We start from the raw sequence: 144,179 nt of genomic DNA, 5'->3' as shown, positions 1-144,179 counted from the left end.
ACGAGCCCTCTCCAATATGGCCTTTTGAAGTTCCGCAATCATCTTTATATTTTCCTTTGCTTTGTACTTTGCATTGCAAGGCTCCCACGTCTTGAAACTCTAAAGGGTGTGTCTGAAATTTCAGATAGGTCCTGAATTAACTTGGCCTTTTGGTTTTCTGGCCTCTTTTCTGGGTCCATAGGGAGGAATGTACCTACATAGCCAAAAAGGTTGATCAATGCAGATTCATACCCCCCCCCCCCCTCAACCACCACAAAAAAAAAGTTTATTTCTGCGTTTCTTTACGAGTCATTCACTTAGTCTTCGTTGAAAGCGTAGATCGCAAATGTTCCCTCGATCGTCATAGATTTCAGTGAACTCCTTTGTTGGACCGATACCAAGTGAACTTTTTCTTCGAACCGACACTGTACGAATTTTTTTCACGGCTGCGTATTGCCGATTTGAAAGGAGTACTGTGTCGTCTCCTACTAACTCTTATCACTTGGCTGAAAATTGAGTGTCAAAGAGTATGTCTGCGTTTCTTGTTATCACAGTTCTCCTCTTGATTGTGCTGAGCTTTAAAGATTGACTACGAAGAACTGCCAGCCTGCAAAATGATTATCTTCCCTGATCAGAAAGCCAGGAATGTGGTCACGCATGCACAAATAGTTAAACTGTACTGGTGAAGTATAGAAATAAACCTGTAAAAACTCTATGTCTGGCAAAAATGGTTGCTGCTGCACTCTACAGACATATTTTCCCGGTCCTATACCGGGCATTTTATTTTTCAATGTCTACAGATAATTTATTAAAAAGACTGAAATATACAACTCAGTCTCTACACTCGGATTCTACGGCATGACAGATATTAAGGGTGTGTTATTAGGCAGCTAAAAGCAGATTGGTCCACAATAAAAGTACCAATCTATGTTTGGTTTTAGGGCACTGCGTTTTACTACGGAATCGGAGGCATGAAAAATTGCAGGCAAAATAGGCATTAAAATCTTTCAGTTAACACTTTAGTTGAAAATGCATAGCGTAGAATTATGAACGCGTTGCGACCCGTGCCCACACGAAACCCTCGAGAACGGCCGCAAGTGGTATAGCCGCATTTCAAGCCAGATGACAATTCATTATGGAAAAAAATGCACGTCAACAATCTGAATTCAGAGAGCCGCACACTTGACTCTTCGCGTTTCTCTTGAGGTATCTCTGACTCAATCACATGACAGAGAAATATCAGAGGGCACTAAAGACTCGTGCATGCGAATGCATTCAAGTGAGGTGTTCGGCTGCGGCGATGACTACTACTATAATGCCGTGATAAGCGAAGCTGTTCCCTGCACCCGAATCGAAGTTGATGCAAATGGCGATGCTGAAACCCAGCTCGAGATACTGGCGGTTTAGCGGATGGGGTGTTGTGCACCGGTGATGGCGTACTACACTTTTGCAATGGCCAGCGAGGCGGGATGTCGATCAACACAACCTTATCCAACCCAGCGCGAGAGACTGAAATAGTACGCGGTTTGGTGCTGTTTGTTCACGAACCCTTAGACATGTTAACTAATTTGCATTATACAGCCTCTGGAAAACATGCATGATAGACTGAGATCGCGTATCTGTTGTCTCTAAAAAGACCACGCGATTGATTGTAGACCTAGGAAAAGTGTATGCTGAGACTGATCTCAAACCGGAGTGGCACTCACTCTTAGTGCTGTGCTCTTAATCACCTTTTTTATGCAGCGTGTTGATTTGTCACTGCTTCCTATTCTTTGTGCATACTTCCTGTGCACAAAACATTTGATCACTGCGATAAATACCGTGTTTAAAAAAAAGCAGTGATGGCGTAGGGCTCTAAAGAAGTGGCCAGAGAGGCTAGTCTGTTCGCGCCCGGCGGGTTTGAAACCCATTTAGGGCGACATTTTATTTAAGAAATTTGGTTTCCTTTATTTTCTGGCGGTAGAGATACTATGAATACCGTCATGAGGTGACGTGGGGTTTCGGTCCGTTTCTAGAGCAGGGTCTGTCAAAGCCAGATTTTCTGACTGACGAATCATATAGTGCTTTCGCATTAAAAACGTTTCCATCATCCCCGCGGTACTGTGTAGTCATGAAGGCACTCTCTCCATAAGAGACGCATGCTACATTTCACCAGTAGTTCATGCTTCCGCTGCGTCCTTGGTGATAATAAAGCGGAGAGTGAGTAACAGCCACCACTTTCGCTTGACGCTTCAACCATGCTGATTAATTTGAACCCCGGTGCAGCTACAAAACGTGAGTGCCTTTAGGTGGCGGTGAAAGGCAAAGGCGCAAGGTGTAGCTGTACTTTTGTGCAATAGCATTATGTTTTCGCCTCTCAAAAAATTTACAGCTTCTCGGTCACAAAACTTCCTGATTAGTCGAGTGAGGTTGTAGCGCCCGGCGACGCTATATAGCGCAGGCGCTGAGATCGGCGTTCCCGCGACAAAAGAAAATAAAGAACGACAGCGCGTGCTCGGAGCGCACGCCCGGCACACGCAGTTCGGAACTAGAAGCCTGCCACGCTGGTCGTCTCTCTGTGGTGCTCCGCTGTGACCCCGCTAATACTTCAACAGTGGTGACCCGGCGAACCGTGCCTTCTACCCAGCGGCGTCCTAGCATGGCGTACTGGCAGCACCCAAGTTTCGACCCGCCGCTCCCGGCGTTCCGGCCTGCACGCGTCGGCGGGTGGTTCGCCCAGCTGGAGGCTGCGATGTACCTGAACGGCATCACCATCCAGCCGTTCAAACACGAAGTCCTTTGCGACATCCTCCCGCCCGACCTCCTGCGTCGGCTCACCTACTCTGCTTTCGGCGGCCGGCCATACGATGAGCTGCGTGCGGCCGTCTTGGCGTACTTCGGCGCCTACTACGTTCCGCCGCCGCTCTACGACGCAGCGGACCCGTTTTCGCCGCCGCCAGCCTCTGGCCATGCACCGGCCTCGCTCGCGCCCACGCAGCCTTCATCAGAACCCGGCCCGCCTCAGCAGCCCCTCGCCGCATCGCCGCCACTCCCGTCCAGCGTCTCCAGCCCGGCTGTCTCTCTCGACGCCACACCAGGTGGGATCTGCACGAGCTCCGCCTCGCGTCCTGCTCCCACTACTATCCGACACGCGTCTCTGGCTCTGCCTCCTTGCGCTTCAGTGGCGTTGTCGCCAGAGCCTCCTGCAGCCAAGGACGACTCTGCGGCAGCAGCCGTGCCGAGGCTTCCGGCATCTCCATCTACCTCGTCACAACCGCCAACAGCTCTGGAGGTCTCTGCTGTGAAGTTGAAGCCGCCACCGCAGTCATTTCCTCAGCAGCTCGGTGACGTGCCTGGCCCACCGCCGTTTGCCACGTCGGCGAACTCAGCGACAGATGCGCCTTGCGCCACCCAGTTCAGCGCCTCCGGCCATACCGCCTCCAATAAGGACGACACGGCGTCTTCGGCACAGCCCGGTGAGCAACTTCTCTCATCTCCAAAAGTGCTGCCGTCCGTCGAGCTCTTCCTCGACGAGTGCCCCATTCCGCCAACTTCTCTATCCTACGGCGTAGCATCGCTGCCAGCCCAAAGCTCACCTTCCGCCTCATCGCTCATTCCGGCAAAGCCGTCAGTCACTGACCTGAGCGATCGTGCTACAGGCGAAGTGAGTTTGCCGCCACCGCAGCATATGCCACATACCAGCCCCACTACATCGGCGGCCACACCGCCTGCTCAAGAGGCCCCTCCCCAAGCCCTGAGTACTGTCACCCGCTTTTCGGAGTCTGACCCTGGCAGCTCGACACTGTCGCAGCAAGCGTCTGCTTTGGTGCCTGCCTTGACCCACCTTCAGGACCGAATGGCAGAGCTATCCACACCGAGTAGTGCAGCAACTCTCCATCCACCAGCTGTGTCTGTTGCTGCCAGCCAGCCGTCTGATGTAGCAGTCTCAGCTCCACGGCCTGCCACTGGCACAACCTTCTTGCAGCCACCCACAGCTGACCATGCCCACACGCCGATCAGCACTGGCCAGTCGCTCCGGACCGTCACTCCCGGTTCACTCAAGTACCTGGTATTGAGCCCAGCAACTTCCGGCATCGTCAGAGCTGTCACCGTTGTGTCGATGGTCAAAACACAGCTGCTGTCACTCCACGGAGCCGTTTCGGCCGCTCCTGTGCTTGTGACCGCGTACACGGCACGCCAGATTCCCACAAACACAGGCTCCAACGTTCCAACACCGACGACACTTGTGACCGCGGGCAGTACTTGTTGTGTCCCCTTATTGCTTTTGTGTGTGTAATGACCACTCGCATCCTCCTCCTAACGACCACTCGCATCCTCCTCCTAACGACCACTTGCCCCTCGTCGCACGCTGTCGCCAGACCCCCCCATGGTGCGCCCCCGCATCCTCCTCCTGTTTTGGGAAGCCACTCCCTCCCGTGGACGCTTCTCCGCTCCCTCCTTTCTTCGGGCGGCCAGTTCGGCTCCTGCCTCGGTCGACGCTGGTCGCACCCTCATCGGCTTTAAATAAACGAAGTCTTAAAGTACCGTGTGCGTCTTTCGCTGCATTCAACACAGCGACCGGACACGACAGTGGCGACGAGAAAGTGGATTCGACCCGCGCTACGCAACGCTATTGACAAGCCATGGCTACGCGATGGTTTCCCAATCAGATACCAGAGTTCAACGGCTCATCGTGGTCATCGTGGGTTGGACGCCTTCAGTTCTACTTTGAAGCTAACAACATCACAGACCCAGCCTTGAAGAGGGCCAACCTGCTGACGCTGTGCGGGGAGCAGACCTACGATACTGTCTGCGCCCTTATTCAGCCAAGCACACCAGCGGCAGTGTCTTACGACGACATCGTAAAAGCGCTGTAAAAGCACTACGACCCAAGGCCATCCGAGGTCTACAGCCGGGCTCGCTTCCAACGACGAGATCAACTGGGAGGAGAAACTGTGAGCGCCTACGTAGCCGCGCTCAAGAAGCTCGCTGCCGACTGCAATTTTGGAACGCTGTCGACAACAGCTACCGGGCAGGAGGGAGACGCAGCTTCTTCTGCTAACACCACCATGCTTCCCTTGGACGTGATGTTACGCGACAGATTTGTGTGCGGACTGAGTGACGAGTCACTGCAGCAGCGCCTGTTCGCTGAGAAGGACCTCACATTCAGCAAAGCTTACGACATCGCCGTTCGAGCGGAGAGCGCCGGTCACCAGCAGAGAGGGATTCGCCGGAACACCGAGCCGGTACACCAGACAAGCAACCAGGTGCGCAAGCCTTCTGTTGTTGTAAAATCGGTCAAAAAGGCACAACGCTGCTGGCGGTGTGACGACCAACACAACCCCCAGGGATGTCGATTCCAGTCAGCCACGTGTAATTTTTGCCACAAGCGAGGGCATATCGAAAGAGCATGCATTACGAAACGGAGACTTGCCAAGATAAAGTCACCTTCCCAGCCTAATCAAAGCGTCAACGCCTCAGAGAATACGCCGCTATCTGATCTCCATGGAGCAACATCAGCAACACCATCTGTGTTGTACGACCTGAACACCATGAATCTCGGCACGCGACCGAAGATTTTTACAGAAGTAAGCGTACATCACCAGCTGATTAAGTTCGAGGTGGACTCCGGCGCAGCCTGTACTCTGATCAGTGAGGACACGTTCCGAACTTCATGGCCATCTGACGCACCCGCCCTGCAACAAGACGACACGCACCTGCGAACGTGGTCAGGACAGAATCTGCCACTATTGGGCTCTGCCAACGTGCAGGTTAACTACAACGGCCAGACCCATACGCTACCTCTGCTTGTTGTGAAGGGCACAGGATCAAGCCTTCTAGGGAGAAACTGGTTTTCTCCACTAGGCGTGATGATATGCGGCATACACCAGACGCCGAGCCAGAACATGGTTGAGCAACTGCAAGAGAAATACGAAAGAGTATTCTCGGAAAAGATTCCAGGAAACGAAGGGCCCCCGGTCACACTGGAGTTGTTGGACAACGCGCAACCCAAATTTCTGAAGGCCAGGCCGGTGCCGTTTGCTCTCCGAGATTCAGTTGAAAAAGAGTTGGACAAACTGGAGCAGCAAGGTGTCATCGAGCCGACGCAGCATTCAGAATGGGCCACACCACTTGTCGTAGTTCGCAAGAAGAACGGAACCATACGCCTCTGCGGAGACTACCGGAGCACCGTCAATCTTGCGACTAAAGCGTCCTCTTACCCGCTACCGACACCTGAAGAAGTATTCAGTGTACTACGTGGCGCAAGAGTCTTCAGCACATTGGACCTCACCCAGGCGTATCAGCAGCTGAAGGTGAGCGAGTCAACTGCTGAATTATTGGCAATTAACACACTGAAAGGCTTGTACAAAGTCAAGCGACTGCCTTTTGGCGTAGCTGCAGCCCCGGCCATATTTCAAAAATTCATGGAGACAGTGCTTCAGGGCATCCCAGGAGTTTGTGTCTACCTTGACGATGTCATCATCAGTGGCACTTCCACTGAAGAGCATGCAGTGCGCCTAGAGCTCGTTCTCGAAAGGCTAGCAAACGCTAATTTGTGCATAAGCAAATCGAAGTGCTGTTTTGCGGTGCCAGAGGTGCAATTTCTGGGACACCGAATTGATGCGGAAGGCATTCACCCTACCGAGGACAAAGTGCGAGCGATCACAGAAGCACGAGCTCCAACAAACAAGCAGGAGCTACAGGCTTTTCTCGGACTCTTGACGTTCTACGACCGGTTCTTGGAACAAAGAGCTACCGTGGCCAACGACTTATACCAACTCCTTCGGAAAGATGTGACATGGACATGGTCGCCACGCCATCAGCAGTCATTCGATGCCCTGAAAGACCTGATTCGAAGATGTACAGTCCTCCGCCACTACGACGAAAGGAAGCCTCTGCTTTTGGCTTGCGACGCATCACCGTACGGAGTCGGCGCGGTTCTATCGCAAACTGACGAGCAAGGAAGGGAAGCTCCCATCGCCTTCGCCTCACGTACGTTGTCGCAAGCAGAACGCAACTACGCGCAACTTGACAAAGAAGGGCTAGCCATCGTCTACGCGGCGACACATTTTCACCAGTACATTGCCGGCCGGAAGGTGACCTTTATAACCGATCACCGACCGCTATTGGGCATTCTGGGACCACAAAGGCCTATGCCACCAACTTTGTCTCCGCGAATGACACGTTGGTGCATCAAACTCTCAGCGTACGACTACGCTCTGGTCTACCGCAATGGGAGTAAACATCAAAACGCCGATGCGCTAAGCCGTCTGCCACTAGACGCAACTGTTGACGAACCATTTCCACCAGGAGACGTTCTGATGTTCGAAGCACTGCCAGAACCTCCGCTTACAGCAGGCACAGTTGCAGCATCTACGCAGAAGTGCGCAGCTCTCCGGCTAGTTTACACAGCTGTTCAACAAGGCAACGTGCATAAACTCAAAGGGGACAACTTCGACGCTTACCGCAGGCGAGCTACAGAGTTGAGCACCCATCGCGGCTGCATCATATTTGGGTCCCGAGTTGTGATGCCGAGAGAACTACGCGCACAAGCTATGTCTCTCATCCACGCCGGACATCGGGGCATCGTTGCAATGAAAAAGTGTGCCAGAAGCTACATGTGGTGGCCTGGCATTGACAACGACATCGAAACAGTGGTGCGAGAATGCAAGCCTTGCCAGAGCAGCCGGAGCGCCCCGCCGAAAGCTCCTGTCCCAGAATGGGAAAAGCCAGACACACCATGGCACACACTGCACATTGATTTTGCAGGACCAATTGAGGGCTGCACTTTCCTTGTGGTCGTAGATGCCTACACAAAGTGGCTTGAGATAAGGCAAATGGGACAGACGACTTCGGCAGCAGTCATTGACAACCTCCGATCACTATTTGCAACGTTCGGCCTGCCGCGCAAGGTAGTGTCGGACAACGGAACACCGTTTGTGTCTGCGGAGATCCTCAAGTTTTATCGCGACAACGGGATCTCATAAGTTACATCGGCCCCCTACCACCCAGCGACAAACGGACAAGCCGAGCGCTACGTAGCCGAGCTAAAACGCGCCCTTGAAAGAGATCAGACAGGCTCGCTGCAGCGCCGCCTTGCGCGCTTTCTCTTCAAGCAGCACACGACGGTTCAGAGCACAACAGGCGAGACCCCCTCGAAAATGATGTTCGAGCGTGAAATGCGAACCCAGCTCACAGCCATCCTCCCCGAGCCAAAGGCAGAGACGTTCCGGGAAGAAAAAGCAATTCCGCGCTGCGGCACGCTTAATGAGGGGCAGCGCGTCCTCGCCCGACAGTTTCTGAAAAAGCCACGCTGGGAGGAAGCTACAATTGTCAGACGCATAGGCCTGCGCTCTTGGCTCGTCAACATACATGGCACAGTAGCACGCCGACATCTCAACCAGCTGCGTAGATTTACGACGCCGTCTGAGAGCTGTCCGCCAGCGGAGAGAACACGTGCACCATCTTCCCACATAGCCTGGCACCTCTTCCCGGAAGAAGAGACTTCGCCCAGGACAGACCTAGGAGACACAGCGAACAACAGCCAGCCTACAAGTGTTTCTCCCCCGAGCGCACAAAGCCAGCGCGCCTCCACGCGTGAGCGCCGACCCCCTGCACGATACCAGGCAACTTTCTAAGGGGGAAGGAAGTGTTGTGTCCCCTTATTGCTTTTGTGTGTGTAACGACCACTCGCATCCTCCTCCTAACGACCACTCGCATCCTCCTCCTAACGACCACTTGCCCCTCGTCGCACGCTGTCGCCAGACCCCCCCATGGTGCGCCCCCGCATCCTCCTCCTGTTTTGGGAAGCCACTCCCTCCCGTGGACGCTTCTCCGCTCCCTCCTTTCTTCGGGCGGCCAGTTCGGCTCCTGCCTCGGTCGACGCTGGTCGCACCCTCATCGGCTTTAAATAAACGAAGTCTTAAAGTACCGTGTGCGTCTTTCGCTGCATTCAACACAGCGACCGGACACGACAGTACTACAGTCGGTGACGGCCCGACCATGGCCTTCCCTGCCCCCATGTCCTTTGTCAACTCGGCACCCAGCATCATTCGCCCGTTGCGAAGCAGCCAGGCTCGTCCACCTGAGCCCGCGCACTCCACCCGACTGCTCTTCCCGGCCCCTGACCTGAACTTACCGGACCTTGTAGCGACCCCGTGGGGACACTGTTACTCTAGCTGTCTGCTTGCCTGCCGTGGCTACTCCATCTCTGCCCCGTCGGCACGTACATTCCGACGTTCCGTCTAGGCGGGGGGCCCTGTAGCGCCCGGCGACGCTATAAAGCGCAGGCGCTGAGATCGGCGTTCCCGCGACAAAAGAAAATAAAGAACGACAGCGCGTGCTCGGAGCGCACGCCCGGCACACGCAGTTCGGAACTAGAAGCCTGCCACGCTGGTCGTCTCTCTGTGGTGCTCCGCTGCGACCCCGCAAAATCCTCAACAAGGTCACGTGAGTTCGTGACGTCATCACAGTCTGCCCACCGTGACAGGTGTTAAGCAGCTCACCAGATTGTGAGCAAACAGCCCACCGCTGCCGAATTCAAAGCAATTGCCACCTGCGCTCCTCCTCCCCGCCCCCTGGGGCTCCAATGTGCCTTACATGTACTCTGGAAGAGCAACCCGGGTCTCACGTGCCCGACCGCTGCCTTTGTTCGAAACACTCAATATGCCTGGGCAGTTGCGCATGTCCTAACCGCTGCACCACTGCGCCAGTAGAGGCATACTGATTCTCCGCTATCTGTGAACGCGATTGTGGATAGAGACGTCATCAAACCATGTCAGGAGCAGTAGAATAATAATGGGGCGCTGCCATATTTGAAAATTTCCGGACAATAAAATGTAGAAGTTCGCTCAGCGAATAATAGATAGATTCGTTGTGATTTAACGCGTTTTCTACTTGTAACCCTTGTAACCATGTTATGACTGCATGTAACCATAGGTTTCGTCTATATATTTTTTGTGCTTTTAATAAACTTTGTCAGTTGTTAGTGAGCACTTGTGTTGTTGTCACTCTGTCTCTGTCCCTGTCCCTGTGGTGCCACACCAGTATGACTTCTGTACTTAGTTGGCAGAGTTTCCCATGTGGAAACTGTGTGGAAAAAGTTCATCTTGGCGGATTTATTATTCAGCGCTCCCGGAAAGCGGAACCAGTCGGAAACCACGTTTGTTTCCCTCCATATGGCTTAAGCATGATCCCTCGGTGGTTTATTATGCAATATGCACTCTGTGGCAGATTCGCTATGGCTCGCGTGTCAGCGCCATTGAAAATGGAACAGGAGCATTCCTATAAGCATCCGAAGCTTACCAAAGAGTTAAGTGCTCATCCAAGCAGGCTTACTCGGAAGGAAGTAAGCGCGACTTTTCTCCTGCTTAGGATAAGAAATTGCCTTAAATAAACCTTAAAATATGAAACCGTAAACAGCATTACCTCAATCTCCTTACCATCCTCCGTCCAGCCATTAAAAATGTATGATAAGAGTTGCAGGTATGAAGCACTGCTTTCTCATTGGTCTTTGCATGTTTGAAGCATAAAAACCAAAATCTCACTCTCATTAGTAGATGCGTTGGTACCTTGCGAATGAAAGCACCAAACTCCGATAAATTTTCAACGGCCAGAAAGTACAGAACCGTTGAAGCATACTTCGCCATGCAAAGTAAATCAGTATAAACACTTATAATCATTCTAAGAACCTCTCATTGTGCGATACTGCCGTTGAAAACTTGCATAGTTTTGCTGATCTGGTTAGCTTTCAAAATAAGCGACTTTTCTCCGCTCCTCTCTGTTTTAAATAGCTGAAGTTTTTAGTTTTCTGCCAAAATACCCCTTAAAGCCAACAGAAGAGAAGAAACAGACACAAGGAAGAAACACACAAACGTGGACGAACGAGGCTGCACGGACAACTGAAGATCTATTAGGAACGCCGCATAATACACACCGGAAGAGTCAGCACATCGAATGAGTACTCATCATTATCTGTTTGCATCGCTGCGCAAGAAATTATCTTTTTTCCTTGATAGGCAAACTGAAGGCGTGGTGACCCATAGTTCTCCGGATTCGCGGATTGCCAATTCTTTCAATATTTCTTGAGTCAGCTTGTCTCGGTTCTTTCTTAGTACCTGCAGATGATGTAGATGAGCGGGGCTTGTTAGGTTTTTAAACTTTTCACAAACCCTACAGTGCATCGCTTGGTTAGTTCGAGATTTCCCTGCTATTGCTTTAGCGTCCTCAGTTGTTCTGTCAATGACACATCTCCCAATCTGTCCTATGTAATGCTTTCTACAGAATACGGGGATGCAATAAACGACGAATTGAACGCATTCAGAGTATTTCGTTCGGTGTTTGGTCTGACTATCGGATTTTTTCACCTTCTCGTTCTCATGCGCACACGTTTCAAAAGATCGGTGTGATCATGCGCCAACTAAGTCAACAAGGCTTCTTATTAGCCGAAGATACGTTAACTAGCGTGGTCTTATTTATGCTGTGAAAATTACATGCGCCTCTTCCAGAAAAATCTTAATCATTCAGATTTTTCAACAGAGCCAATCCCACGGCATTCAAGAGATGTTTAAGTTGTTATGACAAAGATGAAAAAAAATTCATTCTCAGTCGAGGTCAGGCTCCCAAATTTGTCATTGGTGACAAGTGTCACTTAGCTGTTGATTCATAGTGTGCACCAGATATTGTGATTAGCTGTCAATTTTCTTCTCGTTTTTAAACTACTACCTTCACCTTTCTTTATTTACATCATATATACACTAAAAATGTGGATGAAATGCATTACATTGCACTTAAAATACACTACGAAAGTAAACAAAATACATTAAAATATATTGCCACGTATCATTGTAGTGTCCGTTAGTTCGCGCAAGACCGCAGGAAAGGGGTGCTATCATTTTTGTTCGTGACGCGAGAAGCGACCGGACTGATCTCGATTGATCACAGCCATGAAGAGCTGCATCTACGTGTTTCCAGATTACTCTAGACGATATCGACCTTTTATCTCGAAGTTTCCTTGCCGGCTTTGAATTGAACGGTGCCGCGAGCAGCGTGCATTCGTAGTTCGACGACTGACGAGCACGTTTGTTGCTTACGCCGCCGCCGAGTGGTTCAGTTCTTTTGCGGGCGCAAGTCAGCCCAAATAAAGAACTTCGTTTGCAAGTTTTGTTGCTGTGTCCCTGACTGCTGTATTGCCGTCACTACAACGTGACATCTGGTGGAGGTGCTGGCTAGCCTTCCATGTACCGGACACCCCCAGCAAGTCGCAACGCCAGCCCTTCGAGTCATTCACCGGAGGACTTGACTCCAGTCCACCGCACAAGCCGACGTCTGCAAGGGAACGCACCTGAGCTCGGGATTCTGCCGGACCCTATCCGGAAGCGAAAGCAAGTAGCAACGTCCACCATGAGCCTGCCCGGGGAGACGACTCCAATCATTCTTCAGCAGCCCCGGGGGCCACCAACCTTCGACGCTTCGGCTGGTGCCGACCCGGAAGAATGGCTGGAAAAGTTCGACCGTGTGGCTATCTTCAACAACTGGGACGATGCCACGAAACTTAGGTACGTCTTCTTCGCCTTGGAGGGACCAGCAAGAATCTGTTTTGAGAATGAGGAAGCTAGCCTCACAAACTGGGAAACCTTCAAGGAGCAGCTTCTAAATATCTTCACGAACGTTGTGCGAAAGGAGAGAGCCCAGCACTGCTACAGTCTGGCATACAACACGCAAACGAGACCGTTACAGTGTACACTGAGGAAATGAAGCGTCTCTTCCGGCTTGCTGACGCAAACATAAAGGAAGAAGGAAAAGTAAAGCTGCTTATGCGAGGAGTTAAAGAGCAACTCTTTGCGGGCCTCGTCCGCAACCCAACGAAAACTGTCGCAGAATTCATAGAGGAGGCCTCAACTACGGAAAAAACTCTTGATGCCCGAGCCCGCCAGTATGACCGCCAGCAGCGCGTTTTCTCAGCAAATTGCCTGGGCACCGCTAACAACGATAACCTGCGGGAGGTTATCGGTAAAGTTGTGCGAGAGAAGCTCCGACGATTGCTGCCAACGGGAACGCATCCGCAGCTTTCATCGATCACAGACGTCATCCGGGATGAGGTTCAACAGTCCTTGGGTGTGACGCCGACCACCACGCAGCCTCTGTAGCCCACAGCCATGACTTACGCCGCAGCTGTGCGCCGTCCTGCACCTCGATGACGGGCAACAAGCCCCTATCGCCCTCAGCCAGCTGCGTTGGACCGCCGCCCTCTCGCCCCAACCCGCCCGTCCTACGATCGTCGCACACAACCGAGGAAATGCGACGAGTGGAGAACTCCCGACCAGCGCCGCCCACTATGCTTCCACTGTGGCGAAGCCGGTCACGTCCTCCGGCACTGCCCATACAGAAGACTGGGCATCCGAGGGTTCTCTTACGACGCTCCGCGACCCCGACCCGGCCAGCGACCAGCCGAAATCGAGGAGTTTTTGCGTCGGGAAGGATGTTCATCGCCGAGCCGCCTATCACGTTCCTCGTCGCCATCCTCACCGCGCTTTGTATCTCCTAGCCGAGGTTACGCGATGTGTGGACGCTCCCCCAGCCTCCACATAATGCCACGTATCATTGTAGTGTCCGTTCGTTCGCGCAAGGACGCAGGAAAGGGGGGTTATCATTTTTGTTCGTGACGTGGGAAGCGACCGGACTGATCTCGATTGATCACAACCATGACAAGCTGCATCTACGTGTTTCCAGATTACTCTAGACGATCTCGACCTTTTATCTCGAAGTTTCCTTGCCGGCTTTAAATTGAACGATGCCGCGAGCAGCGGGCATTCGTAGTTCGACGACTGACGAGCACGTTTGTTGCTTACGCCGCCGTCGAGTGATTAAGTTCTTTTGCGGGCGCAAGTCAGCCCAAATAAAGAACTGAATCACTCGGCGGCGGCGTAAGCAACAAATGTGCTCGTCAGTTGTCGAACTACGAATGCCCGTTGCTCGCGACATCGTTCAATTTAAAGCCGGCAAGGGAACTTCAAGATAACAGGTCGAGATCATCTAGAGTAATCTGGAAACACGTAGATGCAGCTCTTCATGGCTGTGATCAATCGAGATCAGTCCGGTCGCTTCTCGCGTCACGAACAAAAATAACACCCCTTTCCTGCAGCCTTGCGCGAACGAACGGACACTACAATGATACGTGGCAATATTGAGTTCGGCCTAAAAAAAGGCTACTACGCGGCTCTGTCAGACAAGAATTCAAGTTGTTCAGCATCAGAGCTAATCATTGACCCACCGACACAATGGTTTGATCGATGACCCTTGGACTGCGATAAGCATAAGAAGGCCTATCCTTGAGAACACACGGTGTTGTCATCAGTCAGGAGTTTGGAGACGTGGCATGGTCACGTGACGTTGCTTACACGCTGCCCGCCCTTGTTGACTGTTATTATCAAGAATCATGATACGAAGCTCTTTCTTGGCACATGTAGCTTTAATAGGTGATGATCAGTACAAGCACATACACAAACACTTTCCTCCCGAGGAACTATACAGTAGGTTTCGGAGCAGCGCCAGACCCCATGACATAATGATACTGATAGCCGCAGCACCACAGAACACAATGCACCTCATATTTCACTGCGGGACTAAGGACCTGCAACAGAGCACTGCCAACCTACCATTCAGGCCATGAGAACATTAGCACACGAGCTCCCTGCCAACAGACCAAAGACGAAAATGCCCCCGAAACCCGTGCTCCCTTTGGTGTTCAACAAACACCACATGCACATTTACCAATCATGTGAACCGTCAGCTCCCACTCGGGATTCATTTAAAGTTAAGAACTCTTTGGTGGACATCGAACACGGCCAAATAGACGTCGAAACCATCCAGCACGCCCACATTGATTATGACCCTGAGGCACACCTGACCAGAGATTGCACCACCCTAATCTCACAGGCGTCGAGGTAGTGGCAAACACCAAGTACCGGATAAGGAGCACATATAAGCTGACGAAACCGCCCACACCAACTACCTCTACCGCTGGGGCCAGCCCCGAACAACAGACCACTTACAAAGCCCCAATGTACCCGCGCTCCCGAGACGCGAGACAGTTGCAGTCAGACGGAGGTCGTAGATCCAACACATTGAACAGAACTTCACGTAGAAACACAACAGGATATAGTCACTAATTCACAGCGGAAGAATACACAGATACGTAAGCGTTTAAAGACGTACACTAGTTCACAGACGCCTACGCAGACACTTCCGCCAACACCAGCTCTAAGCAGAAGTATCCTAAATAGGTAAAACTAGTCAGGAGGTCCGCTCGGAGAAGGAGCAAATGACTCAAAACTGGCAGCCCTAATCTTCGCACCCCAAAAGACGAACTTTCCTGGTTTCCAGAAAACTAGCCACGAAACAAACCAACTACAGATTCTGTTTCCAAACTTACAAATAATACTTGCACTGCGAAACAGTACCCAAAGAGAGAGAGAGAGAGAGGGAAAGGCAGGGATGTTAACCAGTACCCAAAGGATTTCAATTTCAAGTTAATGTCAGGTGCTCCCTTGGTGTGCTCCAACCTCAACTGTGCACTCGCTGAAAAAAGATTTCAGATGACACATCCCTGTCCTTCATGGCTGCTTTAAATGAACATTGTGTAGAACAGCAAAATTTGTTCAAAGACCACTTTTAAGGACCTGTATTATAGCGCTAAATTTGGACGAAAAACAGGCACTAGCTGATTTTATATCCAAGAAACGTAAGCTTCATGATAAAAATCAGCGTAAACATATTCGAGATAAACTTCACATAGGAAAGGAGAGATCTGTAGGGATCAACTATCGCCATTCAATTTCTATAGTGCCAGAAGGCACGCCGTCGAGTATGCAGGGCGATGACAGCATTGTAATAAATAGTTCGGATCCCGAACTGACAGTGACGAACACATTCTGAAGCGTGGCCTCACATTTTGACCAACCAACAATCTCAGAAATTTTTTTAGTAGAATGCGCAATCTACACCTAAAAAAAAAACGAAAAACCTGGTCCCTAATTTACCTACAGCCTTTAACACATGGTAAGACGAGCTCTCCAAACACGTGCGGCCATCCTTGATTTTTCCTTCTGAGTCCACAGTACGTGGACATCGGAAGCAGAACCGAGTTCGGAACAAGACTTGTATATTAAATCTGTTTACATAGAAACTATAGAAAAAACGAAGCAAGCTCGAAAGCGGAAAAAACCTCTCCTCGAAAAAACAGGCTACTCTAAACCAGTTAGCCTCTAGAACCGACATAGTGATTAATCCAGCAGACAAAGGTGCAGCTTAGGGATCCTGCCAGGCGAAAAATACAAAAAAAGCCTTGTAGGCAACTCAACAACCCTTGGTATTGTAAGAAATTATCTTCCGATCCCACTTTAGGCTTCTGCAGTGTAATTCTGATCAAACTGGCGCAGTTAATATCCAGGGAACTAATAACGCAATCAGACTAAAACTCCTCAAATCCGTCAAAGAAACAAGCAGGACGCTTGTACTCACTTCGTAAAATCCACACGGTCCATTTTGAACAATAACACGCCTACAGAGAACCTCAAAATTTTTTTAACCACCGACTTGTAGACATTCCAACCCTCCTTCCTTCTCTTGTCGAGGACACACCACAGTTTTTACGAATAATATCCCTGCGTATAGAAAACTGGTTACATTGGACGCCGCTGCTTGGTACGCCAACATTCCCTTAAATGAAGGGATCCACGCGCTAGCAAGCGCTCTAACTCCCAATCGAAACCGGTATAAAACTTGTTTACTTCTAATTACTTCAATTGGTACTCACGCTCAACTACTTAGAGTTCGACTCTTCTTATCATCAAGTATTTGGAACAAGTATGGGCGCTTCCTTCACACCGACTTATGCAAACATTTTTTATGGATGATACTGAAGCCTGTACTTCTAATTTCAGTTTTAGGAAAACCTCTCTCATAAATGCTTTACACAGACGACATTTTTATGATGTGAGAACATGGATCTGAAACCCTCAAAGCCTTCGTCTCGCACCTTAATTTGTTCCGCTTTATCATTAAATTTGCCTTTAATTACGCTACAACGCGTGAATTTTCTCGACACTGCTGTCTGTTTAGAAAATCGCCAGCTTAAAACCACACTCTGCAGAGAGCCTACAGACCGACAGCAATACTTGGATTTCACTAGCCATTATACCCGGCACATATAAGCACGGGATATTTGTAGGACAGACAACGCGTCTCAGAAGAATATGTACCGACTATGACGACGATTTTAAATACTTCTCCACTCACTAAAATTTATGACATTATTTTTTCTCTCTTTCAGTCAGTGCAAAGTTCAATCATTACATGTGTTGCATTCGAATTCGCACATAAAGACATCGTCCCGTCTTCGATCTCCCAGCTAACAGGTCCCCTGTCATTGCGTTGTCCAATCTGTCAGTCTATACCCTATTACTACTCCTTTTCCTCCTCTATAAACGCTCCTCTTCCCAGCAGTTCACCGCCTGTGTCTTGGCCACTCCGCCGTAGTGGGTATGCGCCATTTTACTTGAGGCCAGCCAACCAACCAAAAAGTACCCTGATTGGTAGGGACCATACTCAGGACTACCTTAATAATGCTTCCCTACGAGCAACCACTCTAAAACGAAGTGAGGTACTCAAGAAACGAACACCTAACAGTGAGCTCTTGTTCATATTTTTTTGTTCGCGCTACATTCATCACTGGTATTACCTACCTTGCCGCTGGCTCCGCAAAATACAAGTCCAATGAAAGTAGCATCTCGCTAATTTCGCCAAGGTCCAGTGCAAGCTAATGTCGTTTGCGCTGGTCCTTAAGGGTAACGGAGTCGATCCCAAGAGAAAGCAAGCTTAGCAGGAGGTGGTAGTAAGTCAGGTGGGCGGATGAGATTAAGAAGTGCGTGAAATACGGTGGCCGCAGCTGGCAATAAGTCCGAGTTAATTGGAGGGACATGGGAGAGGCCTTTGCCCTGCAGTGGGCGTATACAGTCAGGTTGATGATGATGATGGATGGGTCTTGATGGCTGGCCGTCTGCGCACCGCGCGCATTGCTTTGCGGTGTCGTCTGCTAGTACACGTGAACGCAGACAAGGCAAACTACCGCGAGGCCTGCACGTAGATGGCACTATAGAGACGTGAGAAGCGCTAACTGTGTAGTGTTAGTCGATTACTGGCACTCCGTACGCAGAGGGTAGGTGATGTACTGTTTTCACGTTAGCTCTAAACCAGAATACGACAAAGCAAAGTTCTTCGCTCGGCATTGAAGCTTCGTTCTGCCACCTGTGTTGCATTTACTAAGCTGAGTTTTGTATATTTCGTTATTATGCTTAGTTATTGTGTGTTGTGTGATATATGTGGTTACTAAAGAACCCCAGCTGGCCGATATTAATCCAGAGCCCTCCCCGGCAATCTCTCAACTATCCCCAGGCGCCGAACGCTAGAGCGTAAATATTTTCCCATTTCTTTCTGTTGCTCTACTAATACTACAAGGCCGTCCACAGAGAACAGGAGGAAGGACTGAAAGGACCGACTCAAAACGTGTCTGCATGAGCAGAGCGCGCAAGTAGGAGCCAGTGCGACGCTGCAGGTGAGCTGTATAAATCCTTTTTCACACGCTACAACGCTCGCGATTTCTGCTGCCAATGCAAAAACCCTCTTTCGAGCGGCCACGGTGGTTCGAGCAGCCGCAGCGACAGGGCTCCAACAAGCTGGAATCTTTTCGCCGCGCCAACCAGTCGCTTGTATGCGAAACAACCTTGAAGCAGGCAGAAGCAGACAACAACCGCGACGGATGCCCCGGCGCATACGCGTGCTTGCTGAATAGAGCAAACCCTTTCCTTATACAAGGTCAAATCCGCGCGTCATCCACAAATGCCCCAACAAGCTCTTTCCGTCCTGATGTAGAAGGGTTTACAGCTCAAACAAAGACACGGACAAGAGAGACAAAACACACACAAACAAGCACCCTTGTCTGTGTCTTGTCCGTGTCTTTGTTTGAGCTATAAGCCCTTCTAGATCAAGATGAACTACCAACTCACCCAACAGGAAGTTTTGATGAAGCTCTTTCCGGTGTAGCAAAACTGAGCCCCGCGTATGAGCGGAGTGGGCACTTCTCTCTATCTTACTCTCTCATTTTAACAAGAAGCTCCTACGTAACCGCAACTTGTAAGCTACGTAACCAAAACTTCACGAATTTTTGTGGGGTGGCAAGCCATCGATTGTTGCCCGAAAAAAGGTGCTACCCACCACCTCGCAGAAGCCACTGCAGCCACGAGGAGAGGCACCATGAGGTGGCGCATAAAGATTTTTATGCCTAGCGCCTAGTTAGAAAAGCCGGGAAGAAGTACTTAAAAGGCAACTGAAGAGGATTTAGAATTTGACGGGTTTAAAGGGGTCGAATGTGCGAGACCTGCAGTAAAGAATCTGCCAGCATTCGAAACGATCTGTAATCACTGAACGACATCGCGCAGGTGTTCAGATGTCTCCACAGCCCCGGCAGAAGCCGCACTGCCGCACTGAGGATATCACGCAAAGCGCCCCTACGTTTAAAGTGAAGAAATGGTTGCTCAAAGAAGGAAACCGCCGGCATAGGAAGTAAAGAGCAGGAAGCGCTGTTCGGCACGTCGGTCGGCAAATTTGTGCTCATATTTAGCTGGTCATTGAAGGTTAACGAAATATGTGACCAGCACGTCCGCACTCTAGTTTGTCACGGTGCCGACTTCCGACATAGCATGAGGTGCGTAAAGTCGGCAAAGTGTTTCAGATTTATATGCATACGCATTGGCATATATAATGGAATGAGTACGGATGTGCAGCATATTAGATGAGCGCTTGAAGGCAACGGCTCTGTAGAGGGAACACGGCGTAGAATTTCAATATTAGTTTAGCTCCTATTCCGTTTCTGTCCACATTATATATGGTTTGAGCTTTACTACAGCGGTGACTATACTGGTGTATTTTCGTTTGCTAAAAACAATAGGGAAAGCACCTGACTATAACCAACGCAAATATGCAGTCAGCCGTTCCGGGAAAACTCAGTCGACACACAGGGTCAGCTCCAAGTACACTGGTGACCTCCTTTCATATTCATGACGCAGACTGCAAGAGAGGAGAGTAGTTTCCGCTCACCATAAATAGGCGAAAGAAGAGCACTAAACGAAATTCAGGAAGCATGAAAGATCAGGAATGCATGAAAGAAAGATATATAGTGTCGACAAGGCTGATGGGAGTCTGGCAGACAGACGGCTACAGTCACGATGTGTTTCCTTTTATGTGCATACATGGAAATACCCCTTAGCCGCAAGGAATTTGTTGTGTCGCTTAACCTAACGAAAACAAAACTAATAACTGAGGTCCACGTGGAGGACGCTGTTCCAGAGGAAGTAAAACGAACTGAAACCTGAGAAACACCTGAGTAAACGAAATTAAAATATTAGGCGAAGAAAAGAGGTCCAGGCAATACCTTAAGGCTATTCCTCTGTAAATGGCTCTAACCAACGCTCCTGCATTCCGCAGAGGCCTTCGCAAATGCCTGTGTCATTCTCCATGTTGCGAATACTATCCCTGTCGATGCTGCAAAAAATGCATTCTTTATGCATTGCCTTCCTGCTTTTCAGAATGTGAACTCGGCGGAGGGTAGCGAAAGTGCTTGACTACTATCCACAGAGTTCCTCAGAACTGCACGTTGGTTTGAGGGCAATATTGCAAGAACTTTCGCTTAGTATAGTTCGCACTGAACGCTCATGGCGGGTCGCACTAGTAGAACCCTGCCTTATTTCAAGGTACACACAAAGTGGACAAGGCAGGGGAAAGCATCAGGGTGCTTGTCGACGTTTCATCGAGAGGACTTTTTTCGTCTCGGCAAAGCATTTTCATTGGGTTTGAATAGGGCCTCCACTCCGAGGTGGAAGGATAGGTGGGAGGGAATACAGCGTGAAGTGGGAAGATTGTTAGGATGAAGATCATAAATCTTGCCTAGGAATGATTAATGCTAAAGATGAGTAACCTCAGCAGATAGGAATCCGGAGGTGTATAGCGTGGCATGTTCGCTGACTCTTCATGCTCCACACCGCCGGATTCCTAATTGCTTAACTCGCCTACTACTTCTCACAGTTTTGCAGGTATACAGGTTAATCCTCCTTAGCAGTCATCATGACTGAACCACAATTCACGCTCCCCATCTATCCTTTCCACTTCAGGTCGTCTTCTCCCACACCGGGCCTTCCTCCTCGGAGTGAAGGCCCTATTTAAAATACTCCATGCCAATGATGAACATTTTGCCCAGACGAAGACAAGTCCTTTTGTCTAAACGTTTGCAAGCATCCAGGCGCTTTCATTTTCGTTCTTCACTTTGTGTGTGCCAAGCACTATCTGCCTGCCCTCTTTTTTCGAGGTAGATATGCATGCTGCTACATACAGGCACACATGGCAGCTACTTGGAAGTAGCGACGACACACTTTAAACATCGCCTAAGGTTCTGCTTTGCCTGGTTCTGCAGGTTAGTGTCTAGTGCTGGCACACTACAGTAGACTTTTGCTCCTGTCCGGCGCCACTGCTACCATGTTCGAAATAGTGCGCCCTGTGCTGTTCTGAAAATGTCAAAAGACGCGGCAAAGGTAAGGGATGAAATTCGTTCGGAATCGTCAAAGCTGCAGGAGGAGTTTAAGAAGGAAAATAAAATGTTACCATAAACTATGGAAAGTAACATGCGCAGTGAAATCCGGTTAGTTCGAAATGAGCAGAAGAAAATCATTAATAGCATTGACCTCGCACATGCTGAAACTGAAGATCCGAAAACGCAACCAGATAATGACAAGGCAAGAAATGCCAAGCTTCAGCAAGAAACTGAGGAAATGCGCTTAAAGTACGCTGATCTTCAAAAGAACACGCAAGAACTCGAAAGGAAATAACTTTACGGGACAGTACTCGCGGAGATCTAAAGCTGAAATTAAAGGTGTTCTGAAGTTACAAACCTTGGAAGTTACAAACCTTGGAAGTTATAAACCTTGGAAATGCAATTCAGTAACCTATATCGGAGTCGTACATAGAGTGCTGTCAAAGTGTGCCTACCCGCAAACCCAAGAAGACCAACATTTTTGCTCTGTTTAAATCCGGCGTGAAACGGGACGTTGTACTGCAGGGATCACAAAGGTTGCGTCTCATTAATAATGACCTCCGAGTAGATTCTACATCGTCATCACCGATCCTTGTAAAGGAACACTTGACACCAGACAACAAAACGCTTTTGCGCGCTGCAGCTGCGAGGAAGAAGGTCTCATGGAAACGTCTGGACAAGGAATGGCACTATTTTGACCACTATACAGCTGTTCAAATTCACTCGCAAGCGGACTTAACAAAAATGAAGTAAGGAATGCCGTGCAACAACACACGTGGAAGTAGCTGCTGTGGCAATTTCCGTGGAAGAGTCACCACTTTTCACACGATCGCAACTCAGCGCGTACTTTAAAGGCAAATGCTACCAAATCAAACATATGAATATGAAATCGGCTGTGAATAAAACTGACCAATTAACATACTTTTTAGGCAGCCTTTCCACTTCTTTCGACGTTGTTATATTGATAGAAATATGGTATCCCTCAGACAGCGATATCATCCGCCTTCCCGGGTGCAGATCATTATTTCTTATTCGTACAACAAAGCAGGGTGGAGGCGTACAAGTATTTATAAAAGGAAACTATTCTTGCGATATTTTATCTGATCACTGCATAAGTCACGAGGACATAGAAATGCTGGCAGTTTGGTGTACCTTGAAGCTTTCTGCTTTGTTTATCGACCCCCACACGGCAGTATAGCACAACTTTTTTTGTAGCTTCGAACATGAGATATCTTTTCTTTCTGAAATTTTCTTTGTTTGCATCGGGGGTGAAATCAACATAGATACGAGCACGAACATTTCAGTGCACGAAAGAAAGGTAACCACTATACATACTTCCAACATGCAATTCACGGGCCTACACGTGTCACCTCGCACTCGTTCTTGTCCCCTTCGTGGACTTCCTTGCATCATCACAAGCGGATGAAAACAGAGAGAAGGCCTGCAACAGACGCAAGATTCGAGCAGGTGGGAAACTGGCCTTCTCAAGATGATGAAAGAAAGAAGCGATGCGAGAGATGCGACTTCATGACCCAACTGGGCATCGGCCTCTGCTGCTCGCGGAATTATTCTCGTCAAGTTGAAAACCGTTAACATGCAGATGTTTTTCATAAACGATAAATTTTTCCGCGTGCACTGAAAACAACGAGGGTACCAGTTGAAACAGAAATTATGGAGCGACGTTGAGAAGCACGAGGAGAGCAGAGTAGGTAGTGAACTTATAGGTCTTATTCATATCATATGCTAAACTTAGAAGGTGAATTCAACATAAAAAACCTTGCAATGTTACAATACCTCCGCGATGTCCCTTGCGGAAACGAACTGCCTGATACTAGAAGACAAAGGCAAGCGGGGACGATATAATGCTCCACACCAAGGGCCTTAGCGGTGTCAAATATGAAAAATCAGGTAGGCCATTGACATCTAGATAATTACCGTGATAGGGTGGACGCTGCTGGTACAGAATATATTTCAGTACAAATAACTGGAAGGTCAGCTTGCTTGTATGAGGATGAAACGGTAGTTGTTTCGTTTGGTTTACGGGGGTTTAACGCCCCGAAGCTACTCGGGTTATGCAGGACGCCGTAGTGAAGAGGTTCGGAAATTTCGACCACCTGGGGTTCTTTAACGTGCACTGACATCGCACAGTACACGGGCACCTATAATTTCGACTCCATCGAAATTCGACCGTCGCGGCCAGTATCGAACCTGTGTCTTTCGGCTCGGCTGCCGAGCGCCATTACCACTGAGCCACTGCTGCACGCTCCCAGGCGGAAATTGTGGCTGCAGCCTGCGTCCACTCCAACGTGGTTCTGTCTGTGGAACCTGTGGCGCGAAGTGTTCGATGGCTTCCTATTGAAAAACCTTTTTTTAGGTGCAAGCAGATGAGCCGCAGGTTCTTGAGTTGTAGCCCATATTCGACATAATTAATGTGAATGAATGCTTGGTATAAAACAGTGAGCAATATGACTAATATATAAGTGAAATGCGCAACAACTTAGACAGGACACAGAAAGAAACACATACAACAGTTCACGAGCGCTTGTATGTTGTATGTGTTTCTTTCTGTGTCCTGTCTAAGTTGTTGCGCATTTCACTTATATACTATGCAGAACCAACTAGCCCGACAACACGCTCTTCTGAATATGACTAACGAAGGAAAAAATGATTGCAGCTCACTGCTGTTGTGTCTGTTCGTTGTAATGGATGCAGCTTCAAAAGAACAAAAAACACAAAACACAAAGCCCATTGCTGAAATTCAAATGAAATAGAGCTCAAATCTTATTGTTTAGTGACGCGTGAACCCCATTAATGATAACCGATGGTTCCGTTACCCGCAATTCGCAGTGCGCGTTCTGTTCTCCTCTCTAGCTGCTGCTTCGTAACGAAGTCAGGCCATGTTGGACGCAGCGGCTGTGCACGTCAGAAAGCGTTGTAGGTTTCCATGTGCTTCAGCCCCTTTCAACGCCCTTAAACCGGGAGCTTTAAGGGTTTTTTCCGGATTTGAATGTACTCTAAGTTTTTCAAATAGACCAAAATGGATTACACAACTGAACATGAATACCTTCCAACCAAAAACTCACAGTTCACCTGTTTCTGAAAGGAAGCCCCTCAGGTATGGGTTTGAGTAAATTGATAAACCATGTGTAACATAAACCGTACAGAAAAACACGGACTGGAGAAAACTACAGAAAAGCGCTTCTCTCTTGCATTCACTCGTCCGTGTCTTTCCGAGCCTTTATATCAAATCTGAAAGGACGCAAAAGTCTAGGAACTCAACAGTAATCATTTTTCCCTCCTGAAACGTAATACTCTGCTTTGCTCTCTGGCATTGCTATTTTTTATTTTAAAGCTGAGGAAATGTGATTACTTTGCTCAAAGATAGAATGAACAGCCACGTCGGCGTCAGAAAGGTTCAACGACAAAACAATCATCATCCAAAAATCAAAAGTTCCTTCCACTTCCTGACTACTCCACTTCCTGACCAATTACATTGGTCTCTTTGTACGGAGTAAGCTTCCAAGTCGTCTTGTGTCAGAAATGGAGGTTTTTTCTGTGTCCTCCTGTAATAAGCGACCTGCGCTAGAGATAGAGTGACAGAGAATGAAGGAAAGAAACGAGACAGATTAAACCGTAGAAGGTTCCGGTTGGCTAGAAGCTATTTCCAGGGAACCAGCGAATAAAACAAGGATTTTTTCTCAGCGAGATAATGCATTAAACTGCATTCGTAGCTGGCTGCAGCAAGTGCACCAATGCCTAGCCATCGTACAAAAGGAAAAGAAAGAGAAAATTATTTCGCAAAAAATTTTACTACACCCCTTACGAAACAGGGCATTAAGAAAGTTTGCTACATTTTCATGGCGTCTAAGCTAGGGGTCCGACTACGAGTGGAGCTCCAAACCTCGACGTCCACTTCACCTTAAGCCTTTCGAGAAAAAAAGGACGTATTTCCCGCAAAAACGCATCAGTGAGTCTCTGCGCGCAGTCAGCCGCTCCATTGCCGGCTCATGGAATAGGACTATTATTTGGAATGTACCTCAGCCTAAATATTCAGGTACATCTATTTTGAACTGAATATTTATAAGCAATGATTAAAGGTACCAGGTTTTAAATATTTATTCGTAGAAATTTCGAATGCGATTCCTTATGTGTGCAAAAAACACTTCATCTTCTTTTCTTTTCAGCAGCGTCAGTTGTTTGCTCCTTATGAGAGTTGTACCAGAATTATCTTGTAGCACTCCTTTTGTCGTTCCCTGGCAACAGCCCCGAACTCGCTTCGCGGGCGGCGCAAGTCAATGAAGAAGTTGGTTCAACCCCTCGCGGCGTAAGTGGGGCAGTACAATGCGGCAGTTCGGAATCAAACATTTCACCTCGCTCTATCAGCCGCAGTTTCGTATTAAAATATTTTGAACTTCAAAATAAGGCGGCGTCTTTCGAAACGAGGAAGTAAAAGTCATTCATAAAATATAAAATAACTCTGCATTTGGAGCATGCCCTGCATGTCAGCGGACTGGAATGAATTCGTAAAACCTGTTTTCTTCCATTACATAAAAACACACGGCTTCAGAAACCCTCAACCTCCTGTGGGCTTCCTATGTCTGAATTGAGTTTTTGAATTCAATGAACCTTTTTTCCCACTTGAAAGGGGAAAGATCGCCGACGGAAACCTAGAAGTATGCAGCGTGTAAATGTTTGCGACCCAGTACAGAAGGAACATAAATAATAAGGTGGCGTACAGGCCAGCTCGCAAACATAACAGTTTATAAGGCAATAAATATAATGCCACGAATGCTTGTAGTGTTTGTTCTTTCTTCAAAGCTTCCGGCTCGCAGCTTCGTCACTTTGTTTTTGATGCGAGAAGCGATCAAATTTATCTCCATTGATCACATCCAGGCGGAGCCGCTTCTACGCTGTTCCAGAATGTTCTAGTAACTTTGCAAGCTTTATCTCGAAAGTAAGCTATCAACTTTAAATTCACCACAGCCGATAGCGGCGGGCATTCTGTTAGACGACCCCGGAGCACAGCAGTTGCTACGCCGCCGCCGAGTCATTCTGTTCTTTTTGGACGCAAGTCAGCCCAAATAGAGTTTCATTTGGAAGCCATTCTCGCTGTTTCACTGCTCGCCAGACTACAATCACCGCTACGTGACACATGCTGGAGGTGCTAGGGAATGTCTCTGTCACCTTCACCCCCTGGGAGCCGCCAAATCAGCCCGAACTGTCTCAAATAGGGGGATCACAAGGGAGCCGTAGAAGCCGTCCTCTCCGAAGACGAAGTGCGGAGCAGCCGTCGACTCCACAGGCACCCACCTGAAGACGGATTCTACCGGACCACACACGAGCAAAGAGAGACTCCTCAATTCCAACGACAACCAAGGCTACGACACCAGGCCCCTTTATTTGGCACCAGCCCCGACTGCCGCCGAAGTTCAATGTTTCACCGGTAGAGGATCCTGAAGGATGGCTGGAACAGTTTGACTGTGTCACCGTGTTCAACAATTGGGATGGCCAGACTAAATTCAGCCATGTTTTCTTCGCCTTGGAAGGAACAGTGAAAATTTGGTCCAAAAGGCACGAAGCTTCTCTAGCGACGTGGGATTCATTCAAGCAGGAGTTCCTCAAGGTAATCACAAGCATCACCAGGAAAGAAAGAGCTCAGCTGCTTCTAGAGTGCCGCATCTAGCGCCCGAACGAGACGGCGACCGCATACGTAGAAGTCATGAAGCGCCTTTTCCACGTGTCAATCCTGACATGGCGAAAGAGAAGAAGGTGGAGCCGTTGATGCGTGGTGCTGAAGAAACACTTCTCGTTACTCTCACCCGCGATCCACCGAAGACCCTCTCTGAATTCTCCAGCGAAGCAGCCACCATTGAGAAAACCTTGGAAGCACTAGCTCGCCATTTCCCTCAACAGCTCCAAGTGACCTCGACAACCGTCTCGGATGGCGCAGCATTCGGAGGCAACCTGCGCGATGCCATCAGTGAAATTGTACGGGAAGAGCTGCGTCTCCTGTTACCATCTTCCAACTAGCCTTAAGTTGCGACCGTTGAAGAAATCCTCGGCGAAGAAGTGCAGCATCCTCGCCTCCAGCTGAAGCTCCAGCCTTAACCTATGCCGCTGCAGTACACAATCGTCTGCCCCAACGACACAGCCGATGACCACCGTTTCGACGTGAGCCAGCTGTTCCCGAACGCCGCCCTCCTGCCCCCGTCCGCCCAGCCTACGAACGTTACCCAAGCCCCAGGAAATGCGACGCCTGGAGGACGGCCGACAGCCACCCGCTGTGCTTCCATTGCGGTGAAGCGGGTCATATTCTTCGTCACTGCCCGTACCGCCGCATCGGTACCGTCGCATATATGCAAGAGAAAAAAAAACATAAAGACAAAAAACAAAATTGTAGCACCGTCAAATACGAGTAAAACAAGACTCGAAGCTACTCGGTGATGCTAACAAAATGTAACTTCAATTCCCTGACAAGTAAAGTTAAGACATTTTCCGCTCGAGTAACTCTGTATAACAAATGAGGACGTGGGGGTACTGTAGCGTCTGCCTTCAATAATTTGTTTCTATGCTTGGCAGAACGCATATATCAGTACATCGGGTGAATACTAATTTCTCGTTTCGTTTAATTTAGCAGCAGACATAAGAAACGCCTTTTGTATCGTTACAAAGGTGGTCTGTTACAGAAATGACCTGCTGTCTGGTTGCAAAAAGGGCCTGTTATCTGGTTACAACGATGGCACGACTGTATGCTAATCAGACACGTGCGATGAAATACTCTAGGGCATGAATAAAATTCAGCTCCTTGGCTGAGTGTTTTGTTAAAATTATGCGCTTATATTTTTTTAATCTCTCTAGCGTCTATAACTATACATGTCACGTGGTACTGCATATTGGGTCGTGTGCATAGTGCATATTGTTATTTTCTATTATTTTTAACTTTTATTGTTTTATAGTCCGCACTAAAAATTGTTTTTCTTCTGAAGATATTGAAGATGATAGCCAAAACCATACAGCGTTGAGATTTTTGCTTTGAAGTTTTTCTTCAGGAAACTTTCAAATTATATTAATTCGTTTCCGCTATCTGAACAACCCTTCTAAAATATTGGCTGTATTGCCCTTCCTCCTTTATATAGCAATCCGTAGTGGCAGTGTGCATTCCATGTAAAGAAAAAAGCTCTGTCGACAGAAACATTCTGCTCAGGCTGGTTTTGCGTTGTTAAAATCGATGAGCTTCTCTCGGCTTACAAAACTTGCTTTTTATATGGCAATATATTTTGAAGCAGTTAAGGATATAACCGGTGAGGTTCCAACTCGTGGTTTCTCTCTTGCATGTACGTCAGCATGCGATTTTAGTTTTAGTTATTCCGGCAGCGAAAAAAACTCCGCCGCTACTGCTAAATAAACATAGAGGCACTTGCAAAGCTCCAGTTTCAAATTTAACAAAGAGTCTTATTCTGCTTATATGATTTACTTCAGCAGTCGATTCAAGTTTTGAGTGTCGTAGTTGCAACGACAGGCTTCCAAAGCGAGTGGTCTTACGTTACACATCATGGTACTTCGATGGAAGCAGTGGCTTCACTGGGTAATATTAACTACAGAAGTAATATCTGTATATTGCTTCAAAATTATATGAGTGCAAAGCAAAAGTGCTTTTCGCCGAGATGGCGTTCTGTGAAGAAAATACTTCAGCAAATTTATTCCACTCTTCAAGAAAGTGCTTCACTGTCCATAAGAAGTGCCTCTGATGTGGTGCAGGACCAACTTGTGAAAGCCGTTTCGATGAAGAAGATCAGCTGCAGTGAACAAATGTACCTTTTTCTAGCTCTTTAAAGCTTTCTTTTTAATTTGCTACGTTACAAATGTTGTGAAAAAGCACTTCAGCGCTGTTAACGAAGTCGTTAAATAACTAGGTCATGGCTTAAGAATCATCTCAGCCGTATATATCTGTTATTCCCGGAAAGCCTGTTTATTAAAATTCTAACGTTGCCATCTTAAACCTGTCAAAGCGAGTCAGCTTCACTCTTCGGAAGATTTCTTCATTTTCTTTGCGCTCATTACACACATCAGCCTTCCCTTTAAGTCTGACCTGCACAGCATCGTTTATTCCGTCGCCGGCGGTTACTAAGGAAACTTAGCAACCCAGGTTCTCCACCACAGCGCTAACAAGACAGCGAGTTGTGCGGTTAGCAGGTGATAATCGGGTTAGGGGATACGGGGAGTAAAAACACGACGTCAAGTGCAATCACCGCACAGACCAACATGAGCTAATTGAAGGAAAGTGAAGCATAGGAAACGCCGAGGGTGGTTTTAATAACTTATAACCTTTAAATTCCTTATAACCGTTCAAGCCTGGTGAGCGAGACTCTCACTTTTTGCGTTATAGTATATTTTTGTAATTCCTCAGAATAAACTAGGTTAAAAAGTCGCATTTTCAATTTTTTAGTATACTTCTTCTTTAATTAGAAGCAACCTATCTGCTCAACTGCATCATGAAGATTACCGTCAATATGGGCGGATGGGTATCAGGCAAAAGGGCCTCTCTCGCGTGCGACAGCACTACGACCCTTTGCTGTTATTTCAGCCACACCGTTACGTCCAGTATTTCCTTAACTTCAGACTAATATCATTGTTAACTGGCACATAATTAGCGTTTTACCTCCACTGTCGCCTGATGTATAAAGCTCTTTAGGGGATTCAGAACGCTTCTAAAGCTTTGAAAAGCATTCTTCGCTCTAACAAACACACCTTGCTCTTCTGGCATCTCTTTACACAGTTCACTTACGCAGCGTACTTCATTACTTGCCTAATTCCCGTGAAGAGCCTAATTCCATGAAGAGCCTTCGCTTTCAGGTTGGCACGCCTGAGTTAAAGCGACGGTGTGTGTTTCAGCGCGATAAGAAAATTATTAAAATCCGCTGCTCCCGAAACTTACGTAACATAATAAGTATCCAAGACTGCTTCAACGAAGCGTGCTCGCTCAAAGGTAGAGGGCCTTGATCTGCACAGAAAACTTGCCTAGACCAAATGGTCACGCGAGTTGAGCTAAATTCGGCTGGTGTGAGTGCTCCATTCTGTACACACAAGCAGAGTAAAATTTGTTTAAGAAACACGATTTCGAAATGCTTTAGTACAGCTGTCGTCAATTTATTCAGTGAGGTTTGGGGTTAAGAATCCTGACAGTTTTTGTGTTCTCACGTAAGATGTTTGCATGTACCGTACGTTAACAAACTCATTGGATGGACACCTTGGTAGTCAGAGCCATAGAGGTAGCGGCCAAGAAAGTAGTCGATATGTCGGCTAGCTTCAGTGGAGTTTAAGCTGCTAGTAAATATCTAGCTTTGGTATGGAGCTCTGGCTTAACATGCGCCGCAATTTTTCTGCTTTGACGATACCGCTATTTCAGCTCTGCATTTTCAAATTTTGGTGGCTGCCAAAAATACGCTTTTATGACCAATAGACTCTCTTGATATACCTTCGAACAACCATCTTCCCAGCCAGACGAATGGGAATCGCACTAATCGGCATTGTTTGTTTTGGTTAGTACATAATACAGCTCCCAGTAAACAGGAACAATATTTGGTTCCAGCATATCCCGGAGCTCTGTGCGCCGAGTTTGGATAGTTGAAACCATGGTTGTACTTATGAATAAATAGGGGCTAAGTCAGACGCGAGGTGAGAACTTATGAAGAATTACTCCGTTTTGTTACTGTTTATATTTTAATTTTTAACAGTAAGCAGTTTACAGCAAGAATAATAATTATTAACTGGCAGGACGACCACCATGCAGCCAAATGATCTTCTTAAAAGTAAATGCCTCGCTTCACGTTGCTATCTTTGCGTGACACAGTTTTCCTTACTGAATTGAATTCGTGCTATCGCTCTCGTCCCATGAATATGCATATGCGCTCCTCTTGAAGCTTTTTTTCTTGTATATACAAGATGGTTTCAAAAAAATCTGCTGGTTCTTCATTTACTTTTCCTTCAAAATCAAACACCTTTAGGCAGAGAGTACTTAAAATGAGAACACAAAAGCAAAAAAAATTGCAAAAGTGAGCGGTTGCGTTTCTTGTAATGAAATAATGGCCAAAGTACAGATATATGGGCACAAATTAAAGGAACGGGTGGCAGCAAAAAATAAAATTAACCCCTTTTTGTAGCTAGCACTAGCCTACAATATTAAAAAAGATTGCTACGGAAATGTTGGTTGTCTTCAATGCTACCTTTATATAACTCGTGTAAGCTATGATCAGTCAATGCACATGGCAAGAAGGATCAGGGCTGTTTTGAGGGACTTGCAATATAACTTCCAGCCAGCGTTTGGTGCATCCAACGTCAGAAAAGTTAGCTTTTAAAAATAGTCGTAGGGTTGAGCTGAAAGCATGCGTCAACAGTTCTGTGTTATGCTTTCGGCCTGTCGTCGTCCATGAAGGCAGGCTTGAGGAAAGCCGTACTACATTATAGATCTTTCTACTGGAAAGTAGATCGAGCCCCTAAGCGACCGTAAACCATGTCGTTGATCAACAGCTTACGGGCGACAAATATACTGCGGGCGGGAAATATTTCGGCTACGCATGGTGTGGCCTAACTTGTGTCGTTTCTTGCAGTCTCTTTTCAGCCGCTCGCTTCGCTACTTCTTCAAGCCATCATTTCAGAAAATCATCTTTGCTAACGCTACGTAAGTACATTTTTACGGTCCAAAGATAGTAAGTAGTGGGTGGAATTCAAGGCTACTTGTGTGTTGTGTTACGTGGTCAGTGGTCAAGAAATAATGTGGTTGAAGAACATACGTTGTGCATTACCATCCCCTAGGGAGAAATTTTCAGTTAACACAGGAAAGCCTTCCTTAAAGCTTGGGCTAGCTTAGATGCCGTACCAGAAAACCGAGCGCCATGTCCAAAGCGGTTATAGGGTATGCGGCTGCGGTTATCACCGGATGTTAAACACATACTTTGCAGTCGATCGAAAAAATAATTAGTAGGAAAGTCCAGAGCACATGTTGATATTTCTGCGTGCGAGAATATGCCTACCAAATACCGTTTCTGCAAGCATTCGTTGTGGAAATATATTAGGCGACAGCACTATTCCGATGGGACCACCCAGAGCAAAATCTTGGGATGTTTTTCAGTTTGAGCCAAGTATATTGCGATGTTCGTGGATCTGTGCCAAGCGAAATAAACAAAAATAAATCAAGCAAATATTTCCGCGACGCGATTCGAAACTGCGGTCGCACCAACAGATCAGTTTCGCTGGCCAGTGCAAGAAAGCACAAAACTATAGCCTTTTTTCAAGCATGGTATTTATTACAAAGATGGGATGTTTTATGAACATGAGATATCTGCAAACATTAAGAAAAACAGGGGCACATCAACAAATAAAAGCAATAAAGCACGAGAAAAGAGCCAATTCGGAGCAGATACCTAATACATCATAAGCGCGAGGAAAGAGTCCATTCAGAACACATAGCTAATGCATCATAACACGACACATATAAGCAACAAGTAACTAAAAAAAAGCGATGAATAACACAGCACTAATAGTGAGTGCCACTCCGGTACAAACTCGTTCTGGGCATACGATTCTTCTAGGTGTACAATCATTCTGCAGGAATGGCCTTCAGCAGAAACAACAGATTCACAATGTCGGTCCATCGCGCGTGTTTTCCACAGGCTGTGCAAACCAATTAAAAATGACAAAACTGAGGGTTCATCTTCAAATGAAAGTGCAGTGAGAAATCATACAGAATAAGAAGTAAAATTCTTTTTTCTATGACCATTGCATGATATCCCAAACGAGTATTGCGTCCTTACAAATGATGAAACAATGCTCATTCATCAGGAGCATCACAAATGCGACAGTTGACCATAGACACGAAAGTACCCTTTTTCTCTAGCCATGTTTTAACAAATGTATCGGTGTGTAGCTTAAAGAAAATGTTACTGTACATGGCGACAGTGCCATTGACGCACGATTTTGAGTACGTCTTGTCCTGGTTAACCAAAATACACAAAGCAATACATTGGCGGAGGAAAGGGCATATAGATTAAGACTTTGTACAGCCGTTTCTTCGACACAGAAAGAAGGAACACAGGGGAGAAACGAACAAGTAGGAAACGAAAAGACGAATACACCTCATGCATGAATCTTCACAAACACAGATGACTGGAAAGATTACAGTACACAATGGAGCACTGTAAAGCTTCAACTCATTTTTCTTGCGGGAATGCACACACTATTGGGTGTGTAGTGTCCCGGAAAAACATGAAACATGCAATAATCTGCCGGACAGACCGGTGGACTAAACCGAGGCCACCAATGCTTCCAGGCCGGAAAAGGTTATGACGCCTCATTAAATCTCAAGACGAATCTCATAAAAAACTAACGTGAGCTCTGTGGAAACGCGGGATATAAAGTCGTGTAGAATGAATAATTTGCAGTACATAATAAATTTTAGTGGCGAAAAACAGATTGCATATAGTCGCCATGCCAAAAAATCGAGAGACCATGTGGCACGAAAGTCTAGGCATAGCGCTTATGTACAAAAGTGATGTGCACAGTGGTTATAGGCACTCAAAGGAACGCCAAGATACTTTGGTTGTCGTACAGTCTTTGTCAAAAGTAACCGGACTACATGGTTTGCTTCTAGCTTCTGTAGTGGAGCCCTTGTGAATTTCCTAACGATCAAAAGTTGTTGGAAGGTAAGAAGACCCCCAGTCCATACCTTTGACGACCATTTCAGCTTCATGGAAGCCGTAAGGGCTCCACGTTACGAGGTAGAAGCAAACCATGCAGCCTGGTTACTTTTGACAAAGACTGTACATGTCCATTGTATACCAGCATATTCGGCAGGTATCGATGCCCACATACAAAAACATAGACCGCCACTCTAAGAACGATTAATTCAAGCGCCTGACACGGAACCGAAGTCTTTTGCTAAACGAATATCTTCATCGATGCTTGGCTTATCAGAGCCCGAAAACGCGAGGTCACCCGCACATGCTGACACCTTCAGTTCGTGACCCATATCACGAAAACCATTGACAGCAGCACTGTTTATAACACTTGGACAAAGTGGCTCCAAGTATAATTTGAAACCCATGTTTCACAGAGGACTGAATTGTGAGACTGGCTGTAAGAGACAGCCATTAACAATCAAGCGCGTTGAACAGTGTTCGTAACAAAAGCGTATCCCAGTAAAACAACTGAACCAAGATTGACGTGATTTAGAAGAGAAAAAAATGAATGGGACACCCTATCGAACGCCATTGTGAGGTCAGTTTGCAGCAGTGCTAATTGTTCATGAGCGTCACTGCAATACTGCAGCACCGTGCGCTCTGCATGATGATACATGTAACTAGGCTATCTGTAACTACAGGCTATCGCCGCAACTCAACACGCCACATGGTAAACTGCAACAAACTCTCCACTTAGACATCGTCGCCTTTATCAACACTTATCAGCGGCGCGATTTGCGGAATTTACGACTTATTGTGAGAATTGTAAGCCCGGAGGAAAACTATTAGACATAACTGCACCAGCGAAAGAACGAGACACGAGGAGAAGAACACGGGACAACGCTGGACCCACCATATAGAAAGTTGCCCACAGAAGAAGAAATAAACTGTAACAAGGTACCCCTGTGGGCTAGTTGGTGTTCAGAAGAAACTATTCAGAAGAAAAACTAAAGAGTGTTTTTTATTCATACGTATGAAGTAATTCTCCGCTGAATGCAGGTAATGCTTTCTCTTTCATATTTCAGCTACCTGCACAACGACGCCTATTGCATGAGATTACTCTCCCGCCTGGATTAGGTAGCGCAGCGGTGGACGGATTAGCGTTTCTTAGGGATGTTTCATCTTATCTAATATAGTAACAACGAAGGCAGATATTTATGAGCGTTGCAAGACATCTGTGGGTATTCCAACCAAATGCGAGCTGTTTTTGTGGGGCTGCGCTTCAAGGATTAGTCGCGATCTACTCTGTGATTTACGACTTTCCTAATACAGCTTGCCTGCCGTAATGACCTTTTGCAGACGTTGCCGGCACGAACAGCATCAATCCGTACTGTGATATTGATTTGGTGCGCCTTTAAAGTATACTCTTTATCTGGAGACTCATGTGAGCGATGTTGCTTTTCTGTCGATCCGTCACCTGATACGCGATCAATTAGAAACGAAATTGAAAAAAGGCGGCACTGGTTGTCTAAAGTTGTCTCAAGCGCATGAACTGTGCAAGCAGGGTACGCGGAGAGACATTTGATGTTGTAATTGGATGTAGTAAATCACGCGCGAATTGCGGCTTAGCAGCAGTGTTGAAAATCACTTTTAGAAAAAGTAAATTCCCCCAGCATTATAAAATACGTTTTGACGTGCGAGTAATTCAGTGCCGCTCGCTGCCGCGTATTTTACCGAGTGTTCGTGTTCCAGGAAGCGCTGAAAAGACGCAACAGATAAGACTGATTAGTGTTATAAAATTCGAAAAGAGGCGACAAACTACAGTTGCACACGCTGCGAGGATACTGGAAGGACCAAATCAATGTACCAGGAATTTCAGTTGAATTCGCACGCGGCAGCAACTTTTTGTTTTGTTTTCACTCGCAAAGGCGTAGCATGTGTTGTAAATGCTACAACACCGAGCGAATTCACGCTGATCGTGGAGTGAAACTATTCAGCATTGCTGCGTCGAATGCACAGCTATTACTCTTAGCAAGCGACTTGATGGAGATGCATAATTATGTTTTCTTGCTATTTAAGTCCCCCTGTCTCCGGCTAAACATGGCCAGCGGGTGGGAACTAGAAAAAAGTTTATGAGAAAGCATTGGAGAAGAATTTCGTACGTTCCCTCCCATCGGTTTTCTGACACAGCGTTTTACTGCCTTTGCAACAGAAAACCTGCAGAATTGAAGATGTGGAACATTTTCTTAACTATTGTCTTAACAAGGGGATTAGCAATTCGTTTTTTTCGGCATGCTTTATTCTGTTTGACAAACCACGAAAAAAAAAGTTCCGTGCTACAGTTGGTAGCGCTGTATTTTTAAACGCGTAAAATAGCCGCTGGATCCCCTCTTGCTCGTCAATTATTTCCTCTTCCTTTCTGTAAAAGCAACTGTTTACAAGAGCCAATCATCTACAGTCTTCCCTAGGTACGAGACACCACTTAGGTTTTACTTTGAGACGCCTTCGAGCCAGAAGCACTGTTTTAAAAACTGCCAGGCATTGCGGCGTGTAAAATGAAACATTTATGTACAATGCCTTGAACAGAACAAAATTACTTGTTGACGAAAAAACAGGCCTGCGGCGAGCAGTCGAAATCAATGGTTTCATGCGTGGCATAGAGCGCATTCCAAAGTTTGTGAAGGAATTGCCGTCTTTCAGTGCTTGAATTCCTCTCGATGAGCCTGATAAAGACACAAGGCACTGCAGAATTCAAGGATGCAAAAGGTTTACCTGCGTGTATTCGTAATACACGCAGCATCCAGGAAATATAAAAAGTAACTGCCAGATGTATCAGCACCGCTGCTTTTTGTGCCTGAAGAATGCGCAAAATATCGCCTAATATTTTGTACAATAATGTGCACAATGTCGACTGGGCAAGGCGTTTCTTACAGCAATTTCTCTGCACTCTTCATCTCATCGTGGCCTTTCATAGTTCATTCATTAAAAGGAAATTAACAGAAAAAAATTAAAATGACGGCGTTGAGGCCTGATGTTAAGCACAAGGCGTATAATGTCGGAAGAGCACAGTACTATAATTTTAGAGTAAATGAATTCAAGTGAAGTAAGTTGTAATCTCCCAATTACCTTGCTAAGAGATTCTCGCCTAACAATTCGGTTTACTGTCAAAAGAAAACACTGGCTGGTTATATATGTGTTTGTAAAAAGGTCGAAGTTTTCGCGCCATAGCAATAGATTGTTCCAACATGGCGTAGTGAGTGACTTTGTAATCCATACTGAAGCACAGAGTATTCGCTATAGATTAGCGAATAGTTTGTGTACCTTTAGTGAACGCTACAGCGAACGCAACTGTGAGCGCTATAATGAGCGATATATTATTCAACGCGCTTAGATGTTGCGCATTGCGCTAGGATTAAAATAAATTACATTTCTGGTGCTGCAGGTCCGAATGCGTAAATAATTTATATCAACTGAATATTTATCAATTTTTTTCTTGGTATTTAGAGAAACTTCATTTCTTTACACGCATGAACGGCCGAATACCCAGTGGAAGGCCAAGTGAGGCGCCTGCTTATTGTATATGGGAAAAAGTCATGTAGCGAACTGCGCTTTTCTTGGGGCAAGCGATTGCACCCGCAAGAAATATATTGTCACGCGATGGCAATACTATCTAGTACCAGAACACGGCGCAGAATTGCAACAAGCAATAAAAACTCGAAGTATATATTATAAAAAAGGTAATTACCGAACCGCCAGACGCGTTTAAAAGTTTTCGAAGCAAGCTGTAATAATTTGCGTCTTTACAAGCCTTTTTCCAATTGGCACGCATATCAAGCATCTTTGTGACTGTCTCGTTCGATTTCAAACTCACCAAAATCGAAATTTTGATCAATCAAAATTAAGCTTGCTACAGGAATAACAGGAGCACGACAGCGCTTCCTGAAAAGTCCGTAGTGCCGGAGCAAGACTAAGCCAGTAGGAAAAGAGGAAGCTGTTTTGTGGCCCTCGTCGTGTTCATTCTGTCTATGGCTGAGCACTGGCACTTGTGAACAAAAACTTCTGCATGTAAATAATTTTATATTTCATATTGTAGTAGTGAAGGGATAGGCGATTTCTTCTGTGTCCATGTTCTAAGCGTACAGATAGTGCGTATTTACGTTGTGACTGTTCGGTTCAGTGGAACTGCGTTCAAGATTCCTTTCGACAAGCTACTCATCGGCAAAAAGCATTTCGTCTATCAAGCAGATACGGATTCCGTAGCTGACCTGAAACCATAGCGATTACCGCAAGCACCGCACGACCCGCAATCTCATCTTTCAAGTCCTTCTCAGTGCCCACGCCCTATTGCAGCCTATCTGAAAACCTCGGTTTTGCTAACAAATATTCGAAGCTACTTGCCTAAAAAAGAAACAGTTGAAGCCCTTCTTGATGACCACAGCACAGATATCGCATTATTCACTGAATCATGGCTGACACCCGGCATTCAAGATTTCGAACTACTTCATGACAATCAGTCATTTAACGTGTACCGGCGAGACAGAGTAGACCGCAGGGGAGGCGGCATCCTTGCTCTAGTGGAATCAAGCTTTTCTTCCACTTTAGTTAGTATTACCAGCCATAGTGAAATATTATGCATTAAATTCTCCTTTCCCTCTGGTACCAACATACTAGTCGCATGCTACAGAGCCCCTGACAGCGATTCCTCGTTTATTAATGACCTTCACTCTGTTCTTGAAGACTTGCAGTCTCGTTTCCCTCACGCCAATCTTAGAGTCTGTGGGGACTTCAATTTCCCTGATATCGACTGGGAAAACCTGACTGCATCATCTCGGCAATCCAAAGACTTTTTAGAACTAGTCCTTACCTTCAACCTTTCTCAAGCTGTGTGCCTTCCAACGCGAGGTTCAAACATTCTCGACCTAGTCCTCGTTTCTAACCTTCAATTGATCGAATCGCTTTCGTGTACTAGTGGACTAAGCGATCACTGCCTAATATCTTTCAACCTTTCCATTCAAATTCCCCTCCGCCAACCATCTATTAAATATATCTGAAATTATTCCAAGGCTGACTTCGCGCGCATTAACGCCCATCTCGAAGATTTCCTTGCGTTTTCGGAATCTCCAGACACACGATATCGGTGAATGAAAACTAGTGACTTTTTAAGGAAAAACTTTTATCACTTATAGATGCTTATGTCCCGCTAATCTGCATCCGAGGGGACACCGGTAAACCCTAGTACTCCAATGCGCTCAGAAAATTATCTCGAAAGAAGAAACGCTTTTTCCGCAGTGCCAAGAAATCAGGATGCACTATGAGGTGGAAGAAATACGTCAATTACCTACACGAATACATACACCTTTTACGATCTTCGAAAAGAAAATTTTACTGCCACGACCTCATGAACATATTTCGAGTGAACCCGAAAAAATTTTGGAGCCTACTCATGCCCAATAAAAACCATTCCTACAATATTTCTTTGAAGGCGCGAGACGGCTCCGATGTTACAGATCTCGAGCGCTCCGATGTAATGAACACATATTTCACCTCTGATTTCACTCATGAGCCCACAGAAAGTAGCAGCTTTGACCTGCCTAACCTTAATTATGCACCTATGCCACCTATTGGCATCACGTCAGAGGGAATCTCAAATCTCATTGACAACCTGAAACCATCCACTTCTCCGGAACCAGACAACATCCCCGCCAAGATCCTCAAAGGAAAAAAATACATTACAAGCCAAATCCTAAAACTGATTTTCGCTCAAACTCTCGAAAATAGGCAACTTCCGGAAGACTGGAAGGTAAGCAACGTTGTACCAATTTTCAAAGCTGGAGATCGCACCGACCCCTCGAATTACCGACCGATTTCATTGACATGAATCTCGCGTAAACTCTTCGAGCACATATTACACTCACAAATTGCATCTCACCTCGATCAGAATTCTTTTTTCTTTCTCAATCAGCATGGTTTCAGGGCAGGCTTTTCGTGCGAAACACAACTCTTCGAGCTCACTACTGATCTTCGCTTAAATTTAGACTTCTCATTTCAAACCGATATCAACTACTTAGATTTTGCCAAAGCCTTCGATCGCGTCCCCCACCAACGCCTGCTGTCCAAGCTCGCCCGTCTGCCACTCGACCCTCTTACTTTATCCTGGATTCATTGCTTCTTAACCAACCGCGAACAGTTCACAGTCATCGCCGGTCGTACTTCCGAAACTACTCGAGTAATCTCCGGGGTCCACCAAGGATCGGTTCTTGCCCCGTTACTGTTTTTAATATTTCTGAATGATCTACCTTCTGGCATCTCATCAACCGTCCGTCTTTTCGCGGACGATTGCGTCATCTATCGCCGCATCAGCAACAGCAGTGACCAGACAATATTACAGGAAGACCTCAGCAGAATCCAGAAGTGGTGCTCCGACTGGTTAATGCAGCTCAATGTTTCAAAATGTAAAGTCATGCACATTTCACGCAAACGCTCGTCTTTATTTCTCATACATCCTGATCTCCATAGCCTTGTCTCAAACTAATTCATACCGGTACCTCGGCATTGAGATAACGACCAGTCTAACATGGGCAGATCACATAACTAAATTATGCGCTAGCGCTTCCAGGTCACTTGGATTCATCCGGAGATCACTTGCCATGTCCCCCCCAGCCATCAGAGAACTAGCATATGAAACATATATTCGCAGCAAACTATAATACGCCTCAACAATATGGAACCCGCACCAAGCCTACCTCATTGACTCACTCGAGGCCATCCAGAACCGGGCAGCACGTTTCATAACCTCGCAGTACACACCTCGGCTCAGTGTTACTATCATCAGATCATCTCTCGGTCTCAAATCGTTAGCGCTTCGCCGAAAAATTTCAATCCTCTGCCTATTTCACAAACTGTACTTTAATTTTCCAGCACTTCGTGAAAACCTTCTGCGTACTCCGGTACGATCATCTCGCCGTTTATATAATTCATTTAGCATACAGCGCTTGCACGGCTCCACCAATGCAGTCAACAAATTGTTTCTTCCTTGCGCGATCGAATTTTGGAATAACTTGCCCGAAAACATTGTCGTTGAAACTAATCCTTCTAACTTTAGACAGCTACTCTCCGACCATTTCCAAGAAAAATAAAACTTTCCATGCTGCGATGCGCTACAAAACGATCGCTTTATCGGACGCGTTGTTTTACTGTGGTGTGTATTTCTGTATGTTTTTTTCTGATTGTTTTTGATTGACTATATCAATGTATTTACTATTTTGCTTGTTTTTTTACATTGTCTTTGATTGACTTCATAAATTGTTTACTGTTTTGCTTTGCCTAGTTTTCTTTCTAGTTTTTATTCTTTTTTTTCTCTCTTCTTGTTCTTTTCCTTCGCCTTTTCTTATGTATGATCGTCGGACAATTGTATCCGCCCCCTTATGTAATGACCCCACGGGACCCTTAAGGGTTAATAAATGATGATGATGATGATGAAAAAATAAGTGCTGGGTCGCCCATGCGCATTGTAGAGTCTCACCAATGTGAATCGTTACAACACTGATGACCTAAAAAGAAATCAAAATAAGCCAAGTATGATCGCCTATAGGTTTTTCGAATTATTGAGGACTGCTTACTGTCAGGTGGACGTGAGAGCACTGCATGATTTCTTTTCCACCTGAGAATTGCGACACATCATGTACTCGTACCCAGCACTTCTTTTAGCACGATAAGCGCATTTTTTAACGCGAAATACCTTGTCAACAAAGTTGTCCTTATATATCGTAAGAGGTCACTACAGCAATCAATATATCCACAGAACTAAATTCAGTACGCTTGAATTTTTTGGCTATCAACGCATTTGCAGTTGTCAGAAACATTCTCCATTACTTTTCTGAGGAAGTCAACTATTCGACGCGAGCGATGAAAAAAACTCTGAGAAAGATACCGACAGGCACGTGAAGAATGGACCATACCTTCAAAATATGCACAACAGTACTTTACAACATCTAACACTTCCCTCCCATTTAAAATTGATTTCCAAGAATCGTTGTCTTGGTTGAGCGGTGGAGCGTCTGATATATATATATATAGCGAAGTATACGCTTCGTTAAAGGAAACATATTTATTCAACTCGACGTTTCGATCGGAAGACCGATCTTCTTCAGGAGTGATTTTACATTGTTAATGCATCCCCTTTTATAGGGGCGGGCACAGAACAGGTAAGTGGGCAACACTTGTTGTTGGGCTAGTTGGTAATACATACTTCTGAAGGAACCAGCGCACAAAACACAACGGACAAGAAAAAGGTGGTACACGACGGACAGGAGCGCTTGCTTTCTTGCTTTCCCTGTGTGACACGCCTCCCTGACATGGCTGTATATATACGTTGCATCTTTACTTCCGAAATAAAGTTGTAAGTTCAGCGCTCCTGTCCGTCGTGTACCACCTTTTTCTTGTCCGTTGTGTTTTGTGCGCTGGTTCCTTCAGAGGTAAGTGGGAAACACAAAGCACATAGCAGAAAAATACGCATAAAAAATTATTACAGGCAGTGCAACCCACACACACACACAACAAAAAAAAGAGAGTGCGACGAACAGGTACTCAGTCAGAAAATACAACGTCCAGATGCGGCCTCTGCTTTGTTAAGCACCACAGGCTTGCTTATTGACAGTCATGTCCAGCTGGGAGGCGCTCGACAGGTGAGTGGCCGTGCAACAACTTTCGTAGAAAAATGCGAAAACTTGTTCCTTCTCCTGGCCACGAGAGCAAAAAAAATATAAAATATGACCCTCCAACCGAGAGAGCAGACAAAAAAAAAAATGAAGAGAGCAAGGAAGAAACCTCGAAAAAAAAAGTGAAATAGGTAAAATAAAACCTTTAAATTAGTGCTTTTTCTTCGCACCCAGCAATAGTGCACCCACCCCTGGTTGAGGGGAAGTATTGGAAGGAATGTAAAAAAAAATATAAAAAATGTGAGCTTACATAGTAAAATTAAAAAGGAAAAAAAAATAAAAAAAATAAATTGTGTGGCATTCGCGTGACCACAAGGTGAGCACACCCGGGGGGGGGGGGGGGGGGGGGGGACGGCACAGGTGAGGCACAGTTTGGACAGTTTGGACAGAAACCGAGGACGAACTCATCCATTTTATCGCCGCATTAACAAAATCCATCCCAATATCTCTTTCACACACACCTACTCAACCAATAAAATTAACTTCCTGGATGTTCTGGTTCGAGTAGAAGGAAGTACATTAATCACTAGTGTCTATAAAAAACCCACAGACAGACAACAGTATCTTCATTTCAACAGCTGCCACCCACGCCACTGCAAAACTTCAATCCCATACTCACAGGCCATCAGATTCAAACGAATTTGCTTACGATCGGAAGATTTTCACGAAAATGCTAATCGCATGCGGGACACTCTAAAAAAACATTACCCGTCTTCTATAATCAAAGATGCCATTAAAAGGGCAGAAGCAACTAATATTAATCATTTCATTAAGGAATCTCAGCCATCATCACAGCGCTGTAATCTCATACTAACCTTCACAAATAATCTCCCGAATATTAACAACATCCTAAAAAAACACTTTAATATCATAGCACAGAGTGACCGTCTTTCAAATATTTTCACAACGGTCCCCCAAGTAACATATAGGAGACCAAAAAATCTGCAAAACCATGTTGTCCATTCGACAGTCAATAAACCGAGAGCGGTAGGTTGCACACCATGCAAAAAAAAGCCGATGTCAAGTCTGCAAACACATGGAAACCACGGCACTGGCTAAAAGCACCCATTCAAATTTCAAGCATTCTATCCGGGAAGACCTGAATTGCGATTCCAGCAACGTGGTTTACATGCTCGAGTGTGGCGACTCTCGAATGCAGTACATAGGCCAAACAGACAATTCCTTCCGTTTCAGATTTAATAACCACCGCTCACATACCCAATCCCTCCCCAAACTCCCTCTTTCGAAACACCTCCGCGAGAAAAGTCACGAGTTTGACAAACTTAAAGTAACAATACTACAGAGTGGCTTCAAAAACACTCGTGAGCGCGAGCAACGAGAATCATATTTTATTTTTAAATTTAACACAGTGCAAAATGGCATTAATGAAACTTACGGCACCCTCACCTCTCTTCCGAGGTCAGGGGCCTACGAAATTAAACAAAGCAGCACTGACTAAGTCGTCTGAGGTCATACCCCTTTCTGCATGCCACACCTGTGCCACACCTGTGTCGTCCCCCCCCCCCCCCCGGGTGTGCTCACCTTGTGGTCACGCGAATGCCACACAATTTCTTTTTTTATTTATTTTTTTTTCCTTTTTAATTTTACTATGTAAGCTCACATTTTTTATATTTTTTTTTACATTCCTTCCAATACTTCCCCTCAACCAGGGGTGGGTGCACTATTGCTGGGTGCGAAGAAAAAGCACTACTTTAAAGGTTTTCTTTTACCTATTTCACTTTTTTTCCGAGGTTTCTTCCTTGCTCTTTTCATTTTTTTTGTTGTTGTCTGCTCTCTCTGTTGGAGGGTCATATGTTATATTTTATATTTTTTTCCTCTCGCGGCCAGGAGAAGGAACAAGCTTTCGCATTTTTCTACGAAAGTGGTTGCACGGCCACGCACCTGTCGAGCACCTCCCAGCTGGACACGACTGTCAATAAGCAAGCCTGTGGTGCTTAACAAAGCAGAGGCCGCATCTGGACGTTGTATTTTCTGACTGAGTACCTGTTCCTCGCACTCTCTTTTTTTTTCGTGTGTGTGTGTGTGTGGGTCGCACTGCCTGTAATAATTTTTATGCGTATTTTTTATGCGTATTTTTCTGCTATGTGCTTTGTGTTTCCCACTTACCTGTTCTGTGCCCGCCCCTATAAAAGGGGATGCATTAACAATGTAAAATCACTCCTGAAGAAGATCGGTCTTCCGATCGAAACGTCGAGTTGAATAAATATGTTTCCTTTAACGAAGCGTATACTTCGCTATATATTCTTATAAGCAGTCTAGTACTTCACGCTTTCGCAACCTATATATATATATATATATATAAAGACCAGTCCCTGGTCGAAACGTTGAATAAATCTGTTAAGTTTTTCAATGTGACTTCCCCAACTTATTATATATATATATATATATATATATATATATATATATATATATATATATATAGGTACAGTATTACGACAAACGCGACTGTTCTTTTAACGTTTATTTTGCCAATAGTTTCGGGAATGGTATTCCCTTCGTCAGGGCAGGCTTACAATGAATCCGTTTCGTCAATATAAGGACATAGAACAAGCGAGGAGGTATAATCTCCGCCCTCTAAACAAACTTGAGAATGAGGGCAGGGGACCGTATAATAGGCAGCACGACAAGTCTCACACGGGCCGCGGCTGAACAACAACCAGAAAAACAAACGGGGAGGTGGAAAGGGTAAAGTAGTAGCAAATAACGAGCCTGAACAGCACAGCGATAGAAGGGGCAAAAGAGCGTTAAACCCGGCTCTCGGCGCACACGGAAGCCGCTACTCCCCCCCCCCCCCCCCCCCCAAATACGCGCACACCCCCGCAAGACGCCGCCGGGTCCGAGCGGGCGGCCCGTATCAGGTATCCTGAGACGCTTGCAAGGGACGCGTTCGAGAGACGGCCAACACTCACTTGTTAACCGCTGCAACGGCAACTTGCGACTGTGCCCTCTGCGTATTTTTGCTTCATTTCGTCGCTTTGCTCTTCTGTCGGGCCTTTCTACCAGACAATCTGGCGCCCCTTTTCCCATAAATATACTAGGCTGTCCAAACCCGTGTCGCGCAGTGAGCTTCCCGCGAAAAAGCAGGTCAGGGGAAGCTCACGGGAAGCTCACTGCGGGACACGGGTTTGGACAGCCTAGTATATTTATGGGAAAAGGTTTGGTTTGGTTTGGTTTATGGGGTTTAACGTCCCAAAGCGACTGAGGCTATGAGAGACGCCGTAGTGTAGGGCACCGGAAATTTCGACCACCTGGGGTTCTTTAACGTGCACTGACATCGCACAGTACACGGGCCTAGAATTTCTCCTCCAAAGAAATTCAGCCGCCGCGGCCGGGATCGAACCCGCGTCTTTCGGGCCAGCAGCTGAGCACCATAGCCACTGAGCCACCGCGGCGGCCATTTATGGGAAAAGGGGCGCCAGATTTCTGGTAGAAAGGCCCGACAGAAGAGCAAAGCGACGAAATGAAGCAAAAATACACAGACGGCACAGTCGCAAGTTGCCGTTGCAGCGGTTAACAAGTGGGTGTTGGCCGTCTCTCGAACGCGTCCCTTGCAAGCGTCTCAGGATACCTGATACGGGCCGCCCGCTCGGACCCGGCGGCGTCTTGCGGGGGTGTGCGCGTATTCGGGGGGGGGGGGGGGGGGGGGGGGGGGGTTCGGCTTCCGTGTGCGCCGAGAGCCGGGTTTAACGCTCTTCTGCCCCTTCTATCGCTGTGCTGTTCAGGCTCGTTCTTTGCTACTACTTTACCCTTTCCACCTCCCCGTTTGTTTTTCTGGTTGTTGTTCAGCCGCGGCCCGTGTGAGACTTGTCGTGCTGCCTATTATACGGTCCCCTGCCCTCATTCTCAAGTTTGTTTAGAGGGCGGAGATTATACCTCCTCGCTTGTTCTGTGTCCATATATTGACGAAACGGATTCATTGTAAGCCTGCCCTGACGAAGGTAATACCATTCCCGAAACTGTTGGCAAAATAAACGTTAAAAGAACCGTCGCGTTTGTCGTAATACTGTACCTAAACTAGTAAACTGGGCCATTGCAACCCCTACTGAATACAATATATACACATATACAGGGTGTTTTTTTTAGAAGGTCCAAAATTTTTAAAGAAAGGTAAATTCCTTTAGATTTATTTTAGCACTGGGGCTATACTGGAGGCTACGGCGGGCGCCAGGCAAGAGGAAAACTGCTTTAATTAGTTCGCTTATCAACTAAATGTGTTAATTAACTTTTCTAATTTTTGTTTTAGGGGATATGTTGTATTCGCAGAATTAGAGATCGTCCTCTAAACAGTCCAACCGAGAAAAAACAATTCTAATTAAAAATTTTTCACGCACGTTACGAGGCGCGAACAATTCACCCTGGTAGGCATCTTCACACCGTAACACAGCGGCGGGAGCGCCTCTGACGTAATTCACTCCGCCCTGCGCTTTGCGTCACGCGTCCCGGACTGGCGGCCTGCGCTACCGCTGCTTATCTCGCTTCGCTCCGCGGCCTCACGGAATGCCGCGCTGGAAGAAAAACGCATTGACACAAAGTGCAGGGCGGAGCGAGCTACGTCACAGGCGCTCACAGACGCTGTGTTACAGTGGGAAGCTGCCTAGCAGGGTGACATTTTCTCGCTTCGTTACGCGCGCAAAAAATTTTTTCATGAAAATCTTTTTTCTTGGCTGGACTGTTTGGAAGACGGTCTCCAATTCTGCTAATACAACATATCCCCTAAAATAAAAATGATAAAAGTTAATTAACGTATTCAGTTAATTAGCGAACTAATTAAAGTAGTTTGCCTCTTACCTGGTGTCCGCCGTAGCCCTCAGTATAGCTCCAGGGTTAAAATAAATCTAAAGGAATTTACCTTTCTTTAAAAATTTTGGACCTTCTAAAAAAAACCCCTGTATATATATATATATACAGGGTGTTTTTTTTAGAAGGTCCAAAATTTTTAAAAAAAGGTAAACTGCTTTAGATTTATTTTAGCACTGGGGCTATACTGGAGGCTACGGCGGGCGCCAGGCAAGAGGAAAACTGTTTTAATTAGTTCGCTGATTAACTAAATATGTTAATTAACTTTTCTAATTTTTGTTTTAGGGGATATGTTGTATTCGCAGAATTGGAGATCGTCCTCTAAACAGTCCAACCAAGAAAAAACAATTGTAATTAAAAAATTTTCACGCACGTTACGAGGCGCGACAAAGTCACCCTGGTAGGCATCTTCACACCGTAACGCAGCGGCGGGAGCGCCTCTGACGTAGTTCACTCCGCCCTGCGCTTTGCGTCAAGCGTCCCGGACTGGCGGCCTGCGTATCGCTTCTTATCTCGCTTCGCTCCGCGGCCTCACGGAATGCCGTGCTGGAACAAAAACGCATTGACACAAAGTGCAGGGCGGAGCAAGCGCTCACAGACGCTGTGTTACAGTGTGAAGCTGCCTACCAGGGTGATTTTTTCTCGCTTCGTTACGCGCGCAAAAATTTTTTTCATGAAAATCTTTTTTCTTGGCTGGACTGTTTGGAAGACGATCTCCAATTCTGCGAATACAACATATCCCCTAAAATAAAAATTATAAAAGTTAATTAACGTAATCAGTTAATCAGCGAACTAATTAAAGTAGTTTGCCTCTTACCTGGTGTCCGCCGTAGCCCTCAGTATAGCCCCAGGGTTAAAATAAATCTAAAGGAATTTACCTTTCTTTAAAAATTTTGGACCTTCTAAAAAAAACACCCTGTATAGCCAGAGAGGAACTAAGGCAGTCTTGAGGGGTCAAGAGCGAGAAGTACTTCAATAAAAAGGAGAGTTGAGCTGAGAAAAGAACAGCGCCGAGACAAGGGACAGCGAGGGGCAGCGCCGGTCCTGTTGTCCTCTTCTTTCTTTCTCCTTCGTCTCAGCGCTGTTTTCTTCCCAGCGAGAAGAACGCCGAGAAGCCTCACACCACACCAACTTCCACTGCTTGTGGTGTCCCCATTGTTCCTGTGGCATGGCAGCATGGAAAGCGGCGAGACAGAAGTAGAGACCACAAGCAAGTCAGACCCACCCGCTGCACAATTTACACCACGCGTAACCTTTCGCGGCACTTTTTCCTGCCTGCCGTACTTTCCCCAATGAAACAAGCCCTTCCCTATTGGCGCGGGCAAAATGTCCCGCAAACCGAGACTCCGTGCTTTTTCCTCTCTTTATTAACTCGCTCGCCGGCCCAAGGCGCCGCCGCAGCCGACAGATGGCAGCAGCTCACGGCTGGGAGGGGGACGCTGCCACTGGAAGGGAGAGGAAAGGAAGAGGGAAAGGGGGGATAGAAAAGGCCGGATCGTCGGGGTACACTTCAGAGCGCTCCTTACTTCGCATCGGATGGCCGGTGCGGGACGTGTATACCCTTCTGCGAATTAACCCAAGAGGACTGCGGCGGGCGTTTCTTCTCTGTTACGCTGGAGAGACATTTCGAGATCTAGGAACGATTGTGCCGTCCGCTCTTCTGAACTGTTGCCGTTCTAAGAAAAGAACGAGCAAAGAAGAAATGAGATTTGCGGCGCCTTCTCACTGGCATAGTCGTTGACTGTGGGTTCCTTGACTCATGTGTTCGTCTTTATGGCTTCCGCGTGGCGTGATTTATATTCGTTCCTCGTGTCGGCCAGTATATTGATGGTGGATGATGCGTGGGACGATTTTTTCTTACCTCTGCCTTTGAACGCACCATCATGGATTTGAAGGAAAATGAAAGTTCCGCCAACGTCACTGAGTTGGAACCTTTCGACTTTTATCAGGTGAGAAATTGCGAAGTGTTTGGCATCTTGCATGCTTAAGGCATAAAGCGGTATGCTTTATCTGCGTTTGAACGTAAAAGCTACCTCTGTGAGCAGCTCACAGGGCGGTTATAAGCAAATGCCGCATGTCACAAAGCGAGAGGCGGTTCACGTTCGCTCTCGCATTGCCTAGCGGATCAGAGCACTCATATCTTTTAGATGACGGAATATGTTACTTTTCTGCATATTTTGTTTTTCTGAACGATTGCACTCAAAGATCCCAGTAACCCACTATGTTACTCTGTTATCGATCTTTTCCGATGCACTGCTTACAGCTCATCTGTATTTAAAATTGAGCACATTTTTCGCGGCTGGATGTGCATACGTTTTTATAGAAGGAAGTAATGTAACAGTAACGTACTGCAAGCGCAGAAAGGACACTGGAGCAGCATAAAAAAAAATGCAACAGCTGCCGGCCATGCGAGTGATTTAACGCATATCTCAGACTATAATGCAAATTAGGGACGTAGCGAGTAGGAAAGGAAGAAATAAAGTTGATTGGTCGTGGTGCATTTGTAGTCTGTTTCATTTCTGCCAGGAGGAGACGAATGGAATCTCAGGGTTCTCGATAGCACCAGCTCAGGTGAATTCTTAGTTATGACGATATTGTTTGCCCGGAAGTTCGAAGAATCAATTTTGATATTTTCACCTGACAGAACTTGTGCGGTTTCCTAACTTCATTTGCGACAGTTAAACTTGTGGAGAGCTCAAGATGTGCCGAACTGTTCTCCTTATGTTATGATTTCTGTTTTTATGTGCGGTTTCCTAACTGCGGCGTATTTTGAGCCCTCCACAAGTTCAACTTTCGCAAACTAACTGTTCTCCTACTTTTACTTTTCGCTTAGTGCTATGAAGATTTCGGTTTTCCCGTTTTTCTTATACTGTGTGTTCCTCTGAATGCTTTATAAAACAGGCGTTGCTAGTTTTAAACCCAGAATATCCTTAATCCTCTTGTGGCGTTTACAGGCTGGCATTAAGAAATGCATTATTGGCTGTGTTATAAATATTTTCGTCATTATATAATTTTTACTAAGGTTGACCTCACAACAAGCTGCAAAAGATTAAGCTTTAGTACGAAAGGCAATGTGCTTTTCAACGGCATCGCACAGTTCTGCATCGGATGTGCCAATTATTTCGCGCAGAGGGACATTGCTTGCGTGACGGGAGCTCAGTTGCTTCTATTCTCACTTCAAAAAGATTATTGCGCACTTTTTTGTGGTGACTTTAGGAAAAAAGTAGCTCATTTAAAAGCAAACTTCAAAGAATACCATCCAAGGTGTTCAAATCTGTACTTTCGACTTTTTCTCGCCAGCACTGATGTGTGCACAAAAGTGGCTTTCCCACTCATTATGTGCAGCTATGAAGAAGAAAGTCACAGAATAAATGTCACCGTCCATCGGCTGGCTACTCGAAAAGAAAGATCATTTTTGTCACTCCAGAAACTGTTCATGGAAATGTTAGAGAACGTAATAGGCTATTGTTGTTGTACTATTCCTTCAGGTATCTTGAACTGTCCCGGCACGCTCATGTTCCAAGACATCTGGCTAGAATTTCTAAACTCTATTTTCACAGTAACGTTTCCAAGGCGGTGATCACCGGCTATAAACTTCTCGTCTGGTAGCTCAGTTCGTGCATACGGTGTTTGATTTTTTCCTCACTGCAATTGAAAGCGGAGCCCTTTGCGGCACCTGTTGCTTGCGGCCGCTAACAGACGCGGCGCGATAAGAAGTAGTTTTGGGAACCGCGGAGGAGTTTTTGTGCTGCATTTCTTGGTCTTGTTTGCGTAATTATACTGAATTGGTAGAAATCTTGTAGGCGTCTATACCTGAATGAGAGCTTACGGTGAGAACTCTATCAAATTAAATATCTTCGAAATATGGCGGTTTCTGGATTTTCGATGCTAGCGTGGGCAATAAATGCAATGGCCAAAATACTTGTATGTTCACCGCAATTCCGAAAAATATTCTTCCCGTATATGTCCGCATGGTCCCGTATCTTGCGAGGAAAGAAAAAAAGTTTGGTCTGAAGCTCATCACCTGTTGCTAAAAACTTTAAAAGAAAACTTTTGACCACGCGCTGATAGCTGAAAGATCATAAACATTAACACGTCCGGGAAGGTAAAATTCTGTGCGCGCACTAGATTAGTCGTATCCCCTCTTACAAGGCACGAACTTTCTGTGCAACTAAGACTGCTACGTTTATCTTCCTTGCAAACAATTCTAAATTATTCAGTTATCCTCGGTAGTCCGCGAATTCCAGAATTCGTAACCATTTCAGGGGATTCGTCTGAATATTTGCATGTGGCAGTTGTGATTCCCAAATCTTGTTTTAACGACGTACTTTCGATATCACTGCCACTGCTATGGCCACGCACACCCCGCTGCTTCGGGCTCACTTCATGCGTGACAGTTGGAAGCGACTGCCGTGAAATAGTCCGTCCAGATAGACAGGCCATGTGGTGGATAATTGTAGGAATGCAGGGTTCTTTTATAATCCGTCTAAGGCAAATTCGAATAGAAACAATTTTTTGCCTTCAAATTTATAACCTGATATGGCGTGATTTTCTTTCTCCTATGCATAAAATCTCATCGGTAACCCCTAGTGCATTTTGCCCGTTGGTATGAAATTAGTGATAAAGTAAGAGAGAAAGTTCAATGTTTCGCAGAGCACAGTGGTGATACTAGTGTCGCGTACGGAAATATTGAGGAGACTGCAAGGTGAGCAAGGAAACTTGGATTTGTTGAGGACCCGACTGCTTACACTGAATGCTATAACGTGCTGTACACGTTGTGCGTTCTGCGCGGCTGATAAATGCGTTATGAATGTCTGCTGTGGTGTTATGGATAAATATTGCGTGCCGGATGGGCTCAGGCCAGACTTCCGGGTCCCAGTGGGGCTACTGACCAAGAAATAAACGCATAATAGCCACGCACGCATACGTTTCAGTCACAGACGCGCAGATGCATATATTTAGCTTTTTATGCGCAGATACCACTGATTGTAGTGCAGCATTTCCTGGCTCGCTCTTTCTCGCGAATTCACCTTGGACGGGGTCTACTTCTCTTCCGACTGGATATATAAATTAACTCTGCGTTTACTAGGGGTAGCAGAACGTATTTGAACCGGAGCATTGAAACATGATTCTAGAAAGGAATTATTAACCCTTTCAGGTGCTTTGTAACAAACGCAATTGTGTAAGCGGCCAACTTACAGCTTTCTTTTGAGAAACTAGAGCATCTAACATTGATTTCATTATTTCAGTCAAATTGAGCACCCTTCTTGTTGCAAATAAGTTGCTTTTTTGTACCATGTAGGGAATGCAGGAAATAATATTTCACATAAGAGTGAGCTAAGTAGCACTTTGTCCGCCGTTTTCGTGCAGACAGATTTTACCGCGAGTGAAAACATCGTTTGTTTTTGCACAATTTCGCTCGTAATGTGAATCTTCGAAACACAATGATTCCATGATCCCTAGGGTGTTTACGTGACCCACGAGAACATTTCGATGTTATTATTTCAAGCAAATGTGACACTTTGTGCAGAAATCCCCACATATTTGTAAAAACTTACCTGCTGGTGTTTCACGTTCGAAAACTGACAAATTCCCTTTTTCTTAAGGCCTGAATATACTACTTAGGTGAAAAAATAATTGATTTCAGTCACAACAAAATGGCACCTGAAAGGGTTAAAGTGACAAACACATATTCAAATTATTGGCCTGGAGAAGATATAGACAGGAAAGTTAGCGTCGCTGATGTTTTCGCTAATGTTTCAGTTTGTACCCATAGAAATGAAATCAAACAACCCTTCCCTTCCACTAAACCTGGCGGCGTTCATCGTCATTTTTTTTTGTTTATAAGACTTAAGCTTTGCGTTGCGAAGGCAGTGCGTGACACTGAATGATGAAGTGGAGAAAATAATCAGGGGAGGGATTATACGGAGCACACACACAGCGGGCGGATTTCCAAGTAGTTTATTTTCAACTCACTCAACGGTGATAAAAAAGCTTTCTAGCGCACACACACATAACATTACGTGTTCCATCTTGTCACAACAAAAATATCACTGCCTCTTCCGCAATCCAGGGTTGATGTAAGCATGAAATGGTTGCGGGCACAGCAGATCGTGGCGCCGCCTTCTACCAGTTTTCTGCTTCCAACAGAGCAGTGCACTCAACGTTTCTCTCAGGTTTTTCTGGTCGCGTCGATGCGATCAAGGTGGATGTTTGGGCTAATTGGTTGCTCATGATGAAAAATTGTAGCGCTCGAGACAAGGACACAACGAAGACGACAACACATGCGCTAACTTTCAACTGAATATTTATTCAATGCACAAACAGCTTTAAATACTTCGAGAGCATCAAAATATCGTCCCACAAGCCTGTCACACCGCAAGTCCCGATATCAAACCGATATTTTGATGCTCTCGCAGTATTTAAAGCTATTTGTGCATTGAATAAAGATGCAGTTGAAAGTCAGCGCATGTGTTGTCGTCTTCGTTGTGTCCTTGTCTCGAGCGCTACAGTTTTTCATCGATGCGACCGCCTGGAGTTATGCGGCCATTAGGTAGGCAGTCGCGGTCCGTGGCGGCCTTGTCACCTTCGTGAGCGGCAGTCTAATCATGGCGTTCTCTGAATTGGCGAGATGTTTTCTGCTGTGGTGTATAACTCGGAAAGCGATCGCTTTCCGCCAGACGCTTTTTATCTCTCTTTTCATCAGGCTCCATTGCTCGGCTTAAGCACCTGTTACGGTGACAGAATTTAAACGCAGAACGATGCAGAAGCGTACGCGACCACGATGCGAACAGGCCTGGCAAGAATGCAGGTGTAAATGCGCGTTTGAGTGCCCTCTGAACGTGTATACATCCGCTTGCCGAAGGGGACAACGCCATGAGCTGACGCCGCAGAATTGCGACAGACTTGATTCCAAATGCCCCAATGCACTTCAAACCGCTGCTGCCTCGACCGCCGGCGTCGTGCGGTCTTCTGCATGTGCGAGTCTGTGGGACCGTAACGCCATCTGTCGGTGGATGGATGACGGGAAATCAGTGCCCGGACGTTTGCTCTCGATTTTGGCTCGACGTCACCTCACGGTCGCCGACAACGGCCGCTAAAAGCATTTCATGTCCGCAAATTGGGGCTGGCGGTTTAGCAGTGCTAAGCACGGGGAATATTGTGTGAAAGCACTTTTTCTTTTTGCGTGTGTACACTAACGCCACGCACCTCAAAGCGCGATTAAGTGGTCCACTGAGACAGAGAGCCAGTTAAGCGCCTTTACTTATCTAAGAATTATCGGAGTCTGCAACAGTGCTAACGCCAGTGACATTTGTCAGCCTTCTTTCGCATATACATATATATACCCAGCGTATACCAGGTGTCCCTGCTGAATGTATCAAGATTTAAAAAAAACACGGAATGTCCTAGCCGGCGAAACCAACTGAGGGTTGCTTGGAGTCGCATGAATTAATTAGTTCCGCCTAATTAGCTAAATATTTATTTCTTGTCTTCAGGAACAAAGTGTCTATGACAAAGTTGGAGATCGCTTTGAAAAACAGCTGACTTAATCGCATGCGCCAAGGTACCGTTTACTTAAAGTGCTTTTTTTACCCGCCTCAAACCATAACTCCCACAATAAAAAAGTGTCCAACTGACATCAGCGCCATTTCAGCGTCCAAAGAGGCTTCTTACTGAACAAAATCCGGAGTTTTCTGAAAGTGCTCGCCCCGCTGAGCCTTTACGTGCACATTGGTACAGAGATGGGAGTCAGCAGCTGGTCACGTGATAGCTTTCTTTTAGTGCAATAAATAAAGCTATATAAATCGTACCTTGATGGTAGAGCACTGCTAGCGGTTTTTCGAGACGATCTACAACTTCTCTATTTACACCTGCTTCCTCCAAGGAATAATTCAGAAGTTCCCTAATTAGGCTGGACTAATTAAGTTTGAATAACGAAAAAACACCACAGACAAGGCCACGCTACCGTGAGAAACTCTCAATTGTTTTTTCTGTTGTTGCCTTAGTGGCATGGCACATACCCACAACGAGGGATAGGCCGAGGTTCAGTGAGGAGAGCCAAAAAAAGGTAAATTGGAGCCAAGCTAATGGTTTAACTTTGATTGTCAAGTTAATGACTTAACTTTGGGTAAAAATTCAGAGGTGTTAAAGATGAAATTATAAATTGAGAAACTTTAAAAATGAAATAGAAAAAATAAATGGGCGAAAAGATTAGATAATTGAGTACAAGAAAAATTGCTGAGATCGGCGGCCAACGGTCGCCTGTAAACCAACTGGCTGCCCGTGCCCACTTTCGACGAAATGAGGTGCTGCCTCTCTCAGTCTTTAGGCGATCGCCTGATTTCGCCATGGTAAACATTACCACAGCACAAAAGGATTCGATAGGCAATCCCTCGTGCATGTTCGGTAAACCTCGTTCCGTCTCGTGCGCACAAAAGGTTGTCCAATAGATCCCGTTGTTCTGGGTTAACGTTTACATTAACACGATAGTGTGTTAAAGACCTCATTCTCCAGAATACGCAGCGTCGGCGTTGAGAACTAAAAGTGAAGGGCGTGGCTCTGGCAGGTGGGCCTTGTAGATCACGTGGCCTAGCGGCGCCACTAAGACTGCCCAACGGATAGTGAGTAGAGTGCTCACCTGGCAGGTGACAGTTGTATTAGTGATTGGGGGCTCGGGAAGAGCAACCTGGGTCGCACAAGGCTTACCACTGGGAGCACCTACCATACTTTGGCAGTTCCTTGGCATTTTTCCTTGTTGCAAACGGTTATTCATATCTTTGAAGTTTGCTGCATGCTATCATGCTTGCACTAAATTTAACTGAAGCATGGACGACTCGTTGTTACCTTAATGCAAGCTGACACCAATCACGGTTCATAAAAGGATAACCAGGGAGCCCTTCATTTGTTTGTCGCTGCGCTTGCTTCAGAAAGCTCCCTCTTAACTAGCTGCGTGCCGATTTGGTGAAAATGCATTCGCATAAACAAATAATTCATACAACCCATTTGGACAAACGAAGAGTGATGGAGTGCGCATTGCTGGTAGGCTAGTCAGCATTATTATTCCCAAGTTAATTGGACTGGTGGCGGCAATACGGAAGAGAGCAGAACAATTTCTAACAAGCCTGGCGCAGATTTTAAGGCTAAAGCCTTTAATGCTTCATCGTTGTCGACAGAAGGTTGTCAGCAGAGGTGTCACGCTATTTCTTGTCAGACCAGAAAAAATGATATTTGTGCACGATGGCATTCGTACCACTATCCTTACATTCCCCAGCCGAGCATGCTAATGGCGACGCTACTTCCTGCCAACGCATATGCAGTTCTCCTTGTCTAGGACGCCAGAGAGTGTTCGCAGAAAGGCGTTGAATCAGACGGATACCACCCAAACGCCTTCCAGTGTCTCCAGTATTTAAGATTCACAAATAATTGTGCTCATAATTAACATCTTAAGAACACATCAGTGACACAAGCAGCAACATGCGCTAAAGGCTTTCGCCTCATCGCACTTAAGGTCAACAAAGTGCCCCCCCCCCCCCCCCCCTCAATTTTTGATTTATGGGACAGGACTATAATAGATGTTGTATTATCAAAAATCATGCAGTGACTGATGGAGCTAAAGGCGTCATTAAAGATAGGAAAATTCAAGATCCTGCCCCTTAACCCAAACTTAGCTCCTTCTACTCTATCCCCTCCTCTCCTTCTACTCTAAACCCTCCTTACCTTACTCAGGTCGCCTTACCGACCGTAAGGCGGCCTCACGTGAATTCTAGAACGTTCCTTATTAAGGAACACTAAGCTAAGGTCTCCTTGGTGGTCCCTCTCGCTGAGGCAGCTTGTGTGGTACCTTCATGCTTCCTCACTTCTCTCCTCTGACTGAAGGCTTGCTTTCCCACAAAACTCTGCACGGGGCACCGCGCGCGGTTCGCATCCAGACGGCACGCAGCTGCTCCGCGCGCGCGTAGGGAAGATAGCCGCCGCCGAGCCAGTCGCGCAGTCGCGAAGCGCCCGCTCCGTTGTCCTTCTTTCCGTGGCGCGTGATTTTTGTCAAGTGTGCTTCCTGAGTTCGCGAGAATGCTGTCACGCGCTTATGTCTCCGACGACGGCGGTTTTGAAGCCTATCGAAGGTTTTTACGCCGCGCAGATGGACTCCTGCACGGCGATGTGTATAGACCGCCGGTGTCGCCTCGGCTGCGGAGCCTCGCAGATCGCCTCAACCCGTTAGAGTGCTACAACGACCACGAATTTTCAGCACGCTACCGTTTCTCCAAAGAACTGTGCTAGCCTTACTGGCGGAGCTGCAGATTAAGGACAAGACGGATAACAGAGGAGCTCCACTACCACCCGCACTCAAGCTGCTCATTGCGCTCCGGTTTTACGGGACCGGTGCCATGCAGACTGTTGTGGGGGACCTTGTTAACGTGTCGCAGCCTGCAGTCTGCAGAAGCATTTGGGAGATGACACAGCTAATATGTGTGCGTCTGTTTCCCAAGTACGTGAACGTGCCGAGCTCAACGGAAGCAAGGGCTACGATGACCAAATTTTACGAGATCGGTGGGTTTTCCGGCCTCACGGGGTGCATTGATTGCACCCATGTGCCCATCAAAAGCCCCGGTGGGGATAACGCTGAAGTATACAGAAACAGAAAAGGTGTCTTTTCATTAAATGTGCAGGTAAGTGACCGCCATACACTCTTTGAATAGTGCCTGCCGATGTTCACTCACTGCAATAATTACAAATCGTTGTGTCATAATATTGCTTTATTTGCATGAACGACACTACGTGATGCTAAATGTAAAAAAAAACTGCTATCAGGACAGCTTGAACTGGTAGTGCAGCATTAATGCACTTCACATGAATCCACGTATCCTGGGGTTAAACTCACAATATGACTGATATTTTACAGGCTGTCACAGGGCCTGCGCTGCAGTTTTATGACGTCGTCGCAAGGTGGCCCGGCTTTGTCCATGATAACCGGATTTTTGAGAACAGTAGGGTCATGGTGAGGTATGAGGAGAAGGAAGTACCAGGCACTCTACTTGGTGATCAGGGATACGGATGTTTGCCTTATCTCATGACACCATTGAGAAACCCTCGTACCTCTGCCCAAAAACGGCAAGTAAAACAATTTTACGGCAGTGAATTGGAACATACGAGCTTATTATTTTGTCTTCCTTTTCTTATAGGTACAACCGAAGCCACATAAAAACTCGGAACTCTGTTGAGCGTGCGTTTGGAGTGTGGAAAAGAAGGTTTGCATGCCTCAGCAAGAAACTGGAAACCAAACTTGAAAGAACGACAGCAATCATCACAGCGTGTGCGGCTCTTCACAACGTTGCCTGCTCTTTAAGGGACCCACTGCCTAATGGAGATGAGCCGGAACGTGAAGGGGATGATGAAGCAGGGCCAAGTGTTCCCGATAGTTGCCTGGGCACGCAGCGTAGAAACCGCCTCATTGAATGCTGCTTCACAAGTGACTCAAACGGCCGAGAAATGGATTCCGATTAGAGGTAAGACTATGCGATTACTGTAATGTAGAATTTGTGCCCGAAATAAGGGGGCTGATAAAAAAGCTATTAATAACAAAAAATCACATGCAAGAAAGCACAATTCAATGTACCTGAGTCCAAAAGAACTTTATTTTGCCCTTCATGGCATATTCAAGCCATTGTGGTTGGTGCTTTTCACTGCTTCAAGCTGCTTTGAAAGAAAAACTTGTTTAAGTTGCTCAGTTTTTAGTTTCGCTCTCAAGACCCTCATTTTCGATTTGTGAATGGCATTTCTCTTGTGCTTTTCATCCTCATATTGTTCTTGTTTTGCTGCATGCTCATCAGTAATCATCTTCATTCTTGATTTGTGCTCAGTGTGCCTTTGACTTTTTTCATCCTCAGCAGCCTGAAGACGAGCCTCGAGCTCAGCAGACAGTGCCTGCTCGACAGCAGCAGCTCGACCTCTTTGCGTGCGGCGTGCTGCAGGCTCCGCTACTTCATCCAGGCTGCGCGGTGGTGTCGCTCTCGCATTCTCAGTTGACGGCCCAGCAGCACCAATGTCACGCGCTGGTGAGGCCAGCACTGTGGCATCAGAAATCCTGTCTTCACTTTCAAGGATCACTGTAGACTCTGTAAAAAAAAATGTAAATAAAGAATTGTAGCCCAGTTTGTTCCAGATTACTATCGGGTATTTTTTCTACTGTGCATCACTACCAACCAGACATGCAATACCAACTCTATAGTCAAAGTTTAAAGCATGGGAGATTGCAAACTGCGACTTCTGGCCATCAGCAGGTAGATGAGTTAGCCTTTGTCTCTTATATTGGGCACCAGGTTTGCTTACAAAAACGGCCTGCATCCCTGGGAATAAAGCGGACGAGAATAAACACCTGCTAAAAGACCAGCGAGATAACTCAAATGCTTCCTTCTCACACCAGAGGTGCCCCGCCGGAGACGGTCTTGCGATGGGACTGTGGGATAGTTTACACAACTTACAAGTTTAGGCACCTTGGTACATTTCCACAGCAAGACCTAAGGGTATGATCTATATATTACACTACCCAATCACAGAAAATTCCGACCTTGATTAGTTCCCAGACTACAAATAAATACTCTCCCGAAAATGCACGCAAAAAATAAGCTGCTGAATTCTTAGAAATTGTCTGGAAATGACTGGCTCCATGTTACGCGTCCCGCCGAACATCTTCCGTGGAGTTCTGTCATTCCTACATGAAAAAAAAGGGTAACATACAAACATGCCTCTTCGTCTGAACGCGTAGTTTTTCATGAGGTTGGTTGACCTCCGCTCTGCCGGTAGTTCGGCATAAATATATATATATATATATATATATATATATATATATATATATATATATATATATATATATGAAGGACTGCCGCTGTCGCTGACAATAGTGGCGCCTGGGCCGGCAGGATGCTCTGATAATGAGCTAAGCCGTTCCGTCGCCAGCGTTTCTCTGGCCTTCAAGTTGGCACGACCGCCGCCGATTCGTCAGGTGGAAGCACTCAAGCCGCCTTGTTAAGTGCACTGACACTACGCGAGTGCTGAAGCGAAGGGAGCTCGTATGGCAGCCGTCGACAAAGGGACCCCGAAGCGCGGCTGAACCGGCTTAGCACACCGTGAGACGCCACGCCGTTTCTGGAAATCGGCCCCTTCTACAGCTACGTATTCAATGCGCTGCTCTTTGCTTTCTCCGAGGCGCTTCTGGCAACGCAGTAGCCACTGTAATCGCGGTGGCAAGTGGGGCTGGAGGCTGCGAAAAGCTACCCGACTCAAGACAAGAACGCGTTGTCGTCGCTCGCCGAGCGGACACCAAAACGACTCTTCAAATATATTGACACAGCAAGTCCGTATCGGTAGTCGCGGTCATTACACTCTTTAAAAGACAAAATACATCGCATTTAATAGCACTGCTGACTAAAAATTTCCTGACTACAGACAATTACACTTTGGCTAACTGCCTAACATAGAGATAGAGAAGATATGCAACTATGACAGTAGTAACAGCAAAAAAAAAAAGAAATTACATGGTAAAAACAGACCAGTAAGTTGTACCTACCTCCGTCACTCTCGTCGAGTCGGGCATCCCCGTGGAGCATCGCATCGATTATATCAGAGACGTCTGCGCTGGCTCGAGGCCGGTCACTGTCAAAAGTGCTTGGTGCCGTCGTAGTGATGTGCGGCACAATCGCTTCTACTTGTGACAGCCTTTCGTCCAACGGCTCCGGTGGAGGACCCCCACCTGTCATCAACCATGTACACTTCGAATTAGCACTTCTCATTTGCAAAAAAACACGGAAACTTACCTGTAGCCATAACTGCTCTTGATATCCTAGCCCTTCCTTTCTTCGCCTTTTGTTTTTGGTTGTCCCACAGTTTCTTCAATTGCTTCACCTCGCGAGGCCGCACGTTTGGCATGCTGTTGTACTCACAGCACAAGCGCTCCCATGGTTTCGATTTTGCAGTGAGCGAGACACCGTCGGTTTTCTTGCATTCGACTACATGCTTGTACTTTCTTAACAGCTCCTAAAGAAGATCTTTCTCTTCCTCGGAAAAGTACAACTTCCCGGGCATATCGGCGTAAACTACCTACACAACTCGAGCGCAAATGACACACACACGAGGATGGCGAAGACGACGGCACTGGGGGTGGTGGTGGCTACTATGAATATTCAGGGGAGAGGATACTGGTCCCGGCGTATGTTACTAGTTAGTGACAGCACTCTTGGGGACCAGGGGGACGGGAATTGGGAGGTGGGTGTAGTTGTGGGGGGGAGGAGGAGCGGCACTGCACCCTACCAGTCACTACGGCTTCAGTTTTTGTTGTTGCCAGACTCAGCTTGCTACTTCGCAAAAATTGACCGTTTAAGAACGGTAAACAAAGTTTTTATTAACTAGATAGACGTTGTGCTGACGCAGAGCAAACAAATGCAATTTTATTAGACCATTACGTTTAATCGTGACAACTACTGCTAAAATCTTTAAGAGTTATTGTGCATAATCTCGACACCAGTACGGTCACGATCCCGCCCTCCTTCCTTAAGCGGCTCCTTTCGTGAGGAAGCCCCAAGGAAGCTTTCAGCATTCCGAGTGGCCCCCTTAGGCTGCCTTAGGTTTAGGCAGCATGAAGGCCTCCTTACGAAAGGTAAGGAAGTGGTGTAAGTGAAGGAGCGTTTTAGAATTCGGCCCTAAGGCCAGTTTCTTTATTCACATGCTTTCTAATAACCTTTTTAGGACATTTGTGATCATTTCTCAGTGCCTTGTTCTGTTTACAAAACGCGAAGCTAGAGAAAGTTACTGAAGTTAGGCCTCAACCATTCTACTGTCCTATATTAATGACAGGTCGCACATTGTTTCTGCTCGATTGCTTAGCAGCGACCCATTAGGCCAGTTCATGGCCAAGTCAAAGAAGTACTGCGTGTATCATAACGGATACAGAAGGGGAAGACGCCGCTATATTCCGCTACAACTTTTTCTGGGTATGGAGCCAAAGCAGTTTAACCGAAACACGGCCTCTGTTCCATGCAGTGAAATACAGCTGCGCACTTCGTTTTTAGTAGGAGTGTGCGAATATTCGAAAATTTCGAATTACGAATGGACTATCTTTCTTTGTATTCGATTATTCGAACGACATAATTAGTGTATTTTCAAAAACTATTTGAAAAGATTCGAGTATGTTCTGAACTTCTCGAATACTTTTCGAATAATGGAAAGAGATAGGAATAAGGCCTGCCGTGTTTTTCTTCGACTAGCATTCGAAAAATGGCCCAGAACGACGCCGCCTACCATCCTTCTGCGTAAAGTATGACCGAGATGACGGGTACAGCGCCAAGACGCGGTCCATTTCTGTGGTGGTGTTCATAATGCTTACAAATGGTCTCTAAGGCTGGATCTCGTGGCAGTATTCAGGAAAATCCAGGAAAACCCTGCCTTTATACTCTATCTCAGAGGTCATGGCTCATACGTAGCTCCCACCAGTCTCATTCCATGCGGTGTTGTTCTGGTGCCGCTGGGTACTCACCTGTTTTCTAATGGGTACAAAGCTTCGTCCGACCTGGTGCTCGGCTTTTCTGGGGAAAAAAGCTTGTGAAAGGCGTCTTTGACCAAGTAAACCAAATCGTAATTTTCCTACACTTATAACTTGGTGGCCTTACAGTCAATATAAGGATCAACATTATGAACAGCGCGAAAAACGAAGACAGGGAAAGAAACACGCAAACAAACAAGCGCTGACTATCAAATGAAATTTTATTAGGAAAAACTCGTGAGATAAAGGCTTCAACCCAGCACGCGCAGGCGCACAAAGCGTGAAACACAACGAAACAACAGAAACAGCAAACCAAACCGCACGTGCGCATTAGCCTCATTGCACTGCAGCAGTACTCTCAAGATAGTCCAGTTGTACCTGGTGTAACGCCACCGAAGGTTTTGCAATGCACGGAATGCGCGATGTGGCGATCAGATAAGCCGCTAATATTTTCCGGCACTTCTAATTCCTGTTCCTGAATACAACGTCGGCACGCCCCAAATCATAAACACACACGCTATCATTTTCTTTACCGCAGTCACGGCAATGTAGAGCGAGATTAGATGAAGCGCCAGATGCTCCCAGCGACCTCTCGTGCTCTCTCAGAAGGACTTTCGTGTAGGGACCCGTTAGTGGAGATTAGTGCTGCGTCTTTTTGCAGCCATAGCTCTACCTTCATAGGTATGAAAATTGCAGCACCGTACAACACTGCCACAGCTGTGACTTTAATGTTTCGCACAACTTCTCGTTGTGTGAAAATATTAGTACTAATATTCCATTCGTATTCGATTCGATCCTATCATTATTCGATTCATTCGATCCGGTTTTAGTCACACTATTCTTACTTGATTCAGTTTGGAAAAAGTACTATTTGCACACCGCTAGCTTTAAGATTTCTCTGTATAAAAGTATTGCCATTATTAGTTCCTTAAGGTATTTTTCTAACACAGCTACCAAATTTATGCGAGAAAGTCAAAGAAAAAACGAGATTTATCGATTATAATTAATTCGCTAGGCACGTATTGTTACCAGATGCCTCCATAGATGGCGCCAGCTACACTACTGAAGCTACCGCGAAGAAAGCAAGCGCCAGGCGGCCAGGTGCATTTTAGTGCGGCCGAGGTACTTCGCAGAATCACACAGTTACAAACGTTTGTTCCTGTAAGCTTTCCTTTTATTCCCGACAAAAGCTCCACCGTGTATAATCGCGAACACGATGCGAATGCGTGAACACCGCCTGGGATAAAGTGTACGAAAACTAGATGCAAACACCCGTGAAACGCTTTGAACAAGGCCTCGTAGTCTGAGCTCTATTTTCAGGAAATAATTTAATGACGAACGAATATTTAACCGGCGTCCGTTTCTTAATGCACATTAACTTACATATATAATGTCTTACGCACACAAAAAGAAAATTCATGGCTGGAATTCCACTGCTTTAGTGTACGGTTATCCTATGTTAATGAGAAAGCATTAGTAGCCCCAGTACGAGGAAAGCCGGCGGCCTGTGCGCATGTTCGTACTCGCGGATGGTGCAGAAAATCTCGACGATGGCAAGAAAAATTGGACGATGTCATCAAGCGGCCGTATGAGGAACACACAAAGCGGAGTACCGCCACTTCAGACAATGCTGCAGGTGTCGTCAGTGCATACATACTCGCCGGAGGCCGATCTCGGTGTGGAGCCAGTGTTCCCTGTATTCGTAAGAAAATTGCGATGCAACTTCTATTGCACTGTTCCCGGTGGTGTCATATGATTTCTCGTTGCATATAGCTTACATGTACTAGTCAAGTTGGAGGCTCGCTCGCGGCAGGGATTCGAACCGACGACATATGCACCTTTAATTTTTTGCTGTCCCAGGCGACTTTCTCATCAAAACTGTTCTGCAACCGTTCATCGCACAGCGTTCAGCGTGGCGCCACACATCGTGCCACCGTAAACAGAGAAGACAATGGAGCGCCCTGCCTACGGCTCGCCATTCGGTCCCTGAATGTCATTGCGTGCGGTTGTGTGTATGTGCTCGTGCAATGAACTGTGAACCATGAACGCTTACCCGTTCACACACGTAAGCAGACTTAGGTGCGTCTCCCGTTTTTTTTTTTTTGTACGCATTCCTCGTTTCGTTCTGCGAAAATCCATGCACTATAGCAATTTTAATGACCTTCGTACATTATATGAACGCATTTCCTAGTGGCGGCCTGCAAGGCGAAGTGACTCTTCCGGTCTGTGCTCTACTGAGCCATAGAAAATTTTCAGAAGTTCGAAAGAGAAAAAGAACTGATATCGTGATCACTAAATTCATCAACAAGCCTAAACATGTCATCGAGTGATACGACTAACATTCAGAGAAAGAGGGCAGCATTGATCAGAGAAGAACACTAGGGAAGGATATTCTACTTGTAATAATTGTCATTATAGTCATCACTGATATAACTACGTCCACTGCGGAATAGCCTTCTCCTATTAACCCTGTGTTCGGTCAGCAGCGGACACCTTAACCCTTCTAACTTCCTAATCTCATCGGCGCAACTCACATTCTGCCACCCCGTGCTCAACTCGTGTTCTTTCAGCATCCAGACCGATTCAACGACCACCGGTTATCTTGCGTCCACAATCAATGCCCTGCCTAGGCCCGTTTCTTCTTCATTCAAGTAAGATGCCAATATCTCCAGCTTGTTAGCCCGCCCGCTTTTCTCTTTGCCTATCTTTTAAAGTTCGAGCTATAATACTCTTTTGCATAGATCGCTGCTTTGAGGTCAATTTATATTCTACCCAACTAGTTAGCTTCCACGTTACTGGCCCATTGGTGTGGACTGGTAACGTACAGTTATTATATACTTTGAAATAAATTTTTAGCAAACTTGAAATAAAGAGCGCCAAGTGGGTCTTTGGCGGGAAATGTAAAATGGGGAACTGGTTAACGATTGTCTCTTAACTCTTATAGGCAGGATAAGGACTTAAAGGGAACGCGATGGGGGCCAGGAGAGTGTCACGCGTGGAAGTGTGATTATGAAATAGGTGGCGATAGGTAAGCCATGCCTCAGACTAGTTATGATAATCAGACGAGATACTGTCCTTTATCCTTTTGTTGTCGACAGAGGCGCTCGGAAACTCCAAGACATGTGCGCACGCCGCGCTGGCCGCTCGAGCTCCGAAGCGGTCTAAATTCCCTGACCACCGCCGACCTCTCTCCCCCTCTCTGACGAGCAGCGGGTAATGGACTGGGAGACGCCGAGGCATAGGGGGATGATGATGAAGAAACTTTATTTCCGCCAGAGGAAGACCCGTGCCCCTCCGGGTCCGCACGCAGGCGTTCCGGGAGGAGCAGCGTCGCAGCTGGAAGACTAGCAACGATATAGTCGCGCAGCTTCTGCTGCCAGGCGGGTAGCGTATCGTTGTACGCTAAGGTCGGCACTTCTGAGTATGGTCTCCCATTCCTCTGCAATTCTGCTATATCCTGGGGCACTGGGGCATCTCCATAGTATGTGTTCGAGTGTAGCGGCATGCCCGCAGAACTCGCACGCCTCCGCATCCTCCCTCGTGTCACCTCCTGTCCAGCTCCTCCAGAGCGGGGATGCGAAGTTTCTAGCCTGGAGTCTTCTCCAGTCATAGGCCTCAACCGAGCTAAGCGATCTATCCAGAGGAGGATAGATCATTTTGCTCTTTTTCTGATTGTCTGTGATGCTATTAAAAGTGTTGGTTTCCTCTTTAGTGCTGAATTCGTATGAGGTGTCCACGGCTCCCCGGGGTAAAGGGGGACGCTGCCGTCCGGTTGCCTCGGCCCCGTCAACATCCGGTCGGAAATAGACTCAAGCAGTGCAGTTTAAGTTGTTTCTCTAAAAGGACGTACGTGCGCTCTGCGTTTTCTAAGTGTTTCGTATAACCTTCGCAGGCTAATAAACCTACCCCTTTATTTGTTTACTTCTAAACTGTTGCATCGACTACACTTTATACCTGCAGTGATATTACGCGGCTGTGGTACGATGATCACGGACAGCGGAACCTCATTTATTGTGGATTAAAGCCGCGCAGCCCTCAAAATTTGAAGCGTTGTGTCAACCGCTGCTGGAATTGATCGACAGATGGCGCCACCACCCAGTCGGCAAGGGTAAGCTGAGGGAGAAATGGAAAGGAAAGAGATAGGAAAGAAAGAAAGGAGCCAGGGTTGGGAGGGTGAGCGGTGCCCTACTTCCCGGAAAGCATCTCCCGGGAGATGGTCCTTTTGCTTCGCGCGACTGTCGATGGATCGCGCTTCACGCGCATTTTACTTTCGCGAAGCGTTTGAGCCTTGTTTACTGACTGCGTCAGTACCATATTCTATGATGGCCGCTGCAAAAAGCGAAAGCCTTCTCGTCTGCGAAGCGGACGCATTCGGAGCCGGAAAACGCGATAGAGCTGTGCTACATCTTCACTTCTAATAGAATTTACGGTTTCTGACGCGGGGCAATTTAAACGACTTTCCTCGTTCATCACTGTAAAATGTGTCCTCTTTATGTCATAGATTTTTCACTTTCGCTTGCGTCCATTTTTTATTGGAGCCTGGAGGACGCGAGTGCTGGTCGCATTTGCAGAGATGGATTCTAGACCGCGGCAGCAAGCTAGAATACGGATGGCAACAGTTACTGGTGAATGGGCGACGTTCTTCGATTGGAGCAATTTGTATTAGATCTTTTCATTTCAGTTTTCATTTTGAATCTGAATTAAGTCACTTTGACCAGGTGCGATGTGATACATTTATTTCTCGACCGTATGTATTCTTACCATTGTCAAGGAACACACCGCGAATAAACAGGACAAAAGTACAGACGCAGACCAGCGCAGACTAGGAACTAAATGCAATCACTGCGTGAACGCGCAAATACGTATGCATACAGCTTGCGCAAAGTGACAAAAAAGGCAACGCTTAAACGAAAAAGCACAGAACCTCGTAATTGAAGAATTAAGAGGCACCATACTATGGCGGGAGACAGAAACTTAAGGTTGGCTGACGCATGATGACCCCTTGCTTACGATGACTCAGGCTTCACAGAATACTCATAACTCAGGCTTCATAACTAAGATAACTCAGGCTTCACCGGAGTAATGCGCCTTAGCCGGGCGCGCCACTAAAAAAATTGTGAAAATCACCTTTCCATGTTTTTAAGTGGAGCGCGAGGATGCGGTTGGAGGTAGCCTCATGTAGGGGCGAATCATGTTCGTTGAGGTGCTTATTGATGCATCGCCCTGTCTTACTAACATGTCAGGCTCCGCACAAATTTCGTAAACAACATGCGTGCGGCGGGCCACAAAACACGTTCAATGATCTCGAGCCTCATCACCGTACGATGGCCTGAAAGATTCACCTTTCTGCACAAGCGCTGTGGCTTGTAGGGGCAGAAAACATGCCATAGATTCCAAACCTGTGAGCGATACGCTCGATATTGGGAGACACACTAGCGCGCTAACCCTGACGAATATAGCAAAACAAACGCCAAACCGCTCACACGTCGTGAGTTGACGTCAGGAATTAAAGGCTAACATTTTGCTAACATGAAGGTAGAAAGTGTTTTTTTTTCTCATTACGTTCTCAGTTTTTACTTATTGTAAGAAAATACCGATCTCAGATCTTCTCCGTGTAGACAGCTCGTAGGGTTGATTGGCGGAAGTAGCAGTTGAAAAATATGTCGAATTATTTGTAGTAGAAGAGGAAGGTACAGGAGTAAACAAAGATGTTTCAGTTATAGTAGCTGAGCAGAAATCAACGTCGAAAAGCACGCTTGTTTGGTTTGATCACCAGTGGCTAAGGCACACTGGCAACAACTCTCATTATCTGCCAACGTAGAACGCTTGAAAGGCTGTCATGTGTCAAACTTCACCCATAGTAAAGGGAAAATTTTCTGTGCCATGATCGGAGAAGGACGTTTCCAAAGACTCCAATCACCCAATTTACATTGGTGGTCAAAAGCAAACGGCAAAGGTTCAAGCTTGAAAGTTTTCTCGCAGAACCGATTGAATCAAGTGGTAGTTACAAAATGAAAATGCACGTGTATTAAATTCAAACAACTGTTTTAATGCTTTTCGTGCGAGCTTTTTGCCGCGCACTGCTTTCTCTCTGCTCAGGTTAAGAAGAAGTAACTTTCGTGGATAAAAACATTTTACCCTGAGGATATTGTTCGAAAGATTCTTTGCTTAATTCATAACTGTTTCAACCATTACTGAATGCAGTCCCAATATGGAGGCGCTAGCATGACTCAGTATGAACGCACGCTCCTTTCATTTTCTAGTTCTTGGTGCTTCCACCGTTAATGCACTGCAGGTCACTAAAAAAAAGAAATGCATAGGGAGCGTAAAGATTCACGGGTGTAAGGGCTATCGGGTAGGAGAACGTTGTTCTAGGCTCAAACACCGCCCTTAAGGGCTGATCTTGCGCACATTTTCTTAGACGCTTCATGCGATACACTGGCCATCAAAAGTGCTGAACTGTTGTTGGAATACCTTTCGTTGTTGGCGTGGGACGTCTGCGTTGCACGGATATTAAGAAAGTGCCCGCTTCAGCATGTTGATGGATGGACGACACGGGCAACATTATTTTAACCTATTACAGTCAGATGACTGTAAATATGCATTCTTTTTCATATTATTTATTGCCCCAAACCTCCGGGTGTAAAGCGTTACATAAGAGGTGGGCGTGCCAACTGTTGTTGACGTTGTTCTTGTTGAAATTGTTGAAATGGACGGTGTGGTTGTGGTTGATTTCGTCCAGGGCAGACCATTCTAGTCAACAGATTACGAAAAATAAGCGAATACATGCGGTGGTTCTCACGCGGGAGCGAAGACTCTATCACGGAGGCATTTTCTGCCTTGGAGACGAAGAGGAAGTAAAGTTAAGTTAGTTGTTGTCTGCGCCAGTAAAGGTGTTACGTTCTTCCTTCTTCACACCTCGCTTCCTTCGAGGTTGCTCGTTTACTTCGCGTTCGACTCGTAGCAGGCAGCCAGACGATGGACGTACGATGACACATTGCCGAACAGAGGAATTGGACTTTTAATACGAGTAAAAAACCTGTGCAAGAACAAATAAACGTGGAGCGAAACAAGGGCTAGACAATCAGCTCACAAAGCTGCCACAAAAGACACTCGAGCTCCTAGCTCACTCTTCACGGCTTGACAAAAGTAGGGGCCTGTCTACACTGCTGCACGAAACCTGACAAAGAGCCCCATAACAAGGCGCAATACGCTCTTGAATAACCGGCATCGAAATTTCCAGAATAGGCGAGGGCTCTGATTTAGACAAAAGGCGTCGCACAGCACGTTCCGCTATGTCTTTCTCCCCTATCTTCTGGAGAGGGCTGGAGGTCTCTCGTACATCTGTCCGCGCGCACCTCCTTCGCCGAGGTCGAGGGATGAGGAGGTCATGGCTCCTAGGCTTGGATGGGCTTATAGCCGCGCGCGCCTTCGGGAATGTTTGGGCCGGTTCCTTTTCTCTTTTTTTTTAATGCGTGCGCTGTGTGACGTTCCCGCCTGTCGGGAGTCAATCGCAAAGCAACCTAATGTGTTGCTGTCTACGGGTCCTGCTGAAGCGAGGAGAACTGGTCCAATAAGGCGGTAACCCAGCGAAACATTGTTTCTCTGCCTGAAGGCGTAACTTAGGGGTCGGCTCCTCGCTGGCTTTTAGGAGAACTGGTGGTCGGTCCGGCAGGTTGGGGCTTCACTCAGCTCATCTTGCCTCAGCGGGCCGCGGCTGCTTCGGCACTCCCATGGTCTGCCTCTCTTCCCGGCTTCCGGCTCTCATCTCTCCTCTGTCCGTTGTTTTCCGCAACCGCCACGTCTCCCCGCACTTTCTCCCGTTCTTCTCTCCCGAGGTCCTCCTCTCCCAACGGTCCTTTCGCCGTCGCTGCTCCTACAGCCGGCCAAGGGCGTACGCTGAATTTCAGAAAGCCGCGGCCGTTACCACGGGAAGGACGATGGCCTCGTTCGGGAAGTGTCAGGGCGATCAGGGGTCCCTCGCAGGGCTGCGGTCTCCTGCAGCCTCGCCTGCTCTGCTGGCTGCCCCTTGGAGCCGTTACGCAGTATGTAGCGTCCCCTGCTGGCAGGGCTGCTTGCCGGCTTCACGCACACATAAACGCGCTTCTCTGCCTGCGCCCGACGCGAGGAGAAAGGAGTGGGGGGGGGGGGGGGGGGGGGGGCAAGCACACAACTGCACCACAAACCGTAGGGAATCGTGGTGAGCGTCGGGAACCACACGTGGCCTCTCGTCTTCTACCCTCTCGCTGTCGCTCACCATCTGTCCTCTGCAGCGCCCGCCGCATTACATTACAGCGCATTACACACCAGTACCTTGGCAGGCTTATCGAGGTCTATAAATTTTGAAGACAGCCACAATGTCTTTGGCACTAGTCGGCGGAATAAGTTCTTGTAACTCTAGCTGTGAGGAGTGCACAGGCCTCATGTATGCAGTCCTTCACAACCCCCTCTGCTCTACTCAAAGCTCAAGGGCACAGATTTCAGCTTCACTCGCGATTATTCTGAGGCCGTCCGACAAAAGCGCCGTCTTCTCTGGCAGTACGCCAAATCCGTGAAAAAGGAAGGCGACCGCAATCGTCTCGCATTTAATAAGCTTCACATTAATAACGATGCCTATGTATGGGACACTGAGGCTGATCGCGTGGTATGTGTTTCTCAGCACCCCACACAAGAAGACTGACGTTCTTCTGTCACTTACTCAAAGCACATCCCAGCTTTCCTTTCTTCTCAAAGTTCGTCATGTAATACTCCCAAAAACATTTCTTTCCTTTACACTAACATCAGAAGTGTTTTATCGAAAGATGTTGCAATATCTTCGCTAATCGACTCGTGCTCCGCATCGTTAGTAGCGCTAACCGAAACATGGCTAAGTGATGTTATTCCTGATGATTCAATTTTTGTCAGCCAGACACATTTTAACATCTTTCGTTGCGACAGACCGTACCGGAGAGGAGGTGGTGTACTCTTGGCGATAAGGGATAATTTGGCAACTGTGCCTCTCATGATTAGTTCTTTTCTTGAGTGTACATGGGTTTCTATTAAGTGTTGTTCTATTGATATAGTTGTTGGTGTTTTTTACCGTCCTCCTAACGTGAATAATGGCTTTTCTTCTGAATTTAATCGAATTCTGTGTGAAATATGTACGCGTTTTCCTAACTGTACTTTACTCATATTTGGAGACTAACTTCCCTAGTATAAACTGGTTGACACAATCCGTCACAGAGAGTGACACTGAAGCTAACATGTTTCTTCAATCATGTCTTGATTTTTCACTATCGCAAGTCATTACCAATCCTTCATTTTGGGTGGAAAAAACAGCGCGAAAGGGACGGAAGACTTTGTCTTCCGTCCCTTTCGCGCTGTTTTTTCCACCCAAAATGAACGTACACCAACTCGCCCAACTTTCCATTCTACTACAGTCATTACCAATCCCACGCGTCGCACATCGAGTACTGCCAACATTATAGACTTAATATTAACAAATAATACCAATATTTGTTCAGACATTCATTTAGATGGCATTTCGGATCATGACGTAATAAAAGGACGCATAACTGGTTCTTTTAACGAAAAGAAAACGACTGTTAAACAAATCAGATGTTACAACAGAGCTAACTATGAAAAAATAAATTCCGAACTTGAAATTTTTTCCGCCCAGTTCATTAATCAATATTCATTGCGCACTGTTCAGCAAAACTGTGATTTATTCAAGAGTACTTTTAATAAACTTATCGATGATTTCGTTCCTCTAATGACCATTAGATGTAGCAGCAGTGCACCATGGTTTACCCAGAAGTTGCGACGTGCGAATTACAAGAAAAAGCGATTTTACCGGCAGGCAGTGAAAAATGGTGTTCTAAGCGCGTGGGAAAAGTACAAGAAACGCGACAAGGACTACCAGTCACTTCTGAAGTACACTCGACGTCACTTTTTCAATCATGACCTGTCATCTCTGCTAACCAACAACCCTCTTAAATTCTGGCGCATCATAAATCCTGGCTTTCAACCCGACATTTTGCTTTCCGACAGCGACGGCGTCATAATTAAAGAGTATGAATGTGCTCAGGTTTTCAATGACGCCTTCTCATTAGTATTCACCAAAGAAGACATTAGCTCATTCCCTGACTTAGATATAATCCAAGATATTTCCATGCCTGAAATAGTTATTAATGAAACTGGTATTTTAGCTTTATTAAACAATCTTAAAATAACTAATAGTTCGGATCTCCTCGGCTTTAACAATAAGTTGCTGAAAAACACATCCCAAAGCATTAGCGCTGTGTTGTCCTGTTTGTTTTCGCAATCATTATCACACGGATTAATTCCTAATGACTGGCGGATAGCCAAAGTAATACCTATATTTAAATCAGGTGAGCGTTCCTCTCCATTAAACTATTGACCCATCTCGTTAACCTGCACTGTTTGCAAACTACTTTAACATATCATTCATAGCCAAGTCATCAGCTATCTCGAAGATCATAACATTATTTTCGATTATCAGCACTGTTTTCGCAAGGAATTTTCTTGTGATACTCAATTATCTGGCTTTATTAATGACTTACAACTATCACTTGACGCGGGCTTTAAGGTCGACGCAGTGTTCCTGGATTACTCAAAAGCTTTCGATCGGGTTCCTCATCAAAGACTTCTACTGAAACTAGCACAGCTTAATATACACCCTAACGTGCTCGCTTGTATTAAGGACTTTCTATCATCTAGAACTCAGTTTACCTCCGTTAATAATTCTAACTCTTCTTCTGCTAATGTGACATCTGTGGTACCACAAGGAAGCGTGCTAGGGCCTTTGCTTTTTCTAATCTATATTAATGATTTACCTGCCTGTCTAACATCTAGACTTCGCGTTTTCGCTGATGACTACGTAATTTACCGTAACATTACTACAGACAGTGACCGCCAATCCCTACAATCTGACCTGAACGCAGTAAGCTCTTGGTGCTCATCATGGTTAATGACATTAAACGTTTCTAAAACTAAACTAATATCTTTCACTCGCCGTACAGCTCATATTCCAATCACTTATATTCTAAATGACAATACTGTGGAACTAGCATCAACATACAAGTACCTTGGGGTGCACCTTCAGTTTGACCTAACATGGCATCACCACATCGACCTCACCCGAGCATCTGCTAACCGCTCACTTGGTTTTCTTAAACGTAACCTCAGATACGCCCCTATACACGTTAAAAACCTTGCTTATATAACTCTAATACGCCCTAAAATCGAATATGCTGCGGCCATTTGGGACCCTATTCAAGCCTACGTTATCACTAACATTGAATCCTTGCAAAACCGTGCTGTTCGTTTCATATTTTCAGACTACTCACCCTTCACAAGCGTTTCAGCATTAAAAAAACGTGCCGAACTGGAAGATTTGTCATATCGCCGTAAACTTGCTCGCTTAACCCTTTCCCATAAGCTTTATCACCACCCATCCCTTCGCCGTGATTTGTTTCAGTCACCTGATGCTCTCTTTCCACGCCGTGATCATTCTTTCAAAGTTAAACGCGTAAACTGTCATTCATCGTCTCATGCCAATTCATTTATTCCTCGTACTATCCCTGAATGGAATAGTTTGCCATCAGTCATTGCCACAGAAACTGACAATAAAAAATTCCATGAGCTTCTTCGCTGTGACGGAAATGTGTACATGTTTGCTGTTTTTGTTAGTGTTCAATTTTTCTTTGTGTGATACCTTATGTTTTAATTAACGCTTTTTTGTTACACTTACTTGTTAAAATGTATCGCGATTACTTATGATTGTACCCCCCCCCCCCCCTATGTAATACCCTCTTCTGGAGGGCCTTTAGGGGTAACATGAATAAATAAATAAATAAATAAATTTTCTGTGAAAATTTTGTAATGACATCACTCTCCTAGCACAGTACTGTTTGTTGCAAAGTTCTCAACGCGATTATTCAATTCAGAACGTTATGGACGGGACGGTAACTCCCTCAGGCAGACTAAATTATTCGATATAACCAGACAAAACAGCAAATCCAGGTCCGCTCTTTATATTAATCTCCAGCCAGTCACTCACGACAGCTCGGAGACAAAATTCTGATAGTGCCACGCAAATGTGCAGTCAATCAGCCGTTCTCACAGTTCAATGGTCGTGGCAACTCTCAGACTCCCTTACGTAACGCTGTCCACGAAAAGGTTACGTAAGATCAGGAGGTGGTCAATGCAATTCTCTCAGTCCCGATGTCTTTCTGCACTGACAGTTTCTGCAGTGTTCTGCAACATCCTGTCTCAGTCCATGCCAAAAATAGCCTTTGCTAACCGCCCGGCGGGTCTTTTGAGAGCATAAACGTCCTCCTCCTTCCATATCGTGGCATAACCTCACAACTTCACTTCTCTTTTGCAAAGGGACAACAGTTCGGTCTGCGGCACCGTGCGCTTGGTCTCCGAAACGGAGTATACCGCCAGAACCCAAATGATACAATCCTCACTCTTTCCTTCCTGAGCTGTCGCACTCATTTATCAATTTTAGTACACAAAAATCTTTCCTGTTCGCCTTGTACAGACTGGTTTGCTCGGTCATAGGGGGACCTCGGTTACTCTGGCGTCTGCAGCGCTGCTGAGAGCGTCTGCATGGAGACTGGTTTCCCTTGGCTTGCGCACCCTTTCGGTTTTGCCAGGGCGTAGGCTCACTACCACTTCTGAAAGCCCTCGCTCGTGATAGCCTTCGGTGGATTATCTGTTTATTTTGTAGGAAATAAGCTGCTGAAAGGTTCTCATACACGACGAGACCTCTGTGCAGTTCAACTGTTTATTCTCTTTGTGTGGTAACGAAGCTGCGCCGGGGAGCGCGGGAGGCGCTCCCCGCCGCTGCAAGAGGGAAAAACGAGGAGAAGGAAAGAGCGTGCCAGGCACATGAGCGCGCGGAGTGCTGTCTACTTGGTCTGGGTCCTTTCAATTGACACCGCAGACTACGACCGCAACAGCGTTCACCTCATGTTGCCGGAAGCGGGGAAAGAAGCACGTGTACTTTGTACCGGCAAGCCCCCCCCCCCCCCCCCCCTTCCTCCGAAAGTGGAAGCCAAGGTGGCGAACGATTTACTTCCGCGGGCAGCTTGGATGCCAGTGGACGCGACGAGCCGGGTACGCTTGCTGTCGGTCGGGAATGAATGGGGGCGTCGCAAGTCGCTCGAGCGCCACTGCCTCTCGTGTTCCGTTCAAGACAGAGAAGAAAGTGGAGGAACGGCGCTCGAGGACGAGGAAGGGGCCAGTATAATGTGGTTGGAGACATTCGCGCACAGGGCCGTAACGCACGAAAACATTGGTTGTTGCGTTTGTCTCCAGCCACGTGCACGGTGCGTTGGTGTTCTCGCGTCGGCTGTGCTTGCAGGTGCCGGAGGATGTGCCAGAGCCTGTCGGCGTATTCACTTGCTGTTGACGGGACGGCGGGTTTTGCGGTTTCGAAGAAATCGGCTGGAAGACGAAGAGAGGTCCCATAAACAAGCTCGGCACAGGCTCACGAAAGGTCCTTTTTGAAGGCAGATCGGATTCCGAGCAGCGTGAGCACAAGGACAGCAACCCACTTGGCGGGGAGACCGTGCGCAGTGAGTGCTTTTTTGAGGTGGCGATCAAAACGCTCAAAGAGTCCGTTTTTTTGGTGGATGGTAAGTTGCAGTCCCCTAGCCGTGCTGCTCCGAGGAGTTGGAGGAGTTCTGTGAAAAGCGATGACTCGAACTGGCGACCGCGGTCCGTGACGGTGGTTGTGGGGTAGCTGAACGGCTCTACCCTAGTAGAGACGAAGGCCCAGCGACAGTAGCTGCTGTGATGTCGGCGATTGGCGTAGCCTCAGGCGTCTGGGTGAAGCGATCGACGGATGTCAGTAAATGCAGATAGCCTTGACATGTGGTTAGGGGACCAATTTTGTCGATATGGACTACTACGAAGCGTTGGTCGGGCTGAAGGAAACGTTGGGCTGGGGGCACATGGTACCGATATGCTATCGCACTCTGGCAGAGTGCACATGCGGGAACCCAATCGCGAAGGTCGGTGCTCATGCGGGACCAGACAAAGCGAGATTTGATCAGCTTTTGAGTTGCACGAATATCAGGATGGGAAATGATGTTCAAGGATTCGAAAATTTTCTCGCGGAAAAGGATAGGCAAAAATGGCCTTGGGGTACCTGTAGAGGTATTACAAACAATTGGTACATCTTTTATGGGGACTGTCTCGAGCTTCAGGGACGTTTGCGCTGTACATATGTAGGTGGCACAGCACGGAGTCGCTTGCTCTCGCTGCAGATAGTTCATGTATGTCGCAAGGAAAGGAGGACGAAGTGATGTTTTTGAATGACTGCGTGTGACGGCATCGAAGCGACTGAGGGCGTCAGCCGGAGTGTTGTCAACGCCACTGATGCGTCGGATGTCCGTCGTGAATTCAGATTTGAAGGAAAGTTGTCTCACTCCCGTGGCTTATATAGGGATGCAGAACGGCCATTTAAGTAAGTAAGAGGCTTGTGATCCGTGAAAAAGGTAAATGCTCTGCCCTCAAGCAAGTGGCGGAAATGACGCACTGCCAGGTATATGGCCAGAAGTTCGCGGCCAAAAACACTGTATCGTGTCTTGGCAGGAGTGATGCATTTTGAGAAGAAGGCTAGGGGCTGCCACACGCCACTGACCTGCTGCTGAAGGACAGCTCGAAGCGCTGTGTTGGAAGCGTCTGTCATGAGTGTTAGCGGATAATACGGTTTTGGGTGGTCGAGTAGAGTGGCGTCGGCCAGAGCGCGCTTAATGGCATTAAAGACATCGTCCGCAGGGGTATCCCAGTGTAGTGCTTTCGCCGAGTGCTTGCCGCAAAGCATGCGGTCAAGTGGTTCAAGCAGGGTGGCAGAGTTTCTGATGAATCGGCAGTAAAAGTTCACGAGGACGAGAAACTGACGGAGCTTCGTGCTTGAAGTGGGCTTGGGAAACTCGATGATGGCTTGAACTTTTTCGGGAAACCGGACGGAAGCCGTTGTTGTTCAAGTGATGGCCGAGCAGTTCGAGAGCTGGTTTTCCGAACTGACTCTTTTCGGTATTGACAACAATGCCGTTTGCCGAAAGACGCTGGAAAAGTAGGCGGAGGTGGTTCACGTGTTCTTCAATGCATGAACTTCAATGCACAATGCCCATTGCCAAAGGCTAGTTTCGGGTCCATCACTATACTGCACAATATAAATAGGCACGCGAAGACAACACACTGCGTTCATAAAATAAAAGTCACATTCTCAACAGTTTAGGGATAAACAAAAGCAACGGTACACAATAAACACATCCTTAGAAAAACAAAAAAGAAAAATAATACACGATAACTTCACATATTCATCAGGAAAATTTTTAAAATGGCACAATGTTTGATTTCAGTGGCAGCAGCAGTCAGTTGTCCAGTATTTACCGTAGTGAGCTTGCACCTACGCATCATGAGAGAACATTTCATTGTTGAGTCACTTAAGTCTCTTTATGCAAAATTTTCCTGAGGTTTTTTTTTTAGGTGTAATTGCAGATATTGTGAAAAAGGTTTTTGGAGCGCTCACCTTTGCCCATGCCAATAGATACTATACAATTGCGCCGAAGAAGGAGCGCTTCGGGCAGCGTAGCATTCGCTTTCACGTGGTCTACGTCGCCCTTGAAGAGCTGGTGAATTTATGGAACGGGCTGGTATCAGGAGGGCAACAAAGACGGGGTTATAAAGGGCAAAAATACCAGATTTCGAGCGTCGACCGTCATTCAATAGCTCATTCGTCATCTAGTCAAGGGGCAGGTGCTCGCTAATGGGCTCTTCCATCCTACACACTCTCACAAGAACCCATAACATAGCGAGATTTTATTCATTTTGCAATACATAGGATCCGCAAGAGAAGATCTGAAACAAAATAAACCAGAAATAATATTTACTTTTTCTCCGGGGAAGTGTAAAACAGATCCAGCTAATGTACTTCACACGTAGGACCCAAAGTATATGTCCCATCCTGTTGTTTTTGTTGATGTTGTTGAACAAGCAACGTCTCCTACAACGCGGAGCTCATAGTCACCAGTAGTACAGATGTGCAGCACCGGCACCACTGGCTGTCTCTACAGCTAAGCCTGATACTCGGAGAGTTACGTGGCGCACACCTTCAAACTTCCGGACATTTCACCAGCGCAGATCTTTAACATCCTCTCACGTGACCAGCGTTGAGCTCCAACATCAGGTCACGTGACGGGTCAAGTGATGGTCATGAATTAGTGCCTACGGGAAAGTAAAGACTCGCCGCTTTACCACCCCCAGAATCTTGAACATCCGCTCTATGCTGTTACTGTGTTAGCCAAAGTTTCCACCGTACCAGTTGGTCTTGCTCTTAGATTTTATTGTAGGCCTTAAGCATTAGGAAAAAACGAGCAGCAGCAGGCTGAAAGAGTTCGCTGAATTTATACCTTTATGCACCAAAGGGTTTTTCAAAGCCTTTTTCAAAATGTTTGTTTCCAGTTTGAAGCGTCTGATCCAAGAATAACTCAAGTACATAAAACTCTTCATAAGGCGCAAGCCTTCTTTTCCTAACATGCTCCCAAACTTTACGAAGGAATTATTCATCATTCATTTCAATCCCAACCACGGAAAACTATTAGTAGAACTTTAGCTATTACTAATATTGCACCGCATAAGATGAAGGCTACTACATTTCCTAGATGAGCTTTCTATGGTGCTTCTAAATGAGTAGGTAATGAAAAAGTGCTGAACTCTCAAAGATAAGCTTTTTAATGCACAAGCGTGAGTGCAAAACAAACGTTGGATAGCTACAATGGCCAGAGGTGGTTTAGTGCTTTTCTAAATAAATAAGATAAAATTTCGTAACATTGTCCACAAACTTCATTAATAGCAGGTTAGTTTGCGAGCGAAGGACAGCGGCAAAAGGGTTCGAAAATATTTGGAATAGGAAAACTTTATGACTCATTTTCGAACAGTTGTGCGCGTTTACATTGATCATGCATGCACTGACCTAAGAGTGCTCAAGCTTCTTATGGTTTAGTGGTGGCTGGCTACTCCAAGAGATTGCAGCTATTAAAAAAACATGCCATATGAAGGAAAGGAAGCGATTGATCTTAAGAGTAGTCAGTATATTAAATCAGCAAGAAAGGCTTTTCGTAACGGGGTGCTATGTTTTGCTATTCAGAAGATGTGACACACCAGTAAAAAGCCGCCTAGTATGTGTCAATATTCGCGAAGTATTCGAGCAGAAAAGACGGTGATACATAACTCCCAAATAACAGTAACAAAATAGGGCTAGGTCGGGGCTTAGAAATGCCTCGATAACCATTAACAACTTACCTTGGCGTTAAACTCGCACGATAACCAAATAGGTTAATTGACAAATTGAAGTGCGCTCTTCACATCAAACGCTTAAAATTGAACTGACAAAAACAACAAAAGTAGAGTGCACACGTAGAAGGGCAGTTCGCGCTGTCACGTCTTAAAACGCCGCCGCGGTGGCTGAGTGGTTACGGTGCTCGGCTGCTGACCCAAAAGACGCGGGTTCGATCCCGGCCGCGGCGGCGGAATTTCTTTGGAGGAGAAATTCTAGAGGCCCGAGAGGCGTCTCTCATAGCCTGAGTCGCTTTGGGACGTTAAACCCCATAAACCAAACCAAACGTCTTAAAACTCATGCTTGCTACGGTACAGTCTAGACTACTCGTTATAAATGTCGGTCACCGCAAATGCGTCCCGCCTGCGGGCCGAGATTCAATAATGACCCTGTCTTCCCGTTCATTCGGCAGACTTGACATTTTTCGAAGCGATAAAACAAGGAGGACGCAGAGAGAACAGACAGGGACGAGCGCTCGTCCCTGTCTGTTCCCTCTGCGTCCTTGTTGTTTTAGCGCTTCGAAAAATGTCAAAACTGCACCAACTAGCCCGATACGCTACCGCTTCTGAACTTCGGCAGACCCTGCTTTCATATGCGTATGCCTTCCTCGTATTTATTGGGACGTAATTCAGAGACATGAAAAATTTAGTTGAAAACTAAAGACGACGGGCATACGCGCGAGCCGCGTTGCCATCGCCTGGTGCATGCTCCTGGCTGGACTAGCTGACCTCGGAATGCTGTTGACCCTGCTCTCGTTAGCAAGCTTCACCGAATAAACCCCACCTTACATATGTTACAACACAAGGAAGGATGGTAATTTCTAGACGACATTTAAGTTCTAAGAAGAATGTTCGCGCGCTTGAACTCACACTTTGACGTAGCGTCATTTAAAATGATGCTGTTTAAATGGTTTTAAATGACTTCATCTTCGAAGTCCGCTTCCCAAGCATTTCACCGAAGGAAAACTGAGCACATGCATGTCCGGGGAAAATCTTGTACCTATTAGAAAACGAGTTTGTACCTGGCGTGAGATTATAGGCCCGTAAGTAGTTAAGTATGGTCACGAGTTAAAGTACAAGAGGAGCATCACGAATTACAGATATGAATATTATCGAATGCGAGGACTGTCATGCTATAAAGTTTCGTTGTTCACGTCGGCCACAATTTGAATTTCGTTATAATTTTCTGGGCATTCAGGAAGCATAAAATGGAGAGAGATAATATGCAATAAACTATTTATCGCTATTCATTGATAGCAAGAAACTGTTACCAAACGTTAGAAGAGTGTCTTTGGTGCCGATATGATTGTGGTAGTGGTTTTGGAAATAAACTTGGTCTCAACAATCTTAAAAATCAAGAAGGATAGCTTAAGGAAAGCAACAAATATACTCACTAGTGGAAATCATAATAAATAGAAATATTTCACTCAGAGGAGTGCAATGCCGTTTTTTATTCGGAAGTTATTTTGCATTGGTCTGAAATACCTAACTGAGCAGAGGTAGAGAAAGTTATCCTTAAATTGCATGCCTGTTGGTAAACTTTACGAGGGCACTATGCTCATAACACACTACATAGATTTTTACACTTAGAACTGTGCTCCACACCATAATAGCTTTCCTTCAGTACATATGTAGACGGTATGAATTCAGTTTCAGCCGACGTACTCCATGACCAGGACAGCAGCTTGGGCATGTTGGTTATTCATTCTTGATGGAACAGCGCAAAACATCGGGACAAGAGACAAGCGCTGACTTACAACTGGTTTTTATTTCGAAGAAACATTGCTTCTTATACCTTCTTCACCCTCTCAAAAAGCACATGCGTGGCAACCATATCGTTCAAGCGTCCACAAAAAAGCATAAGACAAATAATCACAGATATTTATAATCACATTTTTAACATGTCAAATTCTTTCTTAGTCAAAGCTACAGACGGCGTGCTGACACAATCGTCGCGCAGACTCGCTATCAAAGCTGCCTCACACACACAAAGACCAGTTAGTCCGGGAAATAATCGAGGCAGCTTTGATAGCGAGTCTGCGCGACGATTGTGTCAGCACGCCGTCTGTAGCTTTGACTAAGAAAGAATTTGACATGTTAAAAATGTGATTATAAATATCTGTGATTATTTGTCTTATGCTTTTTTGTGGACGCTTGAACGATATGGTTGCCACGCATGTGCTTTTTGAGAGGGTGAAGAAGGTATAAGAAGCATTGTTTCTTCGAAATAAAAACCAGTTGTAAGTCAGCGCTTGTCTCTTGTCCCGATGTTTTGCGCTGTTCCATCAAGAAAGTACTCCATGAGAAGCCCTTTGAATATCAGAATGGTAGTTAGAAGGGAGTTCGAACCGTACCACGGCAGCCGCGTTTCCATGGAGGCGAAATGCAGAAGGCGCCCGTGTGCTGTGCGATGCCAGTGCACGTTAAAGATCCCCAGGCGGTCTAAAGCATTCCGGAGACCTCCACTACGGCACCTCAATATTCCTTCCTTCTTTCACTCCTTCCTTTATATCTTCTCTTACGGCGCGGTTCGGGAGTCCACTGACATATATGAGACAGTTACTACACCATTTCTTTTCATCAAAAAACCAATTTTCAATTTTCAATTTTTAAGGGATGGCTATTCGCATGCACTTGTAGAATTCTGCTTGCTTGGCATTGGAATATAAACCTATAAATTATTTCTTTGTCACTATAGCTTTTGCGGGAAATCGACTGCTTCAGTTCAACAGTCTATTCCAATTCAACCTGAGAGAATCTTGCCGCACTTGATCGAAAGTGACACACGAAAAAGCAGTTTCCTGCAATTTTCTCTTGCTGAGATGCAAGAAATTAAACGGGAATCGTATGTTGGTTTGGGTTTATCGTTCTCCAAGAACAGGAAAAAAAATGTACTTGTTTTCAATCCGTGTTCAAGAAAAGACAGTGCAGGTAGGTAAAAGGAATAGCTTAGTGGGCAACCACTCAATCCAGTACGAACTCGGTGGATATTTCAGTATGTAAAGAAATCGTATATGTTCCTGGTTAGATTATGTAACCGGTTAAGCTAACATCAACAAAGGATTGTTCTGACTAGATCTGCGGGACAAATACTATAACGTTTTTTCGCAGGGAACCATTAACTGTTGCTGCATTCAATCAGCACAGAAATATTCAAATAATGTTTACTGTGCCACAACTACAAAAAATCCAAAGGGATAGAGTGACTATGAGCGGTGTAAGCGTGGCGTGCTTACGTAAACATGAAATGTAACTTACGCAATAACATAATCCGCGTTTTTCAGAATTCTGGCCAGAACGCGGGGCTAGGCTCCATTCCGTGTTTACTTACTCCTCCAAAAACTGACGTTCTTGGACTTCGTAATGAGCATTTGCTTTTCCTGTGCTTCGCTTTTCGCACCAAGCGAGTCCTTGAACAAGGCCAAGGCTTCCCTTGAAGAGGGAAGGCTGCGAGAAATACGGATGTTTATACAAGAAACAGCTCAAGGGCACCGACCAAGGTCAGGGGCACGGCCAGTTGCTTGGCGGGGCTGTCTCAGAAGCACGAAGCACGTAACAGGCGGGACAGTATAAAGAATTTCAGAGAGTTAAAGAGAAATATGGCGCTTTCAAAACGAGCTGCACGAAGCCAGCTTTGAGCGCTACGGAAAGGCGGCGTCTGCATTGAATGAGGGGTGACGGATCGAGCCTGCCGGATATTCACTCGATGCAATTCGGGCCGCTACTTTGTCGAGACGGGTTCTACTACACATACTGAAAGGATGTATTTTGATCGCAAGGCGTGTCCCTGCTTCTTATGCATACGCGAGCTCTGCATACTGGCAACGACACCCCACTGCCGTGGCCGCCTCGAGGATCTCTATCGTGTTATATCCGGCCTTTTTTAAACATCTTTGACATCTAACATTTGAATAATCTCCAGATTTCTCCTGATAAATAAACCATGTTTGCTTCTCAGGACTACTTGTTGCTACTTGCTACAAACCATTGCTACGTACTTGCAGAGGAACTTCAAGAAATAGTCCTGCATTCCTGAAAGAAAACGACTGTGGTCCAAGTTGTAGAGGTGGATAAGTCATTTTCCAGCACCGTACATCCTGCGCGAATACTAAAGAAACATCGCTATGCTGTCTTCACTGCGCAAGGCATCATCATCATCATCACCAGCAGCCTGACTACGCCCACTGCAGGGCAAAGGCCTCACCCATGTCCCTCCAATTAACCCTGTCCTTCGCCAGTTGAGGCCACCGTATTCCCGCAAATTTCTTATTCTCATCTGCCCATGGCGCTCTCACGAAATGAACAGATAATTGGAGGAACTCTTCAGGATTCGGGTCTGTAATAACTTTAGCCGAGTTTTGGGCAGTCTACTTTGCGCAATAGAGTCGTGTTTTGTTCTCGCGCAGGACAGCTAGTTTCTGGTGTTACTTGCGGTTTTGTTCAACCCGATAGGGTGACTGATTCGTTTTGTAACCTTGTGGTGGTAACCGTGCTTTCGGCGAACAAGACCTCGCAGAAAGTGCCCCGCTGAGATAAGGGGTCCTTCTGAGACCATCTTTACATGGTATAGAATTGTTGTGTCTGGTTGCGTGTGCGTATGTATGCATGCTGGGGTATTCCTATCTCAAGCACATATGTGCCTTTATCCACAGATAAACCTTTATTCGGCGACAAATTAAGGTCAAGGCAAATCTCAAATTATAGACGATGATTACGATTCAAGAGACCAGGCTTGTGTTAGCAATATGCTTTTTGCGTGAGTATTAAGTGCGATGACTGAGACTGTTGAGGCAATTATAAGTGAGTACGAAATGTTTTTATTTGCATATAGACATGGAATCGTTGACTGAGAGATTGCATCCATGGAAGTGGATTCACCGCAGGTCGACGGGGCGAAATCCACACGTCAGAACATCCGCTTTAGCGGCAGTTTGAACTGGAATGGCTCACAGAGACCGGAGTTGATTTTGACTTAAGCTGTCATCGATCACAGCATCGAATAAGCATGATCGTAGGAGCCAGTGATTGAGAACCGTCAACTCATGTGCTCAACCACATCGAAGGGCCAAGTAGTAGTGAAATGGCAGTCATCACTTTTATTATTTTATTGCACGTCACGCAGCAGGAACCCGGTTACATCAATGACCGCAGCATGCCGACGCGTGCCGTCGGTAAGACGTCTCACCCCTCGGGCCGCGGAACCCGGGTCACATCGATGGCGGCAGCACGCTGGTGCGTGCCTATCCAGCGCTTCGCAGACTAAGCTCTCCTCCTCTCGATCCAGTTCTCGGATTCGCGACCGGCTTCTTTTCTCTCCTCTCCTTGGACGGTGCGCTCAACGCCTTGTCCTCCCCTTCGCTCCGCTCGTAACCTCCTCCGCACATTGCACTGCAGCGGCTTCACTGAACGCCGCTTCCTCCGAGGTGATGTTTGCTCATTACATAAAAAGGAATGACATGACATAAGAGAAGATTTTAGTAATAATCGACGAAAGCTATTCATCATTCTCTTCGTCGAAAGTACATATAAGCAATACATTCATTCTAGCAAAGCTTTAATATCCTAGTCAGCGACTCTTAAGAACGAGACCGCGGCTTCTCGCCAGAGGCCGCAGCGTGCGGAACCATCTGCGCTTCTGCCAAGGCAGGGGAAATGCTAGTTTCATTGCCCAGCAGTCTGCTCCGTAGCTGGTCGAGAAAACGTCGTTTGTTGGCGAATCCACAACAGCGAATATCTGAACAAAATAAACGGGAAGATTAAACACATTATATACAGCTCAGAAAATATTACAACTCATGAGTACAGTGTCCAAAAGGCTGGCAAAGAGCTGAAAAAAAATGAAAACAATCAATACATGCCACACGACAAAGCTTAATAAAATGAAATGTGTGTGGCCCCTGTTAAGATCACCGCGCAAATGAAACAAATCGTGGTATGGTAGAGATCATATAACGACTATCAAAATACTACGCACAAAAGAGAGAATGAAGTCAACAAGATAAATAGAACAGAGATGTGCAAATTAACATTCGAATATCACCTGACAGTTGTAACGAAAAAAAGCATAAAAAGGCAACAGAAGGAAGGTATGTGAATGATTATAGACACCTATTTTTAAATACAGCCTTCCTTCTTAGTAATCATGCAGAATGCACTAGTACGCCCAAATCATCGCGTGATATTCGCCTATGACTGCTAAATAATCTACCGTTGAGTTTCTTCTTCCACTACATTTCGGTGCCTCTTTTAGCAGCCTAACGATGGCTTTTATGTTGAGAAGAGTTCAGGTTACGTGAATCATGAGAATAACTGGTATATTCGTCGATACTTCGTTCTTTTTTTTTACTACAACGCTAAATCCCGCCGCCTGAAGAGCCACAATTGGAACACAAAAAATATGAACGGTTGAGCTCCACTTTCTTTCAGTGCGCTTAAGGTACCACTCACCGATTTCGACGATGTTTGTCTGAAGCCTGCTGCTTGGTCTTAAAAGGAAAAAGAAAACACTTTATGGGTGCTAGTGGCCTTCGAACCCACGGCGGGGCCAACAGACAAGCTTTGTCAGCCACTGCATAAGTTAACTACGCCATTCCCGCTTTTTTTTTTTTTTTGCAGCTGAGTGATCCAATGTTCTCTGCACATTGACTATGTACAAACCACTAAGGAAACAGTCCTCCAATAAAACGGAGAGTTGAGCTAGTTGGTAAAGCTTTCAGTTGATAGTCAGTGCCGGTCCTGTTGTCCTCTTTTCTTTGTCCTTCGTCTTAGCGCTGTTTTTTCCCAGCAAGAACAGTCTCAAATCCACACGATGTATAGTACGACACACCTAAGCAACTCAGCACAAGAAAAGAGGCAATGCAAAGCACAGCACCAAGAGTGAGTGAAACTCCGGTTCGAACTCGTCCTGGGCATACACTGCTTTAGATGAGCAATTATTCTGCCAAAGTGGTCTTTTGCAGAAATGACAGATGCAATGTCCGTCCATCACGCGTTTTTTTTCAAAGTCTGTATGTTCTAAATAGAATGGATATGTCTAAGGGTTCATCAACAAATTTCTGTACCCCGAGACACCGTAAAGAATGCGTGTTTAACTTCTCGACTGTTGCGCTTTGCTTTGGATGACGACGTGTTCATCGATATCGATCCCTGTGCAATGGATCTAGAAACAACGCAATTGCATTGCCCGCGTAGGCTGCTTTAAGCGGTGCCAATTTTTTTCAGACCTTCAGCTCTTATTCATTACGTTTCTCGATTTCTTGGGGTACTAAGTCCGAGGAATTCAAGATGGCGGCCCCATGGTAAATCGATACAGAAACCCAATTGGTGATTGATTGGTGACGTGATTAGTATACCAAATTCTGTGACGTAACTGATTTTGTAACGTCATAATTAACTAGTCACATGACTAGGTTTAATCGCTTTTAACTCAGTAGTTAATGATGCATCATAAAACGATTTAGATATTTGGAATTCTCTATATTACTAGAACAGGTTAGATACCAAAATTAACCAATCAAGTTAATATTTGGTAATGGTTAGGCTTATATTTTATTGCTTATAATTAACTAACCGATAACGTCATGATCTAACTAATGTATATTCGTAACGGACTCGATGAGTAGGACATGTTAGACACCAATATTGTCTAATTAGGTTAATATTTACTTATGTTTAGGATTAACATGGCGGCCATGTCGACAGCACTAGGCAGCTCACAATTTCATACCCCATGTCGACCGGGCACCTACCCACTTGAAGTAAGGAAAACTAGCCCTCCACAGAGACGAAAAACTTTTTCGGCCCAAATTGGTCAAAAATATCCGACCTCAAGGCCGTAGGCGCCCACTCGCCGTAATGTGTGAAAGAGTAGCCTATTCACGTGGCAATACAGCGAATGGACGATAGATGGCGCTACCTAACAACTAACGCTCGTTACTTCTACATCTTCCAGACGGTGGTGGCATTTTTTTATGCGCGCTAGCCCTAATGCACTAACTTACCCAATTCGCTTCGTTCTCTCTGAAGCACGTATGACCTTGAAAACCGTAACCACAAAGAAAACGGAAGAGCTAGCGTACCTAATTCACACTTGGCCTTGCCATGCTAAATTGCCCGTCTTTTTTAATGCTTCACGTGATCTAATGTTACTTGCCATTACATGCATTATTTGGTTGTTGACACCGGAACAGCATGGGAGAGGAAAACTTTTAAAAATTATATAGTGGTCGCGGGGGAATACGGTTCAACGCAGCTCAAAATATCAAAGTCTTCATTAGAAGGCAGAGACCACGCAATCAAATTTTTATGCTGATTATGGAATAAATCCTTGTTTCCTCGAGAAAGGAAGTTGTCGGGTATGTTAACCCATAAAAGGACAGCTAGAGGGAGTGATGATGAATGAACGCTAGTCTATCACAGATTCGATTATACTCAGGTGGTTGTGTTCATTTAGACATGCGGTATGGAACGTACAGGAGTGCAGTTTACGTTAGCCGCTATGGTGGCTCAGTGGTTATGGTGCTCGTTTGCTGACCCGAAGCACGCAGGTTCGATTCCGGCCGCGGCGGTCGCATTTCGATGGAGGCGAAATGCTAGAGGCGTGTGTGTTGTGCGACGTCGGTGCAGATTAAAGAAACCCCAGGAGCCCTCGCTTAAGGCGTCATTAATGGTCTGAGTCGCTTTGGCACGTTAAACTTCATAAAAGTAAACAAACTATTATTGCGTTCTTTGAACTAATAGTAAACGGTCCATGACGGCGGATCTTCAAGCTTAAATTGCTTATTTCATTCTATTTCTCGTACGTCAAATCACAATTTTTCGAAATTTCAGTCAATTCGATCGGATCAGTAGTGTTATGATTTTTTTTAATGTTTCGGGGATAGCTTCCATATCTACAGCGCGATAAACGTAACAAGACGTGAAGAAACATGTAAAGACAAACACAGCGCTGATTAAAAGCTAATTTTTATGCGAAGCATACTACTTTAGCTACCACTTCAGCCCTTCACCGTGGTTATGCGCCTCCAAATCACGTGATACATGACGTCACACCACGTGACACGATGACGTCACGACAGTAGAGAAACGGGGGCCAACCTCGCGCCGTCGCTGTGGTTGTGCGCCTCCGAATCACATGATACATGACGTCACACCACGTGACACGATGACGTCACGACAGTGGAGAAACGGGGCCCCCCTCGCGCCGTCGCTGTGGTTGTGCGCCTCCAAATCACGTGATACATGACGTCACACCACGTGACACGATGACGTCACGACAGTAGAGAAACAGGGGCCCACCTCGCGCCGTCGCTGTGGTTGTGCGCCTCCAAATTACGCGACACGATGATGCTTCGCATTCTCCAGGCTTAACCAAGTTAAGCCTCAGCCATTTTTTATTGCCTCGCTATCATTTGGGTTTCTACCACCTCTCTTGCCAACTGGTGGATGCCCAAATGATAGCGAGGCTTTAGGAAAATTGTATTAATGCACCGTCTGTGATACTGCCAAAAAACGAAAGAGCTTATCTCGGAGGCGAGTGTTGGCGTGTCCCGGTAGGAGTGTGTATCCTTCTGTCTACTCTAGTTACGGCCCCGCCGCGGTGGCTCAGTGGTTACGGCGCTCGACTGCTGACCCGAAAGACGCGGGTTCGATCGCTGACCCGGCCGCGGCGGACGAATTTCTTTGGAGGAGAAATTCTAGAGGCCCGTGTGCTGTGCGATGTCAGTGCACGTTAAAGAACCCCGGGTGGTGGTGTAAATTTCCGGAGCCCTTCACTACGGCGTCCCTCATAGCCTGAGTTTCTTCGGTACGTTAAACCCAAATAAACCAAACTCTAGTTACGTGTACCTTGATTTCCTTTCCACCCTTCAGTGGGCGTATATATGCCGGCTGAAAAGGCAATAAAAAATCAGTTGTCAGTCAGCGCTGTGTTTGTCTTTACATGTTTCTTCACGTCTTGTCCCGTTTATCGCCCTGTATATATGGAACATCGTCACTCACTCGCCTAAAAACATACCCTGCCGAGAATAGGTTGCTGTCCAGGCAACCTTTGATAGCTGACGTCGCTAGGGCGTACCCGCTACACGGCGTTTACTGTGCTGTGTTCGCTGCGTCGAGGCGGATGTATGCACACCGCAGTTTCTGGTCGGTCAGAAAAGTTTTTTTTTTTTACTTCAGCAATCTAGAACTTCATTTACTTTTTCTTGTCGGAAGACTGCACCATAGTACGCGAGCTTAGTGATCCTTGGAGAAGTGGGCTTGTTCTTGGCTCCCGTCTTGAGATTGTCGAGGAAGCCGAAAGCTACGCGCTCGGGATACAATAAAAACATATTATTTGCTTGTCGTGACGTGGTCTCCTTTTAGCAGTCAAGTGCTTCCGTATGTGAAAAGCTGCATGGCTGCATTCACCGAAGTGCTTGAATTCGCTCCACGCGCGCTTGAGAAGCAGTACTTGTGTGCGTGTTATCCGAACAGGCCGTTTTTCTCAATAGCATGCGGGCTACATGGTTTGTTTCTAACTTGGATATTGAAGCCCTTGCGGTACCCATAAACATCAAAATATTGTGAGAGGTGAGGATCAGGGGAGGGCTAACCATACAGAGATTTTGAGCTTTAGGGATAAATTTTTTAAGGTTGCATTAGCTCTCCGCTGTGTAACTGCGAAGCAATTCTTGTAATGTGGATACTTGAGGCATTTTACTGGGTACATTATTTTTTGGCTGGTAGAACTTTTTACCCATTGTGCAACGTGATTCCGCCCGCACCGACCAATAGCCGCCAGCGTCTTCACTTCGCCCTGCCCGCAGTACAGCGCGTGTCTGCTCCGGGTCTGGTGGTTATGTGGTGCGTGATTTGTTTTAAAAGTGCTACCTCTTACTTATCACGTTTAGAGATTCCGTGGGGTGTGCTACCACCCTGAGATCACATCGCCATCTCTGGCAGCAACTAGAAAACAGCACATCTCGCATGATCAATCAGCTCAGTGAGGCGCAGAAACTATACACTGCACCTCACCCGGGCCTTACCAGACAACAGGCCAGAAACTTACGTAGAGCCCAAGGTGGAACGGTCATGACCCACATTCTTCTGTCTAAAATTACCACATAACCCATCGATCCCAACTGCTTACACTGCGGTAACATAGCAACAGGCGAACGCATCCTATGCGACTGTAAGGAAAATGCACCGCCAAAAGACCTTCTACCGGCTCCCTCCCGAGAGGCCTGGCTTCGGCTCCTGAGGGAGCCTGAGAAGAACACGCAAGCCAAGCTTGCGGACTGGGTAGGAAAGGTCGCCATCCGTTAGGGGGCCATTCATCCCACCCCATTCATCTGTTAGATCAATAAAGTTTTTCAAATCCAATCATGACTTGTAGCGCCATCTACAATAACATTGCAGAAACAACCACCTGCCGCGTGCCACCCAGTGGGGAACTGCGTTGGACTTGGTTTTCTCAGACTTCGTTGGAAGGGGGGCGGAATTCATCGCGGACCGAATAAGTTGCCTAGCTAACTACCTCACTCATCACAAGACGGTGTTTATGCTAATTAAGAAGCGCCGACAACAAGAATTTTAATCCATGGATGCCGACGAAAGTGTTATGGAAGAAGACAGTTCGTATAACCAACCAAGTGAAGAATTTGAGGAAGGTGCCAGTGAAGATGTGAAGCAGTGATTTGTGTGACAGTTGGTTGCAGTATGTATAAGTGAAATGTTTGTGAGTGTGTTTATCATATTGGGAAAAAACGAACAAATTCGTATTTCCATTAGTGTACCTCCCTTTAAGCTCATTCGTATCAATTCTAGTAAACCGAACAGCTAACGCTGGTTACTTCAACGGCTTCCAGACGGTGGCGGTCTTTTTTTTGCTCTTTGTAAGTAAATAACCCGTATGTTCCGTGAAGTACTGATTTAAGTTAATTAGGCACTGCATGAACATCAGTGAGCGAGCACGATGTTCCCCCAGGGATGCGTTGAATACGTCGACCTATCCTCAGCGCAACTGTGTTTACGAAACTCTGCATATAAACACCTATATACTGGAAGTTTGCATGACATAAAAGGCTAGCTTAGCTCTCATTATCTCAAATATTAATTTATATTGCGCAATAACTGTAGCTTTATTTGTTTACACAGTACAGTAACCTGGCAAGAAGCGCCGATAATGGGATCACATTTGTCAGAAATACTTCATTGTCGCGTTATTTACAACGTGTGCTCCCATAATGCTTTCCGATTTCTCCGGTGCAATAATGTTGAGTGTTGGTCGCTTTATAGTAAAGTATGCTCGGCACTGTTTGCACCAAATAAAATGGCCAAATTTGTTGTCCACACACCCGGCGCCGGCCACTTCTGCTGGCGGTATTCAGCACTGCTCGGCAGACTGGCTCACACGTTGCTTTCCGCATACTGTAGGCGCGTTCTGCGATGCAAGCGACTGTCGATATGAGGTCATTCTTGCCAAAGCTGCTCTCGCTGACCATTTGCATTCGCTAAGACTTGTGGATGCGCCACTCCGCAATCATTAAAAATCACACACACGACTCCTGGGGACTTGCTGGCCTACTGGTCGGGGGAGGGGCCAGCGGACCGGCGTCGACTAAAATATATTGCGGAGCTAATCACTGGCGAGAGCTAAACTGTGAACATGCAAGATGTAGCCGAGCGTATCGCTTCTTTCTCAAAGTAAAAGTATTTATTTAGACTCAATGGTAAAGCTGCCTAGGGCGTAGACCAAAAGGCAAATGGATGCCTGACAAGGAGTCTGCGCCCTTCTTGCCCCCATTCGAGAGCACAAGACATTCAGCGCATAAAATAAACACAAAACAAGATGGAAATGCAAAGTTGTTGGTGAACATTGAAACTGCATTATTTCATATTGAACATTTATTTACATATGGACGAGTACCATGAGAAACAACAAAATAAAAACGAAAATAGTATTTATGCCTGGAGTAATTTTTGAAAGCTTTCAATGACTTGCTTTCTTGAATAATGTGCACAGCAGGATGGTGATCGAATCGTTTAAAAAAATGGAAATTCTCTAGCTAAGTTTCTGGGGGCCGTAGTTCGTACGTATTTTTTCATTAATATAACGTATGTGCCGTCTGTTGCGGATAAGGCAGATAAGACAGATCGGACGACCGTCCTCCGATCGACTTCGGCGGCGTCGCTGGTCAGAAATCCTGTCACCCTACTACGACAGGCGATCGTTGGTCGTGCTCGCGTCGCCGCCGGTATATTGTGACAGACCGGTGCGTCAGCTAAGGCATCTGCCGATCAGCTCACCGACCGTTGGCATGAAACATCCGCCTAGTGAGACCAGGATGTAACTATACCGAAGAAAACCTAGGCTACCATTATCACTTTTGCGCAGTAACATATTGCCCAGTTATTCGTATACGATGGACAACCACTAGTTATATCACCCACGAATGGACAAGAGACATATGCTTTGTAATCAGTGCCTGCAGTGTCGCCTGAGCATTTCAATACGGCGGTCGCTGTCGATGGGACGAGTTTTCCCGATTCCGACTGCAAAACCACTTTCAACCTTGTCGATGCCAATTAAACACACATCATCACTATATCTATGCGTCGTCGCAGTCTGTGGAGATTTTTGTAACAATGTCATGAAGCCTTCAGGTCAGTATTTGAGTTAAGGTTTTTCTCTTCTGATTGACAGTTTTCCAACTTATCCTAACGGAGTCCCGTCCGCGGATGAAAAGCGTTAACGAGTCTTTTGCATAACGAACAGTCGCAAACTCCAAACATTGCTGCCATATGGGCTCTACCTTCCCGTTTGGAGCTGTGATTGTAGCCGTTGTAATTAATTGTAGTGTGACATTTTAGACCGATACAATACTAAAATCAATGAAGCTGCTTAAGAATCGGTTATGGATGCGTACTGGTTAGAAAAATTCCCCACCAACACTGCCTCAGTGAACGACATAGGGCAGTTGGCTGCGGGAGCGTCAAGTGTATAGAAAGTATAGATATCAATTGAGGCATTACGCGCCCACTGCTGCCATTTTATATAATGTGGTCACGTGGTTACTGCTTTGGTCAATATGACTTCCCTTGCAAACAGACGCGTCCTTGATAAAGGAAAGTAATAAGAGCTAACGCTCCCAAAAACCCCTTCCTCAATGCACCACAGTCAGCTGAACTGTTCTGTCGTCGTGCCGTTTTTTCTCTGTGTTGTTCATCATTCTGCTGCTTTTGCGTCTTTCTGTTCTGACATGTGCTGTTTTCGCGATGAGCAGTTTTTTGTCCGCTGCTCTGACGCAGGTTGTTTTGTCGAATGCTGTATTTCGTGTCTTCTCAGTCGGAACGTTAAATAAACAAATTAGAGCTTTAGCTTAGCCTGGTTTAGCGCATAAGATTATGCGAAACCACTTTTTTTTTAGTGTGGACATCACCGTAGTCATTTCGAGTCAATCGGCACACTCACGCTGGCGCTGTGCCCTCGCTCGGTGGTGTTCACGCCGCTTGGCGCGGCGTATGTGCCCACCTGTTGTACCTGCGAAGGCTCAGGCGGGCTATCCACCTCGAGGCAGTCTGAGGTGCCCTGGGCGGGTCATGCCTTTCTTAAATTCTTAACCACGTTCGCATCATATGCTGTTTATCTACCCAAATCAATAATCCACCTAAATCAACTGTCTAACTTTTTCATTGTCATTGCCAGTTTACCCATAGAATGCCAGCGAATTTATGACTGAAGTGCCGCGTTTCTGCAACAATGTTGTCAACACCGAGACGTTTTGTTGAAAAGTAGTAGTAGTAGTAGTAGTAGCAGTAGTAGATGTAGTAGTGTTTTGAATAAACATCATAATAAAAAGAAAAGAAAGATTTTTGCTAGCCCCGGAATATGCTATCGCTACAGGAAGCACCTTAGCTGTAGCAGCGGAAATGAAGGATAGCAGGCAGGAAGTAGAAATGAAATGAAAGAGGTGAGAGGGCAGTTAGAGAGGATAGGGTGTTGAAAACATATCCCTACTGTTACGCGTTTCGGTTCGGGTGCCAACGAAATTTGTGAGATAGTTACTGCTCCTTTCCTTTCGTCAAAAAGCACTTTGAAGTTTTATTGTAGAATGCTTTATATTGGATTTTGCCGAAAGGAAATGACCCAGTAACTATGTCCCATATCTCGGTGGACTCCTGAACCGCGCCGTAAGAGTAGGGAAAACGAGTTGTCGTAGTGGAGGTCTCCAGAATAATTTCGACCACCTGGGGTTCTTTAACGTGCACTGAAATCGCACAGTACACGGCCACCTTTTGCGTTTCGCCTCCACCGGGACATGGCCGCCGAGGTCGGGTTCGAACCCGGGTACTCCGGCTCGGTAGATGAACGCCTTAACCACTGAGCCACCGCGGCGGGTGGAGGTTTTCTTCCAATGCCTCGTTTTTGATACTGTATGCAGCACACACATACCGCTCGAAGCCCGAATGAGGTTTCTACTTACCCAGGGCGCCAGATATGCGCGTTTCCTTCCCTCTCACGGCAGTCTCAGCGTATTCTCATATCATCGGATTTTGCGCTCTAGGAGGCTACTAGTCCGTTTTTGCGCACGGATTAAAGTTGATGAAAACGACGACGTGCACTGAAAAGCGCGAAACTGTGGCATCTTAACACAAGGAGTGACCAATTGCGGCGATAGCGTAGTGCTCTCGTCCAGTGGCCAACGTAGCTGATCTGTTCGCGTCACCGCGGATTCGACACCCAGTCGCCGTATTATTTATTTCAATTCTGCAAGTATGTGAGAGGCTACAGAAAAATATTTTTTTTTTCAGGATTGTCAGTGAAGTAGTGCTAAAATTGCCACAAGACACAGATGCAATGTTAACCCATGAACTTCCATTCCAGTTGGTAGAGCATCGGATGCGAAATTTTCAGGCAGTGGGTTCGAATTCCACCGGCGGTAGGTGGTTGATTTCCTTCTGCTTTGTAATCAATGATAATAAATAATTACCCGATAATCACCGTTAAAGAACACCAGAATTTTAGAAAAGTGCAGGTGGTTTAGTATTGCAGAGGACGAAATATTGTGCGAAAGCAGCTCTTTCCAGGTCGACGCCATCACCACGTTCCTTTTTTTTTTTGCGCAGTGTGCCTGATAGCACAATTTTTTGGACTGAAAAACTTTTATTCTCGAACAGAAAATGGAGTTTTTAGGCACCCCGCCTAGACGACGACAAAGGGGTCTTTACTCTTGGTGGCGGCGTCGGGCAGTCGGACGGCTTCTAGTTGGATCTCTGAACTTGGAACTGAGTCGTAAAGCCTTCCATTGGTCGTGTGACCATTTTGCAACCCTCCGGACGGGCAAGAGGGCATTCGAAAAGAATTCCAGAAAGGATACAGAGATTACAGACTTTTTGCTACTGACGCGTGTGATAAAGGCTGCTTATGGCCGGATTCGGGAATGTGTTTGTTTGCAGGGGACGCCAAGTACTAAGTGTTTTGTCGGCGGGGGGGGGGGGGGGGGGGGGGATTGTACGTAGTCCTGCTGAGTCTTCAATGTTGTGTAATCTCTCGATAACACACAATACGATCCCTATCTGAAGTCCTCGGTACCTCCAGCACGGAAAGCGAGACCTCAAGACAGTTCGCGATCTTCATTACCAGCGAAGGATCGTGTGCAGGTGTCCATATTACTTGAATTTTTCGAACGTCTGTTGCGGTCCACAGGATTACGTTCGTCAACGGGGAGATCGTCGCTCCGGCGAAGTTCATTACTGCAACCTTGGAATTTCCGACTATAATTTCCGCCTTGTTGCCCGCAATCGCCAGTGCGATGGAAGCTTCCTTTGCAATTTCCGGGCAGGCCGACGTGATTGAAGTGCCGGTTCTGAGATGCATTTCGGCACTATGTACCGCTATCATCACTCTCCTGTCCCCACAGTTAGCTGTGTCCACGTAGGCCATATCTTGTATCGAGTAGTCGTTGAAGCATCTCTTGGGGGCTTTAGCCCGTTTCTATCTGCGATCCCTGCGGTGGACAGGATTCGTGTCTTAGAAAGTGGTTTAATGCTTAGCCTATCCCGCACACTTTTGAGCATGCCTACTTTTTGACCTTGCTGATTTGCATAATTTATTCCCAGGTTCCCTAGGTTCTCCCTATCCGTGACGCTACCCGACAGTCTTTGGCACTGCGAGATTTTTACAGCTTCTGCAATCTCGTTCTGTGTGTTTAGGAGACCTAGTTCTAGTAGCTTTCCGATGGGGGTTCGGATGGGTGGCCCCAGCGGCTGCTTGATATACCTGCGAATAATTACGTCGAACTTTTTCTCGTATGAGCCACATGGATGAGCCGTATGGTCTGCTGCGCGCAGAGATCCAGTTTACTTATTGTTTCCCCATAGAAACCGTTGCTGTGAATATTATTCGGCAGGGTTGGCAGGTCGGGTCGACGAGGGCGTCGCTTCCAGGTCGTCATGTCGTGTGGTCAGGGCGGGGGACGGGGGAGCAACGGCGTGGTCGGTTCGGGTCTGAAAGGCTCGTGTAAGCCGGGCGACGCACGCCAAGGACTCACGGCTGATGACCACGGCTGACACCGGACGCCGTAGCTCCAGGGCGAGGATGCTGATGATTCCCCAGCACTCCACACCAAAGGTTACTCACGGCCAGCCGAGGAACGAGGCGAGTTTACTGATGGCAATGAGTTGATTTAATGGCCGCTGGCCTAGCACGAGCGCTCCGTCCCGCGCAACTGCCAGCTTCGTCTTGTTCGTCACAATACCACACCCGTTCCCGTACCATACCATACCACACCAAACCATACCATGCCATACTCTACCATAACGTATAGCATCATACCAAACCGTACCATACCCTGCCATTTCATACTATACCACGCAACCCTATGTCATACTATACCGTACCAAATCACACTAAACTATGCCATATATCATAGCGTAGACTCTCATTGTTTATACATTGAATTCATATCGAACAAGTGTTGGGATAAGTGTCGTGGCACCGCTAATTTCAAGTGCGTGGAATGCATTATAATGCCAAAATCTTGTCGAGAATGCAGACCATCTAGCGGATAAATCTTTGCTGAGAAAGCACTCCTCAGCCGTCGATACACCGCTGGCAGTCAGACAGAGCGCCGCATGCTAGGCGCTGTGCAGAATACTGGCAGCGTTGGACCAAGATATTTATTGTCGTATTGGACTTTTAACAGGAAAAGGTTTAGTTTTAAGCAACGGCAGCATATCTGCGCTGCCACTAAATACGGCACGGGGCTAGGAGTCGTTTAAAAATGCGTTGTCCTATAGTGCGAAACAGAATGTCCCTGTTCAAGGGATTATTTGCTGGCACCTAGGAGTGCAAAAAATTTACAAGGACCAAAAATAAGGCGCCTAGCTAAATCGAAGTGGCAAACCTTTTATCTCTAAGCCAAACAGCTGCGCTGAATGATTTATTTTTCATTGACCTCTACTTTACCATTGGGAATGCCTCTAAACACATTCGACCAACAACCCTTCAACTTCGTTTTTATCATTTCAAATCAACATCCTCGTATTGCGTCTTTTTTGCTGGCTTAGCTCGCAGTGTGGCTAGTTTATATAGGCGGTGGTTCTACTTTGTTTTCCTTTGTAAGAAATATAATGCGCTCGCATGAGAATCCCACTTCAAGGTCATCTGCCTGTCGGCGTCCGTCCCTAAAGCGTCCGTGAAAATGGGAGTGGAATAACTCACTATATTATGGTAGTGTCCACCGGGATTCCAAACCACGGAGCCGGATCAGCTTCGCTTGCAGCTGGTTTAGACCAGTAGGCCACTACGGCAGCTTTTATGCCCCTGGGTTAAACTGCCAGCCTCTGGCGCAGTGCTCACATCGAAGGTACTAATTAGCGCACCTGCGTACAGGGGTGCTCCAAAGCCGTGCTGAATGTACTAGTTTCCGTCACTAACCCGATCGGAGTCACATGCTGCATCAATCGCGTTGATCGCCCGTGAATTTTACTCTGCATTGAAGGTTTCAAAAAGCCAGTAGCGGTCGTTTCGAGCTGTAGGACTCGGCTATGGTGGATATGGACGACCGTGAGTCGCGTGAGTAAGGAACGCGCATTTGAAAATTCGCGGCAGGAATGGGACATCCATGCCACTCCACGGCTGATTGATGGCTTTAAATAGCATTCTTGTACTTCGAGAATAATCCACCGCTAAATTTTAAGACGAGTGCACACAAAGAACTTGACAGGACGGGCGCTGTACTTCAAGCATTTTTATTGAAGCAGAGACATGTTACGTTTATAAAGAATGAAAGTGCTGGCGCATGCAAATTCATGAATGTACTAAACAAAACAAAACAAAAACTGGTAGACTAAGGAGAGATTACTGAATATTAACACTAAGTTAATAATATGAATTCACTGGCTCGAAGGGAGACTCACGTGGTGCCGACGAAGGCCTCGCCTCTTTCCGATAAAAAACGCTTGTGACAATTCGCGAGCTAATCTGTCCTTACTTCTACTTATAACTCTCATTCCAAAAAGTCGTGGCTCAAAGTTATGGTCATTTTCATCTTTAGAAAAGCGGCAATGGGCAGTTAGAGTCTTGAACTATTTTGAAACGTCATCTGAAGATCGTTTACGCTCACTGGCGCGTTCACTGACAAAGCGACCAGTTTTCCCGACATATACTTTGCCTCATAAGAGTGCGACCTGCGAGACCACAGCCGTGGCGCACCGCACGTAGGGCTTCGTGTGTGTCATTCCACAGCGTGAGCTGGCAGAACCCACCACTGCTGACCATGGGGCGCATCTTGACCAATTTACCTGGCGCAGAAAAGACCATGGCATGCCGCACTTGTGCCAGCCCTTTTCAGATTGTGGGACAACCTATGGATGTACGAGACCACTGGAAAAAAGGTTGGAGTGCAACTCCCGCCTTGTCAAGATCAGTCTGTGTCCTTGTTTTGAAACTTAGCGCAGCATTACGCTTCAATTAAGAAATGCGTAACCAACTAGAGCATAACCAATCTAAACTGCACTGAAATTGTTTGTCTTCACCTCCACTGATATCTTGAAAAAATGATTAATTTGTTATGAAGCAAGTTTTCATGACATTAAGAAGAAAATTCAGGTTGCAGGTAGATGCTATATTGTTCCCCTATCAAAGTGAAAACATCGCTGCAACATGTGTTCAGATATCCTCAAAATATGTTCATTGTGAAGGAGTTCGTGGCCTTTTCCTCTGCCTTTCAAAAGTGATTAACGCCTTCAGAGCTATCAGCTGCTTCAAGTTGGTCTTCAGTGCTCTGTGCGCTTTCTTTGCTTTCTCGCCATCCCTACTTCACTGTAGTCTGGCCCTCTATCTAGCACTGCAACGTTTGCGCAGCGCTCCAGGGTGTACCTATTCATCACACATATCTTTTTCCCGAGCATTCATCCGGGTGTTCGCGTCTTATGGCGCATGTATACGACCCACAGGCGCTCCCCAAGGCCCTGGACTAGCCGTTGCAACAACTACAAGTCAACTCCAGTCCACTAATACTATAATAAGAGCCCAATACCACTAATAAGAGCCCAGGGCAACTCCCTCATGGAACCTCAACCGTGAGAACTGCATTCAAGGTCCAACCATAAAGTCTCCCCCAGCTCCCCCGAGAAACAATACGCCTCTAACAAGCACGCGGTATTGCTCTCGCCTAGAGTGAAAAATGCAGCACAAACAACTCTTCCAGATATTCCAGTATACCTGCATCATAATACGCAGGGGGACGGGCTCACTAACTCTGCCGAACTTCGACAAAAGGTCCGCACTCTCCTTTGAACGCAGTTCGCAAATTGTTCGAAAAGCAATCATGAAACGTTGTCTGCCGATCTGAGCAGCAACGCTAATGAAGTTTTCCTCCTGGCGCTCCCTGACGCCTAATTAGATTAGGGAGGGTATGGTGCGGTGCCTACCTAGTTTGGTCGGCCTGTTTTCTCTTTTAGCTCTGCTTTCTGCTAATACCCGCCGTCTTCAGCGCTGAAGCGATCTCATTTCTGCGACGTGTCCGCTTTCAGCTGATAGCAGAAGCAACAACCCCATAGCAACACGCAAAATAAAGCGAAATGCAGCACACAATGAAAAATACTAAATAATTTCAGATTGAAACTGAAGATCATGTACTGCATTCAAAGCAGCTTTATGTGCTTCACGTGCCTATTATAAACGGATCGCTCGACTGAGTTGGCTCTCGTACAGTGCGGGGCATGTGTTTTTGGCCGCATTTTAAGATACGCATTCGTGGATTATACAGGATAACAGTACGCTGAAATTCACAGCAACTTACAGCCAAATTTGAAAGGACGCTCAGCAGCGGTGGGAAATCGACTCCTTAAAGATTCCTCGCTAATGGACTTGATTTTTTACCGCCACTGAGCGCCCTTCCTAATTTTGCTGGGTGTCGTTATGAATTGCAGCGTACTGTTATCCTGTTTACTCCACACATGCCGTACCTTAAATGGGACCTAAAACTCTTGCTGGACAGTGTGTGATAACCAAGTCAGTTGCGCGATCAGTTTATAATAGGCATGTAAAGAATATGACGCTTCTTTGTGTGCGTTGTAGGATCTGCAGTTTCAGTCTGAAATTAATTTGCTATTTACTTCGTGTTCTCCATTTCGCTTAACTTTTCGTGGTCCTTGTTACCGTTATCAACTGAAAGTGGTTACGTCGCAGAAACGGGATCTCTTCAGCGTTGATGGCGGCAACAATTAACCGGAAGCAGTGCTCGAGAGTAAGAAGGACGAGCAAGCTAGGTGTTATAGATGGAGCAGTTTGCCTAGAAGTATCATTCCTTCGTTCCAGTTCGTTTATTAAAGGCTGCACTCTTACTCACTTACTTATGAAAAGGGTTTTGCTTTCAATGACCTGAGAAAGGGTTTTAAAAAAATGTAATACATCGGAGGTGGCTAATAGTAACGATATCTTGTTTGCGCCTACCTGCAAGGCAGCCTTGTTTTATTTTTTTGTACCAATCTGCAACACCACACCATCTACCGGGCTAGCTGGTTGCGATCCACATGTATCAACAGCGCGAACACAAAAAAAACAGGAAGGAGGAAAAGATAGTATAGACCGCTGAACAGCAACTCAATAAAGCCGTCCGCAGATACGCCACAGTCATTTTGGAAGGTCACCACACCGTCTCCATCGATCGCATCACGAACACATTCTATGAGGTTATCCTGAGGAATGTAATAAAACAGGTCCTTGATATCAATGGAGAAGCCATTGAACGACTTTGTTCTGTTCTCTTGCAGGAATGTCACAACTTCGGTCTTTACTACCTTCTCCTCCTTCCGGTTTTTTGTGTTTGCGCTGCTGATACATATGTATCAATCTGCAGCCCTTAGAAGTGAACCACGCTTGCTCAGGTTTTCACGGCAAACGCCATGCTTCATTCGTGAGGAACAGAGTTGAAATCACCATTACTTGTAAACGCAAGAGCGCCGTCAGGCGATTTTCTTCTTATTGTGTGGTATCTATTTAAATGCCAGAAGAAAGATCCATGCAGGAGGTACATTGCTACAAAAAACTTAGTCGTTCGTTTCTGCACCTCCCTTGCGCATTAATCAAATGAGCTTGGGCCGAAAATTATTGTTTCAAAATATGCGGTTACGATTTCAGTTATTGAATTACCCGAATATTAAAAAATGCTCCCAGTAGCCCGACACGACAGCAAAAATATACCAGGTGTCTCAAAGAAGATTTTCAAAAATTTCTAAAAATAGGCTTTTCTGTGTACAAATATGGCTTTTGTGGCATAGTGTTGGTGGTTACCAGTGTTGGCGGTCATCGCAACACCCGTGAATAATTAATAATTTAATAATTAACTTTTAACTATTAAAGTTAGACGCCTAATTGCAATCAGAGATTTGTAGCCTGTCCTTAGAAATTGCAATACCTGTTTTTAGAATTCTGAAAAGCCGATTATCCTTGGCGCTTAGGCTCAACAAAATTTCGCTGCATCGTGCCAAGATACATGCATAGCATGCTCGCAAAGCTACCTTTCCAGTGCCTGTAACTAGACAAAAAAGCTAAAAAGGTGTAATTCCGGGTTAATTCCAAATATAAAGCATAAAGGCAGCCTGAATAAAACTCCCATTTAATCTGTACCACCGGCACCTTCAGTTCGTTGTTTCACCATACTTTCACTTATTATTATCTAGAATCCCAATTCGCTAACAACTTCATAAACTAACTTTTTTTTCGCCGTTACCAGCAGCTTCAAATATGCATCTTCAAAGACGCAGCTTCAAAGACGCACCAGAGAAAGGAAGGATTTACGAGATCATAGATTTTGCGATAAAAAATTGCGCTTACTTAATTATACAGTTATTGACTTTGTGTTTTTATTTGCTCTGGCGGTTTATTCACTTTTTTGCTCATATTAACAATCGTCATTGGTAAGCTTACGTTAAATACTGTACCGCTTCCCTCTAAGAGTGCACGCTCCACAAAAATGGCAGCCGTTTTCTAAAGCGTTCGGTACTCGTTCATGTCGACAGCCCGTAAGGCTCGCGAAATTTATAAGCGGTCGGGAAAAGCCTGCAGCTGCAACTATTACACCTTGCTCTACGCCTGAGACAGCCATACATTCCACCCTATTTGGGGCTGCAAGTGTGCTAGTTATAGAAACTAAATCGCTCCCTAAGGACGCAGGTCTTTTAGATCCCAGCTCTTAGCGCCCGTTCGTGGGTTGAGCCGCGTCGCCGTCGCCGGCGTAACCGAGCGAACGAGGGTACCGTCGCTCACTCATTGATGGCGCCAGAATAGTGCGCGCAGTGGAAATCTGCAGTGGAAGTTAGCAAAAACGATTGGAGGATTGGTGGCTGAAAAGCAGAGATGTGGCATAAGGTTAGAAGTGTAGGAAACCGTAGGTAAAGATGATGGCGAATCTTAATGAGAATTGCCAACACGGTGAACAAAAAAACAGTAAAGAAAGAAAAGCTAAGCATGGTGGCAATTGCCACCACCCCGTTTCAAAGGGGGCGCTCCTATCCGTCTATCAATCCATCCATAGTCTATCCCCAATGCATGAGTGGATGGGGTGGCTGGGGTGGAGTGGTTTGTCTGCGGCGGCACGCACCCAAGCGCACCCAAGCGCCAAGAAGGCAGGGCGCCTTCTCGCAGTCGCGTCACGCTTCTCTTCGTTGGCGGGAGATGGTGTGAAATGGGCTGCATGCGAGAGATTGTCGGCTTCGGCCACGCCATTCACGGTGTTGTCTTTCTGGTATAAACCATCTGCTTATGAGCACAGCCGAAAAAGTTATCAGCCATTTCTTTCTGAAGAATGAGCGAGGCAATCTGTAGAAATACTTCGTCTGCCGCTGCTGGCAAACGACCTTCGCGAGCAGAGGCTCAGTGCCACCGAGGCCAGGTGCGCGCCGCAAAAGCAGCAACTCAGCGCCCCGCCGAGAGGACCCTGCCGGCCGCGTAGGCGAAGCACAAACTCAAAGATGCCGCCGGCAGGAATCAAGAGTTCGCGGTGCCGATGTAAAGGTTAGGCGGCGCTCTCGAGAGACCCTGCCATTAGTTCCGCCGAAGCAGACAGAGCGGCGCTCAAATTTCGCATTAAAGAGATCAAATCGTCCTTAGAATTTTTTTTTTACGGTCTCTCTCAATACACACCGCTTTCCGTCTGTTTTATTGAAGATACTGGATTTCATCATTATGACGGCTGTCGTATTTCTTGGCGCATTGCGTACAAAACACAGAAATAATGGGCAGTTTCTAACAAACAAACAAAAAAACCGTTGAGCAGCTCTCGCATTCAATATATCATAAGACTGTGTATTTTGAATGTTTTTGTTTTGTGGAGCATGACACTTTAATAGGGGGAAGGACGGAAACTGGGAGACGTCCTGCTGTCTCTACGATTGTGAGAAACTCACGTTTTTTGGCTGCGGAGGCGACTTCACGGTGCCTCTTCGTTCGGTTTAACTTACTGCGGAGGCCACAGTTTTTTGTTTTTTTCTGAAGCGTAGTGCCATAGCCCTAATGCAAGTTTTGACATTACGTCCACCCTTGTTCGTAATAAAGCAAGAGTTCGTCATAATTGGGACCGTTATAAGTGAGCCCGGCTGCATTTATAATATTTTGGTGCAGACAGGCGTATTAATTCTCCTGACAAAAATGAGGTGAACGGTTTCGGAAAATCATTTAACGAGGATGAGATATAGGAGAATTATGCTAGTCATGCAGCAACGTAATTGCTAGAATAGTGTAGCAGTAAGAGGAAAACATTATGTGTTAACATAATATCACTAAGATAACACTAAGTATTCAGCGGTCTTAAGGAAAATAATACGAGCCGTAAGAATTTTGCAACGCCGGGTGGCTGAGAGAATGAAATTTAGTGGAATAGCAAAGAATAAGGAAGCATACCTCCCCCCTCCCCCTTTTTACATTTGAAGCACGTAAGCAGTGTTGCATGTCTGGTGCCATGCTACAGAAGTAAGCCCATATCAAGCATTGTTGCGCTTACACAATTACTGGAGTCATACTGCTGCGAAAATTAGTTCCGCTGTTCGATCTCCATCGTATGGTCTGGCAACACCATTCAGTTTAAGGTAATATATTAATGCGGTAGCGGACAGTCCTTTTAATGTTCGAAGCAGGCGGTAATCTGTGCGCCCAAAGCGCTGACTGGCATTTTCATGAACGCGTCCATAAAAAAAGAAAAAAAAAAGGAACGCGCAGGCGATCGAACCAGACACACTACATCACCATTAATTCTGCTGTCTCCGTCTTTCACACTGCAGCGATAAGAAGGGCCTGCGTGTGACATTAACCATAAATATAGATTTTCGTTTCAGAAGGTAGAGCAGGCCCCGCAGCGATCATAAACCACGTCGTTGATCACCACCTTCTGGACCATAAATCTTTCGCACTTGTTTTTTTTTTCCAGAGCCTTGCTTAAGAGCAATTCCAGGTTCTTGATCTTGGGTGGGGTTGATTCAATTCCAAGCGTTTTCCACTTGCGTAGAGGTTTTCTTTTCAGCACATCCCGTTTTTCTGATCCCTGTAGCTGCATATGTTGTCGATACCGCGAAGGCCATGTTGCGGCAGAGTCGAGGGGGGGTTTGAAATGCGTTTGCTCCGCGACTGAGAGGTGAATATCGCTCAAAAGAATTTGCTTTCGCCGACACTGTTACGTGCACGTTTTAAGTTGCCGCCGTATTTCTGGATCCATGTGTAAATGTATTCCTAGCTGGCAGAAAAGTGGTCATTTGCCTTTGGTAGCATTTACAACGTTTCTGTTGTGCGCTCGTTGTTATTGCTCTTGGCGGCAAATGAAAACAATCATCCCAGACAACCGCCTGCATTTTGTTTTTAACATTCCTTGAAATGAAGACTTAAGCCGTTGAACACTTGCATCTGCTTTATGCTTCACTTCATGCATTTGTAGCCTTTACTGTGTGTGCTCTAAGAGTAGTTTTTGCATCTGTATGCGCTTCTTCTGAAAAGAAGCGGTAAGGACACGCAACTTTTTCTGAACCACGAACTGTCAAGCTAATTATAGACGTGCAAAAGTTGTCATATGCCCTCTCTTCCAAAGACATCCAGAGTTCGATTTCCGCTACGGAGTTCCTTTCATCAGTGACGCTGAAGATAACTATTGAACACAGCGAATCAGTCCTTTGTATCTCAAACGTGTGTTTCTTTTCCTTGATGTTTCTGGTCCTTAGTTGCTGAGTGCGCCGTGAGTGGTTGAAAACAGCATTCCACTCAACGCGTGGCAGGTTTTAAAGCTTGCGTTATCTAATGACTTTCAATGTGCTCCAGAATTAAAAGTGTCCAGTCTCCAGTCTCGAGTTACTGATCAATTCGCTCTCGCCCTACCATAAGCTTGCCGTCCCGGTTAGCTCAATTGGTAGAGCGACTGCTCCGGTGTGGCGGTGGTTCCGGGTTCGAACCCCGGACCAGGACGAATTTTTCTTTAACTACGAAGTTTCTGAGAAAGCTGTATAGCTTTCCTTTGTAGCCGTATGGCTGCGCTTGGGTGGATGCCAATGAGTAATTACTCCCTTATTAAAACTATCCAGTCTCCGCGCCGGACGGATGCATAGCTATGGCAGACCGGAGGACTCATGTTAGCGAGTTTATTTATCACAAGGGCGCTCCACTACAAGCATGGTCATTAACGCAATGCAGCCGAGAAGGCCAACGGAACTGGTGTTCTGCCATACCCGAAACATGATGCAAAAAAGGAATCGTCGTTATGGAAATCGGGTGCCCATTGCACTTGCACATTTTCCGATACAGCACGACAACCACTGGGCTCAGTATTTTTGTGGGGCTCATATAATTATCCCTGTGCGAGACTTATCGCAACTCAGGCGGGTCTGTTTTTTTAGTGCGCAAGGAATATAACCTCCAATCTCAGATTTCGCCGATGTTTATTTGCCCGAAGCCTCTCTTCGTGACCTAAGTGGCAGCTGGCCAACCTAGGTCACCTACGTTTTGACGTCATCGTACCCGACCGGCCCACCGTATTGTAACACTTTACAACGTATTGTAACAGTTATTTGTAACAGTCAAAGATTATTTCTTCCAGCTAGTAACAAGAGAATGGAACCGTCTAGACGCATACATAACTAACGTTGATTCGTTTTCAAATTTTTGTTCCGAACTAGAAGGCGCGTTTTAAAACTAGAGTTGTGGCTACAAAGCTTTTCTTCAGTTTTTGTCTATTTCAAGGAGTGTACGATGTGTTATGCTCATGTTTATGTTATGTTTATGTTTCTGAACTGGCATGTTTTTTTCTTTAATTTACTTGTGCAAATCTGTCAAACTCCTTTTCAGTTTTAATGTGCTATGAATTGTCTAGATTATAGCTGTCCATTGCACAGCCGCTTTTAGGCTGTTTTTTTCCAGCCAAGAATAAACTTAGCGGATTGTGCAAGCGTGGAAATGAGGATGGAAGCAAAAAAGGCTGCCAGAAGAAGCATAAGCGGAATTTGTCCACTGTCGTGTTGGTGTCGTTTACAAGATCCCGACCTCGTGTGGCAGTTTCTACATCGGTGAGACGGGACGCTGCATAAACGATCGACTACGTGAACACAAAAAAGATATAGAGATTAAGCCACGCAGAAACCACTTTGCATTGCATTGTGCAGTGTGAAGATTGCGAGGCGGATCTCAATCGGACCATTATCATCACCCGTTAGAAAGATGAGACCACGAAGCTCATTTCGGAGGCCTGCCATATTAAAAAAGCTAGGTAACACCTGTATCAGCAGCCCATCGATAAATCTACTACCTAAGGAACATGCGTATCTTAATCAGTGGCGTGCCTATTTTCAGTCAGGTTATGTGGTTGGGCGGTATCTTTCTCTCATGCTTTTCTTGTTTTTTTTACTTGTGCCATTTCATTCATATGCTGCCTTGCCTGTAGCAATAAACCATTTGGTTGTTAGTCAGCGCTTGTGTTTGTCCTTTTCTTGTCTCGTCTTGGTTTGGTTTGCTTTATTGGGGTTTAACGTCCAGAAGCAACTCAGGCTATGAGGGACGTCGTAGTGAAGGGCTCCGGAAATTTCGACCACCTGGGGTTCTTTAACGTGCACTGACATCGCACAGTACACGGGCCTCTAGAATTTCGCCTTCATCAAAATTCAGCCGCCGCGGTCGGGATCGAACCCGCGTCTTTCGGGTCAGGAGCCGAGCGCCGTAATCACTGAGCCACCGCGGCAAGTGTCTCGTCTTCCGTTGCGCTGTTTTATCCAATTATTCAAGCTTTTTGAAACGTTATCGTTTACTATGATACATGTAATGCCCATCTGCCAAGGTCTCAACCAGAGACTGGCAATATTCCAAATAAATAAAACACCAGCCGTGGCAGGTGCCATTTGAAGTCCTGACTGGTCGCGAAAGGTTGAACCTTAGACTCAAAAACCACACCCGTGGCTGCCCCTGCCATCGCAGGGCAGTGGAGCCGCGTTTAACCCAGGACAACTGCGCCGGAAGGGGTATGAGGGCACCGAGCGATCTATAAATGTAAAGTAGAGAATGATCAACTGCGCATATATGGGCAGTCACCGATTAACACTACCGCGTACTATCCTCAAGGCGGAACTGACGTGGGCTAGCACAAAGTCCCCCACACACCGATTCCGCCCATAATTGTCTCAAGCCTGCTTGACCTTGCAAACCGAACCTAGGAGCGAAACCGAAATGCAGAGAGATGTAATAGCGTATCCAATTCGCATTTGGTTTAATCAAGCTGAATCGGCTGTAATTTTTGTTAGTGGAGACATCGAGGGAGGTTTGTTGGCAGAAATTTGTGCTGTAACGACTGTAGGTTGTAGCTGAACATAATGTAACATTTTACTCTTGTCATATATAAATAGCTTTTAGGCGCAAAAACGTACTATACATATAGGTAGGTGACAGGACGATGGCGCTTCGTCCTGTCACCTACCTATATGTATAGTACGTTTTTGTGCCTTAAAACTTCTTAATTATGAACCAAAACCAACTTTCCCAGCAGCAAGTGCTCTTAGATTACTCTTTTTGTTTGGCATTAAGGCTGCCTTTCGCTGCACATTTCGTATATTATCACCCGCTGGTTGCTTCCGGGGTTGTTATTAAACATTACTTGTTTTGCCCCGTCTCTATTCCATTTTCACCTTCCGCTCATTTCTTCGCCCCATTCAAGCCATTCTTGGCTTCTTGCCTGAGGATGACCGAATAGGATTACCTGGCCACGTTTGTCCGGCGGGTTGCCGATGTGCTGAAGGTTAAACTTAAGGCTGCTCTTAAAATTAGTTCCCTGCTTCAGCACTGCTAAATCTGTCGATGAGCTCTGTCGGCGTGCATGCTTAAGGTTTGTGTTCATTCGTTACGTAGTCCCTTAATGTTGGCGCATCGCAAGATTTCGCGTCGCTTTTGGTGCTCAAAGTACGTTTAGGTGGGAGCGATTGAAATTAATTCAATTGGCATTCCGTGTCATTATACTGAAAAGCGCTCAGGGTTTCTATGACAGTACCATACGTTAGCCCACTATGCTTGAGAAACCATAGCGCCGCGTTTGCCACAGATAATGTCCATAAACGACCTCGCTCGAATTTGATGCTTAGAACAACCACTTGTCAAACTTGTTCTTAACGTGAAAAATCTGTTCCTTTAAAGCCGGTGACATCACAATATTTGCGAAATACTGTTTTGACTCACTAACGAACGCAGCTCACGAAAGGTCTTGAAATTATATCTAGTCTTGAATTAAATTATAGGGGAAAGTTTAAAGTAAAGAGGCCATACCTGGTGAGTAAACGAACTGTAACTAGTGATAACATAGCATAAGAAGAGGAGTGAAAATATGTTTATTAAGAGTGGGTGGCTGTTAGGACTAGAAAGCTGAAGTAGAATAGAAACGGAGAAACTTTAGGCGTGTGTAGCGAAGAATGAATTTCATCCAGTGCGCCCAAGAGAGGCAGGTGGGTCCTAGATATTAGGATTTTGTGAGGTGAGGGTAGCAGCAATGGGCGAAGGAGACGTTTTGAGACCAGAGATCAATGGGAGAGAATTTCAACATCCAGGTGACGTAGCCCGGCACGAGCTAAGGAGAAATGAGTGGAGAGCTTTGTGTTTCGCTGAGCAAGTACTAACTCTCACAGGCACTCTGCCGCAAAAAAAAAAAAATGTAGTAATTATAAGGCCCTACAAGCTTCTGTATATAAGGCATCTGTATACGAGGGGGGACCCAAAAGAAACCGGATTTTTCGTATAAAAACTTTATTTATTAACTCTTGCACAAAATTCCTTCAGTCACCTTCAAAGTACTCTCCATGAAATGCGATGCACTTATCAAGTCTTTTTTCCCACTGTTTGAAGCATCTCTGGAACTCTTCAACTTTGATATCTTCCGGTGCCCTCTGCGAAGCTGTTTGTACGGCCACCACATCAACAAAACGCTTCCATTTTAGACTTTTCTTCATTCTTGGAAAGAGAAAAAGTCGCACGGGGCTAGCTCTGGTGAATATGGAGGGTGGGGAACGACAGTCCATCCCCCATAGGCCAAATAGTGGGTCACTCGTAAGGCCGTGTGTGCGGGGGCGTTGTCGTGATCAAGGAACCAGTGACCTGATCGCCAACGTTCCTTGCGTTTCCTCCGCACATCCTCTCGCAGACGTCTTAAAACTTCCAAATAAAAGTGCTTGTTAACAGTCTGGCCAGGGGGAACAAATTCCTGGTGCAAAATTCAACGAACATCACAAAAGACAATGATCATTGTCTTCACATTCGACGTCAACTGCCTTGCTTTTTTTTGGTCTCGAGGAGTTGGGAGACTTCCACTGGTTTAACGCTTGCTTAGTTTCTAGATCATACCCCTAACACCAACTCTCATCATCTGTAATGATTTTGGTGAAGAAGTTTGGATCACTTTCAATCTTATTTTTTTAATCCCTACTCAAATTTAATCGAATGTTCTTTTGATCCTGTGTGAGAATGCGAGGAAGAAGTTTAGCGAAAACACGTCTCCTTTGCAACTGCTCAGTCAAAATTCGCTGACAGGAGCTCCAACTCACCCCTGTCTCTTCTGAAATTTGGTCGATCGTGAAACGACCATCTTTGTTCCTTTTTGGCGGATTTTTTCAACGTTTTCATCGTTTCGAGACGTTGAAGGATGCCCAGAACGAGCATGGTCTTCGACACTCATCTCACAACGTTTGAAGCGCCCAAACCACTCGGAAACTTGTGTGCGGCTCATAGCACCCTCTTTAAAAGCCTGTTGCAACATTTGGTAAGCTTCCGTTGCCGATTTTTCAAGCAGGAAACAAAACATCAAACACACTCTCTGTTCTTTTAAATTTGCCATAAAGATTTCGCAGGCGGAACGAAGTAACTGCAAGCGAAACACAACACTGCGCTCAAATGTTTGCCTACAAATTTATGTCGTCTGAACAGCTGTTTCGTGAAGGTCTCTGCTAACCCCATCTAGCGGTAGAACTCTCTACTACGTCTACGAATGGTAGCGCGCTCTCAGTTCGGTTTCTTTTGGGTCCCCCCTCGTATGTGGGCTCTTCTACGTAGAGCAGAATTTACTGGTTGTGACCTGATCTTCCACGTCTTATTTTGTTGCCCCTGAAATGTCTTCATGCAAAACGACAGAGTTAGAGAATTTGGATAACCGTCGCAGTGTTGTTATAAATTGTAATTTGTCTCCTTGATGTGCACACTTCGATACAATTCTAGAGCAGTGTATAGAAGAGAGAAAATCAAAACTCCAGACTTTTTTCTTTTTGAAGAACAGGTGTCTAGCCACTTCGCATCGAAGACCGCCGTAGCACCCGCTGGCTCTCACTCGAAGGTGGCTTCGTTTACTTTTAATTATAACATATAACACGTAAATCTCTTACTGCCCCAACTTTTGTTTCCGTCAAAATGTTTCAGCAACAAAACAGCCTAGTTTAACGAACTCGATGGAGGTTTAAAGCTATATAAAGCTTAAAGAAGGCTGCTAACACCATGGTCGGGAACATATAGCTCTAATAGAAGAAAAGCGTTTGAAAATGATCTGCGGGATTATAATAATTAGCAGCATGAAGTCAGCTACATTCGTAATTGGTTAAATGTCGAACTTTATTAAGCATTGCGATACGCTTCGCGGAAATGGAAGAAAACCAGGCGTCTGGATATCAATCTTGTAGTAACAACAGCATTTAGTGTCTTTGACGCTTCTAGGGGAACTCACAATCCAAACAATTTCGAAGGAGGTTTCGTAACTTCTTTTATACAATTTTTACGTAATCGTATCGCCCATTACAGCCACATTGCAGCCCTTGTTTTCTTTAAACGCAATGGCCCTCCTTTCACTTAACATTGTCCTGACTGGTTTCTTTTGGCGATGTGCTATTCGTCGCGTGCGCTGCGCTTCGGCCTTCTGTTTCACTGGAAACGAATTTGGAACATCATGTAATTAGCAGGCAAGTGCGACTGAGGTCTCAAAGTTGCAAAGCGCCCTTGTCTGAAAAATTGGCGCATGACTTTGTAAAGCCTGCTAACTTGTACTACATTTCGTTTTAATGCTAGACGATTGATTATATGAGCAAATAGTATTATGCAGTCAGCGCAGGCTGCTCCTAAAGGCATTTTCTGAACGACTGTCCGTCGCGGACTATCCCCTTGGTAGTTTCACAACTCCTAATAATGCTGCACAGTCCTCTAGAAGAGACGGATGCCGCGTAAATCCAGATCCAGAGTCTGCTGAAGAGGAAAGGATCTCGATCTTTACTTAGCGCTAAACCCTCTTCGTGTACTAAGTCTCCGTTTGCCTAAAAAAGCTGAAGGCACAAGTATCCTACCGTGCGTTCAAGTGTAAACTACAAATTTATCCCTCCTTGCATCCGATCTAACGCATACTTATGAAGGGAACACTTTCGTTGGTACTTGAATATTTGTGGACTGAGACTGAACACCATTGCAAACTTTTCTCGCATAGCTCTGTCAATGGGATTTACGAAACTAGTGCATCTACTTAACGCTAACCATCTTCGAATGATTCCTCCATTAGCGGTATTATGCGGAATGTGCCTTCTGTTTTGGCAGCAGAAGCATTCAGCAAGGCGGCCTCAAAAAGCCTTACATAATGCTTCAATAAAGACGTGGTGATTATCCCGGACTCGAGGGCAGCCAGAGCTTAGCCGCCATGAGCAGGAGACTACGCCCTATCATTTTGCGTATCATCAAATATGCCTTCTGGGAATGAGATGGCTGACATCTTCGTTCATTAAGTGCTACTTACTGAGCCAAAAAAAGTACAAGTGTTGAAGGGGCGAAGATTTAAATAAAGAGAAGTCCACTTTGGGGTTATTATTTGTCATTTAAATATTATTAAATTATTATTAAATATAAATTCGATCAAGGCAGCATTCTTTTTCATACACATTGCTGAAGCATCACCCGACGGTATAACAAATACATGAACCTAAGCAGGTATGAACATGCGCAGGCTGTTTCCCATAGGACTATTGCAGAGCCAAAAAGAAATTTTTGGCACGGTGAAGGATGATTCTACTAAATGCGTGATGAAAGCATCGCAGAAAAACCAGTGTAACGTCTTCAAAACCAAATCCAAGCTGAAAGCGTTATAATCGACAAAAACTACTAGAACCTCGCAGAAAGATTACGCTTCTTGCTATAACGAGAATCTAGAGCGCAGGTGGAGGTTATTGAGCGGCTCCAGATGTCGTGGCGATTTTGTCTGAGCATTGCAGGACGCACAAGTATCTATTTTAAGAACGCTACCATTATTGGACGTGTGAAAAGGAGGAGACAGCAGGAGATTTTGGCGGCATACCGTATCATCAAGAGGAGCGGGTACATTCGCTCATGATACGTCATTGAGCGTGTTTGACAGGAAATTATATTTTTCAGCTCTTTGGAGCACCCATACATAACCATCGACAACGCGTATGACGGGCGTCCTTGGTTGGTTTTTGTGTGCTTGGCTTTTTCATGGGAACAGTGATGTGTACGCATGGCTGCTTTTTCATCGCTCAAGGGTGCACACTACGTAATATGCACCGAAATAAAGTCAATTGGTCGCCTAGCGTCGTGCTTTATGTCTCTACTGTGTCTGAGTCCTCTCCGCTAGTTTTATTCTTCTAAAGAAGGCGAACGATAGCTTCATAAAACTATTTCTGCCTTCAAACAACAAAATAAGACATTGATTACAGACCTGCGTCCACATCGTAGCAATATTTTAGATCTTTGAGGCTAGATAACGTATGCTGCTGGTAAATATGTCCATTCCCTTTTAACTCTGTTCAGTGAACGGCCGAAGTTTGAGTTCTTAATAAAAAATTCGATGCTTAGAATAATTGTTGCACCGCCATTTAGCTAACGTTTCAAGATGTGTACCGTCGGGTTAAGCATAAACTAGTGGCATATATATTATTAGGAAGCAGGGGCTTGGGTTCTTCACGTATTGAATGGAAGGCAGCATAAGTTTCGCTCATTGTTCAAGTTGACTGCATTTGTGTTTCAAGCGAAATTTTCTCGCAGCGAGGATTGCAGCCACCAGAGTGGCAACCTGAAGTTTCCCATAGAATAAGCATTCAGAAGTGCACGCAGGGCTTTTTTCAAAATTTACATTCGCATTGAGAACGTAAGAGCTGGGGCACCCGTTTGCAGTTTTCTCGCACAAGGTCGGTTTGAGATTTTAATTAGTCGGGCCTCTTTAGAGAGTGCCTTTACCGAAGCCTACGGTATTGCGGAGACTGCAACTTCCTGAAAGCTACGCCGAGCGTCTCGACCTACGTGGGTGTTTAAGAAATAGGGCATAGAGCGTAGAGGCACGCTTTGAGTCGAACTTGTATGTATAAGACTGCTGCCGCCCCACTCATCGCGGCGGGCAGGGTGCACCAAACCTTTCGGACCGAGGAGAACGCGGGGCACACAAACAGACCTCTGTATTGAATCGCCAGCTGTCCGGTTTCTCCTTCTTTCATCTTGCGCGTTGCTTTCCCAATGTTGGCACCAAACGTTGCAGGGCGAACTTTTCTCAAAGGTTAATTGGAAAACTCGAGTTCTCTTAAATAGAGCTTTCCTTTTGCACTATAAAGGGACTCTACGAGTTCCTGAGATGAGTTTTAACTTAATACAGTTAAGTCTACTAAGCTGCATAAGAGTGACCACTTTGCACAGGGTGCATGAAAACGCCGGGGCCAGAAAGGACTTTGGGCACACAAACAGACCTTTGTATTGGAGCGGCAACTGTCCAGGTTACGTTTCGTTGTTCTTGTTCACTGCTTTCTTAAAGTTTGCATTGAACGGTGCAGAAACGAACATCTGTCAAGGTTTATTTGGAAATCTTAAGTTGCCTGAGTGAGCTTCGTTGAACTCTAGAAAAGGAATTAATTCTTCGAGCTGCAAAGTTGACTTTTGTTCTAAGTCAATTGAATCGACTGGGCTGCTGAAGATCGACCTCCTTGTGTTGACACACAACTTCTTGGTGGCGGCCTAACGTAACTACGCAGCTAAAATTCCTCTGTGGTTATCATCTATTGTTATCAGGCAATTTAAGCACGACACCAAGGAACAAAACGTGAATTAAACGTAAGCTAGTATTCAAAGTTGAACTAAGAGCTTCGCATGTTTGGGCCCCTAAGCATTGTTTTAAATAATATTTTTATTGTTAGAGTTATTGTTAATGCTCCCAACCGCCTTCGAACTCATCTCGATGGAAACAGCGGATTAATGATAGGATATAGGCCCTCCTGACTTGTTCGTAACTGGGAAGTTTTACAATGAAAGGCCAACCACCCTTCTCAATGTGCCGCTCTAGAAATATGAGCAGTTTAGGGCGATCATGAGAGAAACACCTCACAGTGAAATAATCTGCGAAAGACTCACGGTACAACGCAAGGTGAAAATACTCCACGGTGAAAATACTCCGTTCATGGTGTCATCCGTACTCTAAAAAAATCATTACTTTCGAGATTAAAAAGTTTAAATCACCTGCCAAGTGTCAAATACTACGCAGTATTAATCGGTCGTTCTTCTGCCGATCACACCTTCACAAAATTCCAGGCTGCAATTGTGCACCTAAGGAACTAGGTGCCAAAAGAAGGACCACTTTTTAATAATTATGTGGTATTCTCGTTGCGGTTGAGAGCAATTCCACGTGCATGGCCTTTGGTTCTGATTAAAAAGCCTTTTCGTGTTTTCAAACTGCCTATGCTTGCGAAAATTGTGGCAACTAAGATGGAATCGCTCCTAAAGGAGGGAATTCAAAAAATGGCTGAGGCTTAACTTGGTTAACCCTGGTCAGATGCGAAGCATATTGATGGCTAGGCTTGTTAATACATGGCTTTCCTTGGTTGAATACTTGATCATTTTAATACAACCACTAGAAGCCTTCGTCGTGGGGGAAGACAACGGCATGGCTACAGCGGAACGCCGAATAACCCCGAGACGCGCGTTGGTTGGGCGCCTGGATTGCCACGGAAGCCGCGTCCGCCTGCCCGGTGGAGCGAGCGTTTCACCTACACCGACTGTGAACGCGCGTTCGAAATGCGCGGGAATGCCGCTCGAGGACATTCCGGTGTCTGGGCGATGGCATCGTTCTCCTTCTCCCAGCGCGTGACGGCGATCTGTCGTGACGTCATGTGTCACGTGGTATGTCACGTGGTGTGTCGTCACTGTACCACGTGGTCTGCACGGCGTGCAACCACAGCGACGGCGCGAGGTGGACCCTAATCTTCCTCTGTCGTGACGTCATGTGTCACGTGGTGTGCACGGCGCGTAACCACGGCGAAGGGCTGTAGTGTACCTCTAGTAATATGCTTGGCATAAAATACACGCTCTTATCGTGCTTGGAAAGAGAGCAGTAGCGGACCAATTGCGAAAGCAGGCCATCAACGCCGCTTTCTATTCTTCTTTTCCCAGGTGGAGACACTGACATTCCTGTGGATCCTCTTCGCATGCATCGTGATCGGCAACAGTGCGGTTCTCGCTGCGCTACCCAAGGGCCGCAAGTCGCGCATGAATTTCTTCATCATGCACCTCGCCATTGCAGGTGATGGAGCGCGATTTTTTTTCGAGCCAGCTTCTCCTGAGACAAGGAGATAAAAAGCAGTTCACTGTGGTTTTCAGTATTCGTCTTTTACAGCGTAGCAGGTAGTAGTAACGATGCTTGCTGAGCGGAGTTGGCGGTTGCGCTGTTCACGTAACTACGAACCAATCACGTGATGCCTAAAACGCTTTTCATTCATTCCTTGGATCACGATCAGTGAACCCACGTTATGCATCCGATGCCTGTGATGAGTTCTCAAATTTAGTGATTTGTTATGAGAAAATCTTCATTAAATATTACATACGAATAAACCGCCGTTCATAAGTATTGAAAGAATGTCGTACGCCAAAAAAGGGACGATACAGGGAGGAAAAACACAGAACAGGAAACAGGCGCAAACTAACCCGTCAAAAAGTTCTACTGCAGTTCATAAGTACTTTAGAAAATGAAATATATCGATTTAATTGCAGAAATCATCCCAAAAAGCTACGCAGTGGAACACATCACCGAGCGTTGCAATCGCCCCGTGATTTTTCATTATATTGAAATAGTCTAGTGACTTTTCTTTTCGCAGAAGTAGATTTTGTTGGTTTTCTGGGAAGTAGCCGTACAGAAAACTCATACACCGGCGGAGATTGCACAGTAGGAGAATTAGACGAACCATCCCAGAAAAAAGCAATTCTTGAAAGCACAATTGCAAATGCCGTTGAAAACAAAATATATTCTAATAACATTTACAGGGTGCTTTATTGAGGTGAATACAGGCCACATAAATTATTGGATAACATTTTTTAAAAACTCACTACCAACTGCACCACATAAACGTTGTTTGGTTTGGTTGATGGGGTTTAATGTCCCAAAGCGACTAAGGCTACGAGAGACGCCGTAGTGGAGGGCTCCGGAAATTTCGACCACCTGGGGTTCTTTAACGTGCACTGACATCGCACAGTACACGGGCCTCTAGAATTTCTCCTCCAAAGAAATTCAACCGCCGCGGCCCGCATAAACGTTGTGAAATTGTTAATGCTATATAATTATGCTCAAAGAACGTAAGCTATAAAGTGGTGATTAGAGCGGCTGTAGCCACTAAAAGGGAGCGGGGATGTTCGTTTGGGTGAAGAGTTTTACTCTACGCGGAGAGACTTCCGTCACAATGTGATAATTGTACACTGGACTAGAGGGAAAATAGAAGCGGCTATTTACCAGATTAACGAGATATCAACACAGATAGCACGCAATAAACATTGAGAATACATGAAATTTTTTTGTGAACCGAGCATAGGCAGACTTTTAGCCGGCCGCTCAATATTTTTCGGGCGGCTGATACGCCCGAAGAACGAGACGCAGCGAAGCCGCTTAATGACAGCGACGGCGTGTCGCTACGGAAATGTCAGTAGACGAAACTGCTTTCGCTATGCATATCCTGGCCCAGCTGAGCTAAGCCACTGCCATTTTTTTTTTGAAGAGAATTATTTGAGAGGTTCTTTCTATACTGACTCAGGATTTGAAACATCGAGTTGTAGATCGAGTCATCGGTGGTATTGATGGCATACATAAATACAGCTAAACATCGATAGAAGTAAGTGAAAGTGGCCTTGACTGTTTCTTCGTTGTAGCCATGGATTTTTAATCCTTTTTAATTGTCGTGAGGCATCTTGTCCACTACCGCTATTTGCTTATAGGCTTATTCGACGACCGTGCAGACCAAGGATAACCTAGCCAGCGTTCTGTTTATAGGTGATGCTATATTCGCAAAACCGTTTCGAAGGTGTATTTCGCTGCAGATAAGAAAACAGCGGCATGTGCTTGTGAGTGTATGATTCGGTCCTATATTAAACTACCTCAAAATGACCGCTCGCATGCGGTGCCGAAGAATGACAGGAGGGCTGACGCGAGTGCTTCGTCTTTTGCTGCGAAGAAACTTACTGCGGCTCTTGCTTTGTGCACAGTTGCGTATATCGGGCATCCCTGCCTTTTCTCTCTATCCATCCTACCATTGCTTCGCCGTCCTATCTTCTGCCCTGTCCCTTTCGGTCCCGCAACCAGCAGATCTAGTTCCTGACATTATAGAAAACCATCCCCGTTTCCACCACCCATCTTTTCTTTCCATTCTGTTGTATACGTTTAAACGAATAAAAACCACTTCCAACACAAGCATGAAATCTGAGTATATAGTGTATAGTATTCCAGCCCGAAGAGGAGGGGATGGATAGGGTTGGGGTGGAGGGGGGTCGTTTTGCTCAAGTAAAAAACGAGGCAAGCGGAAAGTAAGGGCACTAACTGCTCTGCGTCTATCGTCCCCTTTCTGCGCACTCAATTCCGGCCCTTTCGGACGCTTTCGGAAAGACGGCACAAGATTGAGTGTTCATACTCCCTTGTCTACGCGCTCTCTGTAGTCGAGACGCGCTCACGGATTTTTCTTGTGATCCAGTTCGTAAAGGGAAGAGTTTGAGATTACGACTTCACACGACGCGGACGTCAGCTTTCTTGTTGTCCGAGAAAGTACTCAATGCAGTTAGCCTCATAAAACCGTACAATGCCGAGCAATAAAAGCTGCTATTGCACGGTAAGAAGACGTCTGGTGTCAAAAAGTAAATTAACAAGTACGGTCCAGAAATACTAATGTTACGTATTGAGGTCGAAACCCTAGGGCACTCCGTAAGTGTTTTTTTGCACTCAAGAGAATGAACAATTTTTGTTAAATAAAGGAAACAGCTCCAAAGACAAGGACGTGACACGACTACACGCCCGAGTCTTTTGAGCAGTTGAAGGTGCCTATCATTTTTCCTCGATTTAGCGGGATGAAATTTTTTATGGAATCATTTTTTCATGGTTTTTCTGCCATTTCTTTCTTTAATTATTGTGCAGATCTCGGAGTGGGTCTGGTCAGCGTACTGACGGACATTATATGGAAGACGACCGTCGACTGGCATGGCGGCAACTTCGGCTGCAAAGTTGTGAAATTTGCACAGGTGAGCCGAAAGGTTCCTTGTGTAGTAAAATGGCAGTTTGCGCGAGTTGGTTATGCATCGGATGCACGGCCTTTGGAGCACCAAATTCTTAGGGAAAGTGTTCAACAAACTTGGTGAAGCATTGTCTCGAGTGAAAGGGTGCCCCGTTTCTCATTGACATCGAAGTCTTGCTCATCCATAATGATCGTTGTACAATTGAAGTAGCAGAGGCATTTCATAACTTGAGAAAAGGAAACAGATGTGTTAGCCAGCCTTTAGTAGCATTGTCCTCTAAGGAAATGAAGTAGCTAAACAGTGGTTAGCACCGAGAATCACACGTGCGATTACGAGACATTTTATTACCTGAAAAAAAAAAATCTCTTCCTTAAAAAGCAGCTTGCTTTTTCCAATAAGCGGAGTTGGAAGTTCAGCGCCGAGTATGTATTCTCTCTGTTCTTGTCCTGTGTCCAGGCGCTGTTCTATTACAGACTTCCTTATGTGTTTTCTCTGCCTGTCGGCAAGGAAGTGAAATGCATTAAAGTTTGGTTAAACGCTGCCCCTTCGAGTGTAGAAGGTAGGATTTTATGGTTTAACATGCTTGTCTGTTGTAGTAAGCAACTATTTTAGGAACCTCTCATCACAAGTGTGCCGCGTATCCTATATATCAGTACTTCAGTATCAGCCTTTGCATAGTATACTGCCGACTGTGACAAAAACGGGATGGGGGCAGTGTAAGCCTCAGACTGACTTCATCCCCTTGAAAGCAACCCAGCATTGCCGATTCATTACACAGTGTTTTCCTTGCTTTGTTTATTTCCGCCTGACGGAAAGCCATAAAGGCTGAGGGTAAACAAGATCAGACAATCAGCCCAAGGGCTTTGGTTGAACCCTAGGCACTGAAAGACTACTCTGGTCGGAAAGCACTTAGAAAGGCACCCAAACTCGGCCAGTCTGATATCACGCGGGAAGTCAGGAACCATTTCGCTCATTCCTCTAGAAATTCGGCGACGTAAACAGGTTCCGATCTGTATTCGCTGCCATCCCATTGTCATAAAGATCAAGGGCGTGGTTAATGAGAGCTGATTCTTTTCCTCTTGATCGCAGCAAGCGCGGAACGACAAACGGACTTAGAGAGACAGGCGAAGAAACTTAGAAAGGTCCGTGATACACACACACGGCAAACTACAGAGCAGTAAGGTATTCGATACCCAGAAAGTAATAATAGCAGTGCCATTAGCGATAACAAGTGTTTTAGCAATGATCCGGTACCGCTGAGAGACTACAAGCACGCTAATCATAATCACCAGCTTTGGCACTCTCAGAGTAGTTCGATCACTCCGAACAATAAATTTTGCGAAAACATATCTATCTCTTGCACACAAAATTCTAATATTATACCTTAATAAAATGTTCCGCCTATTCTTTGCACAGAACTAAGAATTCATACTGCTCAGTAGAAGCGTTTTCCTTTCATGGCTGTCACTGCCAGGGTAGTATGTCATGAATTATGCAAGACACTGACATTCGGCATATCTACGACGTCACTGCATTTCGATGAAATTTACCTGCGTGTATTGTATTCGCTGCCCCCCCCCCCAAAAAAAAAAAAAAACGTTACGAGTTCCTTATTGGCTTTCCTTGTTGACAATTCTCTTAATCAGTTTTAAAGGTTTCCAGGAATCCTTCTGGATTTGTGGGGTACTGTTTTGCAGAAAAGAAATTTCTCTTTCTAAGCCTACCTGTTCAAGTTTGAAAAAAATGGACAGGTAGGCACATTGCAATATAGGACAGCGAACCTAGTGCCCATAGAGGCTTTGAATAATTTAGGCAAATTGCTCCGGGCTCTACGCAGATATCCACCGGGATATCTGCACCTTTTACTGGAATCTTTTCTAGACAAGCAATCATAGCTGTTTATGTGAGCTTGTATTCAGCAGATGTAACAATACAAGAGATAGAGAGACGGGTAAACGAGTAATCTACTTGCAGATTCACCTGAAGCTTTTATAAGTTTCTAGCTTATGGGCTATTCGTGTATTTGGAATAGGAACCAAAAGCGCGGATTTCCTACAACCTCGGACGGGTCTTGCGTAAAAAATTAATGAAATTGTCGGAAGGATACCCCAACGGGCGGAGCGTTTTGCAATGGCAGTGCAGTAGCGGGTGAATATTCGATGCTTGATATAAGAAATGCGTGCAGCCACTCAACAGCAAATATATATGGGAAGGCATAAGAAGAATGAGCTATGCCAAATAAACAGCAGGCCCAGCCGTAGATCCTACCTGAGATTGAAAAATACACTCTCCCTCTCCGGCTCTTCAGTATCAGAGTGTAGAAGGTGGGCTGTCCTCACTCATTTCTGCGCGTGGGCGACTCCATTTACGCTTGCACCGTTAGGGTAGCCAGTGGTGCGCCAAAACCTGCGTTATAAGACGTTCCGGTGCTACACATAACCCTCGAGGCTTGGTTGCATTCATTCATGGGCCGACGCTGAAGAATGTCTCTCGCATTGTGCCTCCGTGTGTTACGAAAGAGACGGCCAAAGCTTTCATAACACATTGCGGCACCGCTATGCGTTCGGGATGCATGAAATCATGTTTGGCAGATGTCAACATCGTTGAAAAGAAATCCCATTGTGCGACGAGGAAGTGTTGTTAACATAAATATTGCATTAGCAAACAGAGAAGAATAGAGATGGAAAGAAGAAAAGAAAATAAAAGAATTTTAACGAGCGTTAGTTCCAGTTTTGGTACATTACGCGTGAGAGAGAAAAACTAGTGCAAAAAGAAAGAAAATGAGATAGAGCGCAGAAAGGCAGTATAGAGCTCAAATGCCCCAGAGCTCCAGAGTATACAAGCCATCGTGCCTTTTCAAGAACTTTACAGCGCATCCTTCAGAGCAAGAACAAGAAGTAGCAAAAATCATCGTCCTTTGGACATAGAAAGCACCCTGGGTGCAGCTAAATTCATTATTACGATATGTACATGTCTAATTCCATCGCTATTATATTTTATTTTACTTTTTCAAATTCGTAACCTGGCTTGTTTCAATGGTGCCCTCGGGCCTCGAATGTAATAAAGCAAATAAGGCATTAATAAATAAATAAATAAATACATGCTGCATACACGCGCGTCTAGAGGGTCTGCAGGCTTCGTGTTACGGTGAAGGAATCGCGAAGCGGTCCCGGTTTTGATTGCTAATTCCAGTGTCCCAGGAATTTCCCCGTAGAGAATCATACTGAGTGCAGCGAGCTTGAAGCGCTTACAGTAGCTAAAGCAAACAATTAATTAAAGCTGCTTTAGGAGTTCAACGGCGACGTCCTTACAAGCGCTCAAAAGCTTTTTTTTTAGAAGCGAGTACAAACACTGAAGAAGCGTGGCTTGATGGGCCAGTTGGTACATGATTCTGGAAAAAACCAACGCAAAGACACCTTCACGAGAGGAAGTAGTAGCGAGGACGACATGGGAAGAGTGCAGAGTCACGCCATGCTTTATCCACACCCGCAATGGTCGTGCTCGCAAAAGTTGCATGCCAATGAACGGTAGCGAGAAAAGAAGGGATTCTTGACCACAGAAAACAAAGAAAAACAAAGGTGAGGGTTGAGCCTCCGTTCGCTAGCGGGCGTTTAGCCGAGAGGACTTTTCCCAGGCAAAAACAAGCCTTGCTGTGGAAACATTGTGGTGTGACACTCCTACTCACCCCTCTCTCCACTTCCCCCCCCCCCCCCCCCCGAACCTGCTCAGGCCTTGTTTATTTTGCTGCCAACTCAAGTAGGAATAATTCGTAACTGCCACCTCCGGCGGCCTTCGAACGATCTATTTATGTTGGGGAGGATTTTGTGGGTGACACTCGTAGTTCCAAGGACAAGTTTACGTTCTGTTAACGACATGACAGCGCACATCATTTAGGAAAGAACAGAGAAGGGGTGGTAAGGTAAGGAGGCTGGGAACTGCCACGCACTTGTACTTTGCCGAGCATTACGATTCCTGTGCTCAGCATGCAATTTATACACCTGTATATGGTTGCACTGTCCAGGTGCTTGAAGCTCTATTGGATGCAGGTTCTTCTTTCTCTCCAAACAGCTTCTTTCCCCACTCCTTTTCCTCTAAAACTGCTAATCTTTCCAACTGTTCACCGCCTGTGTCCTGTCCACTCCCCCGTACTGGGTATGTGCCATTCTACTTGAGGCCAACCAACTGAAACCGTGGTGATCTTCACGGGCGGTTGTACATTCTGGAGCGATACTTCTTGCCAGATATTGAGTATGCATGAGATACAGGTCGCCTGAGATTGCTGTTAAGGAGTCCTTGTAGCTTGTTTTTATTCTGCACAGCAGTCACAATAATCGGCTCAGTGCATAGGAGGTTAGGCTTTTCTGGTCATCACGATGACGTTCCTTTTAGATCACTTATTCCCTTGAGCAAATGGCATATCTATGTATGGTGTTTGCCTCAGGCGGCGTTCATTTTGCTTAGCTTCTCGCTGCCGTAGTGCTTTTCTCTAAGCCCTTCTTGCTGCTGTAAAGCGTTAATGTACACCGGCTTATTAGACGTACTTGGAGCATAATACTTATTTAAAGCATTTGCAATTCCAAAGAAATGTTACTCTCAGTTGATAATATTTATGCGTAGTGGGTGTAAAACTTTTTGGGTGAGGTTATTTGTTTCCTTTTATTGTATAGAGCACCAATATTGCACAAAGCCACATGATCCGTCGGATAGCGCGATTAAGGGAGGCTGACGACGGTGAAGAAAATTTTATCGTGAATTCTTCGCGGTTACACTTCCCGGAAGAGTGCCATGATGGGGCCAAAAGCATGTCATGGGATCAGAGGAAATTGCTGGAATTCCACGGTCCTAGCGGCATATATTGGGGCATTCCTGGTGAACGGAGACATATTGAACAAAACTTGTGACTTTTCAACTTTTTAGTTTGTCCGCCTTTTTAATTATTGTAAAGGACAGAGGTGGAAAAAGGTCATTACGTAATCATTTTTAAGAGCTCGTCTCTATTTTGTGGATAAATTTATTAAAGAAGTTCCTGAGAATGTTATTTGGGCACAAAAGGTCTGAAACGGGCAAATGTCACTGTTGAGAACGGCTCTCCCCGGTTCGTGGCGCTGACTTGGTCAAGATTGAGCAGCCCTGTGCTTTAAGTTGCTTCAATGTACTTATTGATACCGCCAATGTTTGTTCGGCGCAATTAACCATTTACATTTCATGACTCTAAATTGTGTTTGCAAGATATTTTTCCAACAGCGACTCCAAGCGCGGAATACTCTCTTTCTTTTCCTGGAAGATTCATTCAATTTACGTAGGCGTTTTTATGATTTCGCTGCGGCCTTCACCATCAATTCCTCGTCTGGCCCTGACAGATTACCAGAAAGCTGTCTCGGCAGAATTCGCCTATTTCTCCTGTTGGCAAATACTGAAATATGAAAAACCGGCCACATCATAAAGTTGCGTAAGCAAGGGTGTGAAAAATTTGGAAAGGTCTATCTCTTTCCTTCAGCGGGATATATTTGCTACGGTTTTTCCAAAGCGGAGATCCTAGCATCTTCGAGATCTATGGAAGAGGAATCGTTTTCCAAGAAATTTCGCCTCTCCTATTCTTGCCTTTGATAAGATATCGAAACCATGTATTTGTATGAACCAGGGAAGCAAGATAGCAAGTAGCTCCATTTCGTGGAATTCACACATGCCGTCTTTTACTTCCCCGTGTTTCACTGTGGCAAGTTGCGCAACGACCAGACTGGCGAATACTGGAAAGAACAATTTATGGAGCGCGCGTAGTGTCAGCAAGACATCATGTAGGATGGATAGCCTGTTTTTAAAAAAAAAAAAACATCTTAGTGCACTGATGTAAAGGCTGAGAGTGAGGAAAGTATATGAAAAATCACTACTCTTAGTTTTAGGAGAGTTAATTAGGGCTCATGTAAAAAAAAATGATTGCCTTGGATTCGCTGTGTATTTTTCCCTTTTATTTTAGTTGTAATAGAACTGGTTGCATAAAAGTTGGTGCCCTTCAGTGAAATTTTTATTTCTTAGCATTGTGTCACATCTAGTGCATTATTTTTTGTCTCCTGCGCGGTTCCACCAGTCAAGCTGGTTCTGAAGAATTTCATTCTGCACTCGACAAATCTGCCATGCAAGGCATGCTGGCATGCTATGTCTGTTGCCCTTATGGACTCATAATGCAAATTCAGGAATTCTAAAAATATCCTGGTAAAAGTTCTTTCCTTTGATAATTGAGTGTGTGATGAGAACAAGTAGCGTTCAAATTTTTCTATTTATATCAAACATGGCACACGGGTTAACTATACCTCTAAAGGTAGATGACAAAGTAACATACTGAAGTGTGAGTCCTTAACACGATATTTCAGCTAACTTACTGACATACCTAGAGTAGGAATGAGAGTTAGGGCTAAGACAGACTGCTATTTGCATATTTACTGGCACTTCAAGCAGAGTTGCATATTCAATTGATTTGTACACAAACCAGGCTTCAGATAATTGGTAAGCGAATCATCATTTTGTTTGGTTGTAGTAATGCAACATTTAGGCAAAATAAACGAGGCTACAAAAAGCTTGCACCTCTGAAAAGAGAACAATTGAAATCTTTAATTACAGCGCACCCGTACAGCCGCCATCATTAGTATAGCAGCATAGAGAAATCATCTGCAATGCAGGATAACAAATGGCATATTCGTAAGAGCGTCCACTCATTGACGCCGTTTATTTCGGCTGAAGTGCTTAAAAAACCTACACTTCAAAAATTGTAGTATCCTTAATGCATTTTCTCATCTATTTCGAGCGTAGCGAAATTTTCGGTAGCAAGAACGAAAATTTCGCGCATTAATTTGCGCTCTTGCTACATGCGGTTGATCTGCGTTGGCCGTTTGTCCTGCAAGGGACTGCTGCTTACCTGCGCCGATGCTTCGCACCTCTCTTTCTCTTTCCTTTCATTGCTGCTCAGGTCCTCGTGACGTACTCCTCCACTTACGTCCTGGTGGCCTTGAGCATCGACAGATACGATGCCATCACCAAGCCCATGAATTTCTCAGGAAGCTGTAAGTACATACCCTGTCATACCAATCAATAAGGGAATCATTTTTGCCCGTCGTAATTCCACCCAAATATGGGTTTTACTGGCTTTCAGTGCTGCGCTATATTTTGCGCAATAAGCAAAAAGGATCTGCCAAGATATTAGAAATTTGTTTTCGTGCTTCTGCAATCATTACTCGCCTTAAGCAGAAACCTTGATCTTAACAACATCACTTAAAAAAAAGAAAAACTGGCCGGGACAAAAGCTGCGTCTGAACGGCATGATGGGGTGGAATTAATTGGTTAAGTCCCATATATGAGGAATTGGTCGTTCCCTACCTTACATTCATAGATCGCCGGAAGTACTAATACCATTCTTGGCGCAGGGATGCCGAGGTTAAGCGGTGCGCCACTGCCCTGCGATGGCAGGTGCTGCCGCCCGTGGGGTTTTTGAGACCCAGGGCGCTCTTCCCAAGCAACCTTTCGCGACCAATCATTAATTTAGCTGCTACCTGCCACGGTGGTCAGATTGCTCACCGTCCAGTGGGCAGGTTGTGATGGCTGGAGTAGGTCACATGACCTAGGTGGCCCAATAAAGCTACCGGAGCGGCTGGTTTCTTAGGCGGTGGGGCTTAAACCCGTAGCCAACGCTGACGCCAGACAATTTTTTTCCGACATGTGGGCACTATCTCTGTCGCATTAAACCGACGATAAGAACAATGATATATGCTCGGAAGTTACAGAGCCCGTGCGCATAAATAGTGTTTCATTAGAGGGAGATATGACACCTAGTTATTGGAGGCTTGGCCAGGTTTGATTTTGGGGGTTCAACGTTCCAAAGCGACTCAGTCTGTGAGGGACGCCATAATGTTGGGCTCCGGATAATTTAAACTGGGATCCTTTAATGCGCGCTGACATGGCACAGTCCACGGTCCTCTAGCATTCCGCTTTCGTAAAAATATGACCACCACGGCAGGGATCGAACCCGCGGATCTGGGGTCCGCAGACGAGAACCATGACCAGTGAGCCAGAGCGGCGGCTTCTCGTTATTTCTGGGAGCAAGATTGTCATGTAGGCTAGCAAAGTCGCTCCGTACGCCAAAACTTAGATGAACTTGAACAGCTTTAAACTATGTTTTCAGAAGGCTACAGACTCGTGACGCCATCTATTGCGTGAGATGGGATGCGATCATTAGACGCGTGCGTCACCTACTCTTGGCTGTTTTTGCAGAGATTCAGGATAAGACGGGCTGTATCATAATCATCTATAATCGCACTCAACCGAGAGCACAGATTAAAATTTTGCTGTACGGTGGAATTTAAGCTGTGTTAATGGACTTGATACCACTCTTGGTACAATGTTGGTGAGAAAGCGATTCCGGACAGGTCACGTTAAAAGTAGAAATATGGGTATACACGAAGGTTAGCTAAAAATGTTTTACCAGCCCTAATTAACTAACTTTCGAATTTCGGAGGATCGACTTTCAAATTTTAGATAATTAGAATAAGCTTCTGTTGAACTTGTTCACTGGTGTTAAATATTGGTTCTACGCTTTTTTACGTACACTTTTTTCACAAAACTGCAACTCTGTAGAATAGTTTGCCGTTTTTTTTTTTCGTAGTGCGAATTGCTTGGTTATGCGAAATTAAGGCAATTTTAGAGCTTAATAACGTTCTTCGTTCGGCCTCGGCGGTTACGTCAGGGAAGCGCGCCCGGTGGCTGGTTGGCCTGGCTTGGGCGGCTTCAGTCGCGATGTCCCTGCCTTCCATCTTCCTCAACGGGGAGGCGTTGGTCCACGGCCGCCTGCAGTGCTGGATCGAGCTGGAGCTCTGGCAGTGGCAGCTGTACATGACTCTGGTCGCCGGATCGCTTTTCTTCGTGCCCGCTCTGATGATCGCTGCCTGCTACAGCGTCATCGTGTACACCATCTGGAAGCGGAGCAAGATCCTCGGAGGTGAGCCCTGCAGCTAAGAAAGTTGTGATCATCGGCTCATCAGTGCATTTTTAGGCACGAATTCTAGAAGAACTGAAAAGAGAGTAAGGTATCATTCCACTCGTGTACCGTAACACTGGCATGTCGTAATGTTCTCCTTCAAATAAAGTATGCTGATTAGTAAGTTAAGGAGAGGGCTTAATCAACGCCGCATTGTTTTTAGCTGATAACATGGTGCAGGCAAAATCTCGATTGTAAATGTCCTCAGAAGCCGAATAAATGCACGAAAATGTAAACTGATATACAACACGTGCAGCAGCACTTGCAACGCAGCGAGCTATGGAAAGGAAAATGATAGGTGTAACGTTAAGAGATCGGAAGAGCGCGGAGTGGGTAAGGGAACAAACGCTGGTTAATGACATCTAAGTTGAAATCAAGAGGAAGAAATGGGCTTGGGCAGGGCATGTAATGCGAAGGCAGGATAACCGCTGGTCCTTAAGGGTAACGGAGTGGATTCCAAGAGAAAGCAAACGTAGCAGGGGACGGCAGAAAGTTAGGTGGGCGGATGGGGTGGCTGCAACTGACAAAGGAGAGGGTTAATTGGAGAGACATGGGAGATGCCTTTGCCCTGCAGTGGGTGTAGTCAGGCTGATGATGATGATAAAACACTTGATTTCACTGTTTGCCGATTTTTTCTTGTACTTGTTATGATTTGTGTTTGCGTAGCTTTAGTATGTCCGCAGAGCTCATAGCTCACGTGTGTGGCTCCCAGTAACGCTCAAGTAAAAATTTTCGAAATTTAAAAATCAGGACTCCCTAATATAGTTGATATTCATTCCCATACACAATGCGGCGTGGTTTTTGTTATTTGTCTTCAATGTGCGGCTAAATAAAAAAAAAATGTCCCGGCCAATTGTACTAAGCTACGCCCAGTTTTCTTCCTAGCGAGTTCATTGTAATCATTTTCATTGCGTAGTGAGAAGAATTTTACCCTCATTTCCCTACATGGGTCTTGTCTGCCATGTCTTTTGACATGTTGACAGCCAACGTCTGCGGACGTGTAAACGTGCTGACAATTTTCCGGTGCTGAAGGGGAACGAGAACGTGACGGCAGTAAGCCAGGGATTCCCTTCAAAAGCATCTGACACCTTAACGTAGTTCTCAACGGGCTCAGAGCGGTACTTCGATATTAATGGTATGCCAGGGTGCGAAAATGAAAACTCGTCTCAGTGCCGGATTTAGCGCCGTCCCAGTGCGGCGCTAAAAGCTCCGGGAAATATGCCAGTGGCCAACAAGATCAATCAGCGCGAGGAGTAGTTTTCAAAGCTGTGCGAGAAAGCGGAGGACAAAGAATCACGATCCAGATACACGGGGAGAAAAAAAAATTAAAACATCCATTCTCTGGAACCGCCCAGTAGTGAAATACTCTGAAGTTTACCATGAGGCGCTTAAAAATAATTGCTTGTTATTCTCTGGCAATCGCATCTGAAGAAATCGCCAAAAATCTAGGATAAGTGTTCAAGAACATCGATAACGAATAAAATCGGCTGACGTCCTGAGTTTTCAATCGTACGGAAATAGCCCTTATCAGAGGCTTTGTTTCTGAAAATACTTGGGCATTGTAGGGTAGCAAACAGATTGTTCTTCCGGCTAACCTCCCTGCCTTTCCTCATCTTCTTCCTCCTTCTTCATCCTAGGCATTGAAATTTTTCGGTGTTTTGGTGCCTCGCCTCGAATGTAACGAGGAAATCGTTGGTGCAAAATTTCCACACAGTAGTGGCGTCATTTTATTGGCATGTTTTTAAAAACTGTTAGTACCGACTTGACTACGCTATGAAATCCTTACTTTGAGCAGTTTTTACCTGCTTATCTCCTCGCTCATAGTTTAGTCTCGTTATATTGCGTATGTTTTATGAGATCTTGTGTTGTCCATGGCGCAATAATGAAATGACGGGTAAATTTTCAAATATATGGCCAGAAGATGAAGATATATGGAATTAATGACAACAAACGAGTTGCGAAAAAAAGAAATCCGAAGTAACTGCCTCGATCAGCATGAACACATCGAATGCGCCTTAAGAGAAGGGAAGAAGGAGCACCAAAACACTTTGTGTAGCTTTCTCTTTTTGTTAAGCTTCATAACTTCTCTCCATCTTCCCGTTGATGGGAGTGAGTCATTTCTGTTGCTTTTATTATTGATCCTTTCCACATCCCTGTAGATTAGATGCAAGTCTGGTGGCAGGAATCGAAAGGAAGGTGTTGCAAATAGAGAGCAAGATATACATACGAGAAGAATATATTTGTGGTCCTTAAGGGTAAAAAGTTAGGTTGGCAGAAAGTTTGGCAGAAAGTTAGGTTGGCGGATAGGATTGAGAGATTTGCGGGGATAGGGTGGCGACTGTTGTCACAGGACTGAGTTAATTGTCCCAGGACAGGACAGATATTGGAGAAGCCTTTGTCCTGCAGTGGGCGTAGTCAGGCTGACGATGATGATGTGAGAAGAAAGCAGATCAGTGCTTATTGTGGCAGCTATGCAGGTACGGCGCTAACGATAGAACGCTCGCAGAATTTTTGAAGTAGTCATTCTTAAGGTAGTTCCAAATTCAAATTTTTTTGACACATTTTGTTAAAGTTAGAGCAATGTGACAAAATGGGTTATACTGACTATACAAGCGAAATTTACGCTGTTCAGCAAAGGATGAATATAGAATGAAATGAGGTAATAAAAAAGTAAAACCTCTGTCTTCCCCAAGTAATCTTATAGGACAAAAGGCACTAAAGCAAAAACAGGAGTTCATCTCTCAATCAGGAGCAGCGCTCTATCCTTATTGCTGTAAAGAAAATAGATCACTAAAGCAGGTTTCCAGTACTCATTGGCAGCGTCGCTCATTAGATGTAGAACATGCTCAGGTATCACGCTGCGATCAGTGCAAGTTGCGGCCATATATAGCTGGAATTAACAAGGGAAACGAAAGCCATGTTGAGGAAAGCGGTACTCATTACTGACTAGCGGTACATTACTACACCCGTTTTTTTTCGTAAGATGAAAGAGGCAGTTAACTGCAGCTGAAATAAATTCGTTTAACGCAAAATTTAACTGGTGGGCCCCTGGCTGTGTTACAGAACTTTTAGTACTGCACTGCATAATTAACAAATTCTATACCGGTCGGCATTTATTGGGCCTCAACTCCGCGCAAAGGCGGCAATCAAATTGTTTTTTCTGATATTTGTTCTTTCGACTGCGATGTGCGCATCGTGTAGAAATAGTAGTGGGTGCAATCGCTCTACTTAAGGAGAAGAGTAAATATTTATGCTTGGTTTACGTGGGTTTAACGTCCCAAAGCGACTCAGGCTATGAGGGACGCCGTAGTGAAGGGCTCCGGAAATTTCGACCACCTGGGGTTCTTTAACGTGCACTGACATCGCACAGTACACGGGCCTCTAGAATTTCGCCTCCATCGAAACTCAGCCGTCGCGGCCGGGATCAAACCCGCGTCTTTCGGGCCAGCAGCCGAGCGCCGTAACCACTGAGCCACCGCGGCGGGGTAAATATTTATGCATGGCAGGTTTTAACGCCTTTGGACAATTGCATCGCTGAGATGGGGATAGTGTTATTGGCTTTTCAATACACCGTCTTTTGCTAAAAGTAGCCGTGCAGCGGTGATTGTTTCTTAGCCATCATAGCAGAGCACTTCTGCCCCTACACGGCTCTAACTTTCTGTAAGGCAAGAAGAACACTTGTTCTGACCTTCAGAGACTGTTCACTCATTGGAAATGTCGTGGAAGCTGACGTTAGGGCAGAGAAGCAAAGCACGATGCCTCGTTATTTTTGGCAGAGACGTTATGCATACGCGTACACACTGTAATCGAGAGCTTAGAATTTCGCTTTTACTTTGGCGCCTCTTGTTTGCGTCTTCAGTTTGGCTTCACCTTCACTCTTTCGTTCCCTGCTTCTAAGGCTGTTGCAGGGTGAATGTGAGGAAAGGTTTAAAGTTTCTTGATGGGGTGGCGGATGGAGCCTAATAGGTAGGGATTCAGCGGTGCCGATGGGAGTCGAGAGGTTCGCCCATGGTAGGGATTCAGTGGCGCCGGTGGGAGTCCAGAGGTTCACCCATAGTAGGGTGCTCCGGAAGAGGCAGTTTCTCTGCCTGGAGGGTGTCTGGAAGGTGCCCAACCTGCTACGCTGCTCTAGGGATGCTGGAATTGGAGGCTTCAGGCCCCGACAGGCTATGGCGTTTTCGGTGAAACAGGATTGTACATGTAACGAAGAAAAAGGAACAATCTGCTTGAGCAAGTGGAACGCGAAGCCTCGATCCCAGTGGTACCGTTTTCTTTTCTATCACTTGTCCTACTGGCAAAGCAGTGTGAAGAATCGGTTTTGCCGCGTCTCCGCCGATATCGCTAACCGTCGTTTAGTGTGCATAGAATATTTCAGTACCAGCCTATCCATCTACGACGAGTGTGTCGTGTTTTATATTTTACTGAACTAAATTTTCAAACTGTTTCTACATGTACCTTTGCGCAGGTATTTCCGGCAAGGACATCGACACGAGGAGGACCAGTTCTAGGGGTGTCATTCCAAAAGCAAAAGTAAAGACTGTGAAGATGACTCTGATAATTGTCTTAGGTATGTGAAGCTAAGAAGCCGTAAGTCTTTTTATATTGACAAACCTAGCACATGCAATATGAGAATCAAAGTAATAGATGACTTAGAAAATAATGCCACATTTGACGAGGCAAAAGGCATTTTGTCCACGCCTGACGAGTCCTCTACTGCAAATACATTGCACCCTATCGGCCGTTCTCACGTTCTACAATCCTTGTTTGTTGAAGAATTGAAAAATTCGTACCTTTAAGATTTTCGATCCTTGCAGAGACGCACTAGGGATGAGTTAACCATTACTCTAGTTTACGTCGTAAGAATCAGTTCTAGGAAGAGTGGCGTTAACTTTCTAAAAACCACGTCAGTGCTCTGGTAATCAGGCTATGTAAACTAATAACGAAGTAGGCAAGGAAACTTGGATTTTCACACAAAGCGGGAAAGCAAAAATATTTTCTAAATACTTAGAGACAGTGCAGAAAAAGCGAAAAGAATGCCCTGAGGATGCCAAGCTTACAGACAATATTTGCTGCTTTTATCTTTTCAGTCTTTTTGCGTACTGCGATAACACCAACTAATACTGCAGCAATCTTGAAGAAACGTAAATTGCATCGTGCTTCAATGGTTACTTTAAATAACAGGCCAATATGCCAATAAACGATTCCTTGAAATATAGCACTGGCATAGCACCCTATCGTCTTGTAAACAGCCCTAGTTTTGTTTCGATCACCCCTCGAAGATCAACTAAGGAACATGAACCCCACTCGGTTTTCTATTTCAAATAACACTATACTGTCAAAGTCTCTTACAAATTGGTCTAAGTTCGGCATGTACTTAGGAGTCACGTATCACGCATTTTATTGTGCTTTAAGACATATCTGAGGCAGTACATTTCTTAACAGTCAGCTAGTGCACTGGGTGAGTCTATTATTTTATTGGCGGCGGTTCTTCTTTGCCCTCCTGCTCAAGTCTTGCTTTGTGTGTTAGACCGTTACAATCATAGTGTGGATCTTATATAGCCAACTGTACCTATATTTTTACATGACCTATCTTTTGTTGTAGTTTATAATAATTCCAAACATTGTATCTGTATAGTTGCTCTTTTTTAACACATATACCTAGAGTTTTTAAACTTGCTATTAATGCATGTGACTCATTTTCTTAATGCATGAGTCTTGTGCATTCAGTTTCTTCTGGTCGGACTTTTTCTCCTCATTTTTTGCTGAAATTTATGTAAGATGTCTCATTGCAGTATCTTATTTGGGACGCTTTGTCAAACAGTACTATGCCATTTTCTGTACACCTGCTATTATCCATAATTAACTTTCAACTTTGAACTTCGAACCATTGCATGTGGAAGCGTGTCCAATTAAGGAAGGCGGTATACCGCCATAAGTGAGAGACTTCCATGGCACAAGTCTGGACTGCATAAGCATTTCGGCAGCGCTTTTTTATTATTCAGGCTTCAACTGTTCGTCAACATACAGAAGAGAAGCAGGAAGGTTTTGGCAGATGGGAGTGTCGTCCATCAAGAGTTAACTGCTCAAAAGGGTTAGGAAAGGGTTAAGGGTTAGGTTATAAGTGTCGCGATTGTGTCTCCCTGGTGTCCTAACCCTTTCGCGCAGTTAACCCTTTAATTCAGAAATGAACCAACCAGCCCGGGAAATCCTCTTCCGTCCTTCAAGAATAGATATTAGAAACAACAAGAATTCGACATATAATATAGTTCAAATGTTCCTAATTCATTTTTGCTTTCTCTCCTCCTTTCAGCATTCGTGCTCTGCTGGAGCCCTTACTTTGTATTCGACCTGCTTCAAGTGTACGGCGCCACGCCGCAGACCCAGGCAGCCATCGCCGTGGCCACATTCATCCAGAGCCTGGCGCCGCTCAACAGCGTCGCCAACCCCCTCATCTACTGCTTTTTCTCGAGCAACAACATGTGTCGGCGTCTGCGCCACGAAGCCTTGCTCACCTTGTCACCGCACGAGCAGCCGTCCTTATGATCCGTGCGCCTCGCCCGCGGGTCGGGCGCTCGCTCATGCGTGACACGGTCGTCGGCCGTGTCAAACTCAGTGCTGTGAGAGATGAAGAGGGATCCTCGTGAATGAGGAATCTATATGCACCGGGTTCGAACACGACACCCGCGATGCACGTACCACGTGTTTGTGCCAGCGAAGATACTCTGGTGCCGCTCAAGCGTAAACGTACAGAGTCGATCACAGTTATGTACAGTGCTCGAACGGTGTACAGCGGAACAAATGAACTGACATCTTTTCGCAGCTCCTCTGCTAGCGGTAAGGCGCTGGTGCCTGTGTGTTCACGTCTATATTCAGCTGCTCTTCAGCTCAAGCATTATCAATGAAAATCATAATCTGATTCATAATTTCTCTTCATTCCCCCCGAACAGCACCTTTCCAGCGCTCTGAAAAAATGTGATCGACTATGTACGTCCGCGTTGTTTTGAAAACTGTTTTACGAAGTGTTACTCAACGTTGTCAGGTCATTACAGATGGCCTAAGGATGTAAGTTGTGCTTCTGTGTCCCTGGTTTTACGTCTGTGTACTCCAGCGGAAAACTGTACATATTTAATAAAATAAGTATGAGCACTGCGCAAACAGAAACCGAAATTGTCATCTCGACCTTTGCACATTTTTATCATGACGCCTTCTTTTTTCAGGCAACCAGTGCAGCGCAGACCTCCTTCACTAGTCTCAACAAAGTCAGGACGGTCACCATCAGTAACTTTCATATTCCCAGTGTAGAAATGGTGCAGATCACATACTTCATTATTACAAAGAAAAGAAAACTGGCGTTTCATCAACCTCTGACCTCACTTCCATTTCCTGCATCGGTCGGCAGACGGATGTCAGATATCTACGCAGTTTGTCACGCAGCGAGGAAGACAAGGGCAAGTTTGGGAGTTGCTGTTTAAACAAACTGTGGGAAACTGGCAGAATGAAATGTCAGACACTGTCGTGCACTTGTCCTGTGCCTCCCATTTCTTCTAGTTACATCGTTCTACAGCACGTTTTTTGCAAGATTCTGTTAACAAAGGAAGCGTAAAAAATACATCCATAACTAAGCGCTCATGAGGATGTTGAAACGCTGCACACAACCACCAGAAGAAATGCTTGTCTCCTTGGAGATATTCGCACAAAATTTTGTGGTAGGTATAGCCTGTTTTATTTGTAAAGAGCCCTTGTGTGTTTGGTTTAAAACCAATATTTAATGCCTTCCAGGGCCCCTAGTAGTACTACGTTCGAAGGGCAAGACACAAAGTGCTCCTCACTTTGAAAGCTACCTATCAAAACATAGGTAAATGGTTCTAGGCATAATTTTTCAGCACTGAATGGGAACTTACCTGTGCCAAAAACAGAGAAAAGAGGGCAATGATATATTCATATTTTTCCGATAGAGCGTTACAGTCCTTCAGTATGCGTGTGTCTATTAGTTGCCTTGTGATAACTGCGAATACCATTTCCTCGCAATAAATTGTAAGAAAAATGAGAAATCAAGTTTCTTGTGAGTATATCTAGGTGTACTATCTGTTGCGCGTTACACGTTTCAAGATTATTATTACGCAGCCGACCTGCAGCTTCAGCCCACCACATTATTCGACTCAGTGAGTACCGTAAATTGCTTCAAAAAAGTTTAGGCGACACAAATTCCGACTGTGTTATTTACGCGATAATAAGTACGTGGAGAAGCTACACTTTCTTGCATATTGTGTTTCTGAAAGAAGGTGCATTGCCAAGTGTGAAGAACTGTGTTTCACTTGCTTGGCTGATTTTTTTAAACTTTATGTACTTTTTGTACTGAGGATGTCAAGATGACAATAAGAATTGCTATAAGTAATGTGATGTACAAATGACTTATATCAGTTACATCAGCACCCCCTTAAAGCTATTGTATTAATTTTGAAAAAAAAAAGTTTCGCTTATGAAAGCAGTTGATCAGTTTTCTTCCCAGGAAAATATAAAGACGTGCTCAGTTCCCCCTCGATGTGACTAGTCTGCTTTTCCTGTGCAATATTGGACAGTAAAACACTCGTCACGGTTTTCATCATGCATCAATAAAACGCAATGACTCGAACGCATTTGGCGCTTTCAATGAAATGTCGAAGTTATACATCTCTGCGTTCAAAGTGCTCTGATAAAACGGATCTGCCCATCAATGCTTTCGTGCTTCACTGCAATCCGTAATAACCATGCAGACGCAATGTCTTTCCTTTTTGACGGACCCATTCTTATGGATATACTGCTCCGTTCCTGGACTTTGACAGCGGTTTTGTCGAGGCAAAGTTCACTGAGGATACTCTGTCACAAAAAAGAGTAATATATGCCTACTTCCGAGTATTCCGGAAAAGATTATGTGCATATCTCTTGTGAAGTTGTTCTGAAAGGACGCTTGTGCCGTAATTAAATTTGAATATTGTCAAAGGTGATTAAATTGTAAGAATAAGGCACGAAAAGATTGTTTTCTGCACCAAATTTTTTTCACGTTCGTGAAAATAAAATAAATGTTTACCTGTTCACATAGTCCTTCAAAGAAATGCCTACCTTTCCAAAAGTATCCAAGCAATGAGTTTTGTTTGTTTTTTAACTGTTTCAGTACAGGACTTACAGCATTCCTTAAGCTCGAACCCGGTGTAACGTAAGGAAAACACTTACCCTTACTTTGGACTGAAGCCCTACAAACGCTGAAGCCCTACAATCTATTCTCACACCATCCGTCCCTCAATGCCGCGCCCTGCGCTCCGCACGCGACAATGCGTAACCTTCGTCAGTCCTGCAGTTCCACCTCACATATTTTCCCATTGTTACCGATATTTACAATGTTCCTCGATGCGCTACCGTACGCCGCGTACGGTGTGACGAAGGCCTACTTTACACCACTACACCCCTCTCCCTTCCCGCCGCCCCCACACACACCACAAAGCCTCTTCACTCATCCCTTTTGTCACTAGTTACTGCACTCGGCTGCTTTAATAACTCCAGATAAGAGGAGTTCACTGATATACAAGCATAGCGCTAATGAAAATTTATGTCCATCAATGCAACAGGCATCCAACACTCAGATTTGCGAGCTATGTGTTCCGCCACACCGACACACCGACACACCCCCGCCCCCCACCCCTCCTCCTCTCTCTTTCAGCTGTCAACGTTATCCGCACTATCACAAAGGTAGGTGCCACTCTTCTTTGCCTTAATCTAAAGCATGTTATAGATTGGATCCTAATTTCTGCTCTTGAGCATTATACTCTACACGCTTCCAGAAACACAGAAACGATGGACTTAGTCGAAAGAGAATAGCAGGAAAATATTCGCCCTTTTGTTTGCGTGCAGTCAAAGCAGAAAATGCAGGTCGCGTCATATAAGACATTAAAACCAGAAATAAGCTGAAAATTAAAAGGCGAAACCACATAGGCGAAAATTCGTAGGTGCGCTAATAGATTCTGACAAACAAGAACATACCTCGGCAGCTTCAAAGGTACAGGAAAAATAAGATCTGATTTTTCATTGAATTATTTCACTGATTCCTTTAATAGGACCTAAATACATGTACGGTATGTCCACAAGGGGCGGCAAGAGGAGACAAGAATGCCGCCTGACAAGGTCTTCACCTCGGGATTATACACCATGACAACAGATTGGCATCATAAGCATTAAATATGACACCATGCGTAATACTTCAGAACGAAATTCCAGAGGCCCACGTACTTTCCGATGTCACTGCACGTTAAAGAACCCAAGGTGGTCGAAATTTCCGTAGCCCTTCACTACGGCGTCTCTTATAGCCTGAGTTGCTTAGGGACGTTGAACCGCCTATACGAATAATTCACAACAATAAGAAAGCAAGGCAATGAATGAAAACTGAAAAATAGAGCCCGGGAGGGCGTGTAGTCGGGCTAGTTGGTGTTGCATATTGTAAACAAATATCGTATTTACTCTTGTATAAGCCGCCCTCCTGTACAGCTCGTACCCCACACTCTCGACCGGAAAAATTTGAGAAAAAAACTAAACCGTAGCAAAAACGTGCTTAGACATATCAAGTGCTATAAGCTGGCGCCAGTTAGCTTGCACAGTGATGATGATAGTGATTGCGGTGTTGGAAAAGCGAAGTTTGCGCGTCTTTCTGTTTCGCCGTGGCTTGCCCAGCGCCATTTGTTCTTTGTTACCCGGTGCTTCGTTCGGAAGTGTGTGGAGCGGAATCCTTTATGTTGCATGCGCCGTGGTGCGGGAGGCTGTGTGCTTTTGACCTCGAAAAAAACCAATGGCCAAGTGCAGACGACCCTATGCTGCAGGCTTCAAACTTCAAAGAGCAAAATACCACGAGGAACACGTGAAACGGGAGGCCGGGCCCAAGTTAGACGTCGGCGAAAAGTGTGTTCGCTACTGATCTATGCAAAGTCATGACCTGGCAAACTCTACCCGAACCCGAAAGGCTTTCCGTGGGAAAGAGTGGAAGTTCCCAGAGCTTGAATAGGACCTCGTCGAGTACGTTCGCACTACCAGGAGGAAAGGCTTCGCGGTGTCTACGGAAATGATCCACATGAACGCAATCGCTATCGTTCAGCACGTGGACATTCGACCTCCGGAAAGCCAGTCCAGGGTGGCTTCACGCTTTTATGACGCGGCACCAACTATCCATCCGCCGTCGAACGACGTTGCGCCAGAAGCTGCCAGCCGAACACAAGGACCAAATAACGAAGGTTCATCACTTTGCCAAAGCACTTCGAAGGGAGCATGAGTAAAACCTCTCACAGATAGGCAATGCTGATCAGACTCTTTCTGGTTCGATGCCCCTGAAAAGTACACAGTGGAAGGCAAAGCGGCACAATATGTCTCCGTGCTCACTACTGGGGCCGAACAACAAAGGTGTACACTGATGCCTTGCATCGCCGCTGATGAAAGGATGCTTCAACCCTACGTTGCCCTTAAGAGAGTGACTCTGCCAAGAAAGAAGTTCCCTCAGGGCATTTTACTTCGGGTCCAAAAATTGGTCTCAGACTGGCTGAAAATAGTCTAGCAGAACCGACCAGGAGGCCTACTACGCCGCACAGCCCTTCTTGTGCTTGACAGCTTTAGAGGGCGCCTAACAGACCAAGTGAATACTCGGCTGGCAGACCGCCGAATGGTCTTGGCCGTAATTCCTGGTGGCCTGACATGCGTACTGCAGGCGTTCACTGTTCGCGTTAAACGGCCATTCAAGACGAAATTTTGGTGGTACGATTCCGAGTGCATGGCCGCAGGCAACCACGGAAAAACTCCGACAGGATGGCTAAAGCGAGCGTCCCTCCTGCAAGAGTGCGCTTTAATTCTGAACGCATGGCCTTCGTTGTCAGCGGACGCCATCTCAAAGAGCTTTATAGTCAAGGGCAGTCAAACACCACGGACGGCAGAGAGGACGACCAGCTTTGGGAGCTCACCAATGAGGCGACCTGGTCCGACAGCGGTGAAAGTGCCGATGAGCTGAGCTCGTCCGACGGCGATTAGTACGAATGCGGCGACGAATGGCGAAATAAAAAAGTGTGGCTTATACACGAGTATATACGGAAGCGCAAAAGCAGGGGGAAATGACAAGGAAGGAGACACATATGTTAGTCATCACATATGTCTGCTTCCTAGTCCTTTGTCTCTTTTTTTGCGTTATCTCTTTAGAATTTGAACAATTGATGCTACTTTGCACATCACAAATTATTATCTGATTGGACAGCATACATTGATTATATCATTCACAACTCCCAAAGAATGAATGATGTGGTAAAACGACTTCGGTATCTGCGGTCACTCAACAAAAAGAGAAAAAAAGAGGAAAACATTTTTAGAGAGGCAGTATAAGGAAAGATGCATTTTATTGTTTGCTGAGCCGTTTTTCTGGCTCAAATAAGCGTCACTTTTCAGTGGGGTTAAAAAATGACGAATGAAAAATATGTTAGCATCATAGCGCCAACGAAGACGGCTTTTAAAAGGCATTTGCATCCGCAACAGGTACATTGTATTTAACGTATTCGGAACACTATACTATAACACTCTAGGAGGTTAAGCCGCTCTAAACACGCTACCGTAATATTTCTAACCTTTACTTTCACGCCAGCGCTGTACCAAAGTTGTCTATACTAACCTTTAAAATGAAATAGACTTCATAGTGTGCGCTCAAGCTGCTATCGTGCAAGACGTGGAGTTCCTCGGACAGGTCCGATGCAGCCACCATACGATGCTGAGGTTTGGAACTTGTGTAGACATGAAGGAAGTACGAAAGAAACTACAGTGAAAGGAACCCATCAAAGGCTGAAGTGGTGAGAGTTAAAGTAGTGTAATTCTGTATATCTCTGCAGAGCAGATATTCAGAGTAGCCCGAAGCTGACAAAAGGTAAGTACTGCTCGAATGGGCAGGACAGGAGAACGAAGAACACAGACGACAACACAGGCGCAGTCGTCTGTGTTTCTCGTTCTCCTGTCCTGTACCATTCACGCAGTAATCTTTTCTGAAATGAACCAACTAGCCTGCAAGAACGTTCTGCTTCGAGGATGATAGTTTTAGCGCTCAAGTAACGAATGATAATTTCCCAGCTATCATTACGGAGTGGGCAGCTGGAGTAGATGGTAAGATGGCACCGGCAAGCGCTTTACCGGCAACCCCTGGATATCCTAAGCGACATATTAACAGATGTCAAAAATGAAGGAACCAAGGAAATGGTGAAAAACAATTTGCACAAACTGAGAACCGGCAATAGAGAGATTGTAACTCGTGCTTCAAATATGACCACTGAACGATTTGTTTCTGCGTAAAATTGTTTTAATCGAAATAACTTTTGTCACCAGTTTTAATTCTCTTCTGGGTCTACATTCTCCATGGACATGCAAGGCGGCGTATATAGATGGTGATATTCTCATTCTTCACACGACACAAATATGTAGGGTACTGAGAAAATTCATTGTTGGCAACGAAAAGCAATTATGATGACGAGTGGGAGCGTGAGAACATTAAGAGTTTAAGTATCTCCATAAGTTTGCTTTTAGAGGGAAAATTTCAGATAACTGGGTGCTTATCTTGGAAATAACTGTTTGATGATTTTATTACAAGAGCAATGATCCTATGGCTTCTAGTTGTATGAACAGATGTAGACGCAAATTGATTTAAATCTTTATAATCGGTATTGTAGCAAGAAGTCCGGTATTATTTCAAACCTTAACAGCATTTTTTATACAAGGAGCGGGGCATAATGGCACTTGTAATACAACGGCTGAAAAAAAAATGTAATGACACTTTTGCAACTAAAGTGTTGAGAGACGTAAGCCGAGGACACTATGCCGTGACGACTTCAGTTGGATGTGACGTCACACCGTTCCCGTGGCTATATCGATACCCTAATTATACATCTTTCGGGAATCATAAGTGTTAATTACGCTGAATTACACATTTTTCCATCTACT

General features: G+C 45.7%; 1 protein-coding gene and 1 pseudogene across 2 annotated transcripts; one reads left to right on the top strand and one right to left on the bottom strand.

Moving 5' to 3' along the window:
* Nucleotides 1-49,347: 49,347 nt before the first annotated feature.
* On the top strand, nucleotides 49,348-138,554 carry LOC149346065 (cardioacceleratory peptide receptor-like). The gene is made up of 7 exons (XM_089585342.1): nucleotides 49,348-49,756; nucleotides 118,088-118,217; nucleotides 121,083-121,186; nucleotides 128,142-128,235; nucleotides 129,912-130,163; nucleotides 134,668-134,769; nucleotides 136,513-138,554. The coding sequence occupies exons 1-7, from the start codon at nucleotides 49,691-49,693 to the stop codon at nucleotides 136,743-136,745; spliced, it is 981 nt and encodes a 326-aa protein (XP_089441468.1). The 5' UTR covers nucleotides 49,348-49,690; the 3' UTR covers nucleotides 136,746-138,554.
* LOC149346066 (uncharacterized) lies at nucleotides 59,427-61,886 on the bottom strand (annotated as a pseudogene). Its single transcript, XR_016292049.1, has 3 exons — nucleotides 61,619-61,886; nucleotides 61,372-61,554; nucleotides 59,427-59,920 (listed from the first exon to the last, which is right to left on the bottom strand). The product of XR_016292049.1 is annotated as an uncharacterized LOC149346066 (transcript).
* Nucleotides 138,555-144,179: the final 5,625 nt, after the last annotated feature.

Source organism: Amblyomma mixtum, chromosome 4 (assembly GCF_055824585.1).
Source record: "Amblyomma mixtum isolate Tamu chromosome 4, ASM5582458v1, whole genome shotgun sequence".
NCBI classification, from domain to species: domain Eukaryota; kingdom Metazoa; phylum Arthropoda; class Arachnida; order Ixodida; family Ixodidae; genus Amblyomma; species Amblyomma mixtum.
The sequence above is the reverse complement of the archived record's forward strand: the minus strand, read 5'-3'. Positions and strand labels throughout refer to the sequence as shown.

Excerpts from the sequence above, each read along its gene's own strand:
- LOC149346065 (XM_089585342.1), top strand. The coding sequence starts at position 49,691 with ATGGATTTGAAGGAAAATGAAAGTTCCGCCAACGTCACTGAGTTGGAA. Across the intron at positions 49,757-118,087 it reads AACCTTTCGACTTTTATCAG|GTGGAGACACTGACATTCCT; the intron begins GTGAGAAATTGC and ends TTCTTTTCCCAG. Across the intron at positions 128,236-129,911 it reads CATGAATTTCTCAGGAAGCT|GGAAGCGCGCCCGGTGGCTG; the intron begins GTAAGTACATAC and ends CGGTTACGTCAG.